The following is a 144179-nucleotide window of genomic DNA, read 5'->3' on the forward strand; positions in this document are numbered from 1 at the left end:
TAGGGCAGTCTCATGTGGAGCTTTCTGCTGTACAGTATGCATTCACATGTGCAGTGCTGAGCTCACAGATCTGTGTAGCATTGTAACGAGGCATTGTGCAGAACGATTTGTTAGTTAAATCAAAGAGCATTAAAGTAAGGAATTAGGATTGTGGAAAATTCTACCAGAAGATATATTGTACTATCCTCATATAACAAAATAAATGTCAGAGCAAAATGCTTTGAATAATAGTATTGTTGAAAAAGGGTAGGTTCCATGAGTCATGGAAATGTGTACAAAAGCTTATATCAAGATATTTTCTGCCTTATATAGTTTAAGCATCGACTTTCATTAATGTTTTATAAATTACTTGTCTTATAATCTTGGCTGTAGACTGCTAAGACAAAACAAAAATCATTTTAGTAAAACAGTCAAGATGCACTCCAAAAATAAAATTATATATACAAAAATATCCTGTGGCAAAATATTATTATTATTATTATTATTATTAATATTATTATTATTATTATTATTATTATTATTATTATTATTATTATTATTATAAAGATGGTTTCATTTTAGAAAAAGGAGATATTTAGTATACATGTAAATAATAACAATAAAAGGTGCATCCGAGATCTGATTGCTATCTAAATAGGGTAGCAATACATAATGCTAAATGAAGCAGATAAACATGTCTTTAAGTGTACAGATCACCTAACGCTGGTGTTTATCCAGCGAGCCGGCTTTCTCCTGGACACTTGCTGTTTTTGCTTTATACCCCAGGTGCAGGCTAATGGAAAGCTTTCAAGACATGAGAAGTACATCTGCTTTCATTTTATTTATCTGAACTGGCTGATGCCACTGACTTGTGGTCAGTTTCACCAGCAAAGCCCACACCAGATCCACCAAGATATTCTTCTTAAAAAGCTTGAGAGCCTTTTTAGATTGTTCTGGGAGTAGGACCTGAGCTTTGGGACATGCCATGTTAACAGACTGAACAGCACTATGATTTCAGAACAAAAGTCTGCAACATGCGTGCAACCATTTTATTTAGCTTTGCTGTCTGGAGCTATACACAAGAGGGCTTTCACTGTAAACCAAGGTGCAGTGGAAAACTACAGGCTGTTACTCTGACTGGATGCATCCAGTTTTGAAGTGGTGTGATGCAAATTCACGTTTTATTAAAAATCTTCATCCCATTGAGTTTATATACAGTTTAGGTACATACGCAAATGTTCCAAACATTTCCTGCCAGTGATATGTTTTTTTTTTTGTTTTTTTTTTTAAACAATAATACTGCTGTACAAAAAAAAACATTTCAATGAAATATTGATGTAAAGTATTTTGTCATGAAAAGCAATGCAGCAAGTCTGAAAGAATTTCCTAATGACCGGTGTTAGGACCAGGATTCAGAGGAACTGCAAGCATTGCTCTGACTGTGGATCCACCCACTGGGCAAACTCATTAGCTGTAAAAGACTTCACACAATCCAGAGTGAGCCTTAGTTCAATATTTGCACTGTTTTTCAGCATGATCATGTTTGTGTTGAGTGTTTTGCATAGATCTTCTGTAATAAGTAATCTTGAGTGAGTCACTTTCGCCACGTATAAACAAACTGCTTCTTTACCTCGTGACTTCACTCCGTTAACAGGAATGAAGATGTTTTGCTTTTTTGTGTGTGTGTGTGCTTGTGTTCATTGTGTGCTAAAGACAATAGAAAGTAATGGAGCAATGAGAGTTGTAAAATAGTATAAAAATGCACAAGACTCACACACATATTGATGATAGTGAAAACTAATGGTGTTAAATTTGAAAACGTAGGAAATGGGTCTGCAATATGCACAAAACAAGGCACTTGCAACATTTGTAGTCAACACCCCAGATTTTGCCCCTGGGATCAGGAGAAATGCTGCTTTTTTCCCCCGATGTGTGGGGTGGAGCTGTGATGTTCAAGCTGTGTATAGTAGTTTTGTTGACTGATTTACTGCACCATACGGTAGATGCACACTGCAGGCTTGTTGAGGGTGGAGCACTCTGTAATCCAGTGATTTCCGTGCTGCTCTTGTCTAAGTCAGCAAAGTGGTTGACTTCTCACAGGTGCTGATTACAGCACCTTGGTGTGAGGGCTTGCACTTCACAGGAAAGAGGGTAGCTGAAGTGCTTCTGTTGCAGAGGTTTACAGTCTAGACTACAGTGTGTGTGTTTTAATCGATCAATAAGAAATGCATAAAAACCTATATTTAACAAAAAAAAGGACTTTATATCGCACACAAGTCAACTTTTTTTTTTTTTTTTTTTTTTTAATGATGTAGTATTTTAAAATCAGTTGTGGAAAGATGGCCCACTGTTTTATAGTTTTTAGATTTCTTCAGACATAAAAAGTATAATCGGATATTTATTTTAAAGAAGATTTCAGCTCTCTTCTGAAAAGATAAAGGGAAAAGGGAAACAAAATACTTGGGACCAGTTTGGCTGTTTTCTTTTTTAAACAAAACAAACTTCTGCTAATGACACCAAGCAAGAGATTATAGTGAAATAGCCTGGTAGGGTGTTGCAATGAAACAAAGCAAGTAGTTTGCTGTCTGTCTCATATAGTTCCTTTAAACACACTCCTAAATGCATACTGTAACTGTAATTGGAAACAGTTTGGATAAAGTGCAATGAGATTTATCTTCTCACTTTTAAAATGTCTTGTATTTTCTAACCTTAAGTAGTAAAACATTTTATTACAGAGATCATTCTGAATATTAATTGTACGACTTGGGTAACTAACGATACTGAGGTCAGGTTTGCATTTCTGGAATTGTTAGCTCATTTTTACAGTCCTCACACTTGCTCTGCGTTCTCTTGTTTCGACTGTGAAGCAGCTGACATTGAGTGGTAGGATTGTGCTGGGCAGACAGCCGGAAGACGATTGTAATCCATTAACTTACACAATGCTCTAAGAGTGTCAAATTCATTTCTTAAAGAAATACTGCTGCATTCCCCCACTGTTTCTTTCTGTGGTTCCTTCCTGCCCTCAGAATGAACTGTTGACCCCACTCCCCACACCCTTAAGACTCCTAACTTGATAGTCCCTCCCTTTCACAGCGAAGAGCTCCTATTCGTACTATACACAGTAAAAGATGTGCACTGGGGCTCTTCACACAGTCGTTTGTATAGGTGATGGGTGTAATAATTACCAAGCCCTCCTTCTTATTTATTTTTACAGTAAACACACAGTGATAAATATGCTTCAGTTTACCAAAGCAACCAGCTCTTTTATATGAGCCTAGTACAGTGCTTTCTAAAGCTCACCCGCCTGCCTTGCTGTGAATATAAATCATATAATCTATATAGTAACATACTACACCCACCAGACAGCCCAGATTGATGTATTTTTAATTAATCCCTTCTGGGAGTAATTCAGAAATAAGCAGCTAATGAAAGGCCAAAATGCAAAGCAGAAGAAATGCAATTCGTACTTTGTTTTAGTAAGGTTTGCAGGCAATTTAATGAGAATAGACTGTAATACATGCTCCCCTTTTATAACGCTACAGTCGTGAGCCATATTTACAAGACCGTGCTGTTTGTGTTCTGCCTTACAAGTATGAAAGTGCTACTGTTATGCATTCTGGGCCAGAAAAATGGCTGCCTTATAAAGATTCTGTGGTAGAAAGGGGGGCCTTATAAAGGGGAATACTGCATTAATGTAGGAGAGCACAAACAAACAGATGAGTAAATCAAATGGGTGAACATTTCCATTGGTTAATGTAAAGAACATGTTTGTGCTGCTAGGTCATAGCATTAAAAGGAAGCTCATAATGCTGCTTCATGTAAGCTGAAAGCCAAGCAAACCTCCTTGTTTCACCCTCCCAACCTCAGCACCGAATTTTACCAAGGGTCTGAACCCCACAGGCCAGTTCTCCCATTCACCCTGCACTCGAGACTGCAGTGCTTTTACTCGGTGAGCCACTGGGGACCCTGTTTCAAAGACGTCTGTCATTTAAACATTCTTCATTCAGATGAATCCCATTTAAAATAGGTTGTTTAAGAGCTGCTTTGTGATTGACTGACTTGAAACTAGACAGCAGTAGATCAAAGTGTGGTGCCTTTGAACCGTTTCAAAAGACAAAGAAACTTTTTTTCAAAGAAAGCTTTTGATTTGTCTTCTTGTCCAAGAGGATTCCTTTTTGTTTTTATTACTTCATTGCATTTTCAACATGTGTAATATAGGGTAATCTGCTCTCATGATAAAGCAAGTAATTGGAGCAAGAGTCACAATAATAGTACTGGATTTTTTAAAGATTTAAAATGATTATGCAGGTATATCAATTTCATGTATGATATGTGTAGGCTAATAGGATCAGGTCTGTTTTATCTAATTGTTTCTCAGTTTTAGTTATTCCTAGAAGCAGCTTGCATTGTATTGTATATGTTTTTTTTTTTTGTTTTTTAAATGTGGCAGACTGCTGTTATCCCTATACACATATGTAGGTTGTTATTGGTTCTCACATAGAAGCTGCCATTTCAGGACCTGCCATCAAATATTAATAACTTTTTAATGGAAAACAAATCTTTACTCTGGAGGCAGTGTATATTTTGTTGCTTTTACAAGCTGCTATGCTGATGGATCGTGTCTTTGCAGGTTTACTGAAACAAAGCAGAGCAGCAGGTCTAGGGACTCTTTGATTACTGTGAAGAGAATAAAGAACCAGCATGGGTTTGAACACTGTACTGCTAGGGTGCCAGGAGTCATTTCAGCATGGGTTAGAACACTGTACTGCTGGGGTGCCAGGAGTCATTTCAGCATGGGTTTGAACACTGTACTGCTGGGGTGCCAGGAGTCATTTCAGCATGGGTTTAAACACTGTACTGCTGGGGTGCCAGGAGTCATTTCAGCATGGGTTTGAACACTGTACTGCTGGGGTGCCAGGAGTCATTTCAGCATGGGTTTGAACACTGTACTGCTGGGGTGCCAGGAGTCATTTCAGCATGGGTTTGAACACTGTACTGCTGGGGTGGCAGGAGTCATTTCAGCATGGGTTTGAACACTGTACTGCTGGGGTGCCAGGAGTCATTTCAGCATGGGTTTGAACACTGTACTGCTGGGGTGCCAGGAGTCATTTTGGGTTACATGTGGGTTTATTCAGATGCAGTTGGTGTATCAAAATTAATTTTGTCTGACACATTTTAAAACAAAAATGTTTTCGGCAAGTGATACAAAATTGTAAAATGTATTTAGTCAGTGGGTTTTGGTAGTCTTGTATGTGACCACCAAAAAACTGGCAACAAGTATATTCTTCAGACATTGGTTTGAATATTATTAATTCCGAGCAAGTAACTTCAATGCTTTTTCTTTTTTGTTGTTCTATTTATAGTGTAGTAGTAGTAGTAGTATTACTTAATTAATGCTGTCTGTTTTTGTCATGTGTTATTTGACCACTGTTAAACCATTTCACACTTTATTTTAGTGCAAGAAAAAGAAAATTACACAAAAGGTCTCTCTCTCTCCAATTGGTGCTTTCGTTATACTGATACAATTAGAAAGAAAACCTGTACAGAGATGATTTATTTTTTCGCAAATGTGTAAATAAAATAAAAACAATAAAATGTGAGGGACCGCCTTTTAAGTTTGTCATCCGAGGAGAAACGTCTTTGTTCTGCTGGTGTAATAAATGTGTGATGGGTTTCTTTTAATGTGTTTTCTTCTTCTTCTTTCCGAAATCATGAATAATTTCTTTCAGCTCCGCAGGTTGCTGACAGATGTGCAGTTAGCTTAAAGTCTTTTGTTTAGATCAGGTGAATTATGAATAGCCCGCCACAACAAAAGAACAGACTGTGTCTGTAGTCTGTCTCATCAGCCATTCACCTTTTCAATAAGGAGAGGGATTACTTCTGCAAAATATACAAGTTCAGGCTATGAAGTGGCATCTTTATCTCTGTGCAAAGATGAAATTGTTTGCTAGCACAGTTTTATTTACTGGCACAGGCTTGTGTATTACAGTGCAAACCTGCCTTGTGTAAAAACACACTGTGGTGGGGAGAAGCTTGTCCAGCTCAGCCTGGACTGAGGGAAATCCTGTGCAGAGCCCCCTCCTCCCCTTCATTGTAAATATGTGTGGTTGTATTTCGGCAGGTGTGATGTGTTTCAGCCTGTAAACACTGTGTGATTAAGTTTTTATTTTGTGTGCGTGAAAAATCATAAAAGTGCCCACTTGCATTCATACACTGCCAAGTGCTTGGGTGATACTGCAGTACCCAGCCTGTTACTGATTCGGCTACCTCGCAATAAATGTATTTACTGACAAAATATATATTGTGGAAGTGTGTAAATGAATAAATAAATTAGAAAGCCATTGAAACCACAATCTTGTGTACATAGGATTCTATGTACGTAGAAGAGAATGGTCATTTTTAGTAAGGAGTTTATCCAATTTGTCATAATGTGCGTTTCAGTTTAAAGTCATGAACACAAATGGATTTGGTTGCCTCCTTGCGTTTTATTAATTGTGATACCTGCTTCCAAAACAACTTGTATATCATGTCTACAGTATAGTGCAGTAAATAGCCACAGTTCAGGGGCGTTCCTTTTTACATTATATCCCTGAACTGTAACTTCAACATTAGAAATATTTCAATTACATGAACAATGATTCTGCGCTACATATTAGAACCATGAATACAGTGTAACTGTGATCATTTTGTAGAATTGTGTAGTTTTTAATTGCCTGGCAGTCCAGCACAAGTTATTTCCCTGTCTGTTTAGATAATTGCATTTGCCAGATGCTGTGTAATTCATTGATTGTGGCCTGTAAGGTTGGTCTTATCTTGTTAAGCATAGTTGTGTGATTTTGTTTTTTCTTCTCTCTTTTTTCCCCATCACAACGGACTGTTGGTTTAGATAATGAAATAAGAGGATAATCTTGAGGTTCAGAAAACAAAAACAATCACAAGAAGCCATATGGAAAGGGCTCATAGCAGAAGAGCATGTCTGTGCATGAGTTTGAATGTAAAGAGTTGGCTGTACCAGACTGTACTGAATACCATGGGGTGCCAGGGAGAATACAATCGGCACTTGTTGGGAGCTCTTATTGTACAAACCCAGATTGAGCTTGCTTTGGTCATTAAAGGTATGGTACGTGGTGCTGTGCCCTTTTTGTTTGCGGTTATTTTGAACTTGAGGAAAACATTGTGATCGCACTGTGCTGCCGCCTCAGAGAAGTTAAGTGATTTGAGATTGGCCTGTGAATGTGTTGATTCGTATCAGTTCGGATTTGTCTCAATTAACAGCCCAGGTCATACCAAGCCATACTAAACATACTCCTAAATGCATACTGCAACTAAGAAATGGTTAATATCCAGAACTAATTATATTCCCCTGTTTGGATAAAGTGCAGTGAGATTGTTCTTAATATTTTTTAAATGTCTTATATTTTCTAACCTTTAGAAGCAATATATTTTATTACACAGATCATTTAAATATTAACTTTATGATTTTTGGGTAACTAACACCATAAATACTGAGGTCAATTTTGCAATATGGCACAGGGAAAGAAGCGTACATTTAAATGGGAAGCACTTCACCTGCAAATAATGTTTTTTGGAATGTAAAAAGTATTTTTAAAACCTTACAAACATCACACCTGAAATAGGAAATGGAGAGGAGCTTCCAGGAAGTCTCCATATTCACAAAGGATCTCTTTACAAACACAGTGCAACCAACCACTGGACATGATATTCATTTGCACCCTACGACTTGTATTTAAATTTAGCTTTCATCTCGAAAATGAAATCTATCCACTGCATAAAGCTGAAGTGACTCCCAGATCATAATCTGTTGAAAATGTGTATTTTAAAAACCCCCATGTCCTTTTGAAGCGCTTTATGAATCAGAAATGCAAAAGGCTTTTATGCCACAGACTCACAGGACTAAAAATGCATTGCTCCGATTATCCGCCCACATTTATTGATCTGAACATTCTGATACGTATTTTATTCATATTTGATGTGCCCGTTGGCAGAGAGTTAAAGTTTCTTAATAAAAAATCATTTGAGAGGTCCCCAAGGAAAATCTGTTCAGGGTAAAGGCTGAAATCTTGGCTTAGTTCAAGATGCAGTCGAGTGAGGCATTTAACATTTGAGCTTCTTTGAGATTCTTTTTAAGGGCTATATAAATCACAAGACTATAATGAGATGGTCATGTTTGTACCTGTTCTCTCATTGTAGGTTAACTGCAGTTTCCCCCTTGCTTCAGGAATCTTTGAAAAGTCCCACTTCTAGAGTTTATTTCAACATTCATGGATAAATTTAATCTGAAGGACGAAGATCTTGAGAGTTTAGTACGCATCATAAAATCTCATGGAGACTGATCATTTAGTAACAAGGTTAGTAACGGCATCCTACAATTCCCCATGATCTATTAGGCACAGGATCCCACAAATACTATAAAAGTGTCTATATGTACCATGTGGAATACTGTAGTATACGATAATAAACTGAGTGAATTACTATCATTATATACTATCATTAGTGTTTATAATGATAGTGTTTATGTAAAATAATTAGGCTTGCTACTATTCGATTTATAGTTTTTTGCCAAATCGACGATTAATATCGATGTTTGTTTTAGAAAGAATTTACAGGGTGTTTTTCAATCTTTATTTTTCAATTCAACCAGAGAATGGGTGAAACCGACCTTTATGCCATTGAGAAACGTCTCATTTAGCGAAGCCCCTTTATCATATTCAACATGCAACAAAACCATGGTTACCAGCATTCTAATTGAAATAACGTTTGGTCACAGCAGAGCTATACCTTGTAAAGATAAAGATCCTACACAAATTAAAAAAACTGGCTCAAATAAACCGTAGAAAACGCAGCATATAAAAGTGTATTACACAGACTTTTATAGCATAAATTTACAAGTAAAAATAATATGCACAGAACAAAACATTAAATAGCTGAACAGAACTAACTTGCACTTATTCTTCAGCACAGCTGGAGTCACTGGAAGGTAAGGCAGACAGGCCGCTTCATCCTGCCGCGGAGACGTCGGTCAGGGGATTGTGCACAATACTCATTAAGTGTTTTCCTCTTGCGCCCCATTTTCAAATCAAACTGGTAACTGTAACCATATACCTAGCATAAGCCTACCTACACCTTAACCCGCTAATTTCAAAAGTAGGCGCTTTGAATGACAGACAGGCGCTTGAGTTGGCAAATGAAAGTGCACAGTACAGGTCTTGATGATTGACAGTCATTTAAACGAATGAGAGCATTCTGGCGCTGCTTCAGTCAACAAGATCTGTCAGAACTGGGTGAAATGACAGTGACAGTGAAACTATACTAACAGATCACTGAGATGATTTACAGCGACGCCTAGCCATTCAGAGTGGAACGGAGACGGGACAGACAGTAAGTATAAAAACTAAACAAACTAGAGGTGATTTCTAAATTGTTATTTTTGATACGAAAATCAAAAATAGCGAGAGGATTTACCAACGTTTATCCTATATAAATTTATTTCAGTCAAACTGTCATTTTTTGGCGATTCAACATTTAACAAGCTTTACCGGTTAATATCGAAAAGTAGCAAGCCTAAAAATAATATATAGTAGTTTTATATATGGGATGAACTACAGTAAACAAACCTAGTTGTTGAACAATGAGCTGTAAATATCTTGTGGAGGGTCCAAATTCAGCTGGGGTAGGTGTGGTGGGGGGGGGGGGGGGGGGGGGGGGGTTGCTAGTTTTGTTTTGACCACTTTTGAAAAACAGGTTTACTTTCACATTTTTTAATGGTTTACAGACCCCGATTAGCACTAATCTTAGACTAACTAATGTATATGTAAGGAAGTCCAAAACTAGTGCTAATCAGGGTCTGTGAAACCAGTTTTGTAAGTGTAAAGCAATTAGGATTCTGTAGAATTCAGTACAAATTTGTGATTTAGGATATGTGTTGTAAAATAATGCTATTTTCCATTCAGGTTTTAGATTTGTTGACAAACTGAATTGACTTCTTTTCCAGTGGCCTGCCTCCCAGATCACGCTCTCATTGGTCACAGGAAGAGGAGGTTCTCTTCCAGGAGTGCAGAGACTGAACTCAATGACTCAATTCATGGGCACAAGAATCGCTCTCACTGCAATGAATTAACAGTCACACAATCAACAGAGACTTTAACAATAATGTTTACAGAACTGATTGGTTGTAAACTGACTGTTGTGACGATATCACTCAATAAAATCTGTTTTTGTTCACCTCAAAAGCTTTTATTAAAACTTGAATGCGTTATTGTTATGGAAAAGCGCTTTAAAGGGTAGGATTTTAATAATAAATACATCTGCGGATTAACGTCTCTAGGCCATCAGTCCTACTCTTTTTCAGTCGCGCCTCCAGCATACCAGGAAAGGCCTGTGCAGAGGAGACCCCAGACCTCCCCACAGCCAGGGCTGCTCTCTTAGCAGCAGGAGCTGGTCAGAGAGAGGTGGCAGAGATCAGACTGCAGGTCCACTTCCTCCTCCAGCAGGCTGCTGTAGTGAGCCAGGCTTAGCAGGAACTACAAGGCTGTGTCTGAAACACTGTTCACAACCACACAAATAACCACATTTGGTAACACCTAATGTAACGATCCGTTATTATAATCAGTCCATAATACAAAAAAATACGTTATAAACATTATCAGACCGTTCTTCTTCTCATTAACAGGCTGTAGCCACCCGGTGTTTAAAATAACAAGTTTATAAAAGTTAAAATAACTACCCATATAAAAGTTAACTATAGTAAAAGCATAACAAAGTGTAATGCAGCATAGTGAAAGAATGGTAACGCATAGGTAAGTGTTTTAAAGCCAATAGAGGTATGGTAAAGCATGGTCAATTGGTAAATGCATAGGAAAATGCAAAATGATTATGCAAATGTGGTCAACTTTTGAAAGAGTAAGGCATTTATAAGAAAGCGAATTACTTCATAACACGAAACCAGCATAAGTCATTGTTAAGTAATGGTGGCCACATTTAATCACTCATTTATTTATTTTATTATAAATATATCCTTAAACTAAAGTGCAACTGAAAAAGTGTCCCTTTTTACAGTTCACCCCTTAAACGTGACCCTGTAATTAGTTTAGTTGTGACTAAACCAACTTAATTGGACCAATGAATTAGTTTAGAGAGTGAGTTCCATAATGTGTGTGCACATAGTCTGGAAATTGAACCAGGCAGACAAGGATCCAACAAACCTGGCGCAAAACCTGGCCACACAATGGTTCAAATAAACAGGAGCAATATTTACAAATCCATTGTGTTCTTATCTGGAAGCTCATGCAAAGAAGCCAGAACTGGTGTTCTAATCTTATCATCTTTTGGTAGGGATTAGCTACCAAATTTTGCAGATGTAAAATACCGGTATCACAAAGGAAATTGCAATAATCCATTCTAGGAGATGCAAAAGCATGTATGAAAACCTGGGAATCAGATTGGGTCGGCATAGACCGGTGTCTAGCGATAATCTTGAAATGAAAATAGGACGTCCTGGTAAAGGAGTGGACATTAGGGGGGGTCCCAGTTGCAGACAGTTTAATTGGAGATGGGTGCTGCTCATCCAGGACCTCATGTCTGTGGTATGAGGAGACAGGATGGAGGCAACCTGTCTGTCACATGACTGGATAGAAAAGCAGATACTGTCATTGGCATAAATGTGGATGTTTATAACATACCAACAGATCTACTGACCATGAGGCAGCATAGTGGAGCCAATTGACAACCCAGAGCTCATCATTGAGGGTGCTGATGAAACAGAAACTGGTACCAATGCAGTTAATGCATCCCCCATAACATAACATTTCTGAGAGCACTTAAAGTTTTGTCCTACACATCAACACTTTTGGTGTTACCTCTGGAATCAGCTATTCCTACATTAGGTCTCCCTGCAACAAGAACTGTCTGTTCTGATCATGCCGATTCTCCCTTTATAGCTAAGACATAATGTTTCTAAGCAGTATAAAACATGGTTTCATTTATGTAGAAGGCATTGTAGTTGTCTTGACAGACGGTTGTAGGATAAGGTATGATAGGGACTGGCTAGTGTTTGTATAAATGATGATCACCTGCACTTAATGTACCTTTGTTTGCTCTTGTAGCATTAATTCCATGCTTTTCCAGCTTGTCTGATACTTCAGCGAGTCATTTTTGTAAATGACTGCTAAAAAATATCATTTTTTTAAATGTAAGTTGGGCTTGCATACTGCATTACTGTGATTGATGTCTGTCTGTTTTGTTTTGTTTTTAGACCGAGTAGGCTAGTGTGGCTTTTTTGAGGATGAACTACCAAGGATATTTGCCAGGAAAACATTGAATCTTAATGCAACTTAATACTTTTGCCCAGGGCACCAACCTACTTAAATTAGGGGAAAGCTGAAAGTATTTGCAAACTTTGCCTCAACAGCACTGGCGACAAACGTGTGCACACACTGCAAAACTGAGCCTGTACAGTTCAATACTTATTTTAAAGTAATGTGAGCAAAATGCAAAGCTCTCCCAAGACTGCTGCCACAGCTAACTTGAAATGTGCATTTGTTGCTAAGAATGAAATAGGCCTATAAATGGCTCAAAGGGTTGCTTGTTTTTCCTGTACATCTACATAATGCACCAGTGGAGATTATTTTTAACTATGTCTGTCACTTACCACTGCTTCTAAACTCGTGCATATGTGACTTCAGTAAAATGTATACCGAGCATCAAAAGAAACTTAGCACTATTATAACACATTTATTTTCGGAAAAAAATAAAGTATATAAATGATGGACATTGACTAATTGTTTTTGGTTTCTTTTTAATCACTCGATCATTCATCTTTGACCAATTATTATTTATTTCTTAGCAGACGCCCTTATCCAGGGCGACTTACAATCGCAAGCAAATACAAATACATTCAAGTGTTACAATATAAGTCATACAATAAGAACAAGAAATACAATAATTCTCAAGTGTGACAAACCACAATTCAATAATACAGCAGATAATAGTGAAAGTTACATCAGGATATGATTAAGTAGTGATAGTTACATCAGGATATGATTAAGTACAAAATACTACAGATTAAACACTTGGGAGATTACAATATTCTGAGGTACAGGATTAAATGCAGTAAAATAGGGGGCAGATAAGAGCAAAATAAAGCATATTTAAATGAAGGGTGATAGTGTCCCAGGATACAACAGAGGAGTTCTACAGGTGCTGTTTGAAGAGGTGAGTCTTAAGGAGGCGCCGGAATGTGGTCAGGGACTGGGCAGTCCTGACATCTGTAGGAAGGTCGTTCCACCACTGCGGAGCAAGGGTGGAGAAGGAGCGGGCTCGGGAGGCAGGGGAGCGTAGCGGAGGTAGAGCCAGTCTTCTAGTGCAGGCGGAGCGGAGAGATCGAGTGGGGGTGTAGGGAGAGATGAGGGTCTGGAGGTAGCTGGGTGCAGTCTGATCAAGGCATCTGTAGGCTAGTACAAGAGTCTTGAACTGGATGCGAGCGGTGATCGGGAGCCAGTGGAGCGAGCGGAGTAGTGGAGTAGCGTGGGCGAAGCGAGGTAGAGAGAACACCAGGCGAGCAGCAGAGTTCTGGATGAGCTGGAGCGGACGGGTGGCGGACGCAGGGAGGCCAGCCAGGAGGGAGTTGCAGTAGTCTAGGCGGGAGAGTACCAGGGCCTGGACCAGGAGCTGGGTAGCATAGTTGGTGAGGAAGGGTCGGATTCTTCGGATGTTGCTCAGGAAGAATGACCAATGCATGCTTGAGTGACTATGACTGAAGCAGAGGCAGTTAATCACCTAATTAGTGAGACAATTGATTGGACACTGGATATGGAGTGATTTCAGCTGTTGAATTGCAAGCTTGAATAAAAGCAATAAGGAAAATCATAGAAAAAAAAACAATATGCCACGTCTGTCAAGAGAGCAGCACCTTCGTGTAATCGTCATGTTGGAGGCTAGACAGGGCAGCGTACTGTGGCTTGGTGTCTTGGGTGCTCACAGCCAGCAGTTGCAAACCTGGCTAGACAGTATAACCAGACACACTCTGTGAATGACAGGCCACGAACTGGGAGGCCGAGTCACAACACCTACCCAAGATCAACAGATCATTTTGCAGCATCTTCGTGATGTCAATTGTTAATCAGCACAATAAAAAGTCACTGCACCTGCTCTAAAACAGAGTTTGTCATTTTACGATCATATCTAGTGAATTTTATCCAAATATAAGTGATAAATTTCTTTTGCTGCTCAAATATGTGATAGGTTTCTTTTGCTGCTCAGTATATATCTGGATGCAGTAATTATTTGGTCCAGTCACAGAATGCTAGAGTATGTGCATTTTCCCAATATCAAAGTAATGCAACATATACAGAAAATAATTTTAAATTTAACATCTATTTTTTCTACTGCAAGGTGATTTAATTTAAGATAAATCATAATACTAATAAAGATGTAGTCTCTGTCACCCTTCAAACACCTACACCAAAATGTGACATACATGATGAAATAGGTTTAGACAAGCCTGAGCATGAAAAGGGAAAAATGAGGCATTGTCGTTTTTATTTTCATCTATATTTCATAGTTTTACATTGGCCTGATTTGTACAGTAAGTCCTTATATATGTCGAGACCAGAGGGTAATATACTGAAATGATTAGTGAGTAGGCACTCTCGCTAAAGCCCGGCTTTAGTCAAGTTGACCTGCGATCGCTGGGGATCACTGAGGTTGGTCTGTTAATCCTGCCTGCAGGCCATACATACTGGAGGTGAAAGAGAGAGAGAAAGTGGCGTTATCTAGGCTAGGTGATGGAAAGCCTCTAATATTTAACTTAAAGATGTGTTGTCCCCTGCCATTGATAACTCCATGAGTTGTCCAGATAGGGAAATGTGATACAACACAATTATACCAACGGGGTTTTCAGTTTTGCTTCAGGTGCTATACGTTATTTGAAGATATAAATTATAACCACCTACAGAGTGGTGAAGCGTCAAGCCAATTTTGTTAATTCAAACCCGCGACAGCTAATGCATGAATTAACCTTAACCGTGAATTGATAACGAATTTTGCGGATGCAATATATTTTGTGCAAATGTGTGTGTGTGTGTGTGTGTGTGTGTGTGTGTGTGTGTGTGTGTGTGTGTGTGTGTGTGTGTGTGTGTGTGTGTGTGTGTGTGTGTAAAATTAAACTACTAGTCTATGTTGTTGGTAGCCTATATTTCTAGCTGACGGTTTTAAAGCTTTTACCAATGCAATATTGATGTTAATCTGAGCATACGTTTTTGCTTCAGATTCCACTATACTTTAATCAGATATTTCTTAACTTCAAAACACCAGTGTGCAAACGTTGCAGCCTCATTCTCTTGCACTAATCACCAATACATTTTGTAAGGTCTTACATAACGCCCAGACTGATTGGCAGGCAGTGAACTGCAAAATCAGTGGCCTTCCAAATGCCGTCCTAAGAAGCCAGGTATTTCATATTTTATTACATTATTGTGAAGCAAAAAAATAACCCAGCCGCGATCTTACTTGAATCTATATTAATTAGAAAGGCCTGTAATCAAATTAGTGTTTAAAGTCTCCACATATTTATTGGGTTAGCTACGTTGTACAATATGCTGAAACCAATTTGCTATTATATATTGGAACTGACATTCAACAAGAAAGGATACAGGCACTCTAATACCATAACGGTGCTGTTGTTGTTGTTTTCCTTTGCCACAAAATCGACTTGGTGATGATCATATTGAACAATATGTTTTGTGTTTGCTATTTTTTATATAGAAAACAAAATATTCAGGTCTATTATTGTGTAGGAATACACTAAAGATTATGGGGTCGTCTATGTGTATTGTTTCTTAGACATATCTAAGAGTGCGTATAGTCTCTTGCATTTATTTATATCTATAAGCATTTAAAATATACTCGTGTAGCCTCGTATTGTAACAATTTAAATGACGTCAGTATTTAGATTAATTGATTCGCAAGTCAATGTGTAAGAATATATTTGTGGCAGTGGATCGTAAAAGTGCAATAAATTATATGCGTCTCCAGCACCTCAAACCAAATGTTTAAGAATGAACCATACATTTTATGGGACATATTTTAAACACATTTTGGGTTGAATAGATTGTATGTAATGTTTATTTTGGCGTGTTTTTGTGTGCGTAAAGCATATTATCAAACAATTGAAATAAAGACACAATTAAATGTTGCGTAAGATTATTGATTAACGAAGATTAAGATTTACAGTGTGAATAAAGTCATGAATTAACATTGTTTTGAAAGTAATACCCTAAATTGAAAATAACTCACACATGTGTGTCGTGTCAACATCATCAAAGATACACCATCTCTTACGTCATGCAATGCCAAGCGTACTGGACGCAGTGCAGCATAGGTGGTTAACAAATCATTCTTTTCATATGGGGGCGGGGGAGCGATAATGAAAGTATTTCATTAGGTTACGTGTTCCGTCCACATATAGCTTACAGTATAGCAGTCAATTCAGTAAAAGGAAAACTTGATTTGATTAATAAATAATAAAAGAACACAAAACCTTACTCTAATCCTTTCCAGGTCCGAGGGCACGTGAAGACAGTCTTTGTGACAATCGGCTTATTCTGTGGTCTTCTCTCAGATTTCCAGTGAAATAGCCAAAGGCAAGAAAGCACTTTATGGAGCTATTGCATTAGTTAAGAATATACTAGAACCGCTACTTTGTGCTCTGGTTGTCTTCAGAGACTCAAGTGAGTCGAGCTTTTAGGGATGATATATATATATATATATATATATATATATATATATATATATATATATATATATATATATATATATATATATACCTAAAAAGCTGGGGAAAGGTGTTCATTGGGGGTGGCGAATGTTCATTTAAATGTACAAACTATCTCTCTATCATTCTATTAGAACATACATCATATGGCATTTTGTTTTGCACTAGGGTGGCGCCGTACTGTACTAGCCCTTGCCTCAGAGGGTCGTGAGCCAGCACTCAGAGCGGAGATGGGAATTCCACTGGAGACGCCGCGATCCCGCAGGTTTCTCGATCCTAATCTGTCGCGCCTCAAGGGGGGCAGCTGCCTCGCAGACGCTGCTCTTTACGAATTGCATAAGAATAGTTATAATCGTGACATTATTTGTTTACAAATTTATAATTATTTAAAGGCGTTAACCTTAGCGTTCGCGGCGGACACACTCCACCCAGTATTTTTATGGTGCCCCTGTATTCATCTTTTCAAGACGATCGAGGCCCCCTTGTATATGTATATGTATAGGCTAGGCGTCCAATTGGACAAGCTCGAATAAAACGTTACAAAAATAAAGGTCACACCCGAGGGTTAAAAGTGAGTTGTTTATAGATATAAAAAAATCGGATTTCATTTGAAGATAATGAATCAGTTTATGGTTAGTGCAATTATACATCTGAGATTTTAATTTGACAAACTAGACCGAACTCGGTTTCTGCAAGTTGACGTTTTGGCAGCTGCAATAAACGATGAAGAAAAACAGTAAACGAACAATACCTATCCCAAATAATACGCTTATGAAAAAAAAGTGTCTTCACAGTTAATAAAAAGTAATACCCCGTCCCCAAGATATTGCCTACATTTAAATTGAGAACATTACTCAAAGCCGTTCCAAATTTCTAGTCTTCGTATTTTTCCCCGGACAGCATAATGCTTAAAGAAACGAGCTAGGTCCAAGTATATTTTCTGAAAATAACCGGTAGCCATACACTGGCTAAACTATTAAAACATAATAATCTTCATTTTAAAAACTTTGAAAGGAGTCATAAAAACCTGCTTCCGTTTTACATTCTCGTAATAGCTCCATCTTTCGTTTGTTCAATATTTGTTTATCAATCCATAGACTGGACATATTTGGTTTACACCAGATGTGTTGCGTGTACATGTTGAAACATTAGCCAAAGGAGTGATTTAAGGGAGGAGACATATATGCTTGCACTGCGTTAAATAACACCGCTATAGGTAAATCCAAGTGCACACAGATTCGTATTGTTTAAACCCGCAGTTAAAACGATTTTAACAATAGGTAAATAGTCTTACTTTTGTATTGGTTCATAGGCTATATCACAGTTCCTCTATTATTTAAGCATATTAGACGCTGCAAAACCCAATATTTAGGTTTTAAACATTCATCTTATGGAACAGATTTAAGCACATCTTGGTGTTTATTTTAATTGGTTAAGAATATAATTGAGACGCACAAAAAACTCAAGTCTACAGTGTTGTAATACGTAAATATAAATATGTTGCGTAGGTGTTTTAATTTGTAAACATTAGCTTCACAGTGCATCACTAGATATTAGAACTAGAAACTATTTCAAAGTGATGGTTGCATTTAACAAGGGTAGCCTCTCTGGACACGTCGGTTCAGTGAGATGCTGTTTTTGTTTTCGCATCTTTGAACCGGCCGCAGGTAGCCTAAACTCGATAGGTAATTCGATCATCATTAAGGTGGACGAAGGAAAACTCAGTATCTCGTGAAAGGCTTGTCTTTCAATAAGGAAGATTAGCTTTTGCACTTTGTTCACTGAGTTGAGCTTTACCAACTGGCTAGCTAGGGGTGCTATTAAACATTTACGACATGAAACAAAGGTGTGCTCTCGTGTCTCCTCTTACCCGGTTTACATTACACTGTTACACAAAGGCTACATCGAATCTGCCTCATGAATAATAAGGCATGCAATCTGCATGATGCATTTTTAATAAAACCACCCTAATTACGTTAACTATTTTATATATATTTATATATTATTGCAATTCCCGGAACAACGTTTCGATTGTGCTTTGATTCACTATGGGGAGGCATTCATGAAAGGATGGTATATAGGCAGGCGCTATAGGACATGACTGTCACTTGTGTGCAGTATCTTTGAATATGAACAATCTTACAACGCACCACACAACATGCTTTATATTTAAAAGATACAGCGGTTTCCAAGTTCAAGCTGTTAAAATCTGAAAACAAATGGGTTGAAAAATGCAGCTACTGTGACACAAATCTGTTGATAAAAACACATGTTCTTATTCGTAATTTTTAAAAAAAACCAACAGTGTACAAGCGACGTTTTGCGTGTTTAGATCGATTTGGCAGTTATGTTTTGCAGGGCAACAATGTGTTTTTTTGATCTCCCCAAAGACGCGCAAAGAATTAAACCTAGCACCACATTAACATTTCTGAAAGACACAAGTTTGTGTTTATGAACAAACAACATTGAATTCCGAGGACTCCTGTGTATAATCACATATAAAAGTTCATATATAAACAAGCCAAACAGAAACTAATGCAAACTTAACAGACCATATTATTTTTGGTATAAATAAATAAATAAATAAATAAATAAATAAATAAATAAATAAATAAATAAAAGCCACTGCTTGTTTTTTTCTCTTAATATTTATTTAAAAGTATATTTAATCAATAAATAGGAAATATAGCATCACACAGCAAATTTCAAATAACTCCAAGATATAAAATAGTTCACAAGCACGTTTTTTTTGTCTTCATAACTACGAGCAGGATAATTACAAGGCATATCACACAATAGTATTCAATGGGTTGTCCTTCGGAGTCGTCCACGGTTTTTCCATGTTAATTCTCTCTATTGAAACGATCCAAGGAGCAAGTTAGCTTCACCCCTCTCAAACAGGTGCCGTTAAGTAACCACAACATAGTCACGCGAGTTAAAAAAAAATGTGCAAAATCTATTTGCCTTGAACGTATCTAACACAAAAAATACTGATTGACATATGTGCTTATAATCAGTGATACCTTAACAAAAGCTTTAACATGTTCTCCGACTCACAATACTTGTAATTCACTACAAAAAGAGTTCTTGTATTTGCGAAATTAATCTCAGGCCATAGCATGTAGTGCATTTCAGAATGTGTTTTTTCTCCAGCAGTAATTTGAATTTTTTTTTTTAAACAAGCCTTGTTCACTATTTTGTGTTTCATTATACAGGCCATCAAAATATTGCTCTTTTAAAATATATAACACTGGCCTATACTGAGGGTTTGAATACCGGCAGTGGCGTTCGGGAAGAACGGTCAAATAAGTAATGGTCTGTAAAAACGCCCTCACTGCCGGCTGCTATACAGTTTAGTGTTTGGTGTGGCGGGTTTGTTTTCCAAAGATGCGCTGGTTTAAAGTCCGTGTTTTCTTGTGATTATTATTTCAGTCCGTGCTGTGTTTCTTTGTGTCTTCTCAAATCCACTTTTCTTTGGAACCCCTTTCCGCAGAGGTCGCAGCCAAACGGTTTGAAGCCGGTGTGCTTGCGGCTGTGTGTGATCAGGTTGGAGCTCTGGCTGAAGGCTTTCCCACACACCTGACACTTGTGAGGCTTCTCACCTGCATAATAAATAATTACAAGAAAAAAAGACATATATGTTAGAAAAAAATCAGCCAAAGCAACTACAATATTTACGTGCGGCCTTTATACGTTTTCTTGCTCAGATGTCTGTTTCTATTCAAGATTGTAACTTCTGAACGCCTTGTGGATTGACAAAACGAAACGCGAATAATTACAGATTTATTTTTAAAGAAACGATTATCCCAAAATACCCCAAAAGCTGCTAGCTAAATACAACAACAACAACAACATTGCGCATGTAGGCCTATACCGCCTTTCAAAACCAGGTCCTCTCAAAGCGTTGAACTAATTCTAGAAGATTTAAAAACAATACTTTGAAATGAACGAAGCATGTTAGTTGTTAGTCAGCTATTTAAAAACGAATTCATAACCTTAAGGCAATGTACCACGAAATGCCTTTTAAAAAATATATGTTTTGAAAAGAGTTTTAAAAACAGGAACAGGGCACTGCCTGTCTGACAAAAGGTGCTAACGACTTCTGAAGGCTAGGGGCGAGGCGATGTCCTTTCACCTCTGGTACGCATTGTAAACCTTGCAACGCGCAGCAGACTGGCACCCTGTTAGCGCGGTGTAATGCCAGGGATGCATGGAGATAATAATTCAGTGAGATATAATGAAGCAAGACCATGTAACGCCTTATAGGTGAAGCCTTATAGATCATCGATGACCAATCATTTGGGAGCGCACACTGGTATTAAGTGTGCCTTGTTATCTTAAATACACATCCTTCCAGCTTTTCAGCACGGACATCAATTCACAGATTGGCGCTGCTATAGACACACTAGCAGCACCAGACGTCCAAAATCTAGGAAAAGTCTGCCAACAGTAAAGGCATCCACCAACTGTTTTCTCTTAATAATTTAACTGTGAAAACGCGTCTTTGGCTTCCTGTTGTAGGCTAGCACAGAAGATATATAGCCTATTGTATTTGCAGAGGGCCCTCTTTTACGCGCCGCATCTTCATTAGGACCGTCTTGTTCGTGATGATAAACAAACAGCTGACTGCATCATTGCTACAGTCTGTGAATTATACACAGTTCATCTGCCTTTCAATTATTGTAATGGCTTTATATTTGCAACAGCCCTGTTCAATGGAGTAGGCTACACACTACTTTGTTATGTTGTTGTTGTTGTTTTTTTGTAATTGTCCAATTTTCATTACTTATCCCACTCAATTTAAATCCCACATATTTTACAATTTAAACCACGGACATATATATATATATATATATATATATATATATATATATATATATATATAGCATTCGATTAACCCTTTCACGTATGCTGACGTCATATGGGACAGATAAAAAAACCCTCTCTTCTAGTCTATATGGGGACACATGGATGACGCAAATGGATATAAGGGTGCATTTTCCCCCATATAAGCAATAGAAAAAAATGCAATGAAACATGATTTATTATCTGTCCAAAACATTTTTCAGCGATTTAAGCTATATGAAATGCATGAAGGGGTTAAACAAATTTGCCAACTAAGCGCTAACCCTACTGACAATGGTGCCATTACGCATGCAATATTATATCATCCATTATATAAGCTCTGGTCTTGTACACACAACAGTATCTGCTTTCAATGCCTATCACTTTGCACTGATTCTTGGGAACGCACGTGTCCCGACAACAACAGCGCACAATACCAAAGCAAATGTTTATCAAATGAAATCAGATCAATCGATGTCCTAAAAGCCTTTTGTTTAGTCTAAAGTCTCCTTTTGTCCAATGTATGTATTTGGACATGACGGAAGTCTCAGCTGGGATGCTGCTCTTTTCATCTGTCAGCCTGATTTCAGTGGCCCTTTAAATCATACAACTATAATCCCCTCAAATCATCTCACGGAGAAAGCCTTTCTAAATAAACACAGCCCGGATCATATTGAGGTAACACTGATTGAATTGCGAGGTTTCCATTATTCAACAGATGTCGTTAATGTAATCATAGTCAAATAACCTTCCTTTGACAGGTATTGTTAGCTGGTTTTAATATTGCAGAGGCTATGAGAGCTTATAGGCCCTTCACATACAGCACAGTACGGAAATATTACAGTCAGAACTGAGGTAGGTACCTGATACTTTAGTGGAACCTGAGCTATGGGCAATGCCAGTCACACAGTCTTTGTGCCAGTGCTTTTAATATGGAGTACATGTATTTATTCTGGGGCATAATGCACACAGGGAGCTTAGCTGAACCATCATTTACCTGTGTGAATGAAGGTGTGTTTCTTCATGTCTGACTTCTGATGAAATCTTTTGCCACAGTACTGACAGGGATAAGGTCTGGTATCGGAATGAATTAGCAAGTGAGTGGACAAAGTTGAAGATCTTTTAAAAGTTTTACCGCATATTTTGCAATCAAAACTTCTCTCCTAAAAAAAAACGAAACAAAAAAACATGAGATAAATAAAAGGTTCAAACAACTATTTCTAAACCAAACAAATAGATAGCATACTTCAACATAATGCATTTCCGCAGATTATACTTTATATTGAAGCTACGTAGTTAATTCATTAGGTACCTGAGAATGAACGGCTTTGTGTTGCTCCAAGCTTACTGCGTGCCCAAATGTTTTCCCACAGATTTCACAGGCGAAAGGTCTGGTACCACTGTGAGACCTTCGCACGTGAACCTCCAACCCGTGAGGAGTGGAAAATACCTGGAGTGACGTGAAGGGGAGACGAGAGGTATAATCACGTGTTCCCAGACAGTCTGTACTAGAGCCTACATAACTCTAGGCCTACATAACAAGAGCCTACATAACAAGACAACAAAAGGTACATGTATTTTCATTTCATTGTGTTAAATGTAAATGGGACTTTTGCGCATTGTTCAGTTTATCAATTTCGTTGTCAAGTGTAAATTCCTGATATTGACAGTAATAATAATAATAATAATAATAATAATAATAATAATAATAATAATAATGCTCATCCACACCTTGCTACATTTAATACACTTGTACGATTCGTTGAGAAGAAGGCGGGTGCAGACCAGGTCTGACTCAGCCTTGATCTCGGGCACCTTGTCGTGCAGACAGCGGGCGTGCTCCGGATAGCGTCTAGTCTGGGAGTTTCTTTCGAAGATTCCTGTCGCTGAGCTATAGTCGTTGTAAAGTCCCATTGCTGAACTCCGCTCGCTAAAAAGAGTATTGTCGGAGCCACTCTCGCCATAAAGCGCTAGGTCGGTGCTCTGTTTTTGGAGGGCAGGGTGGCGATAATTCTGCTGCACCAGGTGCCTTAGTTCAGATCCAGGGTAATCACGCCAGGCATAGGGTCTGAAAGGGATGGAGAACGGGTGCCTCTCGTCAACAGATGGAGAGAGTGACTTTTCTGAATCTGTAAGGAATATACAATAACAATAAAAAAAACAGCAATAGCAATATCAAACTGGAAATGCGTGCCTAGGCTATATACTGCAATTAAATAGTTAGACAGATTTGAAAAAGTATATATTTATTCGTTAATTTGAATGCATAAGCGCAACTTACACATCTTTATTGAGTTTCTCTGATAGCTTAAAGTGTCATAAACGAGATAATTTGGGTGTTTGCAGTCCGCAGCAATCTAGTGCCGAATCTTCCCTGGCTAGGATATTAATAGGGCTGATGATTTATTTTACTAAATAATAAAATCCCTGTCTTCAGATCATTTTATTTACCGTGGACGACAACATTTACCCACTTTTTCATTTTGGTAACAGCTCGTTTTCATCTTAATTTTAAAGCTATTTTTGTAACGTTTGTTCTTTTCGATATCGTACTTTAAAAACATATTGTTCAAATAATTAAAACATATCACTAAGGAACAAACTATTTTTAAATGCTATTGTTGTCTTTTTGGTGTTCATGGGAATCAATCAAGTTCAGTTGCGAAACAACGCATTCTATAAAACGCAGATAGAGATCCATTTGCCTCAAGATACTCGCTCACATTAACTGAAATAGTATCATTATAACTGTATATGATATAACTGCACTTGCCTGGTGATGCAGATGGAGAAGGCGGCCTCCAGTAATCTTCATAGTCTGAAGATCTGCCACAGACACTACCCTCACAGCTCAGCGGAGACTTGGAGGAGAAGTCAGCCGTCTCAACCAGGTGAGACTCCGGCGAGAATCTGCCTTTGGAATCTGAACCAGGAGACTCAGAGTGGCAGCTCGCTCCTTCTGGAATTTTAATTTCTGTGAGGAGCAATTGTACACAATGAATTAAATGCGAGTCAGAGTCAAGGCTTTGTGATATCTATAGCAGCTATCGTGAAAAGGTCGTTCTCATTATTTTTCTTATTTTAAACATTAGTATTTTTTATTCAGTGGAAAAACATATGCAACGGCTTATAGGAGACGTAAATTATATATATATATATATATATATATATATATATATATATATATATATATATATATATATAGTATTACAATAATATTCTGGGAAACATTATGAATTAAAAATGTTAATACAATCCTTGTTTTATTTTCGAAAAAAGAAACTTGAATGCAACTGTATTTCAGAAGAAAATTATATATATATATATATATATATATATATATATATATATATATATATATATATATATATATATATATATATATATATATACATACAAACAAATATAAAACACTTCTCTGCTATTAAACCTGCACGGGAAAAATGTAAAAAAATAATGTTAGATGATAAAAAAAAAGTAAAATGCAGCACCATGAAAACAAAAACACCAAACACAATTTAATTTCATTCATAAACATGAACAGTAGCAGAGAACAGAATAACCGTGATTTCTGTTTTTAATTTCTTGCAGTTGTAATTTGTACTTCTCTTCCTTTATTAAGAGAATTCCATATAAAACGTCTTACACTCAAGGAATTCACATAAACGTGTCAATAACATACCATACCGAACAATAACTGGAGAAAATTATATTTTTAAAAGCAAAAAATATCATATATGAATCATTTGACTTTATGGAATAAGGACTAAAAAATGTCATACCTGCACATATATGTGTTAAAATATTATCCAGTCTGTTGTAGTCGTCTTCTATGGACCTCGGTTGATGGTAGCTGTGAGCTTTCTTACTCTTCACCAAAAACGACCTGGGCATGTTGAATCCTTCACTCTCAGCTTCTGTCAAAGCCTCCAAAATCAGGGAAGAAAGTCGGGTCTGGATGGAAGTCACTCGTGCACAGGTCCTCGTTTATATAGTCCCTATATCTCTCTGTAAAGATTTGAACATCATTGGTTGATGACGACGCCAATATAAGGTTTTTTTGTTGGCAGGAGGTGGAGCATGCGTGGCGCTGCCTCTCCGTTTACCAGGTGTTACCCAGACAGGTGATTAAAGAAACCTCTATCATGCAAATCCCTGGCCTGTGATTGGCTGATCTTGGAACAAGTGGTAGTCGGCTGGTTGGATCCGACAGTATTTCCACTGGGAATTGAGGATGAAGGCATCAGGATAAGTGACGCTATCTATCACTTTGTTACCCAATACCTTACCACCGGGGCTGGGGGGGGGGTTAGGAAATGCGTAACCTGGCCACGACTTGCCAGCGCGACCTATGCGGCATGTATTTACTGGGTATAATCTTTTGTCTATAATTTAGCTTCTTATAAAACATATAAACTTGTAGTTGCTGTACCACAAAAAAAACAAAAAAAAAAAAACAAATAATAATAATAATAATAATAATAATAATAATAATAATAATAATAATAATAATAATAATAAAAAGTTGTAACGAGGTTCCTTTTAACTTTTTCTTTTTTAAGCGTTTTTTTAAATGTATTTATTTTTAATTATTATAGGCGAATGATAGTCCTATATTTATACAACACAAGACAATATAATCCTGGCGTTTCATGACTTTTGAATACCCTTCTATTGTATTATGTATTTCCTTATATTATTATTTTATTTTGTGAACGCCACCCTATATGTCGCAAACATTACCACAGAAGTCATATATTAATTCTACAGTGTATCCAATTGTGATGTAATGTAACCAAATCAGATTAGAAGGAGCTATTTCACCGTTGTAATATTTAAGATGTAGTAGCCCAGAAAAACAACATATAGACCTTTTTTGAAAGCTTATTCAAGTGCAGGTAATGGAGAAGTTAAGGAATACAGTGCATTGTATTTATTTGTTGCTAGATTTATAGTGGCATTAGATTGTAGGCCCTATGGTTAATTCTAAAGCAAATATGCATTAGGGCCCTATAGCCCATATAAGTGTATATTATTAACCACACATGTTGCTAACAACTTTACAATAAGTGTGCATGACGTCTGTGATGTGAAGTGAACCAGGGTAATTATGGGCTACGGGAGACACACGCTGTCCACGCGCTGACCCTTCTGCAGGCTCGAGTTTCTTCCAGGGATAAGGTGAACTCGAGAGGGTAAACATAGCTGCCTGTTCGCTGCTCACACTGCCCATGCACTGATACCATCCACTCTAATTATAGGACACACAACAGTAGCTGCGTGCGTTCACTTCACACAGCAGACTGCAAACAGGCACCATGCGCTATTCCATTTCTTTACAGCGTTGTGCTCCAGCGATTCCTCTCGTCCTTTCACTGGAACGTCTCATTATTAAAAAAAAAAAAAAAAAAAAAAAAAAACGAGACTCGTCTCATAGGATACCTACTGCCTATTGTGTTTTAGTTCGCCATTTAATAAGAAAATATCCAATGCAGATGTCTCGTTGCCTGTTTTTTTTTTTTTTTTTGTAGAGAAAATAATTACATTATAGGAGGCTCTGTAAGCCTAATCATAAAACAAAAATATAACAAAATAACCAGAAATGCCACATGTTGATGTTAGTAATGACGCATTCAATTATTCTTCTTCCAATTAGGTTATCGTGTATACATTCTCATTCTACACTTTGAAATACAGCACACGTGCGAGAATGTTAACCTCTGCATTTTAACGCGATGTTGAATCTCCTGTCAAAGGTTTGTAGGGGCTATGTTGCGTGTAGGGATGTGTTTTTTATATTTATGCAAATGAACATACGGGAGTCAAAACGGTATGCAACAGGTGGTAAAGGCATCTCGGTGTTTATACTGTAAATACATTGTAAGCTGTAAAGACGCATCACAGCTTTTTTTGGCAGCAGTTGTGTTTCTGTTTGTGTCTAAAGTCTTGCAACAAACAAGCTTTTTTAAACATTTGCATTAGATTATGTTATGGTTAGCCTATTAGATCTTTTTAAGTGTTGTGCGTTGACATTCTTTTTTATAGCCTGTGTATATTTGATACTCAAATACCATGTCATAACTACAAGCTGGTGGGAAATGTACCCTCCTGTTTCAGCTGCTTCCATAATACAAACACCACCAACCTTGAGAAGGAGCTCGCGTTAACCATCAGCACCCAAAGAAATCAAAGCATTGATAAATATGTTGACACAATATTTATGTCTGTCTCGCGCACAGACAGGCTGGTGTGCCCTCTGTCGATAACCAGCAATAAGACATCATCGTGCGTTTTTTTTAAAGATGCAACAGTCGATGTCATCACAGCCTATATTGATCCAAATCAATTGCAAATTCCAGCAGTAGTTACTTGCCAACACAACTGCGGTACGATATTCCTACTTTTATTTCCCTTTCTTTATATAAACTGAAACCTTTTTTTTTATTTTTGACATATACCATGTTTTATTAAACCAGACAATCAACGCAGAATTTTTTTAAAAAAAGTGTAGTAACAACATTATTATTATTTACAAACTTCTGTTCTGAAAACGATATTTCTGCAGTTTAGCGATTTGCTTTAGTGAAATCTGAACCAGTTCAGTAAATAAAATCATTGCTTTTGCGATCTGCTAATCCGCTCTGTCCAAGGACGAACAATACAGCACGTAGCCTGTATGTAATGCACCCAATAAATGTGGGAAAGGGAATGGACTGTTCCATCTGCAAGAACACAGCCAAGATAAAACAGGTTACACACATGCTTGGGACTCACAGCTTCCATTGATGATATACCTGTACCCAAAGCCATCAAAAGCAGCAACTTGACGAAGTATACTTCGAAGCACATTCTAAACATTTACCATTAGCTATGAACCCACGTTATACCAGGCTTCTAGTAGGCTATTATCTTCAACATTTCGTTTTAACTTGGAAACAGTATTCAAAAGTTTTTTTGGTTTTTTTTTTAAGTAAATGAATCAAAAGAAAAACCCTGCTGTGGTGTAAAGCAACATTGATTCTGGGTTGTTCGCTCCAAGTTTTGAGCTTTGTTCTAAAAAGTTAAGAAAACTTAAAGCAAAACAGTACAACAAATGAATAATTAATAAATAAATAAATAAATAAATAAATAAATAAATAAATAAATCCTAACTTGTTGTATTTGAAATGTAAGACATTGTTCACAGAGCTGCAATAAAAGTAATGATGGAATTGAAATAAATGACTTTCCTGTCAAATAAAATATTCACAAACACGTACCTTTTCGAGTGACAGCAGAACGCAAAAAGTAGCCTACTTTGTATTTCCCCCAAAAAAACACGATGGGGAATTTCTTTAACTGAACTCCAACAGGACTTTGCATGCAAATGTTTTACTGCGATACGGTCTTCTGTTGGATAAATCGCATGCCAAAAAACATGACTGATAGTTATATATGCAAGATGTAAACTTTCTCCTTTGCAGGCTACAGTTATGATTGACACAAAACTTTCATTAGCGCGCTCGCAACCCTGTAATTCACCAATCATTTAGTAACATCGTGTTTATTTATTAACAGCGCTATAATTAATGGTGCGTGCATTCTCATTAATAATACTACGGATTGCAAAAATACAATACAATCAATTAAATTAAATTAAAATGTAACTTACTTATATTGATTGTTGTAGGACTACTGGTGACTCAGATGAGACGGGATTAATTACAAATTATAAATCCACAACAGGCGTGTGGCGAATAAAAGATTGCTAAATTCTGTCAACGACATAACTATAGTGTTCTAAACAGGCTACTTCTGAAAATTATATTTCAATTTCAGCTCTAATGGTCCAGCCCCCAAACCACAAGACAACTTCCTGAACGTTAGAAACAACTTCTGCAATGGATTTCATAAGTGAATACAGGCAAGACATAAACGTCAGTTTTCTTAAAATTAATAGAATCCTATTTCATTTTCATTATATTTCTTGGATCGCAACATGTAGACTTTAGTGATCTGTCAATATATGTCAAAAATGACTAATATATCCGGAATTAAACTGATTTGTATATACATTTCTCTTATAATATCTATAAAAGAGCTCTATAAAAAGCAACACAGACATGTACAATGTTATTTCGCTTAAACACAATAATTATTGTGTTTAATCATTTTGCGTCTAAAAGGAAGGGTGTAACTGGTATTTTGGTATACCAGTATATACAATATATATATTTTAAAAATAAAAATAAATAGGAATGTACAGACGTAAATCTTAACTTGATTCATATTTCTTTGTACTTATTTATTTTAAACGAAAAAAAAGAAAGAAAAGGACAGAAAAACTCACAATTCACTGCAGCTGCAGAAAAACACCATGGTTTAATGTAGCGCCCCCTACGTTCTGCTCTGTCGCTCTGAGCAGCTCAACAATCATCCAATGTCCTGTACCGAACATAACTGAATTGGAGCTTTTGCTCATTTCCGTTTGAGTGTAGGTAATTCTTAAATTTGGATTCGCATATGGGCGGGGGAACCCACTTCCAGTATTTACTGGCATTAAAATCCCAAAGTAATGCTATACATCAACCCACACTACAGACTACAACACGGTCATAACAGATTTGCTACCAAAATTAATGAAGACAGTAGTCTGTCTGTCTGTCTGGTCTGTCTACCCCCTCATTTAAATGTTGCATTGCTGTAAAATACGCATTGACTTATGAACTAACAGGTCTGTTTAATTATAGGAATCTATAGGTTTATTTAGGGTTTCTAAGTCTTTTTTCTGCTCTCAGTATCCTCTCAGACACGCACACGCACTGAATGAAAGAACCGTGGCTTGGAGTTCTTGACGCGTGAAAATCTAACACCAGATCGCCGCATAAAAGCAGCTGTACAAACTCATACACGTAGTTCCTCTTTTCATTTACAGTACACTATGGTAGTCTTTTATGTACTTTTGGTTCCTTTGTTAACTTGATTTTGTGTTCAGTTTCGAGGAAGTCGGGAATAGATAGATAGCCATATATAACCCTTTTCAGATTTGGTTGTAAAGCGACACATAACGTGACTGTTGGGTTCAGCTTCCTTTTTTTTATTAGGTGGTCTGTCCGTCACAAGCCGGGACGCTGTTGTAAATAGGTTGAAAATTCATTGATCAGGTTTTGAAGGGCCTGCAATACGCCGGGTCAGATTAACGCAGGGGCTTTAGGGGCCCATGAGGCATCAGATTTTGAGGGGCCTCAAAATATATAATTTATAATACAATATCTACAAAATCAATAAGTAGCGTGTGACTGGATCGGATATTACTGGTCTGTTTTGCGTTGGAGAAGCAGGGTCTGCCTGATCATAGGTGACTTGACCTGTGATCAAGTCACGTGTCGCTTTTATCAAGTGTGCTGCGGTGTGAACGTGACGCAGATCAGAACCTGTAACTGTGTGACAAAGCAGTACCTAGGAAGTGTGAGAGTGACGCTGCAGAAACACAAGTGCAGTGTCATCGCGGAGAAGATATGTTAAAAAAAAAAAAACCACCAACGCTGACACGCTATTTTAATACAATACCAACAAATATCAGTCTATGTGAAGGTACCAGTACTTCGGAAAATACATTGGAGTGAAATCAACAGGCGGAAACGACCTGGGTTTATATGGATTACAGTGGGACAATCTCCAATGGAAAAATAAAACTCAAAAGTCTCACCCTTTTCTCACTAGTAGTTTCGAGCTGTGTGTAGTTCTCTTTTAGACTGAGAAAGTCTCGTTCCAAATGCAAATAAACTAATTCATATTAAAATACCGGAGGTTATGATTCTATTATTATTCTTAAATCGGCCCTGGCAATATGGAAGAAAAAAGGGAACACATAACAGGTGTATTTACATAAAATGCGATTAGCATCGTTTTTGAACCCAATTACAGAGAACGCTCCGACTGGGATCGCGTATTATATCCGTGGAGAACACTATATTCTGCTTCTAGTTAACGGATTTCCTTGTGTGTCCACAGAACAGTGTATAAATAAACAAAGTTACATAAATATAAAGCTCGGTTTTTAAGATACGTGTTATATATAGTAGCAATCTCGGTTAACGCAGGCAGGCGCATCACACAGGGCGAGGCAATCCACACACAGGCGGAGGGCGGGCGCGAACCCGGGTCCTCTCGCACTAAAGCGCAGCGCCGATGCCGCTGTACAAAAGAGCTGACTCCTTTTACAAACAATCTAATATAAATCGTAGATCCTTGTAAGAGCTGATAGCGTCGGCTGTTGTGTTTGTAAGTCTGGCTGGGGAGACCAGGACTGTATTATTATTGTGTTCTGATTTAGCAATCTCTGATCTCTCCATGTTTATAAGGTCAACATGTGGTTATAACCTGAGCTTCTGCATATAGAACTATGTACCCTTGAGCAAGGTACTTTACCTAGACTACTCCAGTAAAAACCCAACTGTATAAATGGGTAATTGTATGTAAAAATAATGATTAAAAAATAATGTAATTGTATGTAAAAATAATGTGATATCTTGTAACAATTGTAAGTGGCCCTGGATAAGGGTGTCTGCTAAGAAATAAATAATAATAATAATACAAGTATAATATATAACCCATGTCTTGTACACATGACGTTCAGGAAAGGCCACCAGTGGCAAAGATGACAATTGTTACACAACAGCAGTTTAACAGCATATTTAGACATGTTTTGGTTTGTTTATCTCCTCTTTTACTTAAGCCTTTTCAAGAAACTCAGTTACACAAACTGTCGTATAGAATTGTCTATTCTACAATACTGGGTAAAACAGTATTTATTTAGCAGCCATCTTTTAGAAAGTAATAGTGGTGAAGCGAATTGTATATGAATCTCATCTCAATGTGTGTGATCACAGAGAGCGTTTTTTTTTTTCTTGGTTCCTGTGTGAAAATCATTTCTATTTTCAGGAGTCTGAAAAAGTCTGCCCAGTGTACAATCACTTTGAAAAGCAAAGAGCAAACTTGAGCAATTTCTTCAGAAGACCTCATTCACCTGGAGGGCAGTAGTGTGGAGTAGCGGTTAGGGCTCTGGACTCTTGACCGGAGGGTCGTGGGTTCAATCCCAGGTGGGGGACACTGCTGCTGTACCCTTGAGCAAGGTACTTTACCTAGATTGCTCTAGTAAAAACCCAACTGTCTAAATGGGTAATTGTATGCAAAAAAAAATAATAATAATGTAATTGTATGTAAAAATAATATGATATCTCATAACAATTGTACATCACCCTGGATAAGGGCGTCTGCTAAGAAATAAATAACATAATCTTTTCTTAAATGAGGGTGTCACCTCTTCAGAATAGACAGCTTTCTTCAAAATTTATTTTAGAATGTAATATTATTATCTCCTTCGAACAGGTGGCCACTCCCAAGGGATTTTAACAGTAAATTTGGCTCATTTTGAAACTTGCAATCAAACTGCTTTTTAATTGGGTTTTAGCTTAGTTCTATTTGAGTTTTTACAAAAAAGGTTTTGTGATAATTTACTTATGTTCTTCTTGTAATGGATGACTGATGGGCAAAATGGTGATTAAAAAGAAGAAAAGTAAAACTCAAATAATTCACACTTTTAATATCATATAATCATAACTTCATTGGTTAACTAAATCTAAAAGTTGCATGAACAGTTGAGGTATACAAATGACTCATTTTTGGCACCAGGGATAAGGGCACCTAACCAAGGAAGTTTGGTACTTTTAGATGCACATAGTAGAACTCTGTGATTGACTACAACTGCTATATACACACCAATAAAGATTAAGTTGGATCAGCTTCCAGTTACTTTAAACAAATCTTCCAAAAGGTTGGCACAGCCAAGGTCACTGAAAGTATGCTTTCAAATTCTGAAACCGTTTTCAAAACCACTTACTAATTTCAAGACTTTCAAGTTTCCTTTTCAGTTTCTCTCATATCAAACAGCCTTTGCTAACATAGTAAAATTCTGGAAAGTACTATACATTAAGAGCCATGATCATTTTAAACAGATTGTAGCTCATAGGATTAGCAGCTGCCTGGCAACCATAACCATTAAAGTAACAGCCAACCAGAGCGATGCCATCTACGGTATTGCTGAATCTGTCGATGGGTAGTCAGAATAACCCAAGCTTTGAATCCCAGTCAGACAGAGGTGCTTTTTTTTTTTTTTTTTTATTTAAACAGCCAGACATTAGACGACATAAAAAATGTAAAAGTAGTTGTCTGCCTTGTTGGGCACAACACAAGCAAAAGAATACCACGATTATTCGTTAATGTTTTTACCAGAATAGCACAGATATTTTTCTCTTCAAGACCTGCACCTTGTGGTGGCTGAATATATTGCCACGGGAGGCAAGAATAACAAAAGACCAAACTAATTACAGTAGCTTTAAAAGCCTGGGCCTTTTTTCAAGACAGTAGTTGATGCTGTATATATCCAATTCGTATTTCCATTCTTATATGAAGTCTTCTAGATGAGGAAAATAAACAGGACAGTAAGACGTTAATTAAATCAAAAAACCTTTAATTGTGATCAATTATATATATATATATATATAGATATATATATATATATATATATATATATATAAACCGCAAGTTAAGAATTCAATAGAATAGTGTTTTCGTAAATGTATATCGCTAGTGTTAACTGGCAAGCATGTGTTAACATACAATAAGCAGATACCATCTTTCCATCTCAGTGTTACTTTAGTAATATCTTGCAACACTAATCAGTTAGAATATATATTTATTTACAAACTACTGTATATCCCCTTTTTAGGTTGTGGACTGATAGAACTGATGAAAAACTGCAACAGCAGCACTCATGCTATATCAATAAAAAGGCATATCTTCAAGTCAATGCACAGATGTACAGATAAAGAAATACTGAGAGAACATATATACACACACATATATAATATATATATATATATATATATATATATATATATATATATATATATATATATATATATATATATATATATATAATCACACACAAACACACCAGTTACAAACACTATGTGACCATATTTCCTATCAACACATCAAAACATACATAAGAAACCAAACATTTTAAAAAGCCTACTGTACATCCATTTCTCATTTAGAATGTCATATTACTGTGACAGTAATAATAATAATAAAAAAAACTAAGTTGTTATAGAAATATCTCTGTGCTGTGGCCTATTTTGGCTCACATTAATACTACACATGGAGATGTCCCTTAAAATGCATTTTTGATTCCAATTCAATAAATTATTTTACTATTTTAGGATTCAAATGGCAGCTTGCTCATCAGATACCTCAAGGCCCTGATCAACCAACTCACAAAATATATCCAAAGAAATGGAAAGAGAAAAGCACAGTTTAAAAAATAAAACATGTCAAGTTTGTTCTGTCAAGCATAAAACACAATATTGCACAACATTCTTCTCAGGTGGTCTCCCAATTTATTGATCCAGCTGGCCCTGGTACGGTATCTCTTCCAGTCACTTGAAACCAGGCTTGTTAATGTTACGAGCACGATGAAGAGAAAAAGCACATTACGTAATACTGCAAGTGTCCCATTTCTCTTGTTCATCAACCCATTTTCAGTCTACTGCACGGCAACGATATGCACATTTGGCAACAGTCAGGCATATAATCCCTTCCTCCATCTACTTCGGATTACTGACTCCAACCTTCTTCCTGGTTGTTTGTATCTGATGCAAGGAAGCAAGAGTTATGGCAGACCAAACTTTTAAATCCCGTGGGTGAATTGAAAACCTCCCAGCTCATCAAACGGTAGTGGAATAGGATTCCATGTTCTTTTGACTGATTTCGTTTTGGCTGCTGGTCTGGGCAGGCTGGTACAGGAGCCCATCTCCACCCTCATCCGGATTGTCATTGTCACTGTCACTGTCCTCTATTCTAGCATGCAGCAGCACCTTTGGAGTTTTATGGCGGTGTACAAACGGACGAGGAACGCCGCAGATCAGATCCTCACTCATGGAATTGGACATTGGGTCTTCATCTGAGAAATGGAACTCTTCGTCTCCAATGTAGTGGTTCACTATGTGTATCCCTTCAGAAGTGGGTCGGTCTGACAAGCCCCTCTGTTTTTTTAAGAATTGGATCTGTACAACAAAAAAGACACAGGCTTCGTTAATTCATGTTACTTACACTTCATTGAGAACACAACTGTATTCAAGATTATGCTGTGAAAAAAACAACATTATATGGTAAAGATTAACTTCGAGATCAAGCGCAGGTGTCCAAACCAGCATTGCAATAAAAGGGGTAGCAGGCCTTAACCCTTTCACGCACACAGCTGTTTAAGTTTGAACTTTCTTTATAGCCTTATGAGAGGACATGTGCTTGAAAGGATTAAAACTGGAAAACAAATGCAAGAACATGCAATGCAAAAAGAAATAAAAAAGTGTATAAAATATACATATGCAGATGCAAGAAGACAGCAGCAAGGTGTGCACTTTGTGCTTTAAAAATGAGAAGTGGAATTCTAAACCCAGGTGATTTTCCAGTCACAGAAGTACATATACAGTACAGACTGCAGTAATGTCTGATGCTGATGCACTGCAGGCAGTCACTCTTACCTGCTACAGACTACCTCATCAAGCCAGGCATGTGGGAAGAAGGCAGTGAAGTGAGAGCAATTTAGGGAAACCACCACAAACCACATCACATACAGCAAAAGCATTTTTACATGGGCTACCATTGAAGTTCAGGTCAAGTTATTGCCTTTAAACCCATGGCAAGAAATAACAATGACTTTAGTTGTAGTGAGACTTCCTAGCATTGTCCAGGTAAATGCTTAGTGCTGTTAAAGGTAACTGTGGAGAGCAGGGTAATGTCTAGTAATCAAAAACAGAGATGAAGTGCCCAGGTGTAACTAAATCATACATCAAATTACTTTTATTTCTGGGGAAAAAAGAGAGGGGGGGTGAGTAGTACTGTTTTAATTGTTATAATGATTTGAAGTGCATCAACTGGGGACATTAGAAGAAACCGCAGAATTAGCTTTGAATATACTTTAAAACTTCCAAGCCTGATGTTGACCTCAGTCAGATAAAATGATAGCATTGAAAATGTTGCAGGTTTAGCAACTGACTGTGGGAGACCGAAGGAAGAGGAAGCAGTTAAAGTGAGCAAAAGCAGTATTCCAAAAAGGATGAAATGAGTTTCTCAACCCTTTTCAGTGCCCAAATCCTCTATCTACTGCTGTAAAACTGGCAGCAACACATACAATTAAGATCTAAGCAGGGTCATTTTATTAGTATTATTACTTGAATGTTTTTTTTATGGCTTGGTTGGGATGCTCAGACCAATTTGTTAGCACTGTAAGTTCTTAGCAATAACTCGAGATTCATATACATATAACATTTCCATTCTCTAATCAGTCATCTTTTTTATTGCTGTTGAGAAGATGCTACAGTTGATTAAATGTGATTAAATCGTGTTTGAATTTACAAAAGAATAGAAACAGAACGTATGCCATTTGAAAACAAATTGAATACAGTTTTTGCGTGCATGCAATTAATCAGTTTCATTTTTACTGGAGTCAAAAGATGCTGTGGACGTAACAAAATTCAGAACTGGTGACGATTGTAAAAAACCAAGGCTTCCAGTGATTCAGAACAGGAAACCAAAATAAAAGCTACGTCACCCATAGGTCATGACTTCTCAACCTTAAATGTAGTAGTGTAAGGTTTTGCGCTCTTTCAAGACCTTTAGAAAATACGTGATTGAAATAGAAACAAAATAGCTGCAGTGATAACCATTAGTGTATCTCAACTTGGAACTTCATACAGCTAGACTGAACCACAGAGGATCAGAAATAAATACCGAGCCTGCAGACAAGCTCTGCTGCGTGTAGAACAATCAGCATCTTAAAGGGTTTCAATCTAGTTCTTTTTTTTGTTAGTCACTGTCTTTGCGTGACTAATCTAATTACCACATACAAACCATGTGACAGCAGCTATTTAAAAAAAAACACACATTTTAAAACACACTTTTAAATAAAGAATTTCACACTGGTTTTACAGAGGCATCTTCACAACTCTACAGCATGACTAGATACGTGTGAATTAAAAGCATGTGGTAGTGATATTTAAATACTGGTTTCCCCTCCAAAAAAAACGCTCTTAATAAATGAGTGTATGTGCTGAGCTACACAACTGCTGGTACATGCATACAGCCACAGACTGCAACAACAGGTGCATTACTAAATAATCACAGTAATGTGTCTAACCTTATCCAAGGGTAAGTGTTTTTCAATTGTTGATTGAAAATGTATACAGAATGCAACAAAGGTCATATCTCTCACAAGTGAGCAGCCTTGGGCTACATCTCTTCTAGAACATGAACATGTATACTACGAAAGCAAAGCAAATAGTACACACTAACTTCCTGAGACAGACTAATCAAGAGGTATACTGCAAACTCTCTACAGTCGGTAAGTGTTTACACTGAATTCTTAGCTGTGAAGTTCTATCTTTACTCAAACTTGATCCTGCTAAAATTCAAGTACGGTGTTTGTAAACCACATGACCTCTGCACGTACTATCTTATCACATCACAGGTTCCTTAGGCCGACCACAACCACTTAAATCAGACTCCGGCAGCGAGGTGACTCGGGATCTCTGACACGTACTGACAATCTGATAGTGCTTTCAGCAGCCCAGCAAACCCATGTAAAACTCTGCTTGCAGGGGGAGCAAATCTGATCGTCTCTCCTTTGCCCAGCTGCACTTTCAAGATAGGGGGTTTTGAAAAACACAATGCATGATTTACTGCAGTGCAATTTAACCACAAGACACTAATTTTTTTGTGCAAATCTGACCGTCTCTCTCTCTCTTTATAATTCACTGACCGGGGGAAAGTGTTTTAATTCATATGTGGGTTGCACCAGACATAACTGTAATGCGTAACTGTACGGCAAACTTTATTGCTTGCTTGTATTTTTTATTTTTTTTTAATCAGTAATAATTTCTATGATTTTTATGTATAAAAACATGGCTTCTACAGTACAACAAAACAATACACTAGTCTGCATTTTTACAGTGCATGTAATTGATGTTCTTGCCTGGAAAGTTTTGTACCCCAATTTTTTTTTTTTTTTTTTTTTTACTGTTTTACAAAAAATACACTAAATAACACATCAGTTTTATAAAAATATTGTTGGAACAGCAATGTATTTTTTGGATCCCAGATGTAGGGCGAAACCAGTTTGTTCCTGTACAAATAAAACAGCCTGCTCTGACATGTTTGTAATCTGGCACCTGTGGCATCTTTGAGAAGATGTTATTGTAATTATGGTGCCGGGGAAGTTGCTTAAGGGGTGAGATGTAGCAATCTCTAATACCACAATCCTGTAATCTAGGTAGGACATTTTAGCCTTACACCATCCAGCAGGATGTAAATGCAGATGGACTGTACTGGGCGGCAAGCAATAAACTGCATGCCACAGTTCTGTAGCTAATTAGCACACAATCAAACAAACAAACAAACATTACCGTTGAGGTTTTGAATAAAGTTTTAGCATACTGATCACAAGACAAGACCTGAATAGAGACAGCATGCTCCTCAGTTGAGGGAACGCTCAGGGATCCGCTTCAGGAGGCCACCGATTTCCACAATTTTTTTTGTAAGATGCTGCAGTCTGACTTTCTATCCTACCGCTGCATTAGGAGGATAGTGCAACCCTCTGTTAGTGCAGCCGGATAGTGCAGCCCTCTGTTTCTCAACTTGCCATTACCAAGGAAATGTTCGCTTAATGTACTGGGCTTAGTGAATTCCACGAAACGGCCTGTCAAGGACTGTTGATTGAATTTGATTGTTTTGTTTTGGTTTGTACCATTTAGGTTGAAAGTTTCCTCTTTAAAAGACACTTTCTGTGCAGTACTGTTTATCCCAAAGGGTTACTTTTCAGGATAAACAAGTAAAAAAAAATTGGTTTAATAAGTATTTCCTTTAGCACCTGAACACACTGTGGAGTAAAAATAGGTTGTTTAAGGTTAAGAAATACATTTTTATTTGCAAAACACTATACAGTAGTTTTATGTATTTGTAAGTACTTTTAAAGTCTACTGAAATCAGTTGAGTGTATATTGTAGTACGCTTCTGCTTCAGCCCCAGTCCATATGTAGGAAGGGTGTTGGGTGGTTGTGGTCAGCGTTACATGTAGAGAGCATCCCTATCTTCAGGAAGAAGAATGTGCAAGTTTGTTTCGCAGAGGTTCCACGAACAGTTGGAGAAGTAAACTCAGATTGTCCTGCTGATAACAAAGGCGTATATCAATATAGCTAAAGCCGCTGCAGGGCTTTAGACAACAGGTGAACTGGTGAGCAACCAGAGAGGCACGACCACAGGGAAACAGCCCTTCAATGCAAATAAAATGTGACTGAGAATCCTGCAAGGCGCAGAGTGTAGCTAAAAGGCTTCTGTGTAGATTTAATAAGCTTTCACTCCAGTGCTCCACATTTATCTAAGTTTGACAATATAAAACGGTGAGCTTTCAAAACTAGAGAGAAAACAACTACACGCCAGTTCAATTAAAAAAGCATTTGCACACTTGCTATTTCAGACCAGTAAACCCAACCAGTTTTTTACACCTCAATATTAAATGTAACAAACTAAGGGTTAAAAAGGTGACAGTATCTCTTTTGGGCTGGGGCTCTTAATGCTGGGCCAGCAAACTACTGTCCCAACAGCAAAGTGGTGCCCGATGGACCAGTCTAATACTAACAATTTCAGTTTGCTTGATTAAAGTGTGTCTATGTACACAATGGCTTTTTGTTTTAATTTAGTGGTCACCAATTATTTCTCCCCAATTTAGTAATGTTCAATTATTTTTAGGCTCAGCCCACCGCTACCAGCCCCTCGCGCTGACTCGGGAGTGGCGAAGACGAAAACACGCTGTCCTCCGAAGCGTGTGCGGTCAGCCGTCCGGTTCTTTACACACTGCAGACTCACCGTGCAGCCACCTCAGAGCTACAGCGTCGGAGGACAACGCAGCTCTGGACAGCTTACAGGCAAGCCTGCAGGCGCCCGGCCAAACCACAGGGGTCTCTGGTGCGCAGTGAGCAGTGAGCTGAGGACACCCTGGCTGACCTAGTCCTCCCTCCCCCCGGGCGGCACTCGGCCACCTGGGAGCTCCCGTCGTCGGTCGGCAAAGGAATAGCCTGGACTTGAACTCGCAACGTCCAGACTATAGGATGCATCCTGCACTCCACACGGAGTGCCTTTTCTGGATGCGCCACTCAGGAGCCCCCTACACAAGGACTTTTACCGAGCACCGAGAGAACAGACATTTACTTGATTGAATAACTTGAATACTCCTAATGCTATAAAAATGTAAACTAATAGCAGTTAGTTAAAGTTATTATTTCCTTGTGCAACCATATTATTAATTGATTTGAGGCCCCACTTTGCGGAAACCAATGTGTTTTAAAGAACGTTGCTGTAAAAATAATAAAACATGCATTAGCGATACAGGGAAATAAAAGATGCAACGGAGGCATTTATAAGAATCCTTAGAATTACTTAATCAAATGACAATAGCAATGTGTCATTAACATGTTGTTATAACATACATTGTATGTTATAAATGGCTATTCCTTGGTATCAAGGAAACAACTTAACTAAAATGTAAAAAACTTTGCTTTAGCAAGGCATAACAATAACACAAAAAAAAATCTATAATTCTAGGTGTAAGGGATATGTTTAAAGAATAACACAGGGTGTGCTGGCACATTTACACACCCTTTAATCAGGAAGGATACTACTGACGGGCGTAGTTAACACGTTCTGAAGTAAGCAGGTGGCGTCAAAATAAAAAACCTGAAAAAAGAGAAAAATCTGACTTCTGAGTAACAAAAAACAACAGCAGACTCACACATTTTCTTTGAAATATGCTCTATACAATAGGTGACAACAAACACATCGCAAACATCTCAACTTGTGAAGGTCACGGCCCCAAAATGTAACTGAATATCACAAGTTGTACAAAAATGTAAAAGCCAGTTTGGATATTATTTATATAATCTTAAAAACCACACTGCAAAGACACCTTACAAGGCTTCGAAAGAAAAACATTCTGCTATTGCCATTAAGCAAGCATGTTTTTTGTGGATCCTTTTATATATATATATATATATTAAACTGATTTAAAAGTTGACATATCATCTTCCAGAAGAGACATTTACAAAGACACTTTGACGAAACATTTGGCATAAGATTAAAGGAGCTTCAAGCTCAACCAATTATATGGCGGAATCTGTCCTCCAGTATTTCAGCAAGTCAACCATACATACAGTGGATGTAGGTCATTCCATTTACATTTTCATGATATCAAAAGCTCACATTTTTGTATTCATCTCTAGGGTGGCAGATGCAAAGTAACCCATGTGGATTGTAAACAATGCAGACAACTAAAGAGAGCCATTGTAGCTCTATATATCACAACAATGTGGATGTTGTGTCAAGCAGCACGGGATAAAAGACAGACAACAGCAATATGGAGGAAAGGAAGCAAGATAAAGAAGGCCAGTATCTTTCAGACCAAAGGTGTCTCAGACTCAGCAGAATTTTGCAATGGGCACATATCTACACCAAAGAGGTCGTCAGACTTGTTGGGTTATTTTGTAGTCGTTGAGACACAATCTTGTTACATTTCCAAGCTACTGGAAAAATGAGATACAAGCAAGCAGAGTTTGTGGTATATTATCACTCACCTCCTCCTTCTGCTCGTCTATCTTATCCTTCAGTTCCCTGATATACTGTTTATAACCAGAGTTATCAAGCTGCCCTTGAAATTTCCCTTCTTCTTTCTGTAAGAGTGGAGGTAAAAGTCGTGTTTAGTGCTAAAGACATTTCAGACTGACTAAACAGGTGTTTATATAAAATTACTTACTATACACTTGACCAGGCATAAAATTACCTTTTTGAAAAAAAAAAAATTGTACCAGTTTTATTCTAATGCCTTTATTGCACATACATACATACATATAAATATATATATATATATATATATATATATATATATATATATATTTTATTAAAACAAAGTGTCATTCGTTCACAAGGCAAAATACTCTTTTCAGTGGCTGTTGCGCGTTGCTGGGTGTAATAAAAAAATCTTGGAACCACAGGACAGCTGGGTTACGTCTTGACACAACATTTAACCAATCAGAGAGTTGAAGGGGCGGGTTTTCTGTGTTAAGCACATCGAGAGGCTAAAACATTAAAAACGACTGCTAAATAAAATAAACAATTATTTTCAAAGCAAAAATAGATACAAGAAATGCATGGTTTTCTAAATAAGATGACGATCGGCGCAAACCACTGCCTAATACTATATTTGCACCGGCTACTTTATTAAAACAATATTAAGATTATTTTCGGGTATTATCATTGTCCATTTTTTGCTGTATTACTGTACTGTAAGGTGATATAGAGTACATAATAGTATATGCACCAAAAAAGAAAGCGTATTTCTTTTGTTGTGATATCGTAAAAATATGTAGGCTACCCAGGTGCTTGTGAGAGATATTGGGGGTTCATATATAGAGGCTGTACGTCTTTAAGAAGACGTGGGACATACAAATTTTAAGTGCAGAGGTGCTGGATTATTTATTACAGTCCGGTTTCATTTAACAGTTATGATGGTGACCAAACATGTCTGAGTAGGCCTACTATTTTTTTTTTTTTTTTTTTTTTTTTTTTAAAAAAACAGAAGGTTAAAATGAACAGTTGCATTCAAAAAATGTAGAACAGTGAAAAACAAAAATAGACGTGCATTATCAAAATGCCCTGAAAACAACATAAAGAAAACAACTTAAGTGAAGCAATAAGCTCAATAATTAAGCTAAAAAGGAAGTAAAATGGTTACCGTTTTTTTTTTTAACTCCAATAAATCTACGTTATCTTTCCCACAATAAAAAACAGTAATGAAAAAGAAAATGTAGAACATAAAAAAGCGCAACCAGATATAGTCAACGAAAGACAACACATTATTCAAATTCTTTGTAGTATTATATATTTAAGGTAAGGCAAGTTTATTTTATCTCCTGGCTATAATGTTCTGCCGCCCGGCTGTACAGAATTCTCGTGGAGAACACTGATACTAACTTAAAATCAGTCAAAAAAGAAACTACAAGAATGTCGTTTGCTGACGTGTTCTGCAAGATAATTTAGACCCATACAAATATAAAAATTCACCAAGATTAGTTACAACGACACACTATTGATCGATTTCCACAGTCAGTCCAATTTGCCACCCATCTAAATGTATCTGAGGTGGCTGTTATTGAAGTCACATCATTTTGTTATCATACATTTGGGTGTGACGGTGCCAAAACCAACACTTTATCTACTCATTTCAACCAAAAGACGATAAAAAGGCACTGATACCTGGCACCAATAAACTGCATCAACAAAAAAAAATACAACTTAACAAATAATAATATAAACAAAACCAAAAAAAAAAAAAAACACACTGATACAACAGTTGAGTAGAAACCCCCACCCCCCAAATCAGCCTGGAAAAGCTACACGTTTGCTGGGTTGTTTTCTTTCGTTTTTAGCACACAATCAAACAAAGTTTGTGAGGTGAAAGGTGAGCGATGGAAAGACTCCCAGGGTCTTGAACATAAAACAGGGTGCTGCTGCTTTAATTAACAGCTATGGTTAAGCTGTCCTCATGTGTTTGTTCCTGATATGCTACAAGAATATGGCATCTGGGTGGATCTGAACTAATACATTCTTCCAAGAATGTTTTTTTTTTTTTTTTGAGGTTTTCCCTCATGTGTCTGATAACAAAAAAGCAGTTAACAGGCTTCCTATGTTCAGTTGTATGAATAAGCAGGTGCCAAAATGTGGAGAAAAGATGTCAAACGTCTGTAAGTAATGACTTCCTAGTTTGTCTGAGTATGTTGTTGTAGAATGGTCGCCACAATACTATTTTTTACAACTGTGACTTCTCTTTTACTGTGTTGACACAACGAGAATTTAAACAATACAAGCCAAGTCACTGCAATGGTTTTAGGTTTTCAATTCAATTCTAAAAAAAAAAAAAAGAACGCATAGATAACGTGCCAATATTTTCCGAGGAATACAATATAATGTGTAAAATGAGAGAATTATTTTTACCACTTGAATGCTCCTTCCGTCAACTAAATTGTTTCTTACTGGTTCCATTCCGTTCCAATTGCTTTATGACTCTCAGAAGATCTGCATATGCTTCAAAATAGGGCCTTATTATTGGTTCTATCCAACTGATCTAAAACAGCAAATCTAAATACAGTAGCACAGTTGTTCAAAATCATTCAAACAGGACCATTCCTAGATGTTTGATTTTCATAACCTTGGTATACAAAGAACCCTTAGAAAGATCTGAATAATGTTCTCCAAGTAAGAATATTTACAATATCCCAAAATATAAACCCTACAAATCTATGTTTGGATAACATGTCTTATCTGGTAACCGGTTTGATTGTGTACAATGCATTAACCAGCCGTCTATCTCTGGCATTTAACATACAGTGGATTGTATATTTTAAAATGTACATGGGGTTATTTGTAATTATTTCTTGAGGTTTCTTAATTGGAAAGGTAACATTTACAATTTTACAGGTTATACAAAACTTAGTATATCCCAGACCTGAGGGTTCAATGAGATATATATATATATATATATATATATATATATATATATATATATATATATATATATAAGCTATATTAGTACAGTATTCTGTATGGGAGTGATATGAAGAGGGGATTTCTACAAACCACTAGGGGTGCACTGGGTACACATCAGTTATTGTTAAATCTAGTTGTGTAAATAATGTGGCTGTAGAATGACCTTGCAAACCAGGCTTCTCAGTTGTCGTTGTGTGTTAAGTCAACTACCCCTTTGACCCAGTATGTTTCCAGTAAATCTATACTTGGCTCTCAATTGTAGCTTTTTTCTGTTGTTGACTATAAATTGCTGTGAAAAACAATATGGGGGCAGCCCCTTTACTGCAGCAGCCTGTAAAAGATATGGGGTGCGCACATGGTTTGTTTCGTGGGCGGCTAGGCGAGACAGAAGCGGGTTACTGCAATCTCAGCACATTTCCCAGTGGGCATTAATCAACAGCACGAAACCACCACCTCTACTGGCTCCTAATATAGCAGCGCGAGTGCTGCCAATTGTCAGATAGTTATAATGCACCTACAAATCGAAAATATTGAATACATTGTAGAGAGCTCTGCTACTCTGTACACAAACACCCAACTTCCCAACAATAAAAAAAATGACTTTATATTAGTTTAGTATCTCTAAACTAAGTGTTTCAGTGATTGAGTGACTTTTCAGCCCCAGGTACCCAGTTTCATTAACCTTTTATTCAGGGGTTAAATACTGTAATTAAAGGCAATTGTTAATAAATGAAGACTTACACAGTCTGCACAAACTGCCCTCTACTTTAAATATTGCTTCAAGGTATAAACCCATAATACATTTAAGGAAATAATACATGTTTTAACAGAGAAAAGAAGTTTAAAATTCTGGTTTTCTGTAATTAAGGATTATGTTGAACCTTAAACCACATCACAATTTTGTTTAAACCATATTTCCTGTTTTTAAAAACCTTTTTAAGAAAACTAATAAGAAGACCAAACCACTTTGTTATAGAACCTTTCAAATATGTATAAATCCTTCAGACAGAAGCTGGATTCTCAGCAAACAAAACAACTTATTTACATTTACCTATCCAAGTTATTAGAAAAAAAAGAAAAAAATCTTAGATGTTTGGTAGAAAGGATGTGGTTTCACATTTTGTAGTGAATACAAGCTGACTTGTGGTCTAAACGCAGTTCATGAACCTGAGCACAGGTTTTCTTGAAATATATAAATAAATGAACAGCAGGGTTACAGACAATAATAAAATGGGACTGCTGCAAATGCTCAAAGGTTTTTCTCCCAACATTTTGTAACCTCTTTATTTCAAACAAAGACCTTATATTAAAACTCACTAACAGATGTACTAAAATCTGTAAAAATGCAGGCAACAAAAGTTAATTAAAACACTGTCAATGTCAATGTCGTATATAACGAATCGAAAGGGTTGCAAAAACATCCGTCTATCAGAAACCAGACCAACTACACCCTCTGTTGCTGCTATGGATAGGACCTAGCTTGTACAGTGTTCTCAAACCCTTAGGATTGCTACAATTAACCCTATTGGCTAATGCAGAGCCACATCAATAGAAGTAGCTTGTGCTACTGAATAGGATTGAATATAGCACTATTCAAGACACTGCATGTCACTTTGTCAATCCTCATTGCAGTAGTTTTACACTATAAGCCTCAACTCCAATCAATATTTGTATACTACTAACCAGGGCAATACAAAATAATTGCAGTGCATATACACTACAGATAACGCATTTCAATCTATTCTCCTGGACACTTTACTTCTGAAAACCAACTGTCGGCTCCTGTTGGCCATGATTTCCAAAGTATAGTCTCACTGTAGTTTTATGGTGAAGCAGAGGTAGAGGTTTCCTGCTGGACACGAAGCCCTCCTGTGCATAGTGGGACACACGTGGTTTCAAGTGTCCTCTAAGCAGCATGCATTGGTGACTCATTTTAACCTTTGTACATGTCATGAAAAGCCCGTCTACTCCACTGCTCTTAAATGGCTGTCATTTTCCAGTAACTTCAGCAAGTGATTTTTTTTTTTTAAATAAACTTTAACACAGTGTGAGTAGTGCAAATGTCATTTCTCCTTTGCAGGAAGGAGCTGCTCAGTTAATTTTTTGGTGGTAAGTGCAGGATAACCTGGTGTCTGGGGTGTAGATATGATAGACACATTTTGATTTTAAAAAGGAAATTTATAACTAGTGGAAAAAAACAGACTTTCCTTCACTGACTAGTACAGCAGATGCTTATTTTGTAGCCAGTGCACTGCTGTGCCTATTTGTCTAAGACTAATCAGCCTTAACACTAGTCTCTCATTTGCAGCAGGGTTTAGATGGGGAGCCACCCTTTGATAAGACAAGGTTCTAACCCAAACCATCTACAGTACACTAACAACAAACCAACTCACACCCCACACTGCCTAACAACACCCACTGGGAATAAAACTTGTGTATATCTTACAATTGTGAAACAGTTTATTTTTGGATGAAATCCCTCTATCCTGAGTGCTTTAAGTAAACTCAGACATAGCCTTGGCTAAAATATAATATACTAGCTGCAGTACCCGGGGTTATCCGAGGAAATTCAATATTTAAATATTTCATGCATGACAAATTGGGGAATGGTAGCCTTATGGCTTCCTACAAGTTACCGATCTTGGGTGTCGCACAATGCGCTCGGACCCCTTTCCCTTTTATTAACTATTTTTTGGGGGTTTTTTGCCATTTAATTAAAAAAAAAAAATTTGTTATTTTTATTTATTTTTTGGTTTTGTGGGTTTCTTTAATTCGAGATACACGGCTACTGTAGTGATCCAGCAATGGGGTTACTAAATAAAGTACCCCAGGGGTCAAATTTTTGGAACCAAACATAGCCCTCGACCTTCCCCTGGATGAAAGAGGAGGCCATGTAAAGTTTGGTTACACTGGGTCCTGTGGAGTCCAAATGCATAAAGGAACAGATAGACAGACAAACTTTCTTCTTTATATATTAAGATTGCCTGAATCTCTGGCTGAACTCATCTCCCGTTGCTACAGTAAGCAGCAGAAAACCAACCCACAAAACCCTTAACCTGCAGTTCTGCACCTTACATACTCTTGACTTTTGCACAGCCATCTTAGGAAGGAAATCCATTTTAGATGCGAACATGACCCTCCATTGTCTGGGCAAAGTGAGTTTAGTTTCCATTTACTTGAAACAATTACTTTGAAATGGTGTATGACCTGAGTATGACCCTTTAACACAGATTTAAAGCTATAATTTCAGTACAGTAGTTAAAATACTAATATCAGCAACAGGTGGGCGGAGATGTACGAAGAACATTTTGAAAAACTAGACAACAAACGTCTCGCACGTCTGAGCACTAGATAGCTGCTTTACACATCTGAGAATAGTTAAGGTTAGAAATGGGTGGTGTGGTACAGAATCAGAATGAGCTGGCATCTAAATCACGCTGCTGAGAATGGAACACATTTATTGGGCGTGTGCCCGTTCTGCTTCCTCTGAACTCTTCTCTTTTCCTTAAATCTAATACAAGAGTAAACCTACTTAAATGCCAGTTTAAATGAGTTTTCTCCCCTTACCTTTTCTTGCAATCACTCCAAGCGGTCCTGAATTCTTCTGCTCCAAAACAGAGTTGTATTCATTTTTGTTTCCTTAAAGCTTTCTGCTAAATTCACCTCAAGTGCTCAGATTATTTAGATTGCCCCATTCCAGGAAATCTTAGGAACTAAGTTGTATTTTACATGCAAGACTTGCACAATACAGCACAACATGAAGCAGTGCGAGATAAAAACAAAATAAACGACATTGATGAAGAATGATCATCTATTGTATTACTTTTCAGTGTGCATGTGTTATGATTGAGTGTTTACATTGAAACAATTCTCTCCTATTAGTAACCATGAATACCTGGCTTAATATATTTATATAGATGTCTATTAATGGATCCTAAATGCTAAAGTATGACTGTCTGTCAAGAACAAACCACCAGAAGGCATCTAGACATCTAGAATTAGCAGTTGATGCAACACTCTGCAATAAACTGGCAAGACTCAACTGTTTTCACATTTTCCTGTTTTTACCATACAATAAATAGATAAGGTAAGCCTCTAATATTATGAGAGTCAAGTGACTAGATGCTGGTTAATCATAAAATCTGTTATACTTCACTCTCCTCCCCCAAACAGGTAATAGGAACATTTTTATTTTTAAACTCTCCTATCAGTTCCCCTGTTTTTATCATGACATCAAAGTTCCTGACACTGATCCTACACCCACCCACTACCATCCTCCTCCTGTCGCACATTCTGCATCATTTGAACAAAAATTTCATCATGCAGTATTTATTTACAGGTTTGTTCCTGGTAAAAAAATCTTTCAGTTATCAGATAGTTTTTAACCGCAAACCTGCACATTTCAAACTCTGCATTCCTTTTATACACAGCTGTGGGTTGTGGCTCAGAAGGTTATGCACTAGCAAATGGGACTGACCTTTATCATGCTCCAATCCACCACCCTCCTACTAAGACAGCAGGACATGATTCAAACCAGCTTTGCACTGCCAATGTTCAGGGTGTGCCCTTGTGTAATTCTCAACCCATGTTATCTTACTGTGAAGTCAGGCCCAGTTTCAGGGCTACCCATTACTCTCAGTCCTCCCAGTGCCTTATCAACCTCTATCAGCACTCCTGGGGAGACAAAGTCAAAATGCCTCCATCCCGTGGAGGCTAGGAAACGATGCAACAAGATAACCATTCGGTTAGTGCGTCTTCAATTGAAAGATATCAGTGCTTTATAAGAAAGACACTTCTTCCTGTGAAGTAAACTGAAATTACACACGCAGTGGCAAAAATTAGGTCAGGTGCAAACTGCATATTTTTTAGGAAATGGTATTAGTTTTCATGCTTTCAACAAGGTTTGAAACCACCTGACAAGCTTTTGTCTTCCAGGGCCTCTACAAAGAAGCGTTCACTAGAGAGCTTTTGACAGCTCTTTTGTAAACAGCAAATGTAAATGTAAAATGTACTGTATAAAACTGTGGTCACATGCATTGCATATATGTAGCCACCCAGGGTATTACTTTGAAGTCCAAAGCATGCAATCAACAGGTACAAGTGATAGATACAGTACCTGAATCTCTAGCTCAGCAATGTGCTGCTGCAGTTCAGCCACCACTGCCATGCTGTCTGCTTCTCTAAGCCTTACAGCCATTACTTCTTCTTTGTTCTGAAAGGAGAAACAAGTCATGTGGTTTAGCACTTACAAAACTGAGACAGAATCTTAGAAGCTGGAAAAGCACTTTATGACGAGGTGAGGAGAGCTGCCTAGCCTCAGGCCTCACGAGTTCCTCAGATTAAAAATTATTAGTTGATAATTGAGCAATCTTGAATGCATATAGGGGTTATCTATACTTGCTGGAGGGCATTACAAAGGAGCAGAGTTACTAGAAAATGTTGCATTTCATCAGCAAGCTATTGAATGTGACAGCGAAAGGCTTGTCACCAAAGTCAGGATTTAACGGAAGAGTTGCAGTAAACAAAATGGTACCAATATCTCCGTTTGGTTTTATTGTCTTTTCTAAGCATGTTTTTTAGCCAGGACTCCTGTAGCCCTCACTTAGATCACACTGTTTCACTAATGCTTTTACCTCACAGTTTCCGTTGACTTTTGTTTGATGTTTAGCTATCCATCTCACAATTTCTCTCTCACATTACTAAGTACACACCATCAGTCCAAAATGGTTTCTGTGTTATTGGCGTCCATCTCTGTTTTTTACAGAATCACTTTGCTCTTGGTGGGATTTGAATCCAAAACAAGTTCACAGATACTGAGAGATGCTTTTTTTGGATGATCGCTACATTAAAGTCCCCCCCCCCCAATTTGAAAAGCCTTTTGTACAAAATGTTTCCTCTGTACCCACTGCCACCAAGTACTTTATTCACTGATCAACAGAGACAGGCTTACTGGCATTCATTTCAGCAAGAGTCTCACTATTTAATTAGTTAGCTACATATAAACTGCTGTACAATCATTATTCCACTTTGCCACTTTGGAAATAACACCGATGAGGAGGTCCAGCTTGAGAACGTACAAAACACTTAATAAACTGACCTATAATAGAAACATTAAAAAAAATCATGCTTATAACGTGTCTCTATTGTTACACAAACTGTTTTACTACTGTTAGAAAACTGACAGACCGAACCTAATACTACTGCTTTAAATTTGGCAGCCTCCTCACCTAGAATAATCTTCATCGATATCCACAGAGTAATATCAGCCACTCAGTGATTGCATGGGACTGCTTTGCTTTTGTAACAGAGAGAGAGGCTAATGAACAACGAGTACTAACCAAATGTTGCAGAGTTAAAGTAGCAAGATTTAATGATGCTTCTGAAAGGGTTCCTAAAAATATAACACATCGTATTTCTGGTTGAGAAATAAGGGGAATGGGGGATTGTTAAACAAATTCCTTATAAAAAGAAATCTAGTGAACATGTTTTTTTTTTTTATTTAAAAGAAGAATACTGTCCTTTACATTGCTGTGGAAATCTTTTTGTAAGAGTTTACTATGCCCTGATCCGAGACCCACCTTGGGATCTGCTGGTCTACATCACTTCTTATTTCTGTTTCTTTGCCACTGTTACTCTCCATAGTGATTCTGGTGCGTTTTGTAAAATACAAATCTAAAAGTATATCTTTAGACATTTGTTATTTCTACAATATAATAAGGCTTACATCTTGATTAGTATCATATGAAATGCAGTTTAGAAGATCATAATACAGGAATGAGTAGTTAAATAGATACTGCAGCTCTGGCCCTTGAACACATTTATGTTGTAAAAAGTGTATGGCGGGGGGGGTCAACTGATTTTGCTCTTTCTAAAACCTGCTCACAGCTGCCGAGTAAATTCAACATTTTCAAGAAGCTCTACAGTCTCCTCCCTTTACTGTTCTAAACTTGAATCTAGTATTGCGTCCACTTTCGCCTTTTGGAGGCTTTGGTCTTTATACAGTATACTTCCATTTGGTAAGTGAAACAGTGCTTTTGTTTGTGTTTCCATTATATATATATATATATATATATATATATATATATATATATATATATATATATATATATATATATATATATATATATATTATTTTTTATTAAATCACAATATAGCTAATCAATATACTCGCTAACAGTAAACTGCATCTTCACAAGTGAGAAACCACTGTGCCATTATGCTTGTGTCTCAGGGTTGCTGTTCCCAATCCCAGCAGAAACTAACATTTCAGTCAGCTTGCTTGTACTAGCTTTCACATGAACTGGTTCTGCACTAAAGAGCCTAGGTATATTGGTATACATTCTAGACACTTTTTTTGGTGCAGTTATAGAAATAAATAAGAAAATCTCGTTTTTTTTATTATTATTTATTTTTTTATTTTTACATCTTGGGGACAAGGATTCGGCATACATTTACATGCTTAGCAATGCACTGGACAGTGTCGGACGAGCATGGAGTGTATACATTTACACTTGCAGAAAAGGACATGTCACGATTACCAAACTTTTATCGTGCATAACCACCTTGATCAAAACACTCACCACCGTGAAAAGGGGAAGAAACTGGTTTGTTACAGTCTGCACAACTCCAGACTTTTATAATAGTTTAAAAATGTACTTTAAAATATGCATGGCTTAATTAATAAAGCACATAAAGCACTCCTTTTTTAATTGTCAGGTTGCAACCACTAAATAAAATACAACCAGTATTTACTCACTGTTCCGGTTACAGTATACTGGTGGCTTCTGGGCTGCTATGCACTTATACATAACCCGCAGTAACACATATTTCTTCCGCCATCACTATTAATCAGTACATTTATGTGAACTATGAGCGTCACCACCACCCCCCCACCTCCCCTACCTTTCCTCCCCCATGTAAAATGAATCATGTTGTTTCTCTCTTGTGTTGAATGGTCTTACCTTGCAGTCGATCTCAGCTTGCTTGCGCTTGATTTCATTGTGCTGGGTAAGCAGCCCCTTGTTCTGAGCTGTGAGGTACTGCATCTTCTCCTGCAAGCTTCTCATCTCCTTCTCAGCTCTCCGCATGTGGTTGTTGTTGATCTGATTCTGCAGATGCAGCAAAAGAACAAAATTGACAAAGGAAAAGAGATAAGATATTTTCTTATGCCATCTCAAGTAAAGACTCATCGTGCCCTCTCAGGCCTGGTCAGAGCAGCACGTGTAAACTATCGAAATACAACAAACTAGTAATACTAACATATTCAGAAAAAGATCGCCAGTTATATGAATTATCAAGGTGTCCCAAGACATTTGCTCTGACTGCTAAAATCAGGTTTGTCAAACTAATATTATGAATACAATGAACCTACCCTATGCAGGCAAATGCTGTGTGAATAATGTGTAAGAGAGGTGGAATTATTAATAATAATGAATACCATCATTAATATTAATAATTCCACCTCTCTTACACATTATTCACACCTGTTGTTCCAGACCAGAGGCACACTATAAATCAAACTTTTTCATTATTTATCTCTCAAGTGTTTCTTACGGTTATTGTATTCTTTGCTTATTTGTATGGGTTATAACATGTATATCTATCTCAATATATTAATAAATATTTTACACATGAAGTACAGAGGTGGCGCGCTTCCTTCAGACCCCGCAGCACTACACCCCAGTGTGAGATACAATACCTATCTGAACAGCTACATTACTGATCATGCTTAACAGTTCAAATCCTGTATTGAAGCCAATTTAATGAGCAGTAGATCAACACTGCCCTCTAGTGGACATTCTTCTAAAGTGCACGCCAAAAATGTAATGGAATCTTACCTATTTATCTACATGCTTTTTTTTCTCTCCCATTAGTAAACCAAAAAAACCCATTTAAAAACCATTTAGTACTAAACTTATAATCATATTTCTGATATGTTCTTTATGAGGTTATTTTTTTTTGTTTATCTTGTGACTAAAATACTTCTACTAAAAGTGAAGGATGTCATGGGGCACAGCACAGCTCTAAATGGTTGTTGTAGATATAAAAGATCTCCATTTAAGGCTAATCATAGTACTTTTATGTAGCTTAGCTTTAAGGATTTCCCTTAAAATATCTTCAAATAATGTTCCAAAAAATAAAACACAGATTCCACATGCTGAATTACATCACACGGCCCAGCAGGTTCAACAGGCTGCAATGTTTTGCACACAGACTCCTTACCTGCATTTCCAGCTCCAGCATCCTTTGCTTGGTCTCCTTCAGCTCAGCCAGTGTCTCAGCCTCCCGAAGCCGAACCGTCATCAGCTCATCCTGCAGTTCATTGACTGTATTCTTTCTAGGGGAGTCCTTCCACCTTCCTGTAGTTCTGGCTAGATGCCGCTACAAAAATTATTGATCCTCATTAGCAAGCAGAACTAAAAGATAAAAAAGGCCACCTACTTTTATTGCTTCTTTAAAATACTATATGGTATATCCCCTATATTGTTACTTATAATAAAAAGTCAAGGACATTGTGAAGGCTATATATAATTACTATTAATATACCGTATACAGAACACTTCCCAGCAGATAGATTTAAATATATTTTAAAGGGCATTCCTTTTGGCAGCTTTCCCTCCAGGTATGAGTGAAGTGTGTCCAGACACCTTACCTGCCAGTGTTCTTCCAAATCTCGCACTTGCTGATGCAGTTCTTTCAATCCCATCAGTGCCTCTGCTTCCCTCAGCTTCACACCTATTAGCTCATCCTGGAGCATGGCAACGTTATTGTCGTCAGGCAGGGAATTGTTCCTCTGTGCACAGAAACATTATTTAAGAGCCTGTCGTCAGGATGAACGCAGTGCACTCCTACTGAAAATCCCATCACTGACAAATGTTACGGGACTAATCTCCTGCAGAAACATTTATGAGACTACTCTCACTATTCAGCAGTAAATATTTATGTGTACCGTGCCACTTTAAGTTAAGTAACTAGTCTGTAGCACTAAACAATCACTCAGAATAAACTCTTATCGCACATTTTTTTGTGGTTCACACTGCTATAGTATACATACTGTGCTTTCAGTGTTATGAATATAAAAAGACACACTTCACAGTACAGTATGTGACACATTTAAAAAGAGAATTAACTTTTTTTTTAAAAGCTGAAGTTTTGTTTAAACCTTTTCCATGTCAAGGATCTTGTCTTGCATCTCCTTAAGCGCACACTGAGATTCAGCTTCCTTCAGTCGGGCCTGGACCAGCTCCTGCTCCAGCTGCAGCACGAAGTCTTCTGTGTAGCGTGGATGGCATTTATGCTAACAGAAAGAAGAATACATGAACATGACAATATATATAGTGAACAAAAGTCTTACATGACTTACTGGTTTGCATTTATGTTAAACATATTATCAAAATGAAATAACCAATATTTCATCTTGTCATCAAAATAGTTTACATTTTAATTTTTTTTTTTTTTTTTTTAAATGACAGAGCTGCAGATGCTGCAGATTCCACCGATACCCGGACAGACATTCAGTTTAAACTAAACTTGTGTAATTACACATATCCTGCACTAAATATGCATGTATTGACTGGCAATGTTTTTCAAGATATGAACCAAACTTTGGAGCCGTAAACTAGGGCAGTATATTTTCCCTGATAGTAGTTCAATTGCAAGGCTGAAATATCAGCTGAAGGTTTATATATATATATATATATATATATATATAATAATAAAAAAGACATCTTAGGCTTTCTGTCACTAAAGACACAGTCAATTACTGTACAGTATCTCATAACATCTTGATTCACTGCCAAAAAACAAGAGGGAGTATATGTATATATCTGTATAAACGGTATGTAAAATCTAATTGATGTAACCCTAGTAACACAAATACATACATATTAGGTCTATCCTCAGAAGATCTGTTTCAAATTCCTGCATGATGAGGCATGTGCTACAACAAAAATTTGTGTAAAAACATACAAAAAAAAATCTTATTATTAAACCTTAGTTTTTGCAAAAAACATACTTTAAAGCTAAATTACAATAATGTCTTTAGCTTAGGAGGCTGTGTGCTCCTAAGCTAAAGTGGTTCAAATCCCACCTCAGCAACTGACTCATTGTGTGACCTTGAGCAAGTCACTTAACCTCCTTGTGCTCCGTCTTTTGGGTGAGATGTAATTGTAAGTGACTCTGCAGCTGATGCACAGTTCACACACCCTAGTCTCTGTAAGTCGCCTTGGATAAAGGTGTCTGCTAAATAAACAAATAATTACATGTAGCGCATGTCAATCAAGTAGAACCAAAAGCAGCCTATCTGCTCATCCCTGCTTCAGGATTCATATGAACCATTAAGAAGCTTCACTGTAGAAACCATAAAAACATTCTGTATAATTCTAAAAACTATATGACCTGCACGTTATCGGCTGATGCCTGCATGCTTAAATAGTCTAGAATTGTAAAGCACCTTTTAAACTGCTGTGTAAATGTAAAGTCTGCTGTGTTTAGGTCTGTTACACAGCTGACAAACAATTTATCAGTGAATTCAACAAGAAGTGTGTGTGTGTGCATGTGTGCTACAATTCAATAGCGTTTTTGTACAGTATCATCATAATATAATTTATACAGAAAAACAGGGCCATAATAAAAAACAAGGCTCTGTTATCACTCCGATAGTCAGAACAGTATAAACCAAGACGTGGCCATGAAAATATACTCTAGCCACAGAATGCACCTGTCTTAATTATTTTATATTGTCACAAAGACAAAAAAAACAAACAAAAAAAACACAATTCTGAATTTCTCTACCATATCCCTCCCAACAGCATTGTGTGAACACAGTATTAATCTAGGCAAATGGACGATCAGTACAGAGTTACAGAACACAGTACTCACGGTTACTGATTTGTTTACAATACAAGTACAAAATGTTTAACTAAATCTGTATTCTCTACACCACTTTTTTTTGGGATCTGGTCAATGACTGAAGTTGGCTGTTCCTCAAATCAAATGGAAAAAAACTGACAAATGACACCAAACTATAAAAGGTGACATATGCACACGAACACTGTCAAATCTGAAATCTTAAGTTGCTTATATATATAACATTCGAATACTCTCAATAACAAGCAGTTCTCTAGATACACCGACGCTGGCTGACAGAAGGATTTACAAGTGTATCAGCATCGACATGCATATTTATCCCCTGCAGAGGGAGAATACCAGTTTACATGTTCTGCCAATTTCTTCAATTTAGCATGAATAACAAAGTACACTTCTTAAACACAGTAGCTTTCGCAATGATAGTTTCTTAAACCAGAGCTTTTACCCCATATTAACAGTTACCATGTGTGGAATCAGAACTCATCAGGCTAGGTTCCTAAAGAACACAGCAACAGTAAACAGAAGCCACAATCAGTAACAGGAAAGCCACAGTGTCTTTTCTAGCAAGCATAGCATGATGAACATTTGGGGAAGCAATTTATTTAAATATTCTTCTGATCCATTCCAACTGTAATATAATATCCATTGTAGGTAAACTGCAGCCGATGGTCAGAAGACAATGAGTAAACTTCTAGGATATTTTACGAAAGTATTCAACACTTGCTTTATTTCACTATGTGGAAAAAAAAAAAAACAGAGAGGGCATTTAACTGTATTTGAATATTTTAAATGTACTGTACATCTTGACAAATCTTGTCTCAATGTTTTTGTTATCAAGAAAACAAAGCTGACATTTATACTAGTATGACAGCCAACGACATAGACAACCAGACTAACATTTAATAATGTCAAACTTTGACAGATTCTGTGTGAGGTCCTGATTTTACACAACAGATTCTACTGTTTCGTATGCACTGCTAATACCAACCACATACACAATGACATACTGCAAGGAAGCTCTACTCAGCAACACTTTGTAGAGTTCAATGTTTATTTCCTGTTGAATCAATGCCTTCTCTAAGTGCAATTGATCTGGAAGCACGGCTAACACTGATTCATGTGCAGCGACCATTTAAATAAAAGTATACAACATGAAGTGTCATCAGGAGCTCTTCAAAAACCAAATCACTGTGATTCTGTAAATTAAAAGTAGTATTAAAAAACAATATAGATTATAAATCATACAGTACTGTGGAGACAGTCAGTAAGGAGGGCTGGAAGACAGTAATGCAACAAAAGAAAAGTGTGTGAAATGTGTGCACTGCTCGAACCTGCAGTAAAAGAGGAGAAACAGTAAAGGCTGTAGATGCTCCTAGGCTCCTTACCCCTTGCTGCTGCTGCTGAAGCTCCCTGATGGTACGCTGAGCGTGCTCCAGCTTAGCACTGGCCTCATCGCTCTGCTGTTTGATGGTGCCCAGCTCCCGTTTTATGAGGTAGTTTTCCTCGGCCTCTTGTGCCCTTGTCACTTGTCCCTTGGGACATAATTATTGCATGAGGGTCGATGGATGGAAGCTGAAGCTAGGCAGTTCAGTCGACTACATTAAGGAAGCATGCCATCAAATGGGTAAGGTTTTAACTGGTAATAAATAGGGGTTTGCTCTTAGTTTCATCTGTGTTTCATTAGGATTGTGTTTATTAGAATGTTCTTTTTAATTCTGTGGCATGCAGAATTATTTTTCATGCACTTCTCAAAAAAATAAATAAATAAAAAGGGGAGTTCTCGCCAATTCTTACTAGTCCCAGTAATGACAAATGGTCACAAAAAGGGATTAATAACAAATAGATCAAAACATTTATTTTATGCTAATCTTACTAGCAAATATAGGAACCGTCTGGCATCTAGGAGTCAGACAACAATACATGCAAATTTAAGGGAAGAAGGGGTGCAGCATTTCTATTTAATAACAGACAAGGAGAGTATAAATTTATACCTGGATCAATCTATCTGCCAAGGAAGCACTTTCCTACAAAAAGGAAAAATCCAGACAGAAGCATAAGAGAGAAAAAACCCAAAAGAATCAATGAACAAAATAAAAAGTGGCAATACTGATTTTGAAAGACAACACGCGGCTTGTTCATATTTCTCCTCCTTCGTTTATAAGAATTTGATGAAGCTTTTTTTTTTTTTTGGCTGTGGAGAAGATCAAACAGTCAGTAATGTGACTGTGGCATTACGGGAGGTAGAAAGTGAACAGAAGCCTTCAGATCTGATAACAGTAAGAAGTGTAAGTAGTGGCAAAGCATAGATTAGTGTGCAACAGAAAAGAACCCAAAGAAGCAAAGCAAATGATACATGAATGGGGTAAAGGAAAGGTTTGTGGGCCTATTTTTAAACAAGTGTGAAGGAGGAATATAGGGAGGGGGGAAATCATTTAAAAACTGTAAACAACTAGCAAGAAACTACGCAGAACTGATCCTTCACAATGCTAGTTTTGTACCATTACAGTTGTTTTATTCCTCTTGAAAAATGTCTTTGCACTTGTTTCAAAACCATGCCCTATGTCTTTAGTGGGTTAGGATGTATGGGAGCCACACTACCAGAGAGACATTGTCTTTAGTGGGTTAGGATGTATGGGAGCCACACTACCAGAGAGACATTGTCTTTAGTGGGTTAGGATGTATGGGAGCCACACTACCAGAGAGACATTGTCTTTAGTGGGTTAGGATGTATGGGAGCCACACTACCAGAGACATTGTTTTCTTCGTAGCATTATGGTTTTTAATTAATTTTAAATACAGTGCGCTCTGTTTATAAGAATCACATCCATTCCGGATGGTTTGATTCTTATAAGTGGTTGATTCTTAAAAGCGGAGTGATATGATTACAATTAGCAAAAGCGTGCCTCCATGCATCAGCAGTTTAAATACAGTAATACAAATGTCAATGGTGCTCAGTCATTGAGGACAATACATCAAAACAATCAAAACAAGTCCTCGTGGGTAAGCAACTTGTTATATGATCATGATTATGTTTACTCAAGGCTGCAGAGTCCTATTTTACTAGTATACTTGAGAAGCGATCATCTCGTGAGGGTGCCTAGTTTAACTGCCGTGTGGTGTTACATGTATGTAATGGCCTTTGAATTAAAATTACATTACAGTACAGTATTTTACTGTCAGGACTACCACTGCATTTAAGCATCTGTGGCTTAAATGCACTCACTGTGCATTATCACACAATAACAGTGCTGTACTCGGTATGTATTCAATGAATGTGTATTCACTTTATTAAAACAAATTTTATTTAAACAAATTTTCACAAACAGAGAATACAAAAAATACCTGCACAATGCAGTCGCGCGTTTTTCTTTTTCCTGCCATGTCGACACACAAACTGCACGACTTGCTTTTTTTCTACTGGGAGTCGCTGCGGACTACGGATTATACTGTATACATGCTGCGTACATGCCTAATCACGCGAGATGTGATCAAATTCAAATTCAGCTTTATTGGTTGTACACATCATTGCACTTGATACAGTATTGTATTACATGTAGTCAGTTTGCCCAGAAATGACTCTTATAAGCAGATTGCTTGATTCTTACAAGCAGAGTATTTTAGCAAGGTTAGTATAAATGATTTTGTCCCAGTGGTTTTTTTGATTACTATATGTGGTTGATTCTTATATCAGCAATTCTTATAAACGGAGTGCACTGTAGAACAATTAGCCCTCACCACCAGCACCTAAAAGCAGCATTCCACTAACATTGGAAACTTCCAAAATACTGCTTTGGAAAAATTATACAAGGTTTCTTATGTTCTTCTTATGTTTTTGCACATGCAATAATAATCCCTCCAATGTAGATCACGGTTCTAACCAAAGTATGGGATGAAATGAGAACGTCATGCAAATAGAGTTAAAAGTTCTACTACTGATCTGCTACATCCAAGCAGTCCACTCACAAGCAGCAGATTACTACTGAGACTGCAGTATAGAGACACGGTTATATGAGTATTTAAACTAATTGTACCAACCTAATGACTTCACAGTCTAAATGATATAGTACACACCAGTTATGAGAGTATGGTAGCTTACTAGGCTGCTAAATGTTAGTTGCCAGTGCAAACCTACCCCAAACTACCTGTATGTTTCTTCTTTCCTTGCAATAAATCATTTGGAAGAAAATTAAATATCCTTCCAAATTAATTGCATGCTATCCTGCAAACTTAACTAATTTACCATTTTTCAAGTGGTGAATGCATAGCAGTGTCTAAGAGTTTGTTTACCATTTTAAAAATATTACCTTGAATGTGAACGATATAAACATTTCTGTATTTATGTGAGGAATTCCAGTAGGACAAGGGGACTGTACCTAAAGGAGGTCTTCACTATTATCATGTTGAAGCACCCATCTCTTAATATCTCCTAAAAAATGCAGCCATGAAAATATAACTGTCGGGTAAAATAATATGATTCAACCTAATCAAATTATAAATATAATTTATTATGTATGAATTCAAATGTTACCAAGTTCTGACCAAAAAACCCACACAAAACCCCAGATTAAATACCTGTGAAAAAAGCATATTAAAATTACCATTTGCTCCAATGCACAATTATGTGCATTGTTTGTTAATAGAATAATTTTTTGCCAAGTTAGTGAACAAGGCCAGTATTTCCTAGTTGCCCACAAAGAGGATTAAAAAAGGCTTAGTAAGTTAATACAAACTGTTAATACAGTGATTAGAACAATAGCAATACAGGTTGAGATTTGGAATTTGCATTGGAATTACCATACCGATCTCTGCAGTACTCACTTTCTCCAACGTATCGATCCGCTGCTTTAGAAGTCGGTTTTCTGTGCGTAACCTCTGTAAAATGTCAAATAAAATTGTTATTTATTTCCTTTTTTCCCCACATTCCTGGTCAAAAACCCATGATGCATAAATCCTGCTCATGCAATTTCAGTGACGGTGCATCTAATTGTTACAATTTAAGCTTAAATTGTAAAAATGATACATGTGTGTTTTGTTTGATATGTCGATTACTACTTTCCATAATGAATAAACCTATGTAAATTTGAATGTTTTTCAGTGCCATTTCATAATAAAACAGTTTAACAGGAAAATGAGAACTTTCCTTTTCAGAAGAGAGTAGAGATATAATGCATAGTATGTTAACCCATTTGAATAGGGTGTTCCAGACCAGGTTAAAATAAATACCTTGATTTCTACTTGTTCTTCCATCTCCTTACTTTTTATTGTAGTGTATTCCTTTTCTAACCTAAGAAAGAGAATACATAAAAATGTCATAAACACACAAGATGAAAGTAATGGATTTCAAGGCATTGGCATGGCATACTTACTTCTTCATCTTTTTTGCATTGTATTTGACTTGATATGCTGTCTGGATCACCTTATCTGGACCACTGTCCAACTGGTGTGGAATGACCTTCTGAAAGTGCTGGGGAACAAGCGGGACAACCAGGTTAATCAGATGGAAACCAATGTAATCAAAGGGAACATTTAAACATATCTCAGCAAATACTGACTGGTCTGCAGGATGGAAGCATTTAGTTTATAAACTTATTTTCTTATTGCAATTGAAAGGCTTTTTTTCCTTTAAATGATTATATCCCCTCCACACACAAATACACAAATAAGGTATGTTTTAGCAGTGCAGTCAATCGGAAGCCATTTAAAAATAAAATCTGAAGATATAAAGTAGCCTTTATTTTCCCCAATACTAAAAGTAGTACATTCTTCTAATACCCTCAAGAAGTTCTGCTGTATTTAACATAAATACTTTGAACTTCTGCACAGAACCAAAATCCTGGTCTTTTAAGAACATGAAAAATGATCTTACCTGTAGCATTCCTTCCATGTCAAGTTGCATTAATTCTGATTGATTCATTTGAAGAATAGCTAATCCTACTCGAAACACAATCTCTAAACCCTGGGAAGACACAAGTTCATAATATTATCATTTTAGCTAATTTCCTTACTTTAAAAAGAGAAAAAAACATGCAGTCTAAGAACTGTAACCCAAATACAAATACCCATTTGTCTTACCTCGCACATAAATATGTCAAAAATTCTTGTAGCAACTGGCAGTGGAAAGGAGGTGAGGAAAATGGTTAAAAACCAGGAGGAGGCGTACATGGAGGTATGGAAACTCTGGGACTGGAAGTGCACCTGAAGCTCTGGCAGCTGCTCCTGAAGAGATACAATGCACAGCACAGTCAGCAAAACAGAAAGCAAGGTTTCAGTACAGGAGATTTACAGCCGTTACCCATTCCCCTTAAACCACTTCCTGACAACCTTTCCGAGTGAAAGCGATGTTGAAACTCCAACTAGAACCCACAGCTACTGACTCATTCTGGTACTCCCCAACCACCCTTACGTCTCATTGCTTCCCATCTGCAGTTTCATTTTTTTAAATAAGCAGAGAGGGGTAGACATACTATACCTTGCATTCCTTAGTAACAATTTTTTTTTTTTACATTGTAATTCAAAACAATGAATGTAGACTAAGGCTCTTGGATCTACTACACTAGAAATAAAAAAAACATCATTTAATTGTGAAGTGGAGAGAACAGTGGTCATACGTCTGTGTGAATGCTGCAAGGATTCTGAAAGTAATCCTACTAAAATCCACCACCGAAGACCAAACACTATCAGCTTTTACAGTGTAACAGAATCAGAATACCACTGTTCGAGTGAAATATCTTTTTTTTTCTTTTTTACATTGTTAATATGTTAAATGTGTTAGACGTCTGATTGACCTGTATCATCCACTCAAACTGGTACATGCAGAGACCCAGCTCAGCCATCGTGGGTTTGAAGAGTTCTCGTAGTCGATAGTCCTGCATTAACTTAACAAACACGCAGAACGCTTCCTCTTCTGGCATCTGCAATACAAACAGGAGCTGTTAACTCAGACGCAGTTCTCTTGAGCACCACATGCCTAGTTCTACACCAGAGGACACAGAATCAGCTGTACATATTAACAAAAACACCAGATCTACAATATGTAACACACAACTTTTTAGATCATGCAATTAGCACGATTCTCCATGTATATGTCTGGAATATCTCGCACTCATATTTAAAATCATGGCCGCCCATTATCCACATACTCTACACCCTCTTGGTAGTGTTGCGGCAAGTTGACTAATGAACCATTAAACACTATTCACAAGCCCCCATGAATGTGATTGATTTCGTGCACAGCAATTACAGAATGACTACAGTATGTTACTGTCTAGTGACAGCATGTTTTACACCATATATAATTAGATCTATTCGATCAGACAAAATAAGGGTTTATTGACTTTTTATCACTTGCTAGAAATACAGGAACTATGTAAAAGAAGGTTGCTTATCTTTAACAACTTGCTGCATTTTAAGGACTACCATTTCTTACCTGCATAAGCAGCAGTCCAACAATAAAAGCACTTCCTTGACAGTAGCCCACCTCACGGTCAACAAGAGAATAAGCCTAAAAAAAAAATTAAAAAAACTAAAAAAAAGTGAAGGTCAACATAGGAGTGCATTTATATTCATTGGTTTTGAGCTTTATCTTTTACTTGCCTCTACATTACCCTATTAGCTGAAATGTCAGGTTTGTTTAACATGCATTAGTATTCTCTTTTACCTTTGCTAACTTGATCAACATATTCAAGTAGTAAAGTCTTGCATTTTATTAAAACAAAATGGCACATCTTTCAAATGATGCGATGCGGTCAATATTAGGAAAGAATTCTTCCAACTTCCACTTAAAATAATGCATTTGATTTATTCTTAAAGACATCTATGAGCAGTCCTACTCCAGAATCAGAGGTATCAAATATAATAGGACAACAGTGACATGTTAACCGTCATACTGTGGTGACAGAAGACAGTAAGATGCAGCAGTTATCTTCTGTATGGATAGAATGCTTTTACCACAAGGATGGAAACCAATTAAATATGTAGATGCTACACTTCAATATTTAGTAAACAGCCTGAAACCTTTATGACCACTGCTTGATTGTACAGCACTTGTAGGAATAGTTTGTGTTTCTACAGTTTTATTTTTGCAACAACTCCATATTGTGTACAACCCAGTTGTACATTACATATTTATAATCTGACAATTGTAATCTAAATGACAGCTATACAAAAAATGGTAACTTGAGGGCAATAGAAACAGATTCAAACTCTTGACAAGAAAGGTTAACAGTACCGAGTTTATTCAACTCTGATCCTAGGGATCATAGGATTCAATAAAGATTCAATAAAGGAGCTTGCAGAATATACATATTTTACTTTTACTTAAAAAAAGTCCTTCCAGAGTAAACACAATTACATTATTCAACCACTGGGTGGTCTGTGCTCTATTCAAAATCTGCTTAATCACAACTTACTTTTGACCACCAGATGGTGCACACACACACACACACACACACACACACAATAGAATTAAAGAAGCACATAAACACACTTTGTAAGGGGGGTAGAATTTCAGGGAGTAGCTGACATACCTTCATTACATTAAATAAAACCTCTTGTCCAAGGCTGTCTTTCTCTTTAAAGAATTCATGCTCTGGATATGTTCGTGCAATGTCCCTTCGGATAAGTTTTTCACATGGTGAGGTCATCTTCAGCAGTTCGGAATATTGCTCTTTGATAGGCATGTTCTGTGCATTGCACAAGAGCTGCCAGACTATCGCTCTGAAGTGATGGGGAACCCCTTTTCTAACAAGTTCCTGCAAATGCAAGGAAATAATATAGAATTACATTTTGGATTGTTTGAAAGCCAGCACTCAAAAGTTTTGTGGCAATTACTTTTGAAGGGAATGTCAAATCAAAGTTTACATTTTACATACAAGGACTACAATGGCATACAAGACTAAGATGCTTTGTTACACTTCTGAAAGAGGGTGGTAAAAGGTGCATAGAGGATACTTATTTAAAACAATAGCAAAATCAACGACAGCACCCCCTATACACATATACTGCCCTCTGTCAAATAGTAAATGTACTACAGTGACACTGTCTAAATGATTAATTCCTAAGTCCCCTTAAAATACAATAACAGCAGACTACCTCTCTGGGATAGGTCTGGGGTAATAATGGACAGCAAGCATTGTGTTAAATACCCCTAATACAATTATATATGTATACGAACAATACAATTAAAATATCAATATCCATATCAAATTATTCACACTCACTTTAGAAGAATAAAAAAAAAAAAAGCGTTTTGTCCTTCAATCACAGACTACATGTGATGGGTTTGATTTACTATTTCAGTCATACATGCTGTTTAGCTTCTGTTAGCTCTTGAACCAACATTCTGCTTTATGAAGTAATTATTTGCTTGCAGAGTCTACTAAATTACAATGATGTACTGGACATGCTAAATGAGATCACTTCAACACAATATGTCTTTATTGTACTCTGCAGTGCTATTTCTTGTCAGAAGCACTACATGTATCCCAAGAGTATGAACTGAAGAAAGGGGTTTTATTTCCCAATAACAGACTTGAAGTTGTAATTTATAACATCCTTCTGCAAGTAATACTATAGCAGCTTACTTGGCTCACAGTGTATCATAGTAGTCAAATAGTAAAGTCTCACAGTAAAGAAAACATCCTTGATAGGAACCCTGTAAAGTGTAAACTCCAAAAAGGAATGCTTCAGGCAGAACATTGTTTTGTAGCTGCACTCCACAGATTCACAGTTCCAGGTTTCCACGCCATGATGTAAATTACCTTGAGTTGCTTATCTTTCTTTTTGCGCACATCTTCCCACTCGTTGACGATCCTCCCCCAGAGTATCCAGGTGTCCTCTTCCAGATGGCTGAGATTACTGGAGGCTGAAGAGCTGGACACGAGGGAAGAGCCACTGTTTCTCCGCGATCCATTAACGGATCGCAGGGACTTGGTGTCAGTTTCTAAAAGCCTGTGGAAAAAAACAGGAACACACTCACAGCAACACAGCGCTTATAAACATGTTCAGAAACATGTTTTTAATTTATGTTGCATTGCATTTAAAATCAGTGACATTTCTTTTCAAGTCTTGAGAGAAAGGAGAAAAAGTAACAGACCTGTTGTGGCAGGATTTTCAGAATTAAAGGGCAGAATATGGGACAGGCAGCAGATGCAATAAAGATCATTACCTTTCAGGGAATGTTTGTGAGAACTGGTTGAGTTCGCAGTTTGATAAGTCGTTCAAGGTAATGACATGCTAGGATTGGGGGGGGGGGGTAATCATAAATTAACTTAATTTGTTCCTCCCCCTATATCCTGCCTTTTTAAACTCCATGTGTACACTGCATTGATGTGGAGCTACTTTGGTAAATACAAGCACAACAGTGCATAGTGGAACTGGAACTACAAATAGTGAGCAGGTGGGTTTTAAATGGCTTTCATAAAAGTGCACAGTCAAATCACGAGGGATGAATATTCAGAGAGCAGGTGCATACAGGTGCATACAACTTTCAAGCTCTCTCGGTGTAAACAAACAAACAAAAAAAAGTGTCCATAAAAATCAATTAGCAAACACGCTTCAAGGATGTCTCAGGGAGTGAGATAAAAAGGTTAATATGTCAGAGAGATAAAGAGCGTTGCCAAGGCCCAGAAGATTAAACCAGATTATGTTTATAAATGACCCTTGGGGACTAATGTGTAACTATTTAAAATGCTTTTTTATATATATATAAAACGGAGAATAGGTCAGGGAAGAGATGCAAGATATTGCAGGCTTGTATAAAAAAAAATATACAGATATAATATAATAGAGTTCAAACTAACAACATTATTTACATTTTACAGCTTGTTAATATAAATTGAAATGCAAGAGAAGAGTTGGTGTTGAATCACAAACATTGGGTGTCTTTATGTGAACACAAACACAGCAACCCAAGGGCTTAATGAAAGGGGAATGGAGGACTGTAAAATGGATATGAACATCACTGTGATTTAATCGTACTGCACTGAAAATATAAAGTCGCCATCTGAGATTTGAGCTGTTAAAAGAAGCAGCAGCAGTGTATTTACAGACGCCCTGGATACACTTCCTATAAATAACTTTCACAGCCCCAATGAGCAGGGCCGGATTAAGAGTAATGGGGGCCCGGGGCTGTTATCGTTTTGGGGGGCCCTCTTTGCATATTCCTTCCCTTTACTGTTTTACTACCACCACACGTTATTCAGTCTTAGCGGATCCATATTTTACCTGATTCAATGTTTGAGTTTGCGCCAGTTTTGAAAATGAGCGTTCGCCTACAGTGTTAGGTACTGGCAGTGTCAAATACAAAATGGGAAATGCAAACTGCAGACTCTTTTGTCGTAATAGCAGGTTATCTGGCAATGTGTTGTCCTTATCTCTTACGAATACTGTAAGTGTATAATAGGTTTGTAGTAAATATATATGCAGTCAAAAATGTTTAGTAAATAACACAAGGATGGTACACAGCGCTTTCTTATGCAGTCTGTGTTTCTTTTACTACTATTTGTGTAGGCAGAATCAGCAGAGCTGCACACACAGGAACAACTTTTTTTTTTTTTTTAAATTTAGTTAGTTTTTTTGGGGACCAAATGAGGTAGGCTGTGTTTTAAGACAACCTAAAAACTTCATGGAAACTCGGTTTAAGAAAGCTGTCGTTTCCTCCTGTTGATTTCACTCCAGCGTATTTTCCGAAGTACTGGTACCTTCACATAGGCCTATATTTGTTGGTATTGTATTAAAATAGCGTGTCAGCATTGGTGTTTTTTTTTTTGTTTTTTTTTTTAACATATCTTCCTCGCGATGACACTGCACTTGTGTTTCTGCAGCGTCACTCTCATACTTCCTAGGTACTGCTTTGTCAGACAGTTACAGGGTCTGATCTGTGTCACGTTCACACCTTAGCACACCGCAGCACACCTAATAAAAGCAGCACGTGACTTGATCACAGGTCAAGTCCTAGGATCAGACCTGCTGTTCTGATCCATAGTCACAAGCTACTTATTTATTTTGTAGATATTTTATTATAAATTATATATATTTTTTGAGTCCCCTCAAAATCCGAGGCCCTGGGTTGCAGCCCCTAAAGCCCCTGCGTTAATCCGGCCCAGCCGATGAGTGGGTGTGAACAGCATCTGGCGTGTGGGAAATCACTGAACAATAGCATGGGCACATTATCCTCCTGCAGTATGTAGACAATCTGCAACATGGTCCAAGTTATTTAGCATTGATCTCTAAAAATAAATGAATAAAGAGTTCACAAGACAGCATATGTCAAAAAGCTGTCTCTATTACACCACCACAAACTTGAAATCAATCAATCTAAATAAATAGCTGGCATAGAAAATCTCAATACAGCAACATATGGTGTAAACGCACATTCAAATTAATTTTGCAATGACACAATGTTGTTGCATTTCTGGTCTTGTTCCACACAACTAAATAAAAGAATGACTAGTCTTTAATGTGTAACCAACAGAGTTCAGCAAACTGAGGCAATGGCAGTGTTACTAGATAAGAAATGCTTGATTGTTTACACTAGAAAAATGGTGAATAAAAAAATACTTTTAAAATGTACATGAACAGACATATTGATGAAGTACCAAATCTAATAATGGGCTAATCGATTACCTTCAGTCAAAAATATGACCTGTATAAGAAAATGATATTGATTTTGAAAGAAGATTCTTGATAAGTAGTTTTGCAGAGTTGTTTTTCAAGTAATCATTTACCAACAGACAAACAAAGGTCGCACATTTCTACTGGAGTTGTATAACAATTCCCTGACTACATTTCCTTACAAAATATTTAAAAAAAAATAAGGTGACAGGTCCTGTAAGATTTTTTCCAGACAGTTAATTCCTGAAACACTATTATAACATCTAGAATCTACTCTATAGCATGTGTTCTATAAGTACTTGTAAAACTTATACAGAAGAACCTGTGTTACAGGAGGTGTTTTTAAAAATGCTTCATTACAGTACCCATTTAAAACTGTTATACAGCACTATACTGTTTTACATACAATACATAAGGCAACTATCTTTTTTTTTTTTTTTTTTTTAAATACTGTATATTAATTCAACCATTATCCTCTCCTCAATTTAGTCCAAAAATGAGTTTCTACTAACAAATACCTGTTTAACTCTGAGTAGAAAGACTTGAATGAAAAAAACAAGCATACTTACCATGAAAGACTCATAATGCTTTACAAATCTTTTTGGTTTACCTGCAGAGAGCATGTGGAGGCATACAAGTTACAAAGCCTCTGGTTATTTGAACTTCTTTCTCTGATTAGCAGCAAGCCTTGGATGATGACATGGACTGTACCACAGGGGATAGTGTGACTGGGTGTAACTGTGGATTCTCAATAAGGTCATACTGAGAGGTACTGTTGTGACTTTGGTGCAGCTTCCCAAATGCTAACTATTTATTTCTATGACTGTTAGTAAGTCCAAAAGAGCAAACATCCAACCTAGTTCTACAGTGCTGTTTTCCTTTTTCTTTCAAGCTTTGGGATTTGTTCAATCTTACAAGAAGGATCAACAAGTAACCTGGTAGTTTATGCATTCCCAATACAAGCAGCTTCTGATTGCTTTTTATTCCTGAACAGATATTAAAGTGATACGGAAAAAAAGGAGTTAGACTGAAGCCACTGGTGCAGTATATCAGGGAAGGGAAGAAGAAATATAAGGTTTGGAGCAGTTACCATTACACACAACACAAGCACATAACAGATATATACATTAACTATTTTCTAGAAGGTTCTTTTATATAGGTGCAAAATGTATACAGGATAATTATGTATGTACACATGTAGGGTTGTCAGCCTCATTCTTATTTACTGTAAACTCCTAACACATTTCAGACCCAGGATTGCTCAATACAGCTACAAGATAGAGTCAATATAATAGTGCTGCTTCAGGAAGCACTAAGCATTAACACTTAAACGTATCGCAATGTTTTCAAATTCTCCCAGACGACTTAAATAAAAAAATAAAAAAGTAAAAGACATGTTTACTCATGCTTGCTCAAAAGCCCATTTTTAACTCAAAGTCTTGAGTATTAATTCAGTGGTTGCTGTGGGCTCCACTTCAGTACATACTGCTGTAATTATATACAGTATACCTTTAGCAATACAGTAGGAGAAACTATGTCTCAAAGTTTGCGTCATCTATCACTTGCTGTTCATTTTAAAATAGCAAAAATGGTGTCTAGTCTGTTTAACAATCTGTACAGGTTAGAAAGGCATGTGCATGTGAAATGCATATGCATGTATGTATACACAAACACACACACACACACACACACACACACACACACACACACACACACAGTGTTTTCATTTGGATCCAAGTGAAGAAGGCATTAAAAATGCAAAAGCCACTAGCGTTTGCCATATAAATGATTCACTGTAAATTCTCAGATTACAGGAGCATCTGTGCCAATGTTCCACATAAGTTTCCATTAGCATACAGTATTAACAGCCTTGGTGTTTTCAGAAAACATTGTGGAAAACCCATTGTCTGTTTAGAAACAACTGGAAAAATAGGAAGTGTGACAGTGTGGAAGTCAAAACAGCTAACGGTATATTTCAAAGGCTCACGGCAACAAGACATGTTTTCTTATGCACCACAGTTTAAACTAGACATCCCTGGGTGGCATACTGTAAGTGGAATGAGTGGCTTGTAAACATGAAGTAAAATTAATATGTGGGAAAATAGGTGATGTTTGCAAAACAAAAGTATGTCTGGTACCTCCTTTAGACACCAATTTGTACTTCCTGAGGTCCCAGTAGTGTTAAAGTAAATAGACAATGGGTGCTTCCATGTGTGAAGCATCATGTATTTTAATTTTACTATAGCCCAAAGTTGTTACAAGTCTTCCTGAAATATTAAAAACTGTAATATAACCTGAGGAAACTATTACTGTTTCTCCAGTCTCTGTCACCACACTTGTATTTGAAACACATTATTTACACAGCAGTCTGAAAGCATCAGGTATGGAGAAGTATTAACTTTCCTACTGAAGGTTTTCAGGTTGCTTAGATCCCACTGCTATCACCACTTCTGATAGGGGCTGTACGAGGGTAATCAAATGTAGGGGAGACTTCTGCCCGACGTTAAGAGCTTGATTGTCCTTGAGAAGCTGAAACTGATAAACATTCCATTTAAAAATGTGGTGTGCTATGCCTACTCCCTCCTCCCCCTCTGACATCATCAACCATTGCAGACAAAGGAACCTTTAAAAGGAGAACTACTTAAAATTCACACAAAGCAAATAAAATAGAGGGGTGATGCGTTCAGTTTGACTTGGGTCACATGCTGGTGGTTTAAAGACTAAAGATGTTGTAAAGGAAGCTCGCACTGCTACTGATTATGCTAAATAGCCAAGCTTAGCAGAAAAATAGCCAAGGTTAGCAGAAAAATAGCCAAGGTTAGCAAAAAAAGCAGGAGATAGTGCAGAGGTTAACCGCACATTTTCCTTTTTGTGTTTGTGAAACCCAAGACCATGTGTACCATTTCCTGTCTTTTAGGATGCACTTCAAAAAGGTCAGGGGACAGGGGTCAGCCAGGGAATAGATTTGCTGTTCCTGGATCAGGGTCACTATGAATGAATGAAGAGAAAACGAAGGGGACACGTTCCTCAAATCTGCCATTCATCACAAACCAGAACACTGTGGCCAAAACAATCTGTTCTTGTGTTTTATTCATTTTACAGCAGGTTATCAGCACTTCAAGAAGTCTGGTCTTTTCCTGCCTGGATTAAAAACAACTTTGTTGCAGCGGGACAAACAGAATGGATGATGAAAAACGAGGCACACTAGAAATATGCCTTATGAACATATCATAATAATAATAATAATAATAATAATAACAATAATAAAAATAATACATGCAAACAGAAATGTTCCTGTTATTGGCTTTTGAGTAAAAACGTTACATGAATCTCTCAAAACAGGTAAAAATCTAAATGACAGCTAAATAAAGCAGTCTGCAAAAGAGAACTTCCGTCAGCTCTTTGGAGTTTGGCAGCTGTAGACAGCTGTTATTGACATAGCAGGAAAGGCAAAGAATATTTACATGAAGATGATTAATCTTGTTATTTAAACACAGGTGCTGTTATTTCATAGAAATACACCACAGCTCTCTACTTGTGTATTACACCAAGTCAGAAGAAATACTATTCAAAAGAGGTACTGTAGGCAAATTGGGGACCAAGGAAAATGTCTCTCTCCTCCAGCACCAGTGACATAATCCTATTGACAGGTTAATTAAAATGTTGCTCAGCACCCTTCCCCCTGCCCCCTGCCTTGTATACCACTATGTGGTCCTGAGTAAGGAAGTAAGGAAGAGCCAGAAAACAGTCATTACAAGCTGATGAAACTGCTATCTACCAAAAGGCACAATCCTCAGCAGCTTTTGCTAAATCTAAAACACATTCCTTAAACCACAGTCATCTACCAATAATACTGATTGGGGGGGGGGGGGGGGAGATGTTGCAAAACGTGGGTCATTCATTATGATAATACCACCAATTCAGGTCTACTCTCTGTTCCTTCTTTCCACCTTGTCTCTATGGGTGGAAGAGATTTTTCTAATCATGCTCCCAGATTCTGAAATTCGCTCCCTGAGAGTATTCGCTTGGCCGACTCGCTTTCGATTGTTAAAAGTAGGTTAAAAACGTACCTTTTTGATTTGGCTTATTCTTAATTGTTCAACGCTTTGTGATCATTCTGTTATTATTGTATTGTGAAAGTCTTGAAACGTGCTGTACAGTTTTTGCATTTTTTCAGTTACATTTTTTTTCTCCAACAACCCCATTGATTTGCAGCAGTTTTATGTCACTGTGCACGTCAGAGAACAATAACGCTGGCCAAAAAAAAAAAAAAAAAAACTCTGTCCTGGCTAGTTAATGCAAAACTTCAGAACAGAATATGCAGGCTGTGATTCCAGATCTTAGTGGTAACAAACATCGTATATTATGCATTTACTGCTGTAATACAAGTTTAACGATTTCCAAGATGAATTCAGTGCAATTCAAGGTTCTCACATTTACTGCATGAGTATTTTCATGACTGAAGTTTAATTCCCTTGCGTGAACTGTCTTAATGTAAGCATCAGACCCAGCTCATGGCAAGGTCTGTCGAGACAGAGACGCATGGATTTCAACTTCACATCCTCTCCTGCCTTTCACTTTACCCTGAGCCTCAGTGAGATCTTTCCTCTACAGACTCCTGGGGGCTGATCCCACCTATTGCTGCAGTTTAAGACTGCAGGATCTACTTGGCCGATATTATAGTTATGAGGTGGGACACTGCATGTACAGTAAAGACAATGTAAATAGAGTGGAACCCCGTTTATCCGCACGCTTGGGGGGTGCATAGGTCCACGGATGTGTGAAATCCGCAGATAAATGAAGTGTCATTGCATGTGACTAAAATACATGAATAGAATACAGAAACTAGTAATGTAAACCAAATTAACATTTACTGGAGATGTATGCAATACAATATATTACAAAAGACAGAATGTTTTAAAATGAGTTTACTTTGACAGTGATACTCCTTGGAAAATCTTTTCAAAATGTGATACACCTCCAACCCCATATACCCCATATACCAAAATAAATAAATAAATAATAATACAAATAAAAAAATATTACATACTACAAAAAAAATATATACTCTACAAAGCTACAAGATCATAAGACATTTTATGATGGGAATAAGCTATTTAGCCTATCAGAAGTCATGTGGCCAGCAGCTAGAACTACCACAAGGTATTATCGCTAATTTATTCCACTCATTAATATTAAATTATGGTAGCTAAGTGTTGCTACTTTTCTGGTATTTCAAAACAAAAAATACAATTCTATTAATTGTTTTTAACTTTAAAACTAAATAAACAAGTCTGCTGTGTAATTTAAACTTGTCTTACATTTCAACAAAATACGTATCAACAGAAGTGTTTTTTTTTTTCATAACAGCTTTTTTTAAAAATTCACTGCTGTAAGTCGTTCTTTTGAACCTTGACAAAGTCCATCATAGTCTTTTGTTTTAGTGAGGCAAAACATGTTTACTGGGCTTAAGTAACTGCCTCAGGAGAACTAATTATGTATAATCCTTCTGCTGTTCATACCAAGACATGAAGCACTGCTGTCTTGGCGTCAGCTCCACAGGTTAGACTGACGCATGGGTCTTTGTGTGTGTGTGTGTGTGTGTGTGTGAGTGAGTGTGTGGACCGTTAACGTTAAGTCTATATTTGCTATAAATTACTGTATTTCAGAGATAAAACTCGTCAGGGAGCCACGGATAATTGAAGTCGCAGATAAACAGGGTGCAGATAAATTAGGTTCTACTGTAGATGCAACCTAACTCCTGCCCCAACCACCGAAACTACTACATCACAATGGACTCACTGTTCCAGCCTTCTATAGTACACAATATTCTGTAATGTTACTCTATGTGTCTGAAGGCACTGCATTGTCTGTCACATTAGGGGGATTTACTAAAACTGGTTATTAACCTGCACATCATGGCATTGCATTGATTTTAGACAAGCCACAAAACGAAAGGAATCTGGATGACCAATTAGAATGCTAGAAAATCTAGGAATAACTCCATCAGGTATTTTCTACAGGACAGTACCTGTTCTGCTCCTCTAGCTTTGCCAGCAGTTCCAGTTCATCAGGGTTGAGCTGGGTGGGCGAGGAGGGTGACAGAGCAGGTGTGGAGAGTGTTGTGGAGGAGGGGGAGGTAGTGTGCAAGGAGGCAGATGGGCTTGCCACCTGACTAGCCATTTGACTGACGGTATGTGACACTGTGTTCTTCACCCATGAGAGAGTAGAACTCAGCTTTCCTGTAACCTTTTCTGTCGCCACCTGTGGAGATCACATAAAAAAATATTATTGTACAAATGAAACCTGTATTAAAATAACAATTATTTACAGTTAAAATACTTTCAAGACCACTTGGCTCTGTCACCAGAGTGGTCAATTTTATTTAGCGGTAGGTTTAAATGAGACTTTTCTGCAATGCACAAAGTTTGGCATGAATACTGTAGCATGAGGTAGATATGAAGCAAACACAAACTTGAATGCCACTAATGAGATTGTGTTAGTTCGTTTGCTACTGTACTGGACATAAATTAATGATGCTGAGATTAAAACAGGATTACTTTATGTATTATGCCAGGCAAAAACATTACGATGAATCGCCCAACAGTTACAACAGCTTGAATCACCCTGCAACACCTCGTGCTTAAAGAAATGAAAGTGTGAGTTAAAGTGCGGTGTTGTTAAAATTCAAGTTCCTCTAAGTGAACTGAACTGCAATGAGCGTAAAAAAAAAAAAAAAAAGAAGTGTGGGCAACCTTGCGAAAGTACTGTACAGTAGGAGGAAATCACCCATCAGCCGCAAAGTAAATCCAATCAGGTTATTTTGTACTTCAATTAATCTTTTATTAAAGTTGTTCTCTCTTCAAGATGCATTTACAGTATACAATTTTAGCCTCAAGTGTAAAAACAGTAACATAATTTATCACTTCAAAAGCTGGGCTACAGCCCAGACATGTATCTAGTAGGGAAGCTATATCTGGAGACAGACGTTACCAACAAACATTTCTCTTCAGGTCAAGGAATCAATGCAGGGTATCTATCTATATATATATATATATATATATATATAAATCTGGTTCTAGCAAGCATCAAATTTACTGAAGAATATCATTAAAAAAATTAAGCCGATGAATAATGCTACTGTGCTATGGTGGTTCACTAATGCCAATATCATATAACCTACAGTAGGTGGCAAAGCCATACAACAGGAGCAACTCCTGCCTGAGAAAAAGTCAAGACAAATTGTAGTCCATCTGTATGGCCTGTTAGGGCACTGAGCTGCTGGACGTGATTCCCTTCAGATGAGACATTAACTAACTGAACATTTGAACAAAGGTCCCATGGCAAACAACCAGATGCTCCCGTTCCCTAAATGGAAATCAGAGAGAACCCCCTGCAATGCAAGCTGATAGAGCTGGCCAAAAAGATCCCATAAAGGAAATGCTGTCACTGCAAACAAATCTTGTGTGTTGCAGACATTGATAAGGCATTCAACACTCTGATCTACTGTAATAGAGGCGCACTGTCAGTGAGAGAGACACTGCCCATGCACTACTCTAACTTAACTGCACTGTACTTTAATGTAACACACATTAAAGAGCACAAACCCTCATAGTGTAAAGAAAGTAAGGCTTAGATGCCCATTTACTGTAAATATATATGACTTCCCATACAGTATTCTCACAGTTTGCACTTGATGTACAGGCAGTAATATCACAGTATAGTACAGTAGGTGACTAAAAGGTAACTTTTGGGTCATTCCATGGGAATTTACTAGGGTTTTGTATATCATGGCAACATGTTTATCCTGAGTATGATCATCAAAAACCATATGCTTTAGAAATGTGGCACTGTACAGAACTTTTCCCAAAAGAACCATCAAACTAGATTATTAACAACATCCAATACCTCTTTTGTATTTCACATAGCGTATGTCTTTACTGCAGTGTAAATCAGAATTACATTTTTAAAAACCGCAATACGATAAACACATTCAACAAGTGCGAGTAGTGTAGGGCTGCAGTAGTTACTGTAAATTAACATTCTAAATTGTCACACATTTTGCACTGGTTCAAAAATTATCCATTCCTTACTGAAAACAAATAAAAAACAGGATTACTTACGTAACAAAATCTTTCATTAAAAAAACAGTAGTATTGATTGAAGATAAACTCATTATTTCACGCGTGATAAAAATCAAAATTCTGGTCTTCCATTTCCGTGAGGCTGGTTTTCAAAGCACATTGTTAAAACTGGTAATTCAGCCTTGTGTTCCTCCTGCAGTGAACATTCTTCAAGGAGTCTGTTGTTGCTGTGCTTTGCCCAGGGTCAAAGTGCTCTCTTAACTAAAGATACTGTACTGCCAGGCAGTCTGCACTTGGATACAACTTCCATGGCTCTACAGAAAGTGCATTGAAACCTATTGAGCTGGAATCTCCAGGGGCCTCCCCCAGCTGTCCCTGTGACACATGGCTGGAATTCACCTCCACAGCTATTAACACATAAAAAGAAACAGCTCTGTACAGTACTTACAGCACTATTCATACAGGAAAATTCCAGTTCAAAACCAAATCAGCACCACAATTAAAATGTCAGGAAACCCCACAAATATATATAAATACTTCACTTGCTCTGCAGTAGAACTCTGTATGGTCTTAAAGCCAGGCTAAGGTAATTGGCAAGTATTGTTACATTTGTTAAAGTGTTAAAGTACTACCATTACTTTCAAATATATATAAAACATAGCACAAATACAAGAAAGCTGCACACAATACTAAACCAAATAAAACACTAGTTGTAAGCTCTTAAACACCCAATTATCAAACTTAAGAGTTGTTGTCTCCACCAGCACTTCATTTCAAAAGACCATTATTTTCCAAGTGTAGCTGATGTAATATGTAGGATCAAGGTTCTCAAACACAATATACAATATTAGATGTCATATGGAATTTACGATTTGCAACAAAAATTTGAATATATGAAGAGCATTTTCCACTTGTTTATAAAGAGAGATGAAAGCAAGCTAATGTATTGTATTGTATATCTAGCCTTGAAAAACAGACAAAAAAAAGTACTGTACTAAGTGCAGCGTGGGTAGATTTACTGTAGTGCATAGCAACTAAAATCTTTCATCTACAATGCAAGCTCTACAAAGCAACAAAATGTGCATAAACATCCCGTCTGGAGCGGGCCATGTGTACCATATTCAAATTAAAAGGAAAGACAACACATTCATAACACTGTCATTAAATTAAGTTTGTCCATTAAGTTTTAGTTTAGATTTACACTGCATGGTGGCCCGAGTATGGTATCCAATACACAATATGATAGCACTGGGCTGTATTGAAATTCCAGTAACTCTTCTCTCATGAATGTCAGCTGGCATTAATCACATTAAAAAGGGTCCCATGTGCTAGATCACTTAGGCCTACTGTATATAAATACTCAAGCCTTGTGTTATTAGTATTGACTTAATTTTATTTAAAAACAACTTAATTGGATAAGAAAACAAGAATGTTCAAAAAGTATATAAATGCCTACAGTATATCTTAAATAACAGTTTGTACTCTAGGCTGCTTTCCACAGCCAGCAGAAATCAAGGGGCATATTTATAACCAAGACGATGACAACATTTGTCAATACTATAGGGGAAGCAACGGGTTAATTTGCTGGACTGATGACAACAATACTTTTGTTGTACTGTAGGCAGCTACACAGTTGATATGTTTGCACTCCCACACTGTATCACCATCACTTCCTCCGACTCTTTAGAGCGATTATTTGTGTCCTCACACACACCAATGCAAATCACCTTCAGCTTGGAAAGGCTTATACTGTAGTATCCACAAGCTTTCAAAAGACTTGAAACATGTTGTGGTTACATATGGTATTACTTGGGTAATATTATGAAGGTAGATTGTCCCAGTGGTTCAAACAGACTCGCTTTATTACTGTACACACAGACTCAGTGATTGGCCTTTGGCTTGTCAGCTCTCTCAATTCAGTCCTCTCAGATGCAACAGTACAGCAAGACGGAGCGAAACACTGCAGGTCCCCAGTGAATATACTGCAAGATGCTGTAATGTACTCCGTTGGGCTACCTTGGGTAAATTATTGCTTTAAAAAAAAGAAAATGGATTGCAACACAATACAGTGCGGCAGAAGGAAAGCCATTCTTTGCTAAACGCTGTTCAGGGGACCCCAACCCCCACCCTCCTTTCACTTTGTATGTGTTGTGTCCGTTCCAGCTCAGAGTGACCAAGGAAATGTTTCACTGATGTGTCATGCAGTACAGCATGTAGCTTCTCAGGCTTGCTGCCTGTCCTCTCGAGACAATACAACTTGTCTTGCATTCTCAGGGTCAATTCTTTAATATCAAAATAACACACTCGTCAGTTGTAACTTAAATTTATATATATTGTTTAAGCAGTATTTAAAAAGTGGCAGCACTAATGCAAGCTTACTGCATTACTGTAAATGCACAGCATTAACATTTTAAAATACATTTTGAAAACTGCTGGATGAAACACAGTATTGGTAGTTAGACTATTCTACTATATTTCTGACAAACTAGACTGCGGCTCTGTGAGACAAGCAGACATATTATAAGTTATACTGTACAAATACTGTAGGATAGCACCAAATAAATCTCAAAATGTATACAGAATCTTTCTTGCCAGTTTCTTTTGAACTCCCAATTCCCTTGAACTGGCCAGACGGCCCTGATCTTTGCATCACACCCTGCATGGCAGCTGCAGATGGTTCTTTGCTGAAATGCAAATTCAAACAGCTGTTATTACTTAAGAGAAGACAGTTTCAGTCTGTTTCTTTTGGCTTGTGTCTGTTTTTAAAGAGTAAAACAAAATGGATTCATACTCAAGGGGCAAATAACCCACTTATAAAATGAATACCCAAAGCAAGCAAAGTCCACAGTACCCTTTTATTGTAACTCTACAGTACCTTGTAACAAGCAGGTTTTTCATAATATTCAATTGGTTACAAAATACATTTTTGTCTGCTACAATGATTTGAATCTGTTTATTGCATTGACATAGGAAACAAGCCTGCTGGGAAAGGGACAACTTCAAAGAACACCAGTTGCTGAAGCTTCACAAATACCTGGCAGGAGGGTTGTTTTTAATAAGCGTTCACAGAATCTTAGGCACCTGGTTAAATTAAAGGATTAGCTTAATCACTGTAGACTGGAATACAAACAGATGATCCAAATAACACTGCTGTAGAAGATGTGCATAAAGAGCTTGCTTTAAACACCCTACCACAGGAATCCCAAAGTACTACTGACATTCCTGGACCTTCCTCAGCTACAGCTCTTCCAAATCCACTGGCGAAAGAAAGACCTCAGCAGGTTTCCGCTCTAGTTGGTATCTTAAAACGGATTACTAATAAAAAAATAAAACTACAGAAGAAATCCCCTGAAGATGGGATGCTTGATTTGAAGGCACAGTTGGAAAAAGAAAACACCCACTACCTTGCCATGTCATTAGCTGCAGTGGAAAATGATCCTCTTTCTTGGTGGAAGGACCATGCCGATGCTTTGCCCCTGCTCTCCAGCTCAGTGAAAAAGCTGTTTTGCATCCCAGCCACTAGTGTGCCATCAGAGCGTGTTTTTAGTTCTGATGGATATATTGTAACACCCTTTCGATCAGGTCTTTCACCAGAACATATAAACATCTTGGCGTCTACACAAAAACCTGAAATGAGTGCCATTTAAGTTTGTTCACCTCATGCCAAAGAAAATATTTTGTTTTTATGTCTGTTCCCCCCCCCAAGAAAATACAAGAAAAACACAGAAAACGCCTGGACAATTATGTTTTCAGTTTAAAAAAAAAAAAAAAAAAAAAAAAACAATGGGGATGATGACTGAGTTCTTTCTGAAGCAGGAGAGTTATTAAACAAAATGTAAGGCTTATTTTATTTTACTTTGGAAATGCTCCATTTTTTTCTGCATTTCAAATATAAAGAGTATTGTATAAATATCTATTGAATTATAAGTAAGCACCATATTTTTTTTTTCATTATTTCATACCTATTATAGCTTAATAAATAGTAAACCTTATAAATTTGTAAGGTTTTTTGTTGTTCTTTGTAAATAATCATGTTTAATAACAAACACAATACTCGTATGAGAACGTTTTCATATCGTGACACCCCTATATGTGTGTTGCAGATATGTCTTGTTAACGTTTTCATATCGTGACACCCCTATATGTGTGTTGCAGATATGTCTTGTTAACGTTTTCATATCGTGACACCCCTATATGTGTGTTGCAGATATGTCTTGTTAACGTTTTCATATCGTGACACCCCTATATGTGTGTTGCAGATATGTCTTGTTAACGTTTTCATGTCGTGACACCCCTATATGTGTGTTGCAGATATGTCTTGTTAACGTTTTCATATCGTGACACCCCTATATGTGTGTTGCAGATATGTCTTGTTAACGTTTTCATATTGTGACACCCCTATATGTGTGTTGCAGATATGTCTTGTTAATGTTTTCATATCGTGACACCCCTATATGTGTCTTGCAGATATGTCTTGTTTCGTGAACGGCAATGGTAGGGCGCAGCCCTATTTTTATGTTGCAATTTAGTTGAAACCGCCTGGTACTGTTAACACACCCTGAGACATTTAGTAAAGGTACCGCGCTTAAGTGAATATGGTTACATACATTATTCATTGTAGTTAAATGACTCTCACGCGGCATCTTTTTCCATGTGATTCATTGCGTGTGCTAGGTTGCCTGTCACTCCTTAGTGAATACAGCAGGTGTACAAAGCACGCAGTAAAGGGGCTTATTGCGTGCAAAACATGTTACCGCTGTTTATTATTTGTTTATTTAGCAGACGCCTTTATCCAAGGCAGAGACTAGGGTGTGTGAACTATGCATCAGCTGCAGAGTCACTTACAACTACGTTTCACCCAAAAGACGGAGCACAAGGAGGTTAAGTGACTTGCTCAGGGTCACACAATGAGTCAGTGGCTGAGGTGGGATTTGAACCGGGGACCTCCTGGTTACAAGCCCTTTTCTTTAACCACTGGACCACACTGCCTCCTAGCCACCTTTTAGTGCATGAGGCCCAAATCTGGTTTTATTAGAAATTCCCACACCTAGGCCTATATGCTACACATGTTCACAATTATTTTTAAATTCTGTATTAAAACAATATACAGCATTCTGTACAAAGCATGCAGGATAAAGAAAAGCTTTCACTGCTTTTATTACCAAGTCAGTTAGAAGAAGGGAGAGCCCTGCTGATTTTGATGTGGAGCTGTGCTGGTAATAGTAAGTCTAGTCAAACAGAACACATTGCACACATTAACGTCAAGTATTGTAGGGGGCCCTGGACAAAGCATATCCGCCAGGCCATCAGAGTTAGCAAGCAAGCCAAAGTAGCATTAAGACATGTTCTTAAAAATAGAATGTACTGTCAGCCAGGGCTTCGAGTAGTAACTCTTACTGCACATAATTTCACAACTTAATAGATGCATTGTTCTGTACTAAAGATCAAATGAAAACATCCCGAAAGCCTCACCTGCTTCTTTAAGAAAACCATTAACCTGCTACAGTATACAGTATCAAATCTGATGACTTCACGAGAGACCTGAAGTTGAACTGTATACAGTTCCTGCTTACTCAAATAACGGATTGTCCCAAAACCATTACAGCAGTCCCTCCCCAGAGACAAACTGCACAGCTACGAATTATGAGTATTATTAATTATTTTTATTATTAACAACAACTTACATGCGGCTTGTCAACTGATCACAGAGATTGGTCGTGCCTCCATGATACGAGTCGCTAGCACAGTTTGCATTCAACTTTTTATGGTCATATGGACATCTAACAAAAAACCCAAACAGTAGAGGGTTTGAGACATGTATTTCAATACAGCTTATGCTATGCAACGCTTTGCTGTCGAGAAAGTTCTGCCTCTGGATAACACGAAATAGAGGGATGGATGGACAGGGACGGTGCTCAGTTTTCAAAATTAAAATGATTAGAGTTAGTATTTCATACTTATACTACTACAGCACTTCTCTTAATATTTTCACTCCCTGAACTGAAGACAAGCACCTGATGTACCATTATCTTGTTCTTTAATGAATTCATTTTGAGGTCACCAGGTTGCAAGCCACAAGGAAACTTTCGCCAAGATGTGAATCAGATCTGATATCTTCTGACAGGACTGCAGCATGTACTGTAATATAGCAGGGATTCACTCAGAGGGAACAGGTTTAATACTCTGTCGAAACCATCCTGCATTTGCATAATCACTGGAGAGATATCCAAGGCAATTGTCAAAATGATGTTAAGATTAGTAATGCAAATGGCTATGAAATTATTAGTTGTTTAATTTTACTGCACTGTTTCTCCTTAACATTTTGCTTGTTCTGCAGCATGACGTTGCTGTGATTTTGCCTGAGGCTTTGGTTTTACTTACTGCAATCTATCATTATGCTTCTTAGAAGTGTTTTTCTTTCCTTACATCATGAAATACTATTTTCTTTTTCTTATCAGACCACTTTTTTTTAATCTTTCAGCACTTAAAAACAAATCCCCACATTAGGAAGATTTTTTTTTTAAAGCTTACTGTACCCCAGCTGATCTATTCCAGACCAGGATATCACTCGATGTGCTATTCACAATAAAACGTGTACAGTACACTCACTCCCTCCAAAGGCACAATGAACCACCACCATGTATTCAGTTAAGGAAACCTGTGACACTGTCATCATGTGTAGGTCGCTTTTTATTTAAATATATCTTTTGAGAAATTCACAGGTTTTGTTATTTCAGAAGAGATTTTTAAACAAGTTTTTAGAATACTTTTTCAATATTTTAATAAAAGTAAAATAAGTGTATAAAATAAAATAAGTGTATTTTATGAAGTTGTTACTGTTGGCTTTATATCCAATATTACAAATGGAATATTGTCTGTTTTTGTAGAGAAGTATTAGAAATAACATTTCTGAAATTATCTGGCACAACAAAATGTATCAAATAAACTAACGATGCTTTTAGGAAATACACAAAATCTTATTTACAAACAAGTTCTGAGTAATTAAAAAAAAGTTATTTATTCCATGACATTTCTAGACTACTGTGTATTGTTTGAATCTTTAATTAACAGGGCCACCCTTAACAAATTATACATGGTAGAGTGTATAAAAAATATTTGAACAGGGTGACAAAGACAGGTCGGGCAGGTTACAGCAATTTATTTATTTATTTTTCTGCAACAACCATTGAAGTAAAGGGAGTATTTTCAATGCCACGTCAGATGTGTGTTTGTGTGGGAGTGTCTTGACACTGGCTCTCAAATTCCTGTCAACAGTTCACATCCTCGTGCTCTAAAAATACAGTACCACCACCTCAAACCCTTCTATTGAAACACCTCTTACAACAATTTGACCATGACCAAATATGTTTGACTAATGACCAACCCTATATATCAGTGTGTTGTTGTAGTTTAAAATTCTGCATGAAAACAGCTAAGCAGACACACTCTCTTGTGACAATAACATTTAAAAAAAGGTTTTTAGAACAGTTTTTTTTGACAGCATTTCGTTCTGTGCCTTTTCCATTCTTGGCATGCCTTCTGTCTATGAAGTAGAAGCCTCAAAAGCTGAAATCCAAACAAACACCAGTGTTGGTATATTTGTGAAAAGTAATTTGTGCTTTTTTACACGCCTATTTTTTTGACAATTGCCACTGATTCTCAAACACTCAAAACAGGCAAGGCAGATTATTATACACCTATCCTAAAGTAGCAACGTTTACCACTCGACAATGCTGAAGAGGGGGGTCTTGGTCAACCCAAGTTGCCTGAAGCCAAAAAACCTAATTTGTCAAGCCCCAGGTGCCAAGAACACTAGTAAGCTGGGAAGTCTAAAGCATAATGTATTCTTGTATTGTTTGCTCCAGCTCAGCAGCCACTGCCTCCATTCCAGACCCACTTTCAACATTAGAAGCAAGCTGTAGCTGCAGGGTAGGAAATGCAGGATAGCGTTAGCAAGATGCATTTCTGTAGACTGTAGCCCACTTTTGGTTTTCTTTAACTGATGAGCCTGGGATATGTAAATTAGAAAAGACATGCATGTGCATCTTTGACATAAATTTCCATTTCGATTAGCTCAGAAAAAGATTTTTAAACCATAGTGTAAAATGTAATTTCTCTTTGAAGTATAGCCCACTGTGCCTGTCTTGAATCAGCAGCCTGCTCCCCTCCCCCCTCCCCCCTCTATACATTTGACAGGTACATAGATAAATTGCTAGATAGATAGACAGAGACATATACAGTAGATAGATAATGTATAATTAAAAATGATCACTTTTACAGTAAAGGGAGGTCAGCACATTGCTATATTAAATTAAAGATAGCACATTCTGTACCCCGTCCCTGTGTCCACCACCTAAGACTCCAGTACCTCTGTGCAATGTACGGAATTCCATTATACAATAGAAATATTGCATAGAAATATTTGTAAGAAAATAGGTGTAGAGTACATAGAGTAAAACTTAAATGCTTTATTGTTGGTACAGACCTTTAACAGACAGAAAGCTACATGTATTTGTCTTTCTAATAAAACAACCGTAAACCACATACTTGTTCACTTATTTGGAATCAATATAGCTGCTGATTATTTTTTACAATTATTTTTATTCATTTTTCCAATTTTCTCCCAATTTGTGGAATGTCCAATTATTATTTAACCTGGCTCACCGCTGCAACCCCCAATCTAACTCGGGAGAGATGAGCACTCGCACTCGCGTCTTCTGAAATGAGTGCTGTCAGCTGTCCGCTTATTTTCGCACTTTCCCCTAGTTGACCTAACCCCTACCCCATCCAGGCAGTGTTTGGCCAATTGTGCACCGCCCCCTAGGAACTCACGTCCACGGTCGGCAGTGGCATAGCTCGGATTCGAACCGCCAATCTCCAGACTATGCGCCACTCAGGAGCCCCACTGCTGATTATTTTTAATGAAAATCATCAATCCTCTACAGTACATTAATCCAAATATTCCTTGCCCGGATTTAAGACAAATAAATGGCACAGCGACCTCCATTTTAACCACAGTACTCTCATAAACATGACAAACAGTTGTACCACCATAACTCATTCACTGCTAAAATTGGAAGCCTCTGTAAATTCAACCCACTTGGAAAGACAGAATGTAAATAAATCAAAATTCCACTGCCAGGAAATGTATTAAATTATACAAGTGCAAGGCTTTTGTTTTTAAACCTGCTACACCCAGCCATGCCTTCTTCAGAGATACACCTAGAGTAACATTCAAAAACATTAAGCACTAGTCATCGAATTTAGTTCTGGGGACTGATGATCATTCAATAACAGCATATGTTGAATAATTTCAGTATGAGAAAATACTTGTATAACAAGAAGAATAAAACAAATACAGCAATTTTATACAAATCTGTGATCAAGGCCAAGAAGACAAGCCTGTAAAAAATGTCTTTTAGATGACATGCTTTCCCTCAAGGACTGTGACTGTTTTCCAATGAGCACTGGCTTGAAAACATATTTCAACGAGTAATGAAGCTGTCACACAAGATCACAGTTTATGAGTTTAATGTATTCTCCTGCAGAAATCACACTCTCCAAATATAGGATTTATTGTTGTACTCTGTAGACTATACTATGAAAATGAATAACACATTTACAAAATATAACTGATGTCACACAATTAACAAGTATTCTCTGATATAATACTGAAATTATTCAACATATGCTGTTGAATGATCAGTTTTCACAAGGAAAACAAAAAAATACTGATTGGTTTTATGAATATCTTAGTTTCTCAAATGAAAGGCTAACATTTTACCTCTAGGGCTAAGCATTTACTGTAGAGCAATTTATATAGGAGCAAAGTTCATTTCACTTTTAAGATCAAATGTGAATTATAATCATTTAAAATGACACAAACATTTCACATGACAGGCAAACCACATGTTTCTGCATTGTTACAGTAATCCAGCACTCCCTTTACAAGATTCCTATTCAGGGCAAGGTGATGCAGCATGAGCTACAACCTCAACCTTAGTCTTCAATCTGACTTGCAGCAAGACTGAACCTATTCAACTTGCACAGAGGGCCCATCTGTGACTGCTAGATGCTCTAGCACCTGCCACCACAACGACGACCCTGCTGCTCTTCAGTTTAAATACAATGGGGATTGGGACAAAAATCTGACACCCTTCTGAGCAAATAGCACCCTTTCAACTGATAATTAAAGCATGCATATTGGATGTGTTATAGATAAGCCTCTTTCAGCAGTCACAGTTTTAAAACAAAGACTTGAAAGATTTCCAGCAATTTAAGATTTGTATATAGTGAAGAAATACAATGAGATGATAGCACATCATTTCTTTAGAGATTAATAGAAGATGTATCCAACTAATTACAATACTGAGTCATACTCATTTCCTGTTTGCTTATTTTGACCCTCTGTTTTGGCTGTCATACTGCAAGTTGGCATTTAATTTGTTACAGTCAGAAAAGGCCTTACGGTATACTGTGGGCTCTGACCTCAAATTAGGAGCGATGACAAAATGAAACGTGTTCATATAAATCAGGGTTTTGCATAATTGAGTGCAAATAGTACTCCAAAGCATTCAAGAGGTTTGGTAAAGTATCCTGCTGTTGAATGATAGACTGGTTTTAAGTGTTGTATCCGCTGGGTCAATTATTCTGGGTTTTTCTAAAACATTCAACAAAACCCAGATAGGGAAATGTGGATGACCAAGTTTCTATTAAAGAACAGAAATGTCCCACAAATAATTATACATTTACCTAAAGGTTTTTTTGTTTTTTTTTTGATACAGGGAATTCCCCCCCTGTGAGGTTGTGTGTCAATGAAAATTTGGTCAGTTTTCTTACAGTACTTCACAGATTGAAGTACAGGCAGTGTTCATAGAAAGCAGAAGCTTCCAAGAGCTGGAAATCCCAGAAGAAAAAAAAAAAAGTATTTCAAAGATGATTTAAAGTGAAAATGTACTTAAGGTTGGAGACAAAAAATACTGTGAGCCAAACACTGAACACTGTTTTAATAAGAACAGACTCTGTATGGAATTTCACTAGTTAAAAATACACAAGACATTTAAAAACACAACGCCATGCTGTCTTGCGTGATGAGGACATCATTTGTTACTGCGTTGTTGAATGTGACGAATGAACAGAAAAACGGCGTAAATTAGAATATGAGTGACTCTGTTCAAATTACTTTCTAATTAAAATGTGTAGCTCTTCAAAATATATTAATATCGCAATTGGAATCTCTGCGGCAAAACCAGCAAGTGGTAGCCAATGAGCACTGTGTTGTTCATGCGTCTGGCTCGTAATAATATAAGCTGACGATACAGCCGCATTACTGAAGTAGTATAATAATAATAATAATAATAATAATAATAATAATAATAATAATAATAATACAAGAATTTGTCTTTAATACAATATGTCACGGTGTCAGAATTCAGCACCCTGTGGTATTTACTGTATTTGACCAAAACTCGCAAACACAACAGTAATATACAACTCTACATTAATAATTTCAAAGATATTTTAATAATTCAAATTCGTTAAACCAGCGATGACTTACATCCTACTGTACAGTGGTAAGTACATTAAAACCAGGATGCCGCCTGAGCAAGTGAAATACACAAAGACACTCTGACTGTAGGTTTTGATGTATTACTATGTGTAAGTTGCAGTGTATATTGCCTTACCCAAGACACCCTATATATGTACTGTGTTTTTTTTTTTATACAGCGATGCAGCTCGCTTGCTATATTACAACAGGCGTAATAAAGAGTATTAAAAAAGAGAAAAAATGTTTCGTTTGGGCACATTTTATTCAGGCCTACCACGAAACGAAACACCCGCCCCAATTTTGGCTGCAAACAACCGTTTCAATCCTGCAGCTACCCAGTAAAAAAGTCCAACAATTCCGTGTGTAATCGATTGTGCTATGTTAAAAGAAAGAGCATCCCCATGCATTCCCACGGTCACTCCACCAGACCGGGTAAACACCGCTAATGTTTAGAGAGCTGCGGAGTCTGTAGAACGCAGCCAGAACAGAGGCAATCAAACTCGTCTTACCTTGGAAGCGTATACGAACACCGGTTTTAAACATTAACTTTCCATTCAGCACGGTTCAGAGTCCCGTTTTTACAGATTTAAAGGGTTATAAAGTTCAACAGCCCTAGTGTGTGTGGGGGTTTTTTTTTTTTTTTTTTTCACACTTCCTATGTTTCCACGTCCACCGAAACTAAACACTGAAACTCACTAGCATCAACGAGCAGCCAGCCAACAGCACAACAAGACCCAGCAGGCAGTCAGTGCTCGACGTCAAGCAGCCCACTCCACGGGCATGCGCCCAAATTAAAGGGGACGCTGGCTGATAGAGTGTTGGGTGCTGGAACGCAGTTAATCGCATATTTGAATACCCACCCGTCTACACAACACATGTTATAGATTATTACAATAATTCACTCACCTAAGCTTATGTTTTGTCATCTCCGTAAACACAAAGGCAAAGAGTAGTGTAACACGGCGGAAATAGATCAGTTACCCCGCCTTTCAACAAGACAATAACCTACTTTTCCAGTTTGTTCGCATGAAAGCATAAAATGTACCACGCAGGTTTCCATTTATGATTTAACCCTTTGCAGGGCTACACCATATAGGGACGTATATAAAAAAATATTTCTATAGGGACATATAGAAGAAGCAAATGCATGATGACCTTATATGGGGATGCCGTTTTTTTCTGATATAAAGCAATAGATTTTTTTTTAATGTTCAATGAAAAATATATTTATTATGTGTCCAAAACTACCAGTACTTGTTTTTCAAATATTTTCAATATTTCATGCATGAAAGGGTTAAGTTACTCAGACTTTGCCTAGACACACCTTTAACTAGCAGGGCACAAAGGCAGAGATGAGGGTAAAATTGCAGGTTACACTGTATTCTTACATTACATTCCAAACGGCCAAGGAAAAACAAATCTGTTCACTGTTGTTATTCTGTTTAGATGTTGTTTAATTTAGAAGCTTTGGTTCAGTGTATTGACAGTGAAAAACACAGCTATAATCTGTCAGCGGTGTCTGATTTAGGTTAGGTATGCTTTGCAATAACCTGACAGTTGCTTATTTGAGCCCACTTGATCTTGTAACCTATCAATCTTACTTCCATCACTTCGTAGGGTAGTCCGCTTGCAAGAACAACTGCTGCCCCCTTAAGTTAGATGGGTGGAATGTGTTCCCGACGCATCACAAACAAAGTGCACCGCCTTTACACCTCTGGAATCATCGAGTGAGGATGTCTCCGACACTGGTTTAGATGCTCCCACGGCTTGAGCTAAAATCGTCACGTCACAGCGCAGCCCTTCAATTCTCCCGCGCTGTTGCAGGGATAAAATCCAGGGTTCAAAGTTAAAAGAAAAGAAATGGTTGGATGTTGGATGTTTTGAAGCTGAATATCACGAACAGATAGAGAGCTGGCTTTGGTAGATAAGCATGTCATCGCAATATCGCACTTTTACATGTTTCTTGTGTGCTTTATTATGGTTAACCATAGGCAGCAGTGTGGAGTAGTGGTTAGGGCTCTGGACTCTTGACCGGAGGGTTGTGGGTTCAATCCCCAGTGGGGGACACTGCTGTTGTACCCTTGAGCAAGGTACTTTACCTAGATTGCTCCAGTAAAAACCCAACTGTATAAATGAGTAATTGTATGTAAAATAATGTGATATCTGTATAATGTGAAATAATGTATATTGTGATATCTTGTAACAATTGTAAGTCGCCCTGGATAAGGGCGTCTGCTAAGAAATCAATAATAATAATACAAATAATAACCAAAGTTTGTACTCGCTTTACCTACATTATCAGTGATGTGTGCTTCGCCAGGTTGCACTCTGCTTTATGGCACTTGACAATGCTTTTCCATGTATACCACACTACACAAGTGTACTTACCTCAACACAGAATCATACAAATATGATTAATTAACCTGTGTGTGTTCGTATTTAAATAGGACTGTTTGCTTTATTCGTGCAGGGTGTATCTGGAAAAAGACTGCAATTACTACTTACGCCCCTTGGTGTCCCTTAACTAAAAAGAGCAACTTATTTATTATCTTCCGGAGACCCAGGGAATCACAGGAGACCACAACATACAATAACCGTTCAGCTGAGCGTTTAACTTTCAATAACGTGAAAGTGAGATCGACTGTGATACTCACACCATTTTTATTCAGCATTCCAGAAACATTCAGTGAATAAAAGGGATAGATAAAGTGTGCCTCTGGCACCTAAGCCAGGCTTCGCATTAGCCTGAAGTGACTTGAGTACTTGTAACTGGGTTAGATTTTGTCAGTGGTCTGAGAGCCTTGCTATATCACATTGTCAATCTGCATTACTCTACAGATCACCTTTACAGCACCTACATACAATTCAATGTGTTTTACAGGCTGCTATTTCTTAATTAAATGTACGTTTGTTTTTGTATATTATTATTAGTATTACAAATGCGTGAGTAAAATCATTACATTTACTAAGAGTAGTAAACACAATAGTATTTTTATTGTTATTATTTAGCAGTTTTGAATGCTGAGTAAACAGAAACCTAAGCTCCACATTGCTTTTGAATTGCATGCAATGGCTACTGTGGGAGGAGAGCTTAGGTGTTAGCTGTAGTAACATTATTACAGGTCTCACTTTGATTGTGCTGGGAATCTTTTGAGTCTTGTTTTCCTTCCATTAATTCAGGATATACAAATGGGTAAAGAATTGTATATTGAACTATTAAGTTTGAACTGCAGCACAACACCGGCAGTGATAGATTAGGCACTGTCATTGAAATATATGCATTCAAAAATAAAGTATACAGTGGAAACATAAAACAAAAGATCTTCAACAGAAGAAATATGCCAGTAATACAGTAGCTTCGCTGCTGCTGATAAGAAGTATGAAATTAATTTTGAAAACTTGACTAGCGTTGTAATTTGTTTTTCAAGATGTTTGTAAAGCTTTTGTGGGTCCTAATTTGAATTCTTAAAGGTCGAAACAATTGTATGTCCCCTTCATCCCTGCGTGTTTAATTGGACCATGTTAAGTTTCTATCTATGTCTATTTTATAATGCATAATGTTTTTTCAAAGTTTAGAAAACTCCATTGAGTTTTTAAAATGTATGAAAGAATGTAATTAAAAAAAACCATGACTGATATGGATATTATGAGTCAAGCGGTAGCTGTTAAGGATTTATTTCTTGCCAGTTTTATACTATTACAATATTTATATTTATTTTCCTTCAAAACAGGGACATTTTCTATAGTACGGTATATCCATGCCTTACTTATGTTATTTCTGTTTTTATTATTTGACTTGTCTGTTTGTTTGTTTGTGTTGCTTTTCGTGTGTTTTCCATCTACTTTGATCAGACGTGGATAAGGTCTGCACGGTCATTGCTTATACGGTTAAGAATGACACTGTAACTACGCTGTCACAAAATCACATATGGCACTGCACAACACTTGGAACTACATTATTTACCTGAATTTGGAAATGTATCCGATAACTATGTAAACTACAGAATGTGCAATGATCACTAAACCGGGGATTGCAGTGTGGAGTAGTGGTTAGGACTCTGGACTCTTGACTGGAAGGTCGTAGGTTCAATCCCTGGTAGGGGACACTACTGCTGTACTCTTGAGCAAGGTACTTTACCTAGATTGCTCCAGTAAAAACCCAACTGTATAAATGGATAACTGTATGTAAAAATAATGTGATATCTTGTAACAATTGTAAGTCGCCCTGGATAAGGGCGTCTGCTAAGAAATAAATAATAATAATAATAATAATAATTGCAAAATTATGATGACGCATATAAGTGTTCAATAACCCTCCATGGCAACAGATGGCACCATAGTGAGTTTCTCTGACCAATCTAGTCTGTTTCGCTGCTATCTGTGCTCCGTGACACTATTTACCGAACATGCGCAGACCGCTCGGCCTTTTCTCAGTCCAGCGGAGTCTTAAATCCGTCCTGTGACTCCGCTCTCCCATTTAACAGTGGGCGAAAAGTCAGCAAAATGGTTAGTAAATGGGCAAAATGCACACAAAAATAATCAGATAAGACTTCTAACAACTAAATACTGTTGAGTTCTGCTTTAAAACATTTTTGGAATTTATTGGATGATGTGAGATTGTAACAGTGTCAGCTTCACCGGGGTCCCTTCCAACGTGGCCTAATGGCTGCTGAACTTCTGTGCATGAGTTTAAAAATGTAAATAGGAGGCTTGGCAGGGCGTTTTGAACTTTGTGTCGCTGCTATTTAATCTATTCCAAAATACATTTTTGAGCGTGTTTTAAAGAGCTTTTTGTAAGGGAGGTGGTGGGGTGAATCGCCATATTACGGTTTTGAATACATGTTAATTTGTATCCCCCTTAGGCCTTGTTAATATAGACATTAAATGAGCTGTTTGGCGTGTGACATTTAATAAAACAAAATGCCGACTCGTGGTAACTGTCGGTTCTACTCGATTTACATTATGTATTTTTTTTGTGCTTCAATGTGAATTTGTTTTCACGATACAGAAGTGTATAGGCCTTTTCCTTACCTGTCATGGAGTGGTACTAAGTAACCATCGTGGATATGTTGTTGACTGAAAAAAACAAACAAAAAAACCACTTTCCACATTACACGTTGTTTTGCGTTTTTCTATTGGCAGACCTGTCGCGCAAATTTTAATGTATGTGTTGGTGTTCACAGGGCTTTGTCAAAGTTGTGAAGAACAAGGCGTACTTTAAGAGGTACCAGGTGAAATTCAGGCGAAGGCGAGGTAAATAGTCTTTCGCTTAACCTTTGCTTTGATTTTCATTTCTGCGTGCAAGACTGCGCTCTGTACTAGTGTTACAGCTGTTGACACATGTGCTTCCTTCCAGAGGGTAAAACGGACTTCTTTGCCCGCAAGCGTCTGGTGATTCAGGACAAGAACAAGTACAATACTCCTAAATACAGGATGATTGTACGATTCACCAACAGGGACATCATCTGCCAGGTGGGCATTGCATTTCACTTCTGTCGGAGTGCTTGTGGTTTCTCACGTCGTGTGCTGTTTCAGTGTATACGATGTGCTTTTTTCTGTTGCAGATCGCCTATGCCAAAATCGAAGGGGATATGATTGTCTGTGCTGCCTATTCCCATGAACTACCCAAGTATGGAATTAGTGTGGGATTGACAAACTATGCTGCAGCCTATTGCACTGGTCTGCTGCTGGCCCGCAGGGTAAGAACTGTTTTCATCCCTCTGAATCTACAACCTCTTAATGTTACTGCAGTGACAGATAGCCATAACATGTTACATCCTTGATGGCACACCAACATTTTGCTCAGGGATGGAAATAAGACTTATTGCACAGCAGTTTCACCCATTCTAGGTTTTACCATGTGCTTTAGTGTCATGTGGCCTATTAAACTCATAGTAAAACTAGGAAGGGATCAAACTGCTATGAAATGGAAGGCTTATTTCCATCCCTGCTGTTGTAGTTGGTGAGGTCTAGATGAGTTTGCACGGTACTCAAATCATTGGCACACTCATTGTATACAAAGCATATTCAACACCAGCAGCCTAACTGGTTTAAAAAACAAGAGAAAAATCTAAAGTAAATCTGCAACTGATTTTGTTTTATTTGGCCCTGTATACATTTTGTGCAGTGTGTTGCAGTAGTTACATACAGCATTTTATACAACTTTGTGTTTCAACTACATGGTTTACTATTTTAGATGTCTTCAGACTTATTTGTTTATATTGTGCAAGCATTGTCTAGTACAAAGTGTCTATGTACAGCTGTTGTGGTTCAGATTTTTAACAGTTTAAATAGAAGGGTATCCAATACCTGCTCTGATATGAACATGCATGCTTTCTGTGTATAAAACATTCTCTCAACCACCAAGAAAATGCACTTGGGGAAATCCATGCCTTTTTAGTACCAGTGAAGTACTAGAGCATGGGTTTTCAAGTCTGTCTTTCAATGTAACTAAATGTTGGAGATCTCATGACCAGTATGTTGAGAGTGAAAGTAGACACCTACTTGTACGGTGGTAGTCCAAAACAGAAGAATATGTTGTCACTATAATCGAAACTGAAGTCTTATTTCCTGTACTGGGTAAGGCAGTCCAGTTTGCTTTTGTGCTATATAACTTCCTGTGCAATGCAGAGCAGGTTTGTGCAAATCTGTCCATAAAGTAAAATTTCTAATCCTCATTGCTTGCAGTTGCTGAATAAATTTGGATTGGACAGCGTGTACGAAGGCCAGCTTGAGGTAACTGGTGACGAGTACAATGTGGAGAGCATCGATGGCAAGCCTGGTGCCTTCACTTGTTACTTGGATGCCGGTCTTGCAAGAACCACTACTGGCAACAAAGTGTTCGGCGCCCTGAAAGGAGCTGTTGATGGTGGACTGTCCATCCCTCACAGGTAGACTTGAGTAGGGTTGTTGCATATAAAGTTAGGCTTACATTTGCTATAGGCTTTTGAAAGCTCGGTTATAGAAAATAAATGTAGTTTGTTGGGTTGACTGCACCTCAAGCCATTTGTCAAAATGGTATTTATCTCTGATGTCAACAATATGCTCTTAAAATCCACATTATTATATTAACTTTGACATGTACTTTTATATAACACAAGCGTAAAAAGTTAAACTGATGAAAAAACATTAAATAAAAAAAAAAATCAGCCATGTGCAAAAATCTCATCCAGCACTCCCCATGGAACGAAATCCTGGTGATCATTTGCCAGCCCCCAACCCCGAAAACATGGTTGACTGTGGAATAGCCTGCACTCGAACAGACAATCTCCTAGCTGTAGGCTGCATCCTGCTCTCCACGCCAAGTGCCTTTACTGGATGCTGCACTCAGGAGCCTGTAACAAGAGTATTGTCAATAGGTCCTTACATTTTCCATAATACGGATACTCTTGATTGATAATACAAACGCAGCTGAAATGCCGCCTAAAGAAAATCAATTTAACCTTTTGACTGCCACAGTAAACAATTATTTCCTGGTGTGCCACAGTAAAATGACCACTTGCAATCATTCTGTGAAATTTGTTTTAAGCATTTCACAATCTAATAACATTAACTACATTCTCAAAATATCTGTGCACAATATCAAACATTAGCTTCTGGAGAGTTTCACAACTTGTCTACATAGTAGTGTAAACCATTTCAATAAACATTCAGGAGTGCAAATGTAATGGTTACGGTCAGTTTTTATCCCTCACTGGGATGCATTTTGCATAGTAGATGCGGCTGATTTGCATTGAAACCTGTTCTACCTTCCACAGGTTGCTTTTGTCTGCTTTGTTGTCCTGAAGCCCTTTGGACTAAGCAAACCTTGTTTATGTTAAATGCATCAGTTGTCTTGTTTAAATGTCACGTTAGCAGGTTGCTAGTTCCAAATTGCCTCGTTTAATTCTGCAGCACCAAACGTTTCCCCGGTTATGATTGTGAGAGTAAGGAGTTCAACGCAGAGGTCCATCGCAAGCACATCATGGGCCAGAACGTCTCGGAGTACATGAGCTATCTGATGGAGGAAGATGAGGACGCCTACAAGAAGCAGTTCTCTAGGTTTATCAAAAATGGCGTTACTCCCGACAAGGTAAGAGGGTTTTTTTTAATCTGTCTATCTCTATCTATTTATCTTTCTATCAACTTTGTCTGCTCTAAATTGACAATTAAATGAGACACATTTTCTATGCAAACCCCAGGACTGACTTTTGAAGCAAACTAAATCGAAAACATGCTTATTTAAACTTTCCATCTTGGTTTGATGGAAATCACAGAAATCGAAGTGAAGTAGTAAGTGTCTGTATTCATGCTGTACACAAAGGAATGGGTTATGCACATCTGTCTGCTACAACTAGATGGCAACAGCTGTCTCGAGGCTGTAAGAGGTTATTTTTGTTAAAAGATGACTCAAGTCACTGTTGGTACGTTATTAGTGATTTTGTTTTTCTAATTTGCCTACATCTTGTTACATGTTAAGTAGTTCTTTTAAAGCGATAGTCTCTATTTACGTATTGTAATTTCAAGAACCCATTTTTCTACAATATTTCAATGAAAAGTAAGCAATTTGTGTTGCGTTGGACTGAACCACCCAAAATAGTCACTTAGCATGGACAATTCGTCTAAATTTGTGTCAATACTTCTGCCTGAAAACTGACACTAGCCTTATTGTTTTGTGTTTCTCACTTCTCTATTGTAGGTTTTCTTACAGTAATTTTCATTATTTGTTTGGCTACATCTCAAGTTTTGATTAGAATTGTAATAGCGTGATGCATTTTGCAGGAAAATGCTTTGAAAGTTAAAGCATTGCATTCATTCCTAATGGCTAGTTTTATATGACTTTTTTTGCTTCTGGGATGTTCTACTATTGCCAGTCATTACTGGTGGCCATGAGGGGAAAATGGGGCACATTGCAAAGGTCCTGCTATGGGATCTGAAAACTAATATGCAGTGTATTGACAAATGATGCATATTTCTCTCTGCAACACTGTAGATAATTTGTCCGGCCTGAATCTCGCTTGACCTTTTGAGAAGGTCCTACAAACAGAACAGAATAAACATGCCTTCATCCCTGGTGGTTTGAGAAATGTTCCAGGATCTAAGCAAAAGTACAACATTTAGTATGTCGAATGTGTCCTTGAAAGCATGCAGTAATTGCAGTCAGCAGGGCATGTAGTTTTGTGTGTGTGTGTCTAATATATAATATAAAAAAATAAAATTTTTAGGGAACTGTTCCAGTAGTAATTGCTGTTACCTCGGTTTTTGCAGGTTAATGACATGTATACCAAGGCTCATGCTGCTATCCGGGAGAATCCTGTGCATGAAAAGAAACCCCTGAAAGAAGTCAAGAAGAAGAGGTATATTTCATACTATAGAAGTTGTTTCAATGTGGTGTTGAGCATGTGTTCTCAAGGCAAGTGTCCTATTCTAATAATGGCTTAATAAGGCAGGGCATGGCTTGCCCTGCCTTATTAAGAACTAATAAGAATTTGAGGCAAAAATGAAGTTGTGTAGTGTGGATGTAAAATGACATGACACCAGTGGTCTCTCAAAGAATGGTTTTTCACTGTAGAGATTGTGTGTTGGTAAAATATGCTATATAAGTCCTTACGTTAGAAAGCACCTGTTCTGATCAAGTGTCTTTAATGCAGGTGGAACCGCGCCAAGTTGTCTCTGGCTCAGAGAAAGGACCGCGTTGCTCAGAAGAAGAGCAGCTTCCTCCGAGCACAGGAACAGGCAGACGACAGCTAAAGTGTTGCTTCCAATTTTCAAGTCAAAATACACTTCTAATAAATATATTGGAAAAGACATTTTGGTTTTGTGTGTTTTGAGTAAACTACATCTTTTGCTTTTAATTTCTATATTTCATTTTCTCACTGTAATCTGGAGGAGAGAGGATTGTTTTATAGTAATGGCTCAACAGCATAGTGCTAACCTGGACTGCAAGATTCACGATTTCATTAGATCTATTTGGAAATTCTAAAATTGACAAATCTGAACTTCCTGTTCAAAATGGTTTACTCCCCACATGGCTCTGCTGGAACCTCTGTGTAATTCTCCAAGATGAGGTAACCACATTCTGCCGAAGTGTTTTATTGTTGACGGGTTGTCTATTTGTTTCACAGAACAATGGAGCATCACCATGTTCATGTCTATATAGCTCAGAACGCTGCAATTTTTCAATAAGTTACAGGTAATAACCATTTCAGTGACTGGCCAAAAAAATGTAAGCATGGCCTTCACATGCCACAATCCGTATCTCCCTATATATTTTTCAAATGGTAACCAGCGTGTCCAGTGTTAAATGTTTGTGCTTTGAGCACTGTAGCACAGTTGTTGCCATACTGCTCGTGTCTTTGGTCTCATTCTGCAATGACCCTCCTGCAACTGGAGCGGTATGTACCTGTGGTGGTTTTCTGCAAACTTATACAATTAAAGGTACTTATTAGTAACCAAAAATTGCATTACCTTTCCTGCACTTTTTTTTTTTTTTAATAAACTTCATAATACAAAATGTGGCTTGCACCCAATTTCTGGAGATTCCACATAATTTCTGTAGTTATGATGTGTAATTGATCAGTTTTCAACATCAAGTAGGCCTTACTTAATGAGAAATGACTTAAATAATTAGAAAACATGCTTGTTTTGTTCTTTAATGTGCAAATTTGTCATGCCAAACTTTTAGTAAACATCTGAGTAAACTGAACATTTCATTCTGAAACGACAGCAATGACCTTAACCACAGCAAGTACTAAATAGTGGTTTCTTGGTTAAAAATAATAAAACATTACAGGTACAACATAATTGCATACACATGAAGATTAACTAATGAGGCAACTGCAGCATCAAAATCTGTAAATTATTTTATGAACTTCCTTCAGAAGTGGTAAACAGCCTCCTGTGGTATAGTAGATTATTACATGTCTTTAGCCACTGCTAATATTTTGCTTGTGAATTTTCTGTTTTCACTCTTAAACCAAAACTTAAAAATTAACTTGAAGCACGCTCATTGTATATGGCACAATCGATACTGGGTATATGGTCATGAACATACTAGTCAAATTTGTTTAAAATGTACATGTTACACAAACACAAAAAGGCTCACCCGTGACTACTTTTCTAGTACCAATGCATTTTTCCACAATCACATTGTTAGGTTATTAAAAAGGCCAACAGAAAGAAAAACAAAATCTTCAAAGTTCAGTTTCTTCATTAGGAGTCTTTTGTGTGCGAAATCTTTTTCCACAGCAACGTTTTCAAGTTGTTCAGTATTAAGGAGTGTTCCATTTCCATCTGGTCTGCGGTTCCCTTGAGGGCGATGCAGGAGTACAGCTGCTTCTCCAGCTCCTCTCTGATCTCGGGAGGGGCCCCCCGCAGAAGGTAGTCTTTCAGGGACTGACACGCCTTGGCCAGGTTAGGCTGGATCACTTCTGTGGTGCACTTCTTTTTAGTTTGGTCACAGGTGGTCCTGCAATCCATACCATAGACACAGTCTTCATCAGTCTCACAGTGACGGTCTCTGATGAGGTCTTTGAAAGTAACTTCGGGAACGATTTTCCTCATGTCCACCATTTTAAGGTCGTGCTTGGCATTGTAGCCAAAATTGTTGGCACTGGTGTCACACATCAGGAAGTTCCCAAAAGTCCCGTGGAAGATGTCTTCCACGAATTCCAGCAGCCCAATGGAGATCTTGGCCTTTCTAGGCCAGGATGGTGTGAACCACTGGTCCATACTCCGCCTCACTCCAGAGGGAACAAACAATTCCATGATCCAAGGAATGCTGATCCCATATAAAGAGGTATATTGTACTTTTTCCATGACATAAAGGTCCCCGCAGAATCCCAGCAGTTTGGGAGTGTGCTCTTTATCCTGAAGTATTATCATCAGCAGAAACTCATTTAGCTGCAGGAGTGCCCATGTGGATTTCGCTTCCGGTAAAGAGATATGGCCATCCTTATTCCCGTCTGCCACGGAGATGATTAAACCAACCAGATCCAGCAGGTTTGCCTGATCACCAACCTTTGCCTAAAATAAATAAATAAATCAAAACACACAAAATGATTTACTTAGCATTCAGCTTAATTCCTTACATTTTTTTTCCTTCCTGGAAATATTTTCTATTTACCACACTGGCAGTCCACTCAGGATTCACACAGACAAACATTTTCACTAGGATTTGTAATGTGTCTGGATTTATGGTTTTATTTACAGTGCCTTGCATAAGTATTCACCCCCCTTGGAGTTTTCCACATTTTGTAGTGTTACAACCTGGAATTAAAATGGATTTAATTAGGATTTTTTGTCACTGATCTACACAAAATAGTCCATAATGTTGAAGTGGGGAAAAAAATCTACATATTTTTCAAAATTATTTACAAATAAAAAACTGAAAAGTCTTGATTGCATAAGTATTCACCCCCTTTGCTGTGACACCCCTAAATAAGCTCTGGTGCAACCAATTGCCTTCAGAAGTCACATAATTAGTTGAATGGAGTCCACCTGTGTGCAATTAAAGTGTCACATGATCTCAGATTAAATACACCTGTTTCTGGAAGGCCCCAGAGTTTGTTAGAGAGCATATCTAAACAAACAGCATCATGAAGACCAAGGAGTTATCAAAACAATTCTGGGATAAAGTTCTGGAGAAGCACCAATCAGGGTTGGGTTATAAAAAAAAAATATCCCAAACTTTGAACATCCCCTGGAGCAACGTTAAATCCATTATTAAAAAATGGAAAGAATATGGCACAACCGCAACTCTGCCTAGAGAAGGCCGTCCGCCAAAACTCAGTGACCAGGTAAGGAGGGCATTAGTCAGAGAAGCAACCAAGAGACCAATGGTAACTCTGAAGGAGTTGGAGAGATCCACAGCTGAGATGGGAGAAACCGTCCATGGGACAACTATAACCCGGACGCTCCACAAAGCTGGGATTTATGGAAGAGTGGCGAGAAGAAAGTCATATCAAATCCCGTTTGGATTTTGCCAAAAGGCATATAGGAGACACAGCAAACATGTGGAAAAAGGTTCTCTGGTCTGATGAAGACCAAAATTGAACTTTTTGGCCTCAGCGCAAAGCGCTATGTGTGGTGCAAAGCCAACATTGCTCATCACCCTGAGAACACCATCCCCACTGTGAAGCATGGTGGTGGCAGCATCATGTTATGGGGATGCTTTTCATCGGCAGGGATTGGGAAACTGGTGAGGATAGAGGGCAAGATGGATAGAGCCAAATACAGGGAAATTCTAGAGGAAAACCTGTTTCAGTCTGCAAGAGACCCGGGACTGGGGCGGAGGTTCACCTTCCAGCAGGACAATGACCCTAAACACACAGCCAAAGCTACACTGAAGTGGTTTAAAAACAAGAACCTGAATGTCTTAGAATGGCCCAGTCAAAGCCCAGACCTCAATCCGATTGAGAATCTGTGGCAAGACCTGAAAATTGCTGTTCACCAACAGTCCCTATCCAACTTGACAGAGCTTGAGCAATTTTGCCAAGAAGAATGGGCAAAAATTGCAGGATCCAGATGTGCAAAGCTGGTAGAGACTTACCCACAAAGACTCACAGCTGTAATTGCTGCCAAAGGTGCTTCTACCAAGTATTGACTCAGGGGGGTGAATACTTATGCAACCAACAAATGTCTTTTTTTTTGTTTATTTAACTTTTGTGTCACAATAAAAAATATTTTGCACCTTCAAAGTGTTAAGTATGTTGTGTAAATCAAATGGTAAAAATCCCAATTAAATCAATTTTAATTCCAGGTTTTAACACTACAAAATGTGGAAAAGTCCAGGGGGGGTGAATACTTATGCAAGGCACTGTAAATGTTCGTTTATTTATTTACAAATGTTAGAAGGTATAAAAGCAGGATACAAATTCAACAATCTAAAAAAACAAAAACAGCACCTTGTTCATTAGTTAACCCTGCAGTATTCCACAATTACAATCAGTTTTACTTCAATACATTTGTGTTACTACTTTCTCTGACAGCTTAGTCTCCTGCCATATAGGGACACAAGCTTTTAATTCAGATCTGTTATACACAGATCAAGATGGAAAAAATTCAAATATCCACATACTATTTATCTTAGAATAATCTAAAGCTACACAGACTTAAAAACATATACGCTTTGCTCTTTGTACCTATGTAATCAAATATCTGGCAAAAGAAAGCAGCACATATGAGAGTGGATGTCAAGCATTGATACAACACCACCATTTAATATCTGTAAGTAATTGTACCTGCCCCAGCATGGACGTGTTAAACACGTTTCTTAAGGTTCCTTCTTACCTTCAAATGACTGAACACCATTTCTTTAAATTTTTCTACGGAGGTCCCTTTGGTTGGCTTGTCAAATAACACTGCTCCCTTTCTTGGCTCCGTATCTGCTCCCAAATCGAAATGAACCGCTTCCTCCATCTGGCATTTTATCACTGCCTCTAAATCTCCCCAACTTCCCATGTAGACCTAGAATAAGTAATGTGCAGCATAAATAACAAAGACCCAGATACTATTAAAAAAGTACTCGGATTCATGTGACAGATACAGCATGCAAATTACCAGTGACACTAACAAATGAGACACTGAGGAAACCTTAATCACTATGTTTATACAGCATAAGCATGCTGGTAGGTGCACTGCAGTCTAATGCAGGACGAGATTAAGACATCAATTGAAAAGACCAATCTACCTGGTTATTGGATCTAGTTGACAGGCACTTCCCCAGATAGAGGGTTTCCTTGTCACATAGGCTGCTGCAGGCTGACCCATCGATCACCCCCTTTCTGTATTTATCACACTGAGACAGAACCAGCATGGGTTACACACATTAACAGTGGGCAAGGGAACTTCAAGCACATCTACATCAGTGATATCAGTTGGTTATACTTCTTTTCAGGAAAGGTAGAAAATTAAGGACACACTTACTGAAACAATATTAACAACGATACAGTAAACGCTTGATTATGTGAACTTCAAAATGTCATATTGCGTGCAGTGCTCATGCTGGCCATGGACAGTCCTGTGCACTTGTGTATTTAAAGATACAGTGATTACATTGCAAGCATCACTAGAGGGTTACTTGATGAACAATTGTACAATGAGGTTTTGCAGTCTTCATATTAATTTTCAGTTGGTCTTCACTTTTTCAGGCTAATGGTCAGTTTGTCCTTTATTTTCAAGCTTGCCTCCAGAAGGTGGCACTATTTAACAGAATATCCTCTGTAGGCTGGAGAAAAAGTCTGTAGAAATTCTCCTGAACAAATACAATATACAACATATCACTACAGCTTATGTTATTGTTTCATCAGTTTAACAGTCTGTTCAATTCATGTTGATTAAATAATTAATATGCCAACATGTGGAATGTATCATACATATTTTATATATATATATATATATATATATATATATATATATATATATATATATATATATATATATATAGTACTGTGCAAAAGTTTTAGGCAGGTGTGAAAAAATGCTGTAAAGTAAGAATGCTTTCAAAAATAGACATGTTAATAGATTATATTTATCAATTAACTAAATGCAAAGTGAGTGAACAGAAGAAAAATCTAAATCAAATCCATATTTGGTGTGACCACCCTTTGCCTTCAAAACAGCATCAATTCTTCTAGGTACACTTGCACAAAGTCAGGGATTTTTTCTAGGCATATAGTCAGGTGTATGATTAAACAATTATACCATACAGGTGCTAATGATCATCAATTCAATATGTAGGTTGAAACACAATCATTAACTGAAACAGAAACAGCTGTGTAGGAGGAATAAAACTGGGTGAGGAACAGCCAAACTCAGCTAACAAGGTGAGGTTGCTGAAGACAGTTTACTGTCAAAAGTCATACACCATGGCAAGACTGAGCACAGCAACAAGACACAAGGTAGTTATACTGCATCAGCAAGGTCTCTCCCAGGCAGAAATTTCAAGGCAGACAGAGGTTTCCAGATGTGCTGTCCAAGCTCTTTTGAAGAAGCACAAAGAAACAGGCAACGTTGAGGACCGTAGACGCAGTGGTCGGCCAAGGAAACTTACTGCAGCAGATGAAAGACACATCATGCTTACTTCCCTTCGCAATCGGAAGATGTCCAGCAGTGCCATCAGCTCAGAACTGGCAGAAAACAGTGGGACCCTGGTACACCCATCTACTGTCCAGAGAAGTCTGGTCAGAAGTGGACTTCATGGAAGACTTGCGGCCAAAAAGCCATACCTCCGACGTGGAAACAAGGCCAAGCGACTCAACTATGCACGAAAACACAGGAACTGGGGTGCAGAAAAATGGCAGCAGGTGCTCTGATGATGAGTTAAAATTTTAAATATTTGGCTGTAGCAGAAGGCAGTTTGTTCGCCGAAGGGCTGGAGAGCGGTACACAAATGAGTGTCTGCAGGCAACAGTGAAGCATGGTGGAGGTTCCTTGCAAGTTTGGGGCTGCATTTCTGCAAATGGAGTTGGGGATTTGGTCAGAATTAATGGTCTCCTCAATGCTGAGAAGTACAGGCAGATACTTATCCATCATGCAATACCATCAGGGTATTGCATTAAGAACTATCTTCAGCGTAAAGAAGAACAAGGAGCCCTGGAAGTGATGGTATGGCCCCCACAGAGCCCTGATCTCAACATCATCGAGTCTGTCTGGGATTACATGAAGAGAGAGAAGCAACTGAGGCTGCCTAAATCCACAGAAGAACTGTGGTTAGTTTGGGCCAACCTACCTGCCGAGTTCCTTCAAAAACTGTGTGCAAGCGTACCAAGAAGAATTGATGCTGTTTTGAAGGCAAAGGGTGGTCACACCAAATATTGATTTGATGTAGATTTTTCTTCTGTTCACTCACTTTGCATTTTGTTAATTGATAAATATAAACTATTAACATGTCTATTTTTGAAAGCATTTTTACTTTACAGCATTTTTTCACACCTGCCTAAAACTTTTGCACAGTACTGTGTGTATATATATATATATATATATATATATATATATATATATACACACACACACACACACAATATATATATGTCACACACAATTCAAATACAGTATAGTAAATTAGTTGTTAGAAACAACATAACTACTCATGCTTTATCAACGTTAACTGGAAGTGCTAAAGTAAAAACTTACTATTGTGTTCTTGCAGTCCTGGCCTCGGCAGAGCTCTGTGTAGGTAGAATACTGGACATACACCACCCAGCTGCCAATGAACACAGCCAGCCAGCTGAAGAAGAAATACTTCATGCGCATATATGACAAACGAGCCTGTTTGTGAAAAGAAAAAGGCAAAGACAAAGACATTGTAGAGTAATTAAACATGGAACTAGCCCACTGTCTTTAAACCTTTGTGACAGAAAGCAAGTACTGTAGGTAGGCTCAGCTGCCTTTAAAATGAGACAGTGAGAAAAGAATAAGCACATAGAACCAGGCGATTGATTTGAGAGGTCTAGCTGGTAACCTGCTGCAGTACTAAGACTTCCTCCTGATGCCTTAAATGTTGTTGGATTGATTTTCTCTCTCATGAAAAAAAAGGGTTAGTATTAACACATTCCTCACTAAGTCTATAAATAGCCAGTTAGATTCGTTAGATAAAATCTATAATCTTCTGACAGTCCCTACATTTGTTTGAACTCTGTTGGAGCCAGGGCATATTATGCCCTCGTCTTTGGAACTTACTGGCTTTCAATCTCATCATGCATTTTAACGGCAACAATAGCAAACCTCCTGAAATCTCATGCCTACACAGGTTCTGACCTTGTGAGCTCGGTTTTGGCTATGAATCAGAGTGAGCGTGAAACAAGATTGAAAGCTTACACTGTGAGAGCTTGTGCGCGTCTGTGTGACCCTGTCAAGAGAGGCCCAAACCCCCTTCAATTCTGTAACCACACAGTTTCCAACAGGATCAGTCATCTCCAGAAGTTACTTAAAACTCTACAAAGAAGCAGAATAAGCTGTTCCAACTCCCATACTGACATCCAGCTCCACCTCCAAAACATCCAGCTCGTGAACATGACAGGGGTGGAGCAAATCAGATTTGCTATTGTTCACAATACCTCAGGAAAAAGCTTTGACTACAACAGGAAAGTTTAGAAAAATCTAAAAATGTTAAAACTAGCAAAAGATTGTGTGTTACTGTAGCACATTTGTAACACGAACTGGATTTTTCTTTCACAAAAAATGATGAAAATACCACCCACTGGCCATCTTCTTTTGCGATAATACTGATGGGCTTCATAGCAGCATGTTACTGTACTAACGCTGTGAGTAACTAAGAAGTTTGGTACAGATGTACTCAGCTTACAGTTTGAATTTTAGTGGTCCAGAAGATCCTTTTAAGACCTGCCTTTTTAAAATATATTTTAAAGCACAGCCTTGCACTGGTGCTAAAGCTCCATCCGGCTGTTACAGTAAAAGTATGTTATTATATTAGCAGTTAAAATTCAACAGTGCTACATCTTCCAGCAGTCGCAAGGGAAATAACACCAGGCAATGAGAGCCAGGCGAATGAACTGATGCCAGTATTTATTTCTTACTTTGACTTGACTTTCATATTGGGTTTATACTCCAGAGGGTTTGCACTGTTGAAGAGTCAGAGAGATATGCAGCCTGTGGTTCTTCTACACATCTCTCTCTCCTCTTCTGCAGAGAAAGGAATAAATCATCTTTTTCTATGTCAATATGGTGGTGTGCAAAGAGGTCCTGTACTGGGAGCTGATTAAGCGAATGTTTTCAGAGGAGTTTAGCCGAGACTCCCGAGGTCAAAAGTGGGGTTTCATTTAATAAAGCTGGACCAGCGGCAGTAATACCAAAAGCCTTTAATACACAATGCTGTGATTTCACAGCAAGAGGCATGTGGAGATCCAAAAGCAAAACAATCATAACTACACTTGTAATCAAAGTGTAAAGCAGTTGGTTCGGATAATTCCTTCCTGAACTGTGCTTTGCAATTTGAAATATTGTCCTTTTAATTTAGATAATATATAAATAGTATCCCATGGGTTTCCAGCCATCATTTTAAAGTGCTACCTACAAAGGTTAAACTGGGAACACATGCCATATGTAACACATACTTTTATGTAAATGGAGTGTTGTTCTCCCTTTTAATGTTATGAAAATAGCATATGCACGTCAGATATATTCACAATGGGCACAACAGATCAGACTGGCTTTGATAGAGGACTAATAGTAGACGCTCAAGAGGCATGTGCTTCTGTATCTAACAACAAATACTGAATCAATCTATAGGAATTCCCTAAATGAATTAGAGATGATAATCAATGAGGACTGTCCCCCTGTCAGTCCAGAACAATTCAAAGGTTCTCCTTGCAGACATCGTCATATTGAATCAGTGCCACGCTTGCTGCCATGGTGACATTGTTACACAGTAGAGTCTGTGTTTCAAAGTTTGCTTTGGCCAACCCCTGTGTATTTCCAGCCCTTTTGTAGGTTCATACTGCAAGAGCCACATTTAGTCTAATCTTGGAAGGGCTTGTATGTGGCGGAGGACCAGGAAAAGGGAAAATGCTTTCTATTTTATGAGGTATACATCAGCAACATATTTTTAAGGACCCCTGAGGCTATAACAGATCATCCCATGTAGCCATTATACTGCAATTTAATTATTGTTTTATTACAGTACTTCTTTAAAATGGCCTTAACCCTTTGCAGTCCATTTATTAAGTGCGCGTCAGGTCCAATTTATTTTCACACGCGCAGTTAATTTTAGACGCGCTGTTTAAAAGTATTTTTTTTCCACAGTCAAATGGGTTTAAAAGGCCCTGCATATCAACAAAGCACTCACTAGGCATCTCCAGCCCCACCCCACCCCACCCTTTCGTTTGCTATTGCTTTCACATATGCTAAGAAATAAATAATAATAATAATAATAATAATAATAATAATAATAATAATAATAGTCGTACATACCGATCAATCATCTCCTGATCACTCGTTTTATCACCAAACTCCTCAATAATGCAATCCAAGTCATTATTTTTATTACTATAACATCTCAAAAAAGCTCTGCAAATGTCCGTGATAGTCTCTGTGCGCTGATTCAGTAACAGCCAGCTTGTTTCCTTATGACCACCCCTATGTAATGCCACGGGCATGTATGACTATTCATGAGATACGCCTTTTTTATTTATTTATCTTTTTTTATCGGCTTGTCTCGGCTCCTGTCGCTCCCACTCGGCCATTGAATGGTTTTCTCAGCTTTTTCCGGAGAAAAAACGTCTAGAAACCCGTTTTTTGTGTTTTTTTGATGATGTCGGACAGGGTCCGACAATGGACCAGATAGGAATAATTGCAATGTCGGACCAGGTCCGACAATGGACCGCATTGATCAATGTACCTTTTTATCAGCAAAATACTGTCCCAACTACCATTTGCAAACACTACATTTTATTTTAAACTGGACATAAAACAACCAATGACACCATAATGTGCAATAACAGACCACTCAATGTTTATGATTTCTGTTACACAACAGATGTTTATGCTATGTTATCACAGGGTTGTGTATGATATAATAAATGAATGAGTCAGTTAGAATCATAAACAAGCAGGATCCTACTATTCACTATTTGTAGATACTGATATACACTATGATACCATAAAGCATATACTGAACAGAAATGCAGGACTATTCATTGTAAATATTTTTTTGGGCTGCCTTGAAGAGCCAGCATTAACAATAGATGAATATCTGCTGTCCTGAAAACAAATTAAGGAAAATGATTGATTTCATGCTATATATTTCAGCTTTAGTAAGGTGGCATTAATAAGAAATATGAAAATGTTCCTGCAGACATATGTCCTCATTGAGGGTCTGGTTACATTTTGTTGTAATACCCGTCTGTAATGAACTTCAAGCGCTATGAAATTATAACTGCGTGTCAGACATTACAGTAAGTAATTATCGATTTCATTAATCATTTCTATGTACCTTTCTACATTTTTTATATGTGATCCCCAGCCTCAAGACATGGCACTACATATTCAAAAGGGAACAGAATATATATATATATATACAGTATATATATGTAAACATGCATACAGAACCTACTTTACAGTGCAGTATAGGACAGAGACCATTTGCAACCATACCATTTGCATACCATTGCTATGTTAGCCTGGCAAGTTTCAGGACCAAGAGCCTGCTTCTGACCCAAGAGCCTGCTACTGAACCAAGAGTCTGCTTCTGAACCAAGAGCCTGCTTCTGACCCAAGAGCCTGCTCCTGAACAAAGAGCCTGCTCCTGAACAAAGAGCCTGCTCCCGGAACCTTTGGAATTGTCTATTTCCATGACTACAGGACCAACGTGTCCTTCTGCATAAAAAATCCCCCATTTCAGACCCTGCACAATTGCACAATTAAAACTATAATCTGTGCACACCCTGGAATGGTAGAATTGGCTTTGCAGATATATATATATATAACACTGTGTTGTTGTTGCCCATTTTGGGGTCAAGAAGTTAAATGACTGACTGCCTGTACATGTAATATCTACAGTATATAGCATCTCTGCATGATTTGTGAATCGCAAGTTCTTTTTAACCATGTTTTACCTTTCCAGATGGATGGATACTACCTGTGAATCATACTTGTTTTCTTCCAATCAAAAGACAGCTTTGCTTACTGCTTGGTCAGTCTGTACAGTACTACAGTCCATGCAAAAGAAATGTATGAGAAGCTTTCTGATAGTACATATCTAAAATAAAAGCTGTTGCAGGCGATCAAAAGAAAGCTGCATTTAATACCTCAAGAGATTGCAAGCTGGCCTGGGCCACAAATCCTTCTAAAACCTAATCCCATGCATTCCATGCTGCTCTAATCCACAGTAAATTAATATAGATACACCAAACAACAACAATATGCTGAAGTTATGTTCTGTACTGGTAACATTTCAGTGTTTTACATTATGTGATACTCTTTGAAATCGACACTAAAAAAAATCCAATTTAATTACGACCATAAAACAACCTGTTCTTGTGAAAGCCTGTAAAACAGGCTTTCACAGGCTTTAACCTGTGAAAACCTAGTTAAATCACTAACTGACAGACATACCTAAAATTCCCTGCCTCGTTGGATAATGAATACACAGAGGATGTTCTTGTAAGCAGCTGTACAGCAGGTTAAGCAAGGTTGCATGCGCTTGTTTTTAAGACAAGAAGAGATTGTTGTGGAAGGTTTCAGGCTGAGGCCAGAAGCAATAACCATACATGCCACAAAGGTCATCTTATTAATTTGAAACCTTTACTGCATTCAATATACTTTGTATGTACCAAGCAACTGTATAACAGTTATACCGTATGCAACAAAGAGTAGTACAGATAAGGGAAAAATACAAAAAAAAAAATGTTTTGTTGATTGGAAAGAAAAACAAGAAACAAAACACACTGCTTGAAGATGTAGTAATCCTTGGCTTTATTCAAGGTACACTACCTATAAAACATTTTGAGGTCAGCACAGAAGTGTTGAATGTGTCCAATTAATCAAATAATTAGATCAATTAATTCATTGAGAGCTTGGGTGGAACAAAAGCCAGAAGACTGTAGCCCTCCAGGAACCGAGTTTGACACCCCTGTGATAAGTTGACCTCCTTAATGTATAAATGATGGGCTTGTCCTCAAGCTATTTCTGGTAGTTACAGGGCAGGGTGATGCTGGCTTACAATATCACAAGGCCAATTGGTGACACAAACATGACCCCCTTTGCAGATATGATCTGATCAGGCAGTAAGCCAAACAGAAACAAAGATGTACTACTGTATTCATAAAAACAACGTCTGCTGTATAGAACAAAATACTGAAATTTGAGATCAGTGTGCTAGAGTATCAGGTGAAGCCGATATAGTAAAGGGTGCGAGTGTTAAAAAAAAAACAAGGAAGACAGAAAAAAAACATCCTTCATACAATAAAAGGGTGTAGGGTGAGGGATTTCAGTGGCTTGTAGACCGAATTAATGCCAAAGAAATCAGTCATGTGAGAGCCAATCCAATCAGTCATGTGAGGTGTTTGCTGTACATACCACAGACTTTCACAATGTTCCCATGCACCTATTTTTTTCACGAATCTAAACCGACAACATGACATTCCAATGTAACATCAATACGGAGTGCTTAACACAGAGTTTGGATGACAAACGTGGCTCAGCCATACACTCAGTTGCTATGGTGAATCCATAGTTAAATGGAGGAATCTAAATATCTATTTATATCTCTGACTCTCAATATACATGAAAATTGACATTGTTTCTGATGTATTAAAGCAGCTACCTTTTCAAAACTTTCAGTTTCTACATCATATCAAAACCAGGTTCAACAAACCTCTTTTAAGCTGCACAACACAGGTCATAGGGCTACTGGAATTCATACATTGAACAATAAGTATATGTACACATTAATCAAGGATTTCTCCAGCATGGTCTCCTGGTGGCTTAACAATAATTGAATCATCATCATCATCATCATCCTCAGGCTGTGGCTCAATTATAGCATTAACATCCCAACAGATTCACAGGATTGCAATGCTTTTAAATTGCATGCTAATGTGTTAGAAATTCAGCCTATAGCACTGTATTTTTTAGGAAGCATAACGTTTAACTTACAGAGGATGAATATCTTGTGAGCTGCTTGCCAAAATTTGATCAAGCAGTATTACCACAAGCACCTAAATGTATTTCTGTGAAGGCGATTTGTGTCATAGTGGACATAGAGGCTTGGTAACCACTGATTTGATTTTAAATGTTATCGAAACTATACATGGCATTTGGAATGTTGTACAAAGTTTACCATTAATATTTTAATATTCCAGATGGAACAAACTGTTAGGGTTAGGATTACAGAAGATGTCTTAATCTTATACTACTGAGACTTTTCGTCTAAATTAAGGTACAAGACTAAGCACAATTGTTTCAGTGTTTATCATATTCTTTTCAGCCTCAAGCATGAACACTTTCCTTTTTGTACTTCAAAAGGCAAATTAACATTTTTGACTGCTCTGCTAAAAAATAAAGGCAATCGTTGATTAGAATTATTTCTGTGATCACATTTGAACAATCCCTTTAAAACATTGTTATTGTATAACATTATATACTATTGTTCTGAGACAAAAAGCAATACATCCTTCCTTTTCAATAGATTTTATAAATAAATATATTTATATTTAACTAATAACTTTAAACACATTGGAAGATCTGTATACATTTTAAATGATGAAACACCTGAACAGTAGCAGTAGCAGAGATTTAATATTAGGAACATGAATCAAAATTTCCTGGTGGTCTCTGTTATTTCTTATTCCAAGAATAATTCACTCCGGGAACTGATTGTTGACGTGACTGAACAGGAGGCAGCACTAAGAGCAGCGTGTAAAAGTGCCTGCAAAACAATATCCTCAATCAAAGCAATCCGAATTTGGAAAAACCAACAGCTCGATAAGACACTTAATCGCTCTGGCCACAGCGGGAGTATCATCTTCATCTGATACCCACAGAACGCATTAAGTTTAACTTCTACTCAGAAGCGGTGCATTATGTTGAACTTCTAACATTCACAACAGCAAGAGCAGTAATATTAGCTGTTCAACATCGAAAAGTCAATAAAACACATTGTGTTTTGAATTGGCGTGGTTCAACCTTTAAGAGTGAATGAAGACACAAATCTGCTGTGTGAGCATTCTCTTCATATAAAAAAAAAAAATACTTATGATATATTGAATACAATCGGCCTATAAAAACCAACAGGTTTATAGAGGATAGCCCTCAGAGTATAAATGTTATAGAAATATACATTTCCAATGGGACTATTTTCTCCATGCTGGCGGGGGGGAATCGAAGTGACGGCTACAGTTCAAATGATAATACCCCTGCACTCTGTACTTCCATCTGGCATTGGGACAGAGCTGAAATCGCTGTGAAATCAGTCATGTCCGTTTCCATCAGCAGAATACCCAGGTCAAACTGGTTTCAATTGGTACACCAGTAAAGAAATGTAGGCCTATATATGGAAATTATACAAAAAAGTGGAAATAGTACTTTGTGTAATCCCCAGTATTGGACTGTGGACTGCAAATGCAGCAGCTGCAATTTCAAAAAGATTAGACTGAGCTTTAGAGACTGGTTCCATGGTGCCGATGGAAAAGTGCCAGAACTCCTGACCTACAAAAGATCTGTGAAAATGTTCAGCTTCCATTTCCTTAGCAGTACTGGTTAACAACTGAATATAAGGCTATTCTTGCAGAGTTCTAGTTTGAAACAGTAGTTTTTCTAACAAACCAAGTTTTCACCTTGGCACAGTACTGAACGTGTGAATCTTGTCATATCTGATCTAAGAAACAATTTACAACACATAAAAAACAAGAGGAACACGCAGGCTGCTATCGTACGGATGAGAATCACGTGGGCTATCAGCTATGAACCTCTTGTGCTAGGCCTGTATTAGGAAACGGAATGAAGAGTTTCTACAAACATTTTAGTGGTAGAAGCTTGTCTGACTGTTAGCATACAAACTGAATGAATTCTGCTGATACAGTAAATAACTTTAGTCGGACTACAAAAATGCAGAAGATTTGCTAGATTTGCTGTCGTGATCAATTTTACCTTTAGGTATTACTAATGGCACCTTTATATTACTATTATTACTTAGATGTATTAATTTATTTTGTACAGCTCTCAGTTAATTATGATGTTAATTATGATCAAACACTCACCTAATGAAACCTCTGCTGCTTTTCCATTTACAGAGCATGTCTCTCCAAAGGTTTTGAATTGGGAAGTACTTTAGGTGGTAATGGACTAAAGAGATTAGGACAACTCCCATAGACAGTAATTAAAAAGTAATAAATGATGATATGCTACTTAAAAACGACAGTTCAATATCGCGATAGATTCATTACTGTTTGTTTTAAAACTGGCAAATTATCTAGCAAAAGACGACATTACAGATTATACGAGAAGAATGCAGAATCATAAACAGCGCTAATTCACTTGGCATTGTTTTTCCTCCCCCATACAAAGAACTACTTAAAAGGCTCGCTTTTCATCAAGGACTCGCATCAATTTCTGAGAGATGACAACAAGCAGCTGGATAGCCCTGGAGCCACCATTTATCAATCACAACCTTTCTGTCCTGGAAAACCATTAATCAATTCAATGCTGGCAGATGAGCCAGCTTCAAATTCCCAATGCCTTGGAAAGCAGCAATGCTGTTACCTAACAAGTGGATTGCACTGCAGGGCTTTATTGTGTTTGAAAATGCAGCATTTAGTCCACTGTATCCACCGCTGCCACTGTATCAAATGAGAACTATCCCCGCAAACCGCTCAATTCATATCCTCCCCAGAGATTTGCTAGTGAAGGATCATGCCAAATGCTTAATGCTATTTGACTGGATCTCCCTGATCTACAAAATGATTCATATCTTTGTATACAGCCATGCAACAACAATGACTGAAATGATTAAGATCAGAGGATTGTTTCAGCTATGAACTGTAAATAATTTTTGCAGTAGCCGGTATTCTGTTCTCTTCTCAAGATGTGAATAACCTTTCATTATATATATATATATATATATATATATATATATATATATATATATATATATATATATATATATATATATATATATATATTATATATATATATATATATATATATATAGTGATAAATATGCAAGAGTAAGTAGTAAAGCAACATAGAAAGGTGAGGTTCTATAGTTGCATTACTACAGGGCAATTTATCACAAAGAATATTTTGATACGTCTTTAAATTACCCCACAGAGTAGCTGCCGTAGGGCTCCACTTCTGGGATGGCTAAAGGGGTTAATTAATAGCAGCTGGAAGGGGGCAGGGGAGCATTATATAAGGTGGCGAATAGCGAGGTATGGGACTGAACAGCAACAGGGCAGTCGGTGCAGGAGAGTGTTATTCTTTGTGTGTAGAAACAAGTGTTTAAAAAGTAAGCAACGTGACCAGGAGCGTGGGTTTCGTTTACAATAAAGCATCAGACCAGGAATAAACGGAATACTGCGGAGGATACCAGCGAAACAAACTATGGTCACGGGAAGACAACTACGGTGCAGCAAGGTAGTTTTCTTCAGAACAGAAAATAGGAGGCACTTTTTTACACAGAGAATTGTGAGGGTCTGGAACCAACTCCCCAGTAATGTTGTTGAAGCTGACACCCTGGGATCCTTCAAGAAGCTGCTTGATGAGATTCTGGGATCAATAAGCTACTAACAACCAAACGAGCAAGATGGGCTGAATGGCCTCCTCTCGTTTGTAAACTTTCTTATGTTCTTAAGGTAGTTGAAATAAACTTTTAAAGGAAACTTTTAAAATGAAGGAAGCAAATACCACAACTCTAACATTACATTGAGGCAGACTGCAAGCATTTCAGCACTCTCCTTCCTTTGGAAATGTCATGCTTTTGTAACCCACTGGAGGCTGACTTTATAATGACTTTCCTTTATCAAGTTTGACAGATTTAATGAGCACAGGTTTTTCTTCTAGAGGAGTAGGGAAGGACAGAACAGCACTATCAATCCAGCCCCTCCAAGCAGGTTTCTCTTTTCTGTTAGTTCCATACTCAAGGACTTGAAGAAAAACCCAAACTTTGATCATATCACCTTATACCCACCCTCCAATACATATTTAATATAACCACCTGCAAGCAAAAACAATAGCATGTTCATCAGTGTCATCGATCTTCTACAATTTCTGTACCACATCAAGGTAAAGATAAATGACACTATGCATTAGCTTCAGGGATGCAGAAACACAAACAGAGGTATCATAAAAATTCTTTAAAAAAGGACATACTGTACAGAATGCTACTGTAAAATTGGTTTAAGCTCTAAACTGCTGGGATTTAGATATGAGCTATGTGTAAAAGTCAAGCTGTGAGACTATTTTTCTAGGAAGGTTTTATAATGCATTATTTAACAGCAATAGACAGATTTACCAGATACTTGTGAAGTTATAGACCAGGGGTGGCCAAACTTCCTGACCTTACAGGCCGCATACCAAAATTTCCACACGGTCGAGAACCGCAAGACACGTACTGTGAAACATGAAATGTTTGCGAGCAAGACATTTTAAATACTAGCATTGTTGTGCAGTACAGTAGTCGTTAGGCTATCTCTTGATGTCAGCAAAATACATACAAACAAGGGATAGAACATTGCCTGCACAGATCTACAGTGTATTAAACTTTAAATGTAACACACAGGTGTTTTTCCATTATTTCAGTTTATTCTGTATGCATTATGCACTTTAAATAAAATATATTCAGTTATTATGAAGCAAAATACAATAACTGACCTGATTTCACCAAAAAAACACATTTTTGTAAAGATTCTTTTTGACAAGCTCTTCCCTTCAAGATCTGAATGCTGCTTTAAAAAGATGCAGGGTTTTTTTTTTGCATGACTGCTGCGTGTATTCAATACTGTTGAGCTTTGTGGATGACAAATGCAAGGTATTTATTTTGAAAGGGATTACAGTACCTGTAAATATAATATAAATGTTCTAGTCTAGCTAACACTCCAATTTTATAAAAAGATTCATTCATCTGAATAAGGACGTTTGCCACGAGCGATATTCCATGCCATACAAAACTCGCTTGAGTTGTTAAATCAGCTTCTTTACTGAACGCTGAAAGCAGCATCTGCCTTAAGTCTGAAAATATTTGTGGAACATCTAAAAGTTACATTTCATTAACACTAGAACCACCTTTTACAATACATGTTTTTATTTTGAATATAACCTACAATATTCATATATATATATATATATATATATATATATATATAGTACCAAAAATGTATCTAAACAACAGACACTGCACAAACCATGAGACAAACAAGTACTGTACAAACTACAGTATACATGTAGGATATATTTCTAATTGCTTTTTAGGTTGGCATCTAAATTATCTTCTGGAATATCATTGATGAAAATGCACATTAGCTGAGTTTTCCTTGGATGTTTTGTAAGCCCCTTGCTTTTGCTACATAGGAAAGTAGTGGCTGGCATTTGATGACCCTGGCTAAGCTTTATCCAGCAAGCAGGATAATTAATTCTGCCGGCTGACACACCACAAAGAAAAAATGTATTCTCTGTTAGACTGTATGTTTAGCAAGAATCAGAAAGCAATGCGCCTTCCTCTATGTGCGCAGTAATTAAACTGAAGACAGGGGTGAGAATGCTGTGATGCTTGATGAACTTTGATTGCTTAAAAGCTTTATCAGACTCAGACTACTAAGAAAACATTCAAACCCCTATTAATGCTAATGTACATGACAGCTCGGTTTTACTTCTGAAATAAAAAACTCATAATGAAATCATTTTGCCATGTTTGTTTTAGTTATCAAATGCTCTGGTGCGTTTTTTCCACATTATGTCTTTAGGGATGAGGGTAAGAAACCCGACCACAATAACCTGTATCGACCTTCAGAAGACGTGTGTGACTATAGGAAGGAATCAGGAAACTCAACAAGAATTTTCCATTTGCCAGTGAAGTGTACTTGAAAGGTTTCAAATGGTTAACTGCAAGAATGCTGAAGGATCTAAATGTCATGGGCTGTGTGTATCATGCCTCAGGGTTAGTGTTAACAAGGGACTATTAATTCATACTGTATGTTACTGCATGTTGCTGAATAGAACATACAACAAAGAAATACATATTTTGCTCTTTTTATATTTGCTTTACTGAGACATAAAACAGCTTGGCTATGTCATGTCTAACTTCCTGCTGCAGCACGTTGCAGCTGAAGCCTGGCTATTTGCCTCACAGAGTAGTTCCACTACTACTGCGTCAGATACACAATTGCGTTTAGAAAAGCTTCAGAAAAGACACACAGAAACCGACAATTGGTTTACACTCTAAGCTGTTCTGATTTAGGTCTAAGCTTGTGCAAAGGTCAAGCTGTGACACTGCCTTCTCATCTATAAAGGTTTTTTTAATGCATTATTTATTTCAATTATCATCTTGACAAGTTACTTATTGGTAGGCTATAAAAGTCTTTCATCTTTTCAGGCATGGGTTCAAATCCAGCACATTTCAGAAGTGAAATAAAAGTTTGAGCCGAAAAGTCTACTGTATCTACACAAAGATACAGAACTGTATCTTTTTCACTAACAGTTTGTTTGTTTTACAAGTGCGTATTGTACTGTGCTGATAGCGATTGGTCATCCATTTTATCCTCCTCTCCATCACACACACCTGTTGGGAGGGCAATCGCCCTCTCTATTTCCAAGACCAGTGGTATGTAACTGATTTACTTGATAGGCTGGACAATTGATCTTGAAATCATACACAACAACAAACAATTTTAGCAATTAGTAAGCCATTTGGGTAATAACAATTTTACTAATTGTGGTACTACTCCATTTGAGTAGTATATGTGAATCTGTTAAAATTCATGTTGGATCTTCATTCACAGAATGATACTGTGTAGGTTGTTTGGTGCTGGTACTTAATACATTAAGAGATGCCACTATTACATATAAACTGATACAGGGACTGTTATCTGTCTTTTGCATGTTATTAAAAATATACAAAAATAAAACAGTTTAAAGGGAAAACTTTCAAGAGGAATGCAGCGTGTGCTACAGTATTTTGGGTTTTTGTAATTTGTCTTTGGTTACTTTCTTAAATAAATAACCGAGAGGCAGAGAAAAGACACATGTTCACACTTGGCTACACTCTGTGTAAAGGTATGGTGCTTTACAGAAACTAAAGGGGGTCAACAAACTTCCAGTTCGCATTTGGAGCAATTCAACTGGTCCAGCGCTACATGTACAGTATGTGTTGTAATTACTCAGCTCCCTGCTCAGTAAATCACTAAGCTAATCACAAGAATGAATGGGGGGGATCAGAGAAAGGAAAGTGAACCACAGCTTTACTTTGAATTTATATATAAGGAAACACAGATCAATGGAACAAGTGTACCGACTGCATTTTCAAAACAGAATACATTGTAACAGCACACCAGCAGTCAAAATGTCTAATCTGCACAAAACCAAAAAAATTCAATTTGAAACTAGCTTGCACATCCTGTCGAAAATACAAAGCAATCCCAGAAATAGGCCACCAAAAGAACAGAAATGTTCTCCAGAGATCTGTGTCTTGTGTGAAACAAGATATGAAAAGTAAATGTTCTTTAAGCAAGTCCTTAGAGCAAAGTCCTTGCGTGCAGAAAAAGGAAGCTTTTCTAATAGATTATTTTCACCTAAAAAGGGCAGGTAACAGAACGTCTTCTGCGTGTCAGTTTGTTATAAACAATGAACTAGCTGCACAGCGGGCAGCAAAGGAACAGGTGGTGATTTAAAAATAAGAAAATAAAGCACACTCCAACCTCAGCTGCTGGGAAAATGGCATGCCCTGACCTCTCTTAGTATCATTATATCAGCTTAGAGGCAGATATGAACAGGAGAAGACATCTCTAAATACAGGTCAACTAACAGAAACCCTGCTGGGTCTGTATTTCAGTATACAACTCTCCATTTAACTTCATACTCATTTATGCACCAAATATGCATTGTTGGACAAACAACAGTGTATGGGGCAAAGACAAGCATTAATTAAAGAATTAAAAAATACTGTGACCTAAGTGCGGAGGTCTGTTCTCAGTCCTTCACCTTCAGTATGCTGATGAGCTCAAACAATGAGATAGTATAGGTAGTACCCCTAAATACATTTAAGAGACAAATCAAGGATGGTGATAATCAAGGAAAATGAAATGTTCCAGTTGAAAATGATCATCCCATGATAAATCGGGCTCACCGTGTGTAGGCCTCCAGAAATACGCTGCCTAGTTTTGTCAATGAAGAAAAAAAGATCCACGACCATACTGTGTCTTCACATGGTTAAAAGCGAAATGTTGTAAATCATTGTTGTGAAACATTTCCTGTCAGACTGCTTATGATATGATACCTACTTATGATATGAACACGAGGCAGCATATCTGATAAACAGAGATAAGGTATAGAGTTCTATAACGTTGATGCCCTATTGCCCTGAAAACGTGTTTGTTCATGATGCTACGGAAATGCTACACCAAAACGGCTAATATAAACCATTCTTTTGGCTCTTTTTTATTATTATTTATTTATTTAAAAAAATAAATGCTTGGAACCAAAAAAAGCAGAAAAGCATCTACCAAAAAAATACAGAAACATTTTTGTTGGTGCCTAATATTTTTCTTGCTTCAAAAATGTGTGTATTACAAATCCAATATGGTTACTAAAAATAATGCACACCCCATCTGATATCTGTAGAAAAATACAGGCAGGTTTATTACGTGTAATCACTGTTCTGTAACACAGACCTCTAATCAATCATATTAAACAGGCACAGCAATCTGTTGAAGGGCTGCCAGTGCCACTTTCCAAGGTTTGATGGACAGCCCAGGAATACATGACTGCCACATCAGATTTTCTTTTGACACTGCAGATTTATGACCTGCATATTGAATGGAAGTGCACAATGGGTAAGATTTATGAAAATATTTTGTACTTGTGTGTTGTACCAAACAGGACAGCAAAAATTAGCTTTGAAGCTAAATCGCTCACCATCAGTCCAGGCTTTATCCCTTACATTCTGACAAACCTAACAGTCCAAGGTGAAACTGGGTATACAACTAGTAAATACGCCACTATAAAAACTCTTCAAATCCATTAGTGAGGAAACTTGAAAAGGCAAATACATTGCACTGTCTGTCTAAATAACGTTTATTATTATTGTACACCACAACCAATCAGATCGCTCCATTGCCGTAGTCTGACGTGATAAAAATGTACATTCGAATATTACACAAATTAGGAATCTGAACGACTACATACGATTGTAGTTAGAATCATTATAAATGTACGCAGATTAATATGTACTTAATTGCTAAGTCTAACCCTTTTGCATGTATCAATGCGGAATGCTTAGTGAACTAATTTTGAATATTAGTGAACAACGATATACTTATTACGTGTTTAAACATTTGTTTCATGATAGTAGTGCAAAAACAAGTCATTTATAATTACATTTGTTACCTTTACGTCAATCGTCTTAGCAAAATGCTCATGATCCTACAAGCTCGTCTCGTCCAATTCTACAGCATGTTACTTCAAATGCCTGACTGAATGCATTCCCTTCTGCAGAACCCATTACGTGTCGGAGAATATTTAAAACCTTAATGTTGTATTGGTATTCAGTGCATCGCCCTTTCTGTAATAGTACTATTGTTAGGTCGTTACATTTCTGCTAACTAAAGTAAAGGCCAGCGGAAACGGAAAGACACATTTTCCTGGCAGTTGCTAAAGAATACGCTTATATAGATCAGAAGAGGTTCTACATACACAGTACTATTGTGGTAAAGTCATTAAACCTTAAAAGTTTTAAGACCGTGGTGAAAGGCATTTATTTTGGAAGTAATGTATTCCCTTTCTCGCTTACTGTAAGTATTGCAAACACACAGCATTCAACAAGACACTCATTCAGTGACACACGTCTATAATCGATCATCGTAGAGGAAATTGTAAACCAAATATTGATCTGAGAAAGTGTTTTCCCGCTGGCCTACCTGAATATAGTAAGGCTTTCTTAGCCAGGCCCATGAAAACAGCCCCCTCGCCATGACAAACAGCACATCTCACCACATCAACCTGCGGAAAGCAAAAGGAGACCCCGAATTAGAATCGCACACAACGACCAGTGCACGCATATTTCATTTACAATGGAAACATGGAACCGCAGAAGTCCATTATATCATGTGGTACTTGTGTTACCCAGTCATTCCTGTCCTGTTGGATGGGTCTGGACTATTAAGCCTCCGGTGATACAAATACAGCACCTCCTTTCTCCGTGGCTTTTTCCTTCTCTTTAGCACTGCAGCTGTTGTTACCAGTCCACCGCTGAATACTCGCTCGTCTTCTTCAATTCAACACAGAATAAAGCAGGCGAAGAACAGCATACGCTTTTCGCCGACACAAAATAGGTCAGACTAGTTAAAATCGAAAATACACAGTATAGTGTGTATCTAAAGTGAAAGCTCAAGCGAGTAGAGAAGTTAGGCTTATTTTAAATAACCTCTCAGTTGGTTTTATTTGTAATTATCCTGATTGTCTCTGCATCTGGCACACATGCATACATACAATGATCCTCTCGGTCATGTTCCATTACTAATGTTGTCCAATACAAATTCAAATTCACCACCACATAGTTTTAAAGTGTATGATGTTTGTTTCCCTTCTGTCACCTAGGGCCATAGAGGGAGTAACCTCTAAATCTATGCACATCTGACTTACAGAAACTCCCAACTGAGTTAATGCGCATTGTATTTGTTTTAGAAAGGCAATTTGAGAATATACTGGTGAATATACTGTCAGTTTGCAAGTGATTCCATGTCAAAGACTGGGCAACAGAGAACAGACTATGCAGCAGATTTTCACCCCAATTTCCCATAAGGGAAAATATTGCTATCAATAAAGAATGGTCACATCTCCATTCTACCACATCTACCACCACTGTGTTACCCTCCACAAGCTTGCTCCTACTGAGGCACCAACACCACTATGAAGCAACTGTTGTTCCTTGGAGGGTTTGTATCTGGCTTCTAACTAGGCTCCACCCATAGCTAAACTTGAGTCCAAGAATCCATGTAATATGGCTTCAGGCAGTGCACCCATTACACACATTACAAAAGTACTCTTTGAATCATTTTAAAATGTCCTTAAGCTTCCCTGTATATTTTATTTCAAAGAAAATAAGCTAATGGTAGTATAACAATCCAAGCATGTTATAAGTATGCCATGACTGGTATGTGAACGAACAACTCTGGGACTTGCTGGCATATTCTTTACCCACCACTCCAAACGACCAGGGTTCCCTTAGGAGAGTAGATAGAAGTGCTTTTTAGATAGATATTTCAGCAGCCATCTTCTCAGGGGATCATCCCAATAGCAATCTGCTATAATGCCAGACAAAAACTGTGTTCAAAAAGTCAGTCTACTACACCCACTGCTGGCATGTGAAGTCCAACCCTCATTTTTGTGGAAGTTTTCTAGGGCTATTTATTGGGGTTTAATCCCCAAGATAAAATAACACAGCCATAAGTCATAATAGATCATGTCCAATGGAATCAGTACATAGAGACATAATACATAGCCATTATAATAATACATCCCTTTCCAAATTATCCGCAATTTGCAATGGAATTATTCTGTACAAAGGCATATTAGTGGCACCTTGTTTACAATGGTGCGAGCATTGGTAGAATCATGCCACCCAATAGTTTCACAAAGGTATGAACCAGTATCGTGGTACCCTAACCAGTTTCTCACTGAATCAGGACCAATGTGCAACATTTGTTCCATATCAATTGTGTTTCAGTTGCTGGTTGTTGTGGTCTGTCAATGGTTCCTCAAGGATAATACAATTGGATATCTCACAAAATGAGAAACTATGATTTTTAAAAAAAAAATGCATTTCCGTAGGACAATCTACATATAGTGTAGATAGATAGATAGATAGATGATCCCCAAAACTCGTACTGAAATGGTCAAAAGTGTCATTGGAGTTTCAACGTGATAAGTGAGTATAAACTGAATCTTCTCTCCGAGGTCCCCCTAGTGTTGATGGGGACTCACTGTTGAAATCCTTTTGTGAATATTAATATGAAATACATCAATAACCTCATAAACCATCACGATTCAGCAAAACTCATTCTTCTAGATTATACAAAACAAAGATCGATCACTTGAAAAATCAAATATCCACGAGTCATTAAAGCTGCCTACGCGAGAGACAATGACAAAATATTACTTGTGACTGGTTAAATTATGGTATCTAACATACTGTAATTAATTAAAATTTAAAACAATTAGCTTAATTAAATAATAAAACAAACAAATACCATTGCCCTTCTTTCTTTCTTTCTTGTAATATTCAGGCAGGCATTTGAATTTTACATATAGAGGGCCCCCTTTAATTTTTCACTGCAACAGCCATAATGGTCCAATCTAGCTGGTGGAAAGATGTCTCCGGTGTTCGGATATTTCCCAGAATGCAGTCGGATCTCAGCGGGAAACCAAAATGGCGAATTTACTGGGGGAGAGGGATCAGTTTGTAATTTTCTAGCACTTTGGAAATTAGACTGTGAAGAAACTTCTGGTCATTTTCAGCAGAAGGCCGCTTATTAGGAGGAAGACGCAAGTCTTTGTCGAGATAAAACATTTTACTGTATGAAGCGGTTTGTCAAGCTGTAGAGACCGAATGAGGTAAATATATTGTGATTCTACTGGGAGTTGTTTGTGTACCGGGTATTGATCACAAAATGAGACTAGTCATTAAAAATATAATTTTACGATAACTTAAGTATATTATTTTTTTTGTTAAATAGGTACCTCCTATGATTCTCGATATTGATGTTTTTGTTTGCTCGCTAATGAATGTGTTATTGTTCGTATAACAAAGAGAAATAGTACGTACGTTACTCCTCCTCTCTCTAGGCATAGGTACGTACAGTACTGTATTTGTGGAATGTTTTAATGTTTGTAAAGAGAAAAAATAAGCTGAAAACAGCATTGTAAGTTTAAATATATTTACTACAGGTTAGGCATGTTTTAATTGTCTAGTTACAGTACGGTTGTATTTCGCTTTATGAACATAGACAAATACATAACATTGTATGGGGTTTTATTGGAAACGAACGGGGGTGCATTTTTTTGTAGTAGACTTTATAAATACGGCAGTTGACATTTGCAAATAAGAAAACAATACACAATAGCTTACCTGCCAATAATAACATTTCCTGATGTATCAACTTTGCATTTTGGAATACTGTAATTTAACAGCAGCACGCAACTCGACATTTTTAACGTTGCACGTTGGTGTATGAGATACTGGGGTGACAGCATTTGTGTTTTTTTGTCTTTGTTTTTACCCCAGTGCCTTAGCGCTTTAATTAAGCATAACTGCAAAACACAGTCCTGCAACCAAGGTGGCTTTGGGTGACATGGGCCCTAAACAAGCAGAATTTGGGTGAATGCACATTGGTAAAAGTAATGTATTTTCTGTTAAACAGAGACGCTACGGGAGTGGGGAATTTATCTGTCCACAAAAAAACACAGTCCCACAGAACCCATAAGACACCTGTGTCCTTGGCTAAACTGCCATTCAAGGATGGACAGAAAACAAAAAAGCTTGCCAGGAAATTTGAAGAAGGCCAGGATGTCCTAGCCCGATGGTCAGATGGCTTGTTTTATCTTGGGACTATCGCAAAGGTAATTTGGACAACTAATATTTTATTTTGTTCAGTGTGGAAGAACATTTGATCAACATTATAATATATGTTGAATATGCCACATTTGTCGCAGAATGTGATTCGTGATGCCCTTACAATATAATGCAAGGATATCATTTAATGAAGTTTTTTTTTTTCTTCTCTCACAAACCACATTCCAATTTGATTGGTTTTCCAGATAAACAAACATAAACACAGCTGCTTTGTTGTCTTTGAAGACAGTTCGAAATCCTGGGTTCTCTGGAAGGACATACAAACTGGTAAGTGACTGTTGGATTGCAGTGGGTGTAATTCTTGCATTTAAACATACTAGCTGTACTGCTTGTCTTGTTTTGTGGGGTTCATACATTTGTGAAAAAATGAGAACATTAGCTATCTCTAGGTTTGATATCAACATTGATATGGCTATATCTTGTAGGATGGACCTATATTTTGCATGCAAAATATGAATCTAAAAAATGAATTTCTTTGTTTTCAATTCTTTTTTCTTAAAGGAAGAAAATCAACATCAGTAAGTGGTCCAATGTTGCTGTAAATTGTTATGGTTTAGTTTACTAAAGACCTTTTTCCTATAAACACTGGGGACACTTGAATAAAGCATTGCTTTATACTTCTCTGCTCTCTTCACAGACATTTCCTAAGGAAGACCTATCAACTATAACATCAGTTTTTATCCTTTATTTTGCTGCTTAGAGTTTTTTTTAAATTTAATTTAATTTTTTACTGCCTGGGTTTTATTTTCTTACTCCTTTTGTTCTGTCTTTTCCAATCCACCTCATGCTAGTTATGTTGAATTTGTTTTTGAGAAGTTGACAGACTTGAGGGTTAGTGTTGATGTTTGTACATTATTGCAGAGTTTTCTTCTTTTGTTCTCTTAATTTAAACAGTTTTAGTAAAATGTCTTTTTACCATTTCAGGAGCCAGTGGTGGTGGGGAGATGGTCTGCACAATATGCCAGGAGGAAAACTCGGAAGCACCAAATGAGATTGTTATCTGTGATAAGTGTGGGCAAGGTAACTCATTGTTAATTGGTTTTGTCTGTGGTAAATGTAGCACATTCCTGTGCTTAGCTGTAAACATGTGATGGTCATTTAAGTCTTGTCTCATTAGCATAGTGTTCTGACAGGACTGTCATTGGTTTGCATTTTTAATTTTCAGTGTTCAGTACCTTGCATTTAATTTTTTGTGTTCAGTACCTTACTTTTCTCTATTACATTTCATTTGCCATGTGTCTGCCGAGTCCTGAATGTTGTCTAGATCATTTTGAATGACCTTTGCTGCTGCAACAGTGTTTGCCACTCGTCCTATTTTTTGAGTCGTATGCAAATTTAACAAGTTTGCTTACTATACCAGAATCTATGTCATTAATGTAGGAATAGCAGAAGACCTAATACTGATCCCTGTGGTACACCACTGGTTACCTCGCTCCATTTTGAGGTTCCTCCTCTAAGCAGTACTTTCCGTTTTCTACATGTAAACTACTCCCTAATCCATCTGCGTTCAGTTTGTGAATTAATCTTTTATGCAGGACTTTGTCAAAAGCTTTCTGGAAATCTAAATAACCCATGTCATGTGCTTTGCAATTATCCATTGTCAATGTTGCAGCCTCAAAAAAATCAAGCAGGTTAGTTAGACACGATCTCCCTTTCCTAAAACCATGCTGACTGTCTCCCAGGATACTGTTACCATATAGGTAATTTTCCATTTTGGATCTTATTATAGTTTCCATAAGTTTACATATAATAGAAGTCAGGCTTATTGGTCTGTAGTTACCTGGTTCAGTTTTGTTTCCCTCTTTTAAAACACATTCGTTGTACTGCAGGGTATCACCAGACATGCCATGCACCAAATATTGATTCCAGTGTGATTGGATCGGATGAGAAGTGGCTTTGTCGCCAGTGTGTTTTTGCAACGACAACCAAGGTAAAATGCAGTTATTTGAGGAAATTCAAAAACTATCTTCTAGAACTGTTTTCAGTAGATATTTTAATTAGATATTTTCAGAAACCTTGAGCACAATGCATTTTTAAAAACCTGTTTTTTTGTTTTTTTTTTACTTGAATTGTAGAGAGGTGGCGCTCTTAAGAAAGGACCGAATGCCAAAGCTCTGCAAGTCATGAAGCAGGCATTGCCATACACATTGGAGGACCTGGTGTGGGATGAGGGCCATAAAACTAATATCCAGCAATGTTATTGCTATTGTGGGGGGCCTGGAGAGTGAGTATCATTTTATAAGGTTTTATAATATTACAACATGTAAATACATGGCTGGCTGAGGATTGTTGATGCTCTTTCACAGCTGGTACCTGAAGATGCTGCAGTGCAGTAAATGTAGACAGTGGTTTCATGAAGCCTGCATACAGTGTTTCCAAAAGCCAATGCTTTATGGAGACAGGTAAGATGGTCCACCTTTTATACAAATTATTTTTGATAAAAATTATATAAAATAATTAGTTGCATTTTTTTAAACATTCTTGTCTGTGTCTTTTACTTTTTAGGTTCTATGTATTTATTTGTTCTGTTTGCAATTCTGGACCAGAGTACCTCAAACGTCTACCCTTACGATGGTAAGTAATGTATTTGTTGTGCTTTTAATATAAGATTTTCAAATTTCAATAAACAACCTAACTCTTTATATGAGTATTAATTATTGTCTGATATTTTACAGGGTAGATATAGCACACCTGAGCCTTTACAACCTAAGTGTTATTCATAAGAAAAAATACTTCGACTCAGAGCTGGAGCTGATGGCATACATTAATGACAACTGGGACAGACTACAACTTTCTGATGTAAGTTTCTAAAACATGCAGTATTTTAGTATGAAGAAAAGCTTCTATATTTAAGTAACTCAATCCTGTTCATTGCACCAAACACAATTAAAGATCTATCTGGCAATGTATAACTTATATGAAAATATTAGTTGTATTGTAAACACAATATGCTACAGTGATTGCAAAATATTATACCATATGTGATACGCAGGGAATAAAAGGGTTCATAATAAGCTTAGTCAGTTACTGCACATTACTGTAGTTCTAAATCTGAATTGGGGGTTCATACACAAGTTCTCCTGGTATATAAATGCATATGATCTTTGAGAAATCCCTGTAAAGTACCCTTAATGTGTTCAGATTAATGATCTTAAATCTTGTTTCTATTTGATAGTTATTTTCTGGAGTTCTGTCTACTATGAATACTGTAAAGCTGATTTATAATTTTGTTTTTATCTCCAGCTTGGAGACACTCCAAAATGTGACAGATACGATAATATTCTAGAAGCACTAAATAAAAACAAAACCATGTAAGTGTCGACAATTACATTTTGTACTTCTAGATTGCTCTAAAATGATTAGAAAGCTGTTAGTTTTTTTAATTTAAAAAGTTATGGTCTGTATTTGTACAGTATTAACATGTTCCTTTTGATCCTTTTAAGGTTTATGTCTGGGAAAGAAATAAAGAAAAAGAAACATTTGTTTGGGCTGAGAATTCGTTTTCCACCTGCTCCTCAGAATACAGACTCGAAAACGACACAAGAGCCAGAGAGAGCTTCCCATGAAATCAAAATCAAGGGCAGAAAGTCTACAAAGCCTCTACCAGACAGCAGGTAAAACAAATGTTCTAATGCTGTAAATACATACATGTAAATACATGTCTGCCACCCATCAAGATTAAGAAATTACTTCAGTAAAGTCAAGTTTTATTTATTTGTATAATTTCTTTTTTTTTTAACCCTGTCGAAGTATAGTGGAATTTTTACATATAAAACTAGATCTTCAGACTCACTCAACCAAGTTGCTAAAACCTTTTTCAACATGCAGTAATCTTGGGTATAGTGACAAACTTTTATTTTTTGTGTGTGTAATAAGCTTTGGACATAATTAGAACATTGGTAAATAAATGTTTTAATATATACTTTAAATACAACCTTAATAAATATTTCTTTTTTATTTACAATTTGTTTACCAGTGAAGTCACAAATGGAATAGGAAGAAAAAGAAAGTATGTAGGTCATTCACTCGAAACACTTGCAAAACTGAGACGGTCCTCAGAGCTCTCAACCCAGGTTAGTATAAAAACACTGTAAATGGGGCTTGTTTGTTACGCATATAGAACATAATTTTAAACTTGTCAATGAGATCTCATACTCATAAGAATTAAATCTAATAGTTCTTGTGTTTTTTAATGCTAGGAGCTGGACGAACCACCGGTCTTTGAAAACAATACCTTGGATCTGCTTTCTTCAAAAAGGTATTATTATTAATAATATTATTATTATTATTATTATTATTATTATTATTTATTAATAATAATAATATGATGTAACTTATTTGCTAACATTGTCACATGTTATGTATTCATAATTGGCAGGAGTGATAAATCTGCACAGTCCTCGAGTACCTCGGATGTGGAATCGACTGGTGCTGCAAGCACCACTGAAACTACCTCAACAAGCATTTCAAGACGGTCGAGGTAAATCACTAAATTATTAAGTAACTTTATGGTAATACCATAATTACAAATGCAGTATAATCCAAACCAGCCCCTGTCAATTCCTGATTTGGGTGGTGTTACTATTATTTGTATCCTGCAGTTTAGCTTTAAAAATATATAGATATAGATAGATACAGATAGATATATATATAATTTTAGAATATATTTCCTTTCTTTGCTTCAAGGCAGTATGCTAATCGGCTGTATTTTTGTTTTAGCTATTGTAGCTCCAGCAGAAGAACCCGTGCAGGCAGACTGTGGCCCATCGCTCGCCCCCCTCTGAGAAGAGGGAGGAGGCGAGGACGACGACCTCGAAGGACACTCCAGACCTCAAACCCTGAGATCGACGGAGAAGAGGAACCCAAGGACGACTGTCGGTTCTCAGGATTAGACACCGACCTTGTTAGCAATTTAGATCAGGAGGTGCAGCTAAATCACCTGAAGAATTCCATCACTAATTATTTTGGTGCTGCTGGAAGAATGGCTTGTGGGGAAAAATACCGCGTGTTAGCTCGTCGTGTAACTCTCGACGGGAAAGTGCAGTATCTTGTGGAATGGGAGGGAGTTACTGCATCGTGAGCTTGGAGTTGCATTATGTTCACTGCATATATTCATTCTGTAGGGGCATGTTATGTGGCTGAGAAGAAATGAATAATGTGACTGGGTTTTTCTTTATTTTTATAAAGGATCCCATCTGCCAGTCAAACATATTCAGACCAGAAAGTGATGTACGAGTGGAGGTATAATTAGCTCTACTGAATTTCAGTATCCTGTGAAGTGGCGCTAGGTTTTCCTTTGTACAATCTGATTTTTTTTTTATTAAATGAGCAGTATTGCTTTAGCTGTTGATGAATATAAAAGGAGGATCCAAAAATATTAGTGTGAACGTTTCACATACAAATCCACATAGATTTGCCCTTTCTTATAAAGTTGATTTAAAATGAATGAAGGTAATTAAAAATAATAAATAAAAAAATTGGTGTTGTGATTTGGGTAAAATTATAATTTGGCAGATGTTAGAGGATCAAATAGACAGTGTTTTGGTAGCACAAGATCACTGTCATATCCTACAAAATATTTTACTGCATTTCATGCATTTTAAATGAAATGTATGTCTTGATTCTTCTGAAATGTGAAGGGTGTGTCTGTTACATTAATAAATTATTGGGGATCTGGGTTAACAGGAATATTTTAAACTGCAACATTATTTTTTTTTCAGACATTTTTGTCATCCTTTTTGTGAACAGTTTGATTAATTGATTTTGTTAAATTGTAATGCATTTTTAATTAGTAAACAAATATCAAACAGAAGTTACACAGGCAAAGTAACATGTTATTGCTATTGTCCTTCACAGAAGTGGGTGGAAGTTCAATGTGAAGAGTGTGATATAGCTATACATATGTAAACCTCTTAAATGTAAATCTTATGTGACTAGCTGTTAATGTCTTAACAGATTCTTGCTGGTTTGTGTTTTAGTAATCTGTTTCCTATGCAACTGAAAATGTTGAAGAACATAAGAATAGAGATTAATTCAAGTTAAACAGTTTTGCCATAACTCTACTTCAGGAGGAGTTTGCAATATTTAGTTTTGACTCTGGCTCTAATTTCTGGTGCTATTGTTTGCAAATGTGCATTTAGAATCAGTCTTAAACTAGTACATACACAGTTTGTATTTACCTCTCAGGATGTCATCAGCAGTGTTTACTGTACATATTTTTTAAACCTGTTTGGAAATGACATGGACTGCATTTTGATGAATAGTGGACAAAAGGTGTCGACAGCAAAGCAGCACACAGTGCTGGTTTGGAACTTCCTTTTTGAACAATAGGATGCTTGCGGAAACTTTGCCAATCTCATGCCCTGTATATATTGTTTAATGTTCTCATGTAATTTTCAGTAGCCTTTTAAATGCAATGTGTTGTATCAAATGCACAGGGTTTTTGAAGAGTACATTTGAGGCTACAGTCTTTTACCTTGACATTGATACCTCTGTCTTTGTTTTTTTAAATCCACAATATCAAGGATTTTTATTTTTTTAATTTTTTTATATACATGTAATGAAGCTTTTTTTTGTTGTTGTTTTGCCAGTGTTGGACTTTTAACTTTTTTTTGTTTTCTGCTGGCTTTGAACAGGCTTCTATGGCCAAAGAATAAAACCTCTAAAAATGAACAAGACTCTTTCTTTGCACTGCTGTGTTTAATGTAATGTCTATTTACTTCATTACCTTCTATTATAATCCAATATCTGTAATGTAAAGAGAGACACATTTTAGGGAAATTTATACTAATGGAAAATCAGCAAAATATATATTTTTTTTGCATAAGAATAACAAACACTGTTAACAATATTTGGACCCCCACAACACCCTAGTATTACTGTAGATTAAGTCCATGTCCGCTACATAGAGAGTGGTAACGAAGTTAATGAATTAAATGGAAGGCAAGTAGGGTTTGATACAAATGAAAACAAGAATAATGTTAACTTCTGTAGATATACCTTATGACAGTTCAATTTAAAAAAACTTTCCCGGCAAACGGAGCTTTCCAGTGCATTGTCTCTATGCATGACACCATGGTAATTCGTAACCCACGGTCATTATATTTTGCACGATGAATGCCGACCTTTTAAAACTAATTTGTATGTCTGTGTACGATATCGTTACATACCACAAGCACACCGAGCAAGGAGTTGCAAACAACGGTATTCTGTTAAACCTTATATCAATGCTGCAAATGACCCCAAGTGTGTAATTGTTTTCTTTTGCTGTACTCTAACCTTATGTCTGGTATCTATGGTATCAGGACGCGCCTTCATTCGCGGTTGTCCTAGTTCCGGTGTATACACAAACCAATCCGCTTAACTACAGATGTTGTCGACCGTTCCCTTTTATCCAATCATAAAACGCGGCGCTCGCCAACGTTCTGTTCAATCAACTCAACCGGCAAGAGGAAGAGATTTGTAAATTAACTGTAATTTACGGGTTAAAATGGTATTTCGGAACCGCTGTTTATAATTTGAAAAACAAGTAATCGTTAAAGTTGTACTGAATTTAATATATTTCTATACTGGTATACGCGCGTGGCTACATGTAACATCCGATGTGATGACTTTTAATTTTGAATGTTTTGGGGTCTGCCACGCCAGATCTTCCGCATAACAATATTAGACATTGACGGTGTCTTATTAAAATGTGGTCTTGTGGCCAGTCAGTCTTGTTCAGGTATATTACAATTGTTAAGGTAGGTGATTCAGTATTTTATCATTGCAGTTTTAGACAATTCTTGCATGCACAAAACAAAAGTAACCAAAAACCCACGTTTCTTTAAATGTCCACTTGATTTGAACCTGAAGAAGAGAACGCTAGTGATTTTTATCGTAGTTAATCTAATGACCAGTATCAGATGTTCAAATCTCGATTACCTCGGCAAAAAAAAACCTCTCTATACTGTAATGTCAGAGTGAAAGACGTTATACTGCCTTACTAGTTTAACATTACTTAAACCGAGACTGGTAATTTTAACTCGCCGAATAATAATAACAATCATAATCCTACAGAGTGTCCACTAGAGATTATGTATCTTTTTGCTCTAGAAAAATCAAATATGTCAATAATATATAAACGAAAAGAAGACACAGTAGTGCTTTTTTTTTTTTTGCAACTTGCTTTCGTTGTGTGGCATGGCAGTGTTAATAATACGACGAAACAGAAAACGCGTCTGTTCTGTCGAACACAGGTGTTGATCTACGACAGAACTGTACATTTAAATACATAATCTGATTTCACTCCCTGGTTTATAGCAACCCCCACTATTTTGCGTGATGTTTTATTTTTCTGGAACTTTTTAATTACATAATTGTATTTTTTTTTTTTTCATAAAATACAGGGCATGACTGCTTGGCAGAGTGCGTTATAAATGTTCCACAACAGGGAAGAAGACCTGACAGCAAATGTGTTGGCTATAAGGAAACGATTGAAGAGCACAGAAAAGAGCTTGCAGAACTTAGGAGAAGAACTTAAGTACGTTCTATGTCGTTGTATTTTTTATTTTTGTAGGCATTTCAAAGTTATGATATACTATTTATCACCAATAAAAAAATAACACATTTTAGATATTATTTTGGTAGGGAATGTTTCTACTTTCTCAGTACAGAGAATAAACAAGCCTTAAAATCTCTTTGAGAGCTTGTAAAATAATTAGTCCCGAATATGCAACAGACAGTATGTAGTGTCAAGAATGATTCAATAACAAGAAGAAAAAAATCTTGCTTCCCACATTAAACTTTCATTAATTTTATAAAATCAGGGACAACTCAAGCGAGCACTCAGACTACAGTTCCCAATGTAGTTTTCCTGTTGGATTAACGCTGGAAGACCTGGACTGGCCTGATGAAGCAGAACCTTTATCAAGCAGCCAACACATCACAAGGAGCCGCAGAATGGCTGAACACAAGAGGCCTTCGAACAGTGCTGGAGCCAACACCAGTTCCAGAGTAAGAGCCAATGGCCAGGTGCATTGCCACAATTGCATGACCTTGGTAAATAGTTTACAATTGATAATCTTGATGAATGGTAAATCTTAGACTTAGATGTATATGTGATTGGATAACTTTTTAAGCAAATAAATACTACTGTTGTACACGGAACCAGCCCATGTGCCTTCTCCAGTGATTAAATGAGGATGCCCATTCCTGCCCCTTTCACAGACCTTAAATGAATCACAAAAGACATGCTTACATGGCATGCAGCAGTAGCTAGGCAGGTCCTTCGAGATCGTCTCACGCTACTTTGATTTTAGTCCTTTTCAGGTCTCTCCTCATCCTCCAGGATGATAGAGCTGGAAAATAAGAAACTGCGGAAGACGCTTAGTGTAATCCAGGAAGAGAATAACTCTCTGATCTCAGAGAATCATCAGCTACTTACTGACCTGGAGTCTGTACAGTTTGAACTGACAGATTCTAAATCAAAGGTGTGTATCTATAGGCAAGGAACAGTCATTTTTATATTTGAAGCCAATTTTCTATTTTGGGTGTTAAACTTTCAAGTCATAGCTTTTCACTTTCCCTGCAGTTAGGGAAAGCTTGTTGTAGCTCATATCCTGAACCTTTCTTCAGTTGGCTTAAAACACAGTTATTAAAAATCTTTGAAAATATTCCAATATGCTCCACAATGATCTATGAAACATTTGTTTGTAACACTAATAAGTACTGTACCTAAGCGTCGTGTCCATGGGTGGTGGGAGCGTAGCAAAGGCAACAGTTAAATTGACCTTTTCATTTACATTTTACAGATTCGGCTCCTGGAATCAACCCTTACATCTAAAGTTGTTAGTGTGCCAGAGCTGGAAGATCAGATCATTGGCCTAGAGGCTGAAGTTGAAGCTCAAGAGAATGCACTAAGGCAAGCATCCCCTGCTGCACATTTATTAAAACGTTCAGTGTAGTAACTGTTCTTTGTCATTATGGGGGATTAGGGAATGCATGACTACTCATCTTTCTATCAGTGGCCTGGCAGTATGTAAAAGTGGGGTGGGCATGAAGGTGGTTCTGTTTGGGGAAGCTTGCCATACAGTTGCCCATGTCATATAGATCCATTGAGAATTTTATGGTTGTAAAAACTTTTTTTTTTTTTTCTTCTTCTTCTGTTTCCTTTCCAGAGATGCAGAAGAGAAGCTGGAAGAGAGTCATCAGACTGTGAAGACCATGGAGAGAGCAATGGAGAAGATGAAGGAGGAACTGAGGAGAGTGAAAACTGAATTCTCTGAGCAGTCTAGACTGGGGAAAAGGTATGTTTTTTAGTTTTATTAGATTTTATTTTTTGCATCATCTGTCCAGCTACCATTTATAGAGTTAGGGTAAACAAAGACTTGTTTGAGTTTTGATTCTGGAAACCGTAGCTCAATACAGGCATTATTATTTGCCAGTTATGAAATTGGTGTAGTTGCCATTTATAACTGTTTAATTTTCATGTTCTATAACCAAATATACTCCACTCAATTCATTGGTTGTTCTTAAATGATTGAATTAATGAGTGGCCTGCGATTCAGAATATTTAGAGGAAGTCACCAATCTCCTATAGACAGATGTATTTATTTATTTCTCAGAGCTGAACAACAAAGGAATGAAGCCCTGATTAACGCAGAAAAACTGACTGTAGCTTTTCAACAAAACAAAGACATCTTTTCAGAAAAACTGAAGAAGGTAAGAGCAAGCAGGCCGTGGTGCACAGCTTGATTTTAAATATAAAGTCTTTCTAGTTAACCTGGTTTTAATGAATGCCTCCAAACTAGAAAGATTTGAATACAATGGTTGTTTTATTTTCCCTTCTATTTGTAGTTTACTAACACTGCTCTGCCTGGGAGTGGAAATGACATACGCTGTGACTACAGCACCCAGTAATTTAGATTTATTCTTTTTAAGCTCTGTGAAAATGAAGGAAGACTAAAGAGCAATCTGGTGCAGTGTGAAAGTGAACGAGAAGAGCTTCAGAAGAAATGCTTTGCACTTGAGCAGGAAATGGAGGGAATGAGACGCCACATTAGGTATTTTAGCATTTTAATATACAAGTCCTTTTATATTTACTGTTTATAGTCCCATGTTCGTTTTACAAATAAACTGAGCACAGCGAAACACACAGAACTGTCTATACAAAACATTTGTCATGTGGCATTGTAAACATTGTAACAAAATGCAGGACTTCCATAATGTTTTTTTTTTGTTTTTTTTACTATTCTACCACAGGAAACTAAAAGAAGGCTGCAGCAAAGATCAAGTAACGTTGAGTAATATGGAGGCTGAAAAGACGGAGCTGTTATCTGCCCTGACTGAATCCAACCAGAAGATTTCTATACTAGAATCAGAATTGACAGCTAAAGATAAGATTCTAGAAGAAAAGGGCTCCTTGAAGAGGGAAAACCAGGAACTGAGAACTCTCACGACCCAGCAGAGTGAGAGACTGGTTGAGTGCCAGAGAGAAATTGAAGAGACACAGTCTGAACTGGCCAGCCTGGAGTCCATCTTGTCACAGTTAAATAACAGAGAGGTAGCTGCCGATTTAAAACAAAAGCTGCAGATCGTTTGCGTTCTGCAGCCATGCAATTAAGTGAAGTCTTAGTCATTACATACAGTATTCAGTACTTTTGTATAATTATTATGTGACAAATATATTTTAATCTGTATTATTATTATTATTTTTTTTTTTTAAAGATATGACTTATAAATCTGGTAGAATACTGTGTCATACAGTCTTTCCTTATGATTGCTTTGCTGCTGCCCTCAATGTAGATGACACCAGTTTACTGTGCAATAAGAGATTGGCCTTTAGCAGATATAGACGTGTTCCAACCAGGCTCATTTTAAAATGTTGATTTGAAAAACCTTTAGTGTATTTCGATTTCATATGTTTGAAGTGTTTTATAATGTTTGAATGTGATAGTTTTACAATGTTTTTTTGTTTTTAAAGGTGGAAGTTGGAACAATAAATACAAAATCCAGCAGTTCAAACCATTCACTGTCTTCAAGTCTGGGCAACAGCAGTGAACAAACAAAAGCACTGGTTCAGGACCTCAGGTATAGTAACAGATTATGTGAACTGTATTGTACTGTGACATTGAAAGATATTTATACAGGATATTTTGCTGAAATTAAATATGTTCCAGGATTTAATTATCATTATGGCACTATCCTCTCCTTAGAGGCTTTTAAAAAGTATCAAACAACAAAACAAACAACTCTGTTAAAGATAACTGGTTTGGGCATTTTATTCAGTGTTTCAAATAGATTTTTTTACCCACATCATCGGTTAATAGTAATAATCTAGAATCGATAAAAAAAAGACTGTCATAACTCCTGCTTTGTGATATGAGCTGTTCTTTTTTTCTAACCAGGCTGCAGCTGTCTGAGAAGGAAGCAGAGATTCAGAAGCTTCAGGCAAAGGCAGCTCAGCACCTCTCTCAGATGAGCCAGGGAAGCACAAGCAGCACTCAGACAGAGCTGTCGAGTATGAAGCCAGGTGAGTGTATCGCTCATTTCAGAAGGCATGGCGTGTGTGTGTCTCTATGTCTGCCTGTCTGTCTGTGTTATGCTGTCTGTGTGTCTTTTACAAAACAATCCTCTAAATGCAGCTAAATTTGCTCTTCTTTAGGTTGGCAGTGTCATAAATGCCTGTTGAACTAATTTCCTATGGGAAATTAGTGTGGAACGCGAACACTTTTGGTTTCGTGACAAAGTCTTATAGCCCATTTGCACTTTCAAATTAGAGCAGTATATATAGTACCAGTCACAAAGAAAAATAACAATATACAAATGTGCAAAATATCACCTACATAGAATAAGCAAACAGAGATATAACACTGCGAAGTAAAAGCAACACAGTCGATGTCCGACCAGCATCCTGAATTATAAATGATGCCAAAATCCATCTACATTTTGCTGCAAGTATATAACCATATCAAGTCATGCATCAATGACTATTCAACCTTCAGCTGTACCAACACACAAAACCTATTACAGCTTCTTATGTTTAAGCAGAGAAAAAGTACCAGCAGCTGCAGCCCCTGATCCTTGGTCTTGAGGAGGAGAAGAGGAGACAGGAGAGTCAGATCAGGAAGCTGCAGTCCCAGCTGGTGGAGGCAGAAGCTGAGATCTGCTCCCTGCAGACCCGTATGGATCAGCGAACCAGTCAGTTTCAGGAGATTCAGAACGAGCTGCTGGACAAGGCAGCCGAGGCAAACAAACTGGAGCGAGAGGTCAGTGTAGCGTGACGAGAGCTTGCTGTGCTTTTTATATTATGTGCGTTTCTGTTTTAGCAGTTTGGCCCAACTTAGTGTAGCTTTAACTCCTAACCTCTGGTATACATGTGCTTAGCTAGACAAACTGTAGCAAGAAAAGCTCTAAGGCCCTTTGGATACTAGATTGTAGTTTTCTGCCAGTGTGTTGTTCTACAGTATCAATGCTCTTCCTGTAGAATTCACATATCCCTTTGTATATTTCAGTAGTATAGACGAAGTTTATTTATTTATTTTTTTGCTGAAGATGTGAAAGGACATGCACATGCATCACATGGTCACGATGACCTACTTCTTATGACCTTGATCCTATAGCTCTAAATTTGTATTTACTGCTGTGATGGTGTATTTATGTTACTAACACTTTTGTAAAATGCAGATGAAGAAGAGAAATTCTCAGCTTTTAGCAGTGGAAAAGCAACTAGCAGAGAAGTCCAGTGCATACTCCACTGCAGTATCGAGAACTTCTGATCTGGAGCTGGAGCTGATGGTAACTTGGCAACATGGTTTAAAATTCAATGTCTGTTAGCCATCAGTTAGAAATAAGCTAGATTTGTTTTAAAGAAAAGAGAAAGAGAAGTCTAATCTTCTTCAGTTATAAATCGATTGCTTTAATGTGTCTTGATTTTAACAAATTTCACTCTGTTTAATTCATGATCTGCTTTAATCATTCTTTTTTCTTTTTTTTTAAATTTAGTTGTCGCCAATTTTTTACCCCGGTTTTTCTCCCCAATTTAGCATGCCCAGTTATTATCTGTATCCTCGGCTCACCGCTCGCAACCCCCCTGCCGACTCCTCCAAAACGTGCTCCTGCCAAGCCGTCATTTTTCGCACTGCAGATCCACAACAATGCCACCAGACCTATAGTGCCGGAGGACAACACAGATCTGGCGGCTCCATTGCAGAACCACAGGCGCCCTATCGGCCACAGGGGTTGCTAATGCGCGGTGAGCCGTGGATTCCCCTGCCGACCTAAGCCCTCCCTACCCGGGCAGCGCTCAGCCAATTGTGCGCCGCCCCCTAGGAACTCCCGGTCACGGTCGGCTGTGACAAAGCCTGGATTCGAACCTGCGATCTCCAGGCTATAGGGCACATCCTGCACTCCGCGCGGAGGGCCTTTACTGGATGTGCCACTCAGGAGCCCCTGCTTTAATCATTCTTAATATGTTACAAAACTCAGTTGCACAAATAAAAAAAAAAAAAAAGAAGTTAAATAGTTTAAATCTTGAATTTCAGATTGAAGGATGAAATTTGGCCTTGTAGTTAGTTTTTGCATTTTTAAATATTTTCATCATTTAGCCACCTGGTGCCACTGTTTGCCAAGTAAAAATCTTAACCAAACTGCAGTTGCAAACTTTGTCTATATGTTGCCACTGTGAAAAACAGCCATAAGATTTGATTTAACATTTGTGTACCTAATTGTGGCCATTATTTGGACTATATAATGCATCACAAACAAATTCTCTTTTATTTATTTTCTATTTTCATAGGAAAACAACAACCAAATTCAAAGCTTGAAAAGGATTTTAAAAAAGGAACAGAAGGATGCTCTGTTGGCAGGTGAAAATGCCCAAACACTTCACATTGAACAATGTAAAGAACTGGAGGGCAAGATTGAAATGGTAAGCTTTATTTTTTTTTTTTTTAATCAGTAACACTAATAATAATACACATCAATAATTATTATTATTATATTCAAAATACTGATTCACAGGATTGGCATGTAAATGGTTTATATGCTTTTAAAATCCTCCTCCTTACCCTCTCATGAATACCTTAGTAGTGCTGCTTGTGATCCTGTAAATATAAATAAATATAATACGTTTGCGCTTCTGCTTGGTTTTTGTTCTCCAAAGTGTATCACTAAGTGTATCATTTGTTTGCATGGGGTGTTCTCACTAGCTCCAGAGTGATGTTGAGCAGAAGCAGCTGAAACTGAAAGAGCAGGCCAGAATGCTGTCCATTCTGCAGCAGGACAGCGAGGCCAAGCACCGAAGAGTAGAGTCCCTGCAATCAGCGCTGGCACAGACCCGACAGGTGGGCTGGGCTGGGCTGGGCTGGGCTGGCTGGCAAGGGTCTGGCTGCTAGGACCTGTCACTATTGAACTGGTCCTCTTTTTCGGGGGTGGAGTGTGTCGCACACAGTTGCTTTGCATTTGGTAGTAAATTAATAACATTTAGTGCAGCGCTGCACTTTCTCCAAAAATCTTTTGTAAGTATTTCAGGATCGAACATTTTATCATTTCAGCAATTGCAAAATATTTAGTGAACAATTTGACAGCCAATGGACTATAAATGCACACATTAAAATAGGAGCAGTTACAAATTTTTAGTTGCTTCTCACTACTTTTTTTACTTTAAAGTAGAGCCCAGGAGTCAATACATTCTGTAATCTGCAAAATTGCAAGTGGAAGAGAGATTTGGTTATTTTTCATTTGAATTGACTGGATTTATGCATATCTAATTTCCCAATATTCCATAACCTGCTGTCAAAAGCAGAATCATCTTTCCTGGAATTGTGCTTGCAGGGATTATAGGGATGAATAAAATATCCCTCTACTGCATTGTGTCATGCACACATGATAAAGGAATCAAAATGTACCCCTTGCAGTACAAGCATTTTGTTGCACCAAATACATTTGCCCCCTTTCTGACTCATAGGGGTAACACATTGTCATACTGACATTTCACATTTCTTCTAGAGAAGCACATTTTAATAGCTAAAGTGCATCTTCGTGTAGGGCCTTTCCATCTTCAAGTAATACAGAAATGTGTTTAGTTGGAGTTCAGATAAAAGTTGCCTCTGTTTGTCATACCATGGTCTTAAGCTAGATGGCAGCAGTGGACAAATGTGATACATATCAGATACAGAAACTATAAGTCTCTTGATTATCATTGAATTTATTAAGTTTCTTTTAATATTTCTAAATAGTTTTTTTTTTTTTTAAATGAGTACAATTATCTTAATTCTTTTTTTTCGCATTATCTATAAATAAATCTCTCCCAATAATGTGTATTGTTTCAGCTGGCCAGATTGTGTCAGGAAAACATGTCATAACATACCAGATAATTTAACAGGTGTTTTTCTGATTTTGGGCTGCAGCCATGGTTACCAAAAGGAAAAATCTTGTAATCTGCCAAAGCTTACCCAACTCTCGTGTTTAATAACTTTGAAACAGTGTGTTGGAAAATGCTGGGTGCAGTGGATGGTACCGTGACAGTTTTCAGACCATGGCTGTTTTGATTTATGTATTGGTAAGAATTTGCTGTGTGTTCACAGGAGCTGGAAATAAAAACTAAAAGGAATGATGAAGCATTCCGGGATTTCCAGGACCAAGCTGAACAAGCAGCAGAGAAGGTGTGTTTCATTTCAAAAGTACACCTAAAGGACTACACATTGTTAACACTGTTTTAGACATGCCAGTACAGTACATTAGAAGAGAAATGTGTTGCACATACAAGAATCAAGCTTCTTTTCTTTTAAAAACTGACCATGGTGTTTTATCTTTCTGAATCTTTATAGATTAGGTACCTTGAGGCAGCACTGTCAACTTGCAAAGATGAATTAAAGTTCTACCTGCGGGAAGTGGAAGACCACAAGGAGCATTTTGAGATGCAGCTACAGAAGAAGTCTGAAGAGGTGAACCAGCGTCTCGGTAACACATTCTGTACTAGATGCAGGGTTTAGCACTTGCAAGACTGCGTTTAGTGAAAGACTTCTGTTAACCAACTTGTGTGACACAAGCCTAGAACTAAAAAAACATAAATAGCTGTTAATCACTAGTCTGTGTGAAACCATCATGAACTTTGAACGAACAACCCCCAAAACAGACATGAACACTCAAGCACAAATGTATGCAAAAAGAAAAAAAAAATGCTACCTACGAAAATTTTGCAGGTTTCATTAATTTTAATTAAAAAAATATTATAATAAAAATACTTTCAATGGTTGTCTCTAACCAGCTTTCTGTTGCAATCACTGCTGTTGTGGACCCCTAACTTTTTTCTGTAGGCATGTGAGTGTACTGAATTCAGCTGAAAGGATTGAGAGAAGATCATTCAGATGTGATATCGGAGCAGCAGAAGTATGCATTTGAATCAGTTTGCTGTTCAAAGTGCCAGCCAGTGGCCCATGGAATGCTTGCTTGCTGTTTGAGTACGTGCGTGTTCTTCAGGTCCATCTCCTGCAGAAAGAGATGAAGTGC

At 37.4% G+C, this 144179-nt stretch overlaps 6 protein-coding genes and 1 pseudogene across 23 annotated transcripts in view; 4 read left to right on the plus strand and 3 right to left on the minus strand.

The window, feature by feature from the left end:
* Positions 1 to 10608, plus strand: part of LOC117411264 (putative RNA polymerase II subunit B1 CTD phosphatase rpap2) — a 24248-nt pseudogene extending 13640 nt beyond the window's left edge.
* Positions 10609 to 19406: 8798 nt separating this feature from the next.
* On the minus strand, positions 19407 to 30267 carry LOC117408280 (zinc finger protein Gfi-1-like). Of its 3 annotated transcripts, none has more exons than XM_034013174.3 (7): positions 29943 to 30267; positions 25396 to 25621; positions 24387 to 24587; positions 23345 to 23742; positions 22926 to 23063; positions 22611 to 22776; positions 19407 to 20370 (listed from the first exon to the last, which is right to left on the minus strand). In XM_034013174.3, the coding sequence occupies exons 2-7, from the start codon at positions 25505 to 25507 to the stop codon at positions 20192 to 20194; spliced, it is 1194 nt and encodes a 397-aa protein (XP_033869065.3). In that variant the 5' UTR covers positions 25508 to 25621; positions 29943 to 30267; the 3' UTR covers positions 19407 to 20191. The 3 variants fall into 3 exon arrangements, with proteins under 3 accessions (XP_033869065.3, XP_033869062.3, XP_058887554.1); XM_034013171.3 differs by lacking the exon at positions 29943 to 30267 and adding an exon at positions 29265 to 29522; XM_059031571.1 differs by lacking the exon at positions 29943 to 30267 and adding an exon at positions 28873 to 28956.
* A 3840-nt stretch (positions 30268 to 34107) lies between these two features.
* Positions 34108 to 90445, minus strand: LOC117408183 (ecotropic viral integration site 5 protein homolog). Of its 9 annotated transcripts, XM_034013169.2 has the most exons (21): positions 90113 to 90201; positions 75816 to 76048; positions 66931 to 67120; positions 65698 to 65922; positions 64599 to 64673; positions 63958 to 64083; positions 63245 to 63388; positions 63039 to 63128; positions 62539 to 62636; positions 62396 to 62456; positions 61991 to 62044; positions 59164 to 59196; positions 58558 to 58704; positions 55467 to 55601; positions 54957 to 55097; positions 54527 to 54685; positions 53266 to 53412; positions 50421 to 50516; positions 42337 to 42432; positions 41366 to 41443; positions 35634 to 35721 (listed from the first exon to the last, which is right to left on the minus strand). In XM_034013169.2, the coding sequence occupies exons 1-20, from the start codon at positions 90116 to 90118 to the stop codon at positions 41369 to 41371; spliced, it is 2331 nt and encodes a 776-aa protein (XP_033869060.2). In that variant the 5' UTR covers positions 90119 to 90201; the 3' UTR covers positions 35634 to 35721; positions 41366 to 41368. The 9 variants fall into 9 exon arrangements, with proteins under 9 accessions (XP_033869054.1, XP_058887550.1, XP_033869053.1 ...); XM_034013163.3 differs by lacking the exons at positions 41366 to 41443; positions 90113 to 90201 and adding an exon at positions 90323 to 90445 and having other exon boundaries at positions 34108 to 35721; XM_059031567.1 differs by lacking the exon at positions 41366 to 41443 and having other exon boundaries at positions 34108 to 35721; positions 90113 to 90200.
* Positions 90446 to 93044: 2599 nt separating this feature from the next.
* LOC117411253 (large ribosomal subunit protein uL18) lies at positions 93045 to 99204 on the plus strand. The gene is made up of 9 exons (XM_034018545.3): positions 93045 to 93074; positions 93779 to 93922; positions 94600 to 94669; positions 94773 to 94888; positions 94981 to 95115; positions 96104 to 96306; positions 97310 to 97487; positions 98663 to 98751; positions 99046 to 99204. Exons 1-9 carry the CDS (start codon positions 93045 to 93047, stop codon positions 99143 to 99145), a joined length of 1065 nt encoding a protein of 354 aa, XP_033874436.3. The 3' UTR covers positions 99146 to 99204.
* Positions 99205 to 100033: 829 nt separating this feature from the next.
* On the minus strand, positions 100034 to 123899 carry LOC117404728 (divergent protein kinase domain 1A-like). Of its 3 annotated transcripts, XM_034007645.3 has the most exons (6): positions 123182 to 123899; positions 122977 to 123058; positions 106529 to 106663; positions 104085 to 104192; positions 103685 to 103861; positions 100034 to 101419 (listed from the first exon to the last, which is right to left on the minus strand). In XM_034007645.3, exons 2-6 carry the CDS (start codon positions 123028 to 123030, stop codon positions 100607 to 100609), a joined length of 1287 nt encoding a protein of 428 aa, XP_033863536.2. In that variant the 5' UTR covers positions 123031 to 123058; positions 123182 to 123899; the 3' UTR covers positions 100034 to 100606. The 3 variants fall into 3 exon arrangements, with proteins under 3 accessions (XP_033863536.2, XP_033863538.2, XP_058887555.1); XM_034007647.3 differs by lacking the exons at positions 122977 to 123058; positions 123182 to 123899 and adding an exon at positions 122447 to 122647; XM_059031572.1 differs by lacking the exons at positions 122977 to 123058; positions 123182 to 123899 and adding an exon at positions 107213 to 107363.
* Positions 123900 to 125406: 1507 nt separating this feature from the next.
* Positions 125407 to 133364, plus strand: LOC117402282 (metal-response element-binding transcription factor 2-like). Of its 2 annotated transcripts, none has more exons than XM_034003290.3 (15): positions 125407 to 125671; positions 126478 to 126676; positions 126875 to 126956; positions 127614 to 127709; positions 128519 to 128619; positions 128765 to 128913; positions 128996 to 129091; positions 129195 to 129263; positions 129365 to 129488; positions 129933 to 130000; positions 130133 to 130303; positions 130666 to 130762; positions 130889 to 130947; positions 131068 to 131169; positions 131409 to 133364. In XM_034003290.3, exons 1-15 carry the CDS (start codon positions 125667 to 125669, stop codon positions 131767 to 131769), a joined length of 1779 nt encoding a protein of 592 aa, XP_033859181.2. In that variant the 5' UTR covers positions 125407 to 125666; the 3' UTR covers positions 131770 to 133364. The 2 variants fall into 2 exon arrangements, with proteins under 2 accessions (XP_033859181.2, XP_058887556.1); XM_059031573.1 differs by having other exon boundaries at positions 130889 to 130946; positions 131064 to 131169.
* A 719-nt stretch (positions 133365 to 134083) lies between these two features.
* Positions 134084 to 144179, plus strand: part of LOC117404848 (coiled-coil domain-containing protein 18-like) — a 25568-nt gene continuing 15472 nt past the window's right edge. For 3 of the 5 annotated variants that reach the window (XM_059031577.1, XM_059031574.1, XM_059031576.1), the window contains exons 1-18: positions 134084 to 134431; positions 135077 to 135210; positions 135497 to 135728; positions 135989 to 136159; positions 136481 to 136590; positions 136847 to 136975; positions 137294 to 137390; positions 137610 to 137731; positions 137931 to 138231; positions 138652 to 138758; positions 139076 to 139200; positions 139716 to 139936; positions 140355 to 140465; positions 141466 to 141597; positions 141878 to 142012; positions 143255 to 143332; positions 143498 to 143614; positions 144150 to 144179. The exon at positions 144150 to 144179 is cut by the window's right edge and continues 138 nt beyond it. In XM_059031577.1, coding sequence (XP_058887560.1) covers positions 135107 to 135210; positions 135497 to 135728; positions 135989 to 136159; positions 136481 to 136590; positions 136847 to 136975; positions 137294 to 137390; positions 137610 to 137731; positions 137931 to 138231; positions 138652 to 138758; positions 139076 to 139200; positions 139716 to 139936; positions 140355 to 140465; positions 141466 to 141597; positions 141878 to 142012; positions 143255 to 143332; positions 143498 to 143614; positions 144150 to 144179 — 2322 coding nt within the window. In that variant the 5' untranslated portion in view covers positions 134084 to 134431; positions 135077 to 135106. The remainder of the gene's footprint in view (positions 134432 to 135076; positions 135211 to 135496; positions 135729 to 135988; positions 136160 to 136480; positions 136591 to 136846; positions 136976 to 137293; positions 137391 to 137609; positions 137732 to 137930; positions 138232 to 138651; positions 138759 to 139075; positions 139201 to 139715; positions 139937 to 140354; positions 140466 to 141465; positions 141598 to 141877; positions 142013 to 143254; positions 143333 to 143497; positions 143615 to 144149) is intronic. The other 2 variants (XM_059031578.1, XM_059031575.1) reach the window with 2 other exon arrangements.

Source organism: Acipenser ruthenus, chromosome 10 (genome assembly GCF_902713425.1).
Source record: "Acipenser ruthenus chromosome 10, fAciRut3.2 maternal haplotype, whole genome shotgun sequence".
Taxonomy (NCBI): domain Eukaryota; kingdom Metazoa; phylum Chordata; class Actinopteri; order Acipenseriformes; family Acipenseridae; genus Acipenser; species Acipenser ruthenus.

Excerpts from the sequence above, each read along its gene's own strand:
- LOC117402282 (XM_059031573.1), top strand. Across the intron at positions 130,763-130,888 it reads CCTCAGAGCTCTCAACCCAG|GAGCTGGACGAACCACCGGT; the intron begins GTTAGTATAAAA and ends TTTTAATGCTAG. Across the intron at positions 131,170-131,408 it reads AGCATTTCAAGACGGTCGAG|CTATTGTAGCTCCAGCAGAA; the intron begins GTAAATCACTAA and ends TTTTTGTTTTAG.
- LOC117411253 (XM_034018545.3), top strand. The coding sequence starts at position 93,045 with ATGACTGATATGGATATTATGAGTCAAGCG. Across the intron at positions 93,923-94,599 it reads GGCGAAAAGTCAGCAAAATG|GGCTTTGTCAAAGTTGTGAA; the intron begins GTTAGTAAATGG and ends TGGTGTTCACAG. Across the intron at positions 98,752-99,045 it reads AAAGAAGTCAAGAAGAAGAG|GTGGAACCGCGCCAAGTTGT; the intron begins GTATATTTCATA and ends TCTTTAATGCAG.
- LOC117408183 (XM_059031567.1), bottom strand. Across the intron at positions 59,197-61,990 it reads GGATCGATACGTTGGAGAAA|GAAAGTGCTTCCTTGGCAGA; the intron begins GTGAGTACTGCA and ends TCCTTTTTGTAG. Across the intron at positions 54,686-54,956 it reads ATTTGGAAGAACACTGGCAG|CGGCATCTAGCCAGAACTAC; the intron begins GTAAGGTGTCTG and ends TAATTTTTGTAG.
- LOC117404728 (XM_059031572.1), bottom strand. The coding sequence starts at position 107,308 with ATGACTGATCCTGTTGGAAACTGTGTGGTTACAGAATTGAAGGGGGTT. Across the intron at positions 104,193-106,528 it reads AGGACTGCAAGAACACAATA|TGTGATAAATACAGAAAGGG; the intron begins GTAAGTTTTTAC and ends GTTCTGTCTCAG. Across the intron at positions 101,420-103,684 it reads TGGTGTTCAGTCATTTGAAG|GCAAAGGTTGGTGATCAGGC; the intron begins GTAAGAAGGAAC and ends TATTTATTTTAG.
- LOC117408280 (XM_034013174.3), bottom strand. The coding sequence starts at position 25,507 with ATGCCCAGGTCGTTTTTGGTGAAGAGTAAGAAAGCTCACAGCTACCAT. Across the intron at positions 23,064-23,344 it reads AGTGTATTAAATGTAGCAAG|GTATTTTCCACTCCTCACGG; the intron begins GTGTGGATGAGC and ends ACGTCACTCCAG. Across the intron at positions 22,777-22,925 it reads ACAAAGCCGTTCATTCTCAG|GAGAGAAGTTTTGATTGCAA; the intron begins GTACCTAATGAA and ends GTTTTTTTTTAG.